The 144,179-nt window shown below is 38.9% G+C and overlaps 5 protein-coding genes across 15 annotated transcripts in view; 4 read left to right on the top strand and 1 right to left on the bottom strand.

The window, feature by feature from the left end:
• The window catches only part of CDK6 (cyclin dependent kinase 6), a 259,745-nt gene extending 243,616 nt beyond the window's left edge, over positions 1-16,129 (top strand). For both annotated transcript variants that reach the window (XM_039255424.1, XM_039255425.1), the window contains exons 7-8: positions 1,830-1,965; positions 7,477-16,129. In XM_039255424.1, the coding sequence (XP_039111355.1) occupies positions 1,830-1,965; positions 7,477-7,623 (283 nt within the window). In that variant the 3' untranslated portion in view covers positions 7,624-16,129. The remainder of the gene's footprint in view (positions 1-1,829; positions 1,966-7,476) is intronic.
• Positions 16,130-29,337: 13,208 nt separating this feature from the next.
• FAM133B (family with sequence similarity 133 member B) lies at positions 29,338-58,779 on the top strand. Of its 4 annotated transcripts, XM_039255445.1 has the most exons (11): positions 29,338-29,465; positions 38,757-38,854; positions 40,260-40,338; positions 40,901-40,975; positions 41,085-41,117; positions 41,580-41,642; positions 42,206-42,298; positions 43,564-43,614; positions 50,935-51,027; positions 53,769-53,810; positions 57,173-58,779. In XM_039255445.1, the coding sequence occupies exons 1-11, from the start codon at positions 29,442-29,444 to the stop codon at positions 57,257-57,259; spliced, it is 738 nt and encodes a 245-aa protein (XP_039111376.1). In that variant the 5' UTR covers positions 29,338-29,441; the 3' UTR covers positions 57,260-58,779. The 4 variants fall into 4 exon arrangements, with proteins under 4 accessions (XP_039111376.1, XP_039111378.1, XP_039111379.1 ...); XM_039255447.1 differs by lacking the exon at positions 41,085-41,117; XM_039255448.1 differs by lacking the exon at positions 53,769-53,810.
• A 1,331-nt stretch (positions 58,780-60,110) lies between these two features.
• Positions 60,111-84,272, top strand: LOC120247486 (EF-hand calcium-binding domain-containing protein 1-like). 3 transcript variants are annotated; one of them, XM_039255436.1, is made up of 6 exons: positions 60,111-61,016; positions 70,574-70,729; positions 71,996-72,100; positions 77,255-77,406; positions 80,549-80,653; positions 82,902-82,964. In XM_039255436.1, the coding sequence occupies exons 1-6, from the start codon at positions 60,869-60,871 to the stop codon at positions 82,938-82,940; spliced, it is 705 nt and encodes a 234-aa protein (XP_039111367.1). In that variant the 5' UTR covers positions 60,111-60,868; the 3' UTR covers positions 82,941-82,964. The 3 variants fall into 3 exon arrangements, with proteins under 3 accessions (XP_039111367.1, XP_039111366.1, XP_039111368.1); XM_039255435.1 differs by lacking the exon at positions 82,902-82,964 and adding an exon at positions 82,642-82,738; XM_039255437.1 differs by lacking the exon at positions 82,902-82,964 and adding an exon at positions 84,214-84,272 and having other exon boundaries at positions 60,112-61,016.
• RBM48 (RNA binding motif protein 48) lies at positions 83,146-90,705 on the bottom strand. Of its 2 annotated transcripts, none has more exons than XM_039255433.1 (5): positions 90,585-90,705; positions 89,503-89,693; positions 87,680-87,825; positions 85,662-86,230; positions 83,146-83,383 (listed from the first exon to the last, which is right to left on the bottom strand). In XM_039255433.1, exons 1-5 carry the CDS (start codon positions 90,693-90,695, stop codon positions 83,297-83,299), a joined length of 1,104 nt encoding a protein of 367 aa, XP_039111364.1. In that variant the 5' UTR covers positions 90,696-90,705; the 3' UTR covers positions 83,146-83,296. The 2 variants fall into 2 exon arrangements, with proteins under 2 accessions (XP_039111364.1, XP_039111365.1); XM_039255434.1 differs by lacking the exon at positions 83,146-83,383 and adding an exon at positions 85,404-85,549.
• A 308-nt stretch (positions 90,706-91,013) lies between these two features.
• PEX1 (peroxisomal biogenesis factor 1) lies at positions 91,014-137,919 on the top strand. 4 transcript variants are annotated; one of them, XM_039255442.1, is made up of 24 exons: positions 91,014-91,181; positions 95,682-95,825; positions 98,569-98,652; positions 99,051-99,165; positions 99,257-99,948; positions 101,561-101,680; positions 105,705-105,828; positions 106,053-106,153; positions 107,035-107,117; positions 108,332-108,464; positions 114,394-114,490; positions 116,180-116,350; positions 117,779-117,933; positions 122,525-122,714; positions 122,921-123,087; positions 124,707-124,841; positions 127,857-127,921; positions 131,243-131,385; positions 131,461-131,564; positions 132,366-132,542; positions 133,961-134,191; positions 135,361-135,558; positions 135,858-135,988; positions 137,647-137,919. In XM_039255442.1, exons 1-24 carry the CDS (start codon positions 91,053-91,055, stop codon positions 137,729-137,731), a joined length of 3,774 nt encoding a protein of 1,257 aa, XP_039111373.1. In that variant the 5' UTR covers positions 91,014-91,052; the 3' UTR covers positions 137,732-137,919. The 4 variants fall into 4 exon arrangements, with proteins under 4 accessions (XP_039111373.1, XP_039111372.1, XP_039111374.1 ...); XM_039255441.1 differs by having other exon boundaries at positions 133,961-134,212; XM_039255443.1 differs by lacking the exon at positions 137,647-137,919 and adding an exon at positions 137,257-137,472 and having other exon boundaries at positions 133,961-134,212.
• Positions 137,920-144,179: the final 6,260 nt, after the last annotated feature.

The raw sequence follows: 144,179 nt of genomic DNA, 5'->3' as shown, positions 1-144,179 counted from the left end.
ATTTCTGAAGAACCTCAAGTCACATATCAATAGGACTCAAGCAGTTCATATTTTTAGTGTGGTAGCAATGCATTGCCCACATATTTTAGATGAATAGCATTATTTTCCTCTCATGATAATTAATAATAATGGATATTGTATTGATATTGACAAGTACTGTTTATCGGGCACTGTGCTATGCACTTTATATAAATTATCATTGTAAATTATCATTTTTTCCTTTTATTTGTTTATTTTGAGAGAAAGAGCATGTGTGCTTGATCAGGGGAGAGACAGAGAGAGAGAATCCTAAGTAGCCCTCACACTTAATGCAAAGCCTTAACACGAGGCTCAGTCTCACAGCCGGGAGATCATGACCCGAGATGAAATCAAGACTTGGATGCTGAACCAACTGAACCACCCAAGTGTCCCTAAATTATTGACATTAAAAAAGAAAGAGGAAAAGGCAGACTGGGGCACCTGGGTAGCTTAGTCGGTTGGGCGTCCTACTTTCGCTTAGGTCATGATCTCGCAGTTCGTGGGTTCGAGCCCTGCGTCGGGCTCTGTGCTGACTGCCAGCTCAGAGCCTGCAGCCTATTTCAGAGTCTGTGTCTCCCTCTCTCTCTGACCCTCCCCTGCTCATGCTGTCTCTCTCTCTCTCTCTCCTAGAAATAAATAAAAATATTTTTTAAAAAAATTAAAAAAAAAAAAGAAAGAGACTGAGAAAGAAGCTAACTAATTTGTCCTTAGCTACCAATTAGTGGTAGGTGCAGAATTTGAACCTAGGTCTGCCTTTTCCAAAGCCTGTGCTATTTTTTTTTTTTAGGTTACTTTTTGTATTTGAGTGTAGTTGACACACAATGTCTGTGCTGTTTCTTTTCTTTTTTTTTTTTTTAATTTTTTTTTTAATTTTATTTATTTCTAGGAGAGAGAGAGACAGCGTGAGCAGGGGAGGGTCAGAGAGAGGGAGACACAGACTCTGAAACAGGCTCCAGACTCTGAGCTCGCAGTCAGCACAGAGCCCGACGCTCGGCTCGAACCTATGAACTGCGAGATCATGACCTAAGCGAAAGTCGGACGCTTAACCGACTAAGCCACCCAGGCGCCCCTGTCTGTGCTGTTTCTATGTCATTCGATCCTCTCTCCACATTTCTGATTTTGGAATGATTTTCAGAGAAAACATAAATGATAGTCTTTATTTATTGTTTACTCACTTTGGAATACCATAAAATTTATATGTAATATAAAATATATATAAGTAAATTAAATAATTAATTTGAAATTAAATTATAAAATAACATGTGCTTACTTTTTAACCCCTTTTTGGTCTGATTCTAATGTATATAATTACTGTTTGGGGAATTATTCTTTAACCAAAAGTGTAACCAAATTTATGTGTTGATCATGTTAGATGAGCATCATAAAGCATGTCAGTATGAGAGTGTTTGATCAGAACACAAAAAGCATTCTTGCGTGTAAAGAAAAATATTATGCTCTTATGAGCCTCCTTTGAACATATAGGTTCTAATCTGTCAGTTCATCAGGACTTACTGGTACTATGATATTTTCCATTTCTGCGTTATACCATATATTTGGTATCTGCTACCAGAGTAATCTCTTATTTCTTCCCAGTGAATTTTACAATTCTCTCATGATACCACCCTGTGACCACCATATTGCAATAGACCAGAAAGAGAGGCAAGTCCCACCAGTAATATAAGTAAGGGGCCCCTGGGCTCTGTGTCCCCCATACCTGCCTCTTAGATTTTACCATCGACTAGAATTTGGCAGGAAAACAGCTTCAGCATAGTAGCTAATGCTTATTATGTTCACATGTGGTTCTTTTGTAGTGTAATTGGACTCCCAGGAGAAGAAGACTGGCCCAGAGATGTTGCCCTTCCCAGACAGGCTTTTCACTCAAAATCTCCTCAACCAATTGAGAAGTTTGTAACAGATATTGATGAGCAAGGCAAAGACCTACTCCTGGTAAGTTCATGTGGTACAGAGTTGGTCAGCACTGGGCTGAGGAGAGACTTGCCCTGTCCGCTGAGTGGTCTGCTGGGTAGTAGGCACAGCATCAGTTGAGCATCATGTGCCACAACTACACAGGGCTGAGGCCACAACCTCTCTGCAGCTTTCATTTCCACACCTGCAGCAGCTGGTGGCTTTTGATTCTGGAATGTCTTCGTTTCCTATAGAAAGAGTCTGATCTATACACTTTCAGTCTGCCATCTTTAAATGCATTTGAATGCAGCTTTTGAAGCCTCTCCATCCATCTAGACATATGCTTCCGATAAGTATTGAATGTGCCATGAACGTATAAAATACCTCATTGAAAAGGAGGACTCACGTTTGGCTTAAGATTCAGACTTGTAATATTTGGCCTTGTATACAATTCCCTAACGTGGAGGACAGAAAATCAGGTAGGGAGTATACCTATTCAGCTACTCTTGGTACTGAAAACCCAGTGAGTAATGAGTGTATCCTTTACTTACTGAATAATAACCTATGATATCTACCCAAGAGAGTGCTCCCATTCTGTCATTGTATTCTAAATTTCAAATAATAGACCTAAGAGTCTATAGGTCTTAGTAGAAATGTTATACTTTAACTCTGTGCAGACACAGCCATTGATTGGCATGTTTGCAGAGCCACGGATTTTCCCAGTGAAAGCCCTAACTCCCATCTTCGGCTGATGGGGACTCATTTTCTGACCCTTACACTAAGATTTCCTCCACTGCCACATTATAGAGAAGGACAGCTATATTCCCTCCCCACTGTTTGTTTCTAAGACATTCCGTAAGAAGTTTGGCCCATGTCCTTTGAAACAAACTCTTATTAGAAGGGAGAATATTCTCTTATGCAAAAGCTTACTCTACACACTTGCTGGCTCAACTACTATTTAGGAAAATTTTTCCTTGGTTTCAAGTAACAGACAAGTACTTGCATTACCTTAAGAAAAAGAGGTTTGATGGAATGTTTCATGTGGCCTGGAAGTGAAAAGCCATCCAGAGTGTAAATGCTCTCCCAGTCCTGCTAAGAACATCACTTGCTCGTAACAACTCTGCTTTTCTCTGTCCTGTAGGCATTTTCTCCTCTTCATCGTTTCTTTTCAGTAGTGCTCTCTACTCCCCTTAACTTAGGCTGGCCCCCGGCTATCAAATTTTGGCTAACTCCTAGATCCTTTCAGCTCTTACCCCCCACTAGTAACATTTGCTTGTTAGTATTTCCTGCATCAGACTCCTAAAAGGAAGAATGTGGCTGACACGCCTCACCTTTTTGCCAAGCCATGATATATATGGGTTGCTGCCTCGGGCCAGCATTCCTGGTCAAATCAGCTGTGCTGGGAGGAAGGTAGAGGTGATGTGTTATAAAATGGCCACCATAGGCTTCCCTTTTCAGCAAGAACTCTGAATGAAATGCTCCTCTTAGAAGAAGACTCTGGACAGGCAGTCACAAGGATAAACAACTTTAGTAGTAGAGTATATCCCACTCCTTCAGCTACTGGGACATCCAAAGACAACTCAGAGTATCTCCCAACATCATTAGGAATCACCAAGAGGAACTTAAAATGTGAAGCTAGCAGACAGTGCCACATGCTTGCTCGTTCAGTGTCTCCCCTGGTGGTGCTGGCGTTCAAAGTCAGACCACACACTAGTGCTGTACTCAAGAAGTAGCAGGAGACAAGAAAAAGGAACAAAGAAACTACCAAAGAGAGAAGGAAGAGAGTGAACAAGGAGTGTCATCAGAGATTAGAAAGAGCAAAGGAGAGGAATAAGAAGCAGATCCAGTGACCTCAGGACTAGAAGAAACTTAAGGACAAAACATAATAATCTGTGGGCATTCAGGGAAAGGATAGCCCAAGACCTCACAGCCTAGAACCCCTGAATCTCTCACTGTTTCATGCTAAAGGGACAGAAGGTGAAACTATTATAATGCAGAAGAAAGCAGGCTGTTTGGTACCAGATAGGCGGCTGAGATCTCGGCAGGACTTGTTGCCTCTTTTGAAGATTATATACTAAGGAAGAGAAGCGAAGGGTATTTTAGGAAGTTGTTTTATTTAAGAAACTACATTTAAAAGTTTATCACTATAAGAGTTGTCCTTTGTTTTATCTGAAATAAAGGCTGACTATATAATGCTTAGCCATGTATGGATGGATATATGCATTTATAAATGCTCTCACATATGTATGTAAGTTGGGCATAGTAATAAGACCATTCGGGAGGAAAATTATTTTTAACAATCAAAACCTATCCATCTTTACAAGTTTGGTCCCCTTCATCATGGTTAACTGGAGAGGCTGAGTACTTTATTCTTTTGCTGAAAAAAGTTTTAGTTTCTGCTGTCTAACTGCTTCCAGAGCCTAAGGTAGAAATTTGTGGAGACTGGCAGAGGGGACGGTCCTTGAATTAGTCTGCTTTTGCTGCATAACCAACAACCCCCCAAAAATCTCTCTAGCGTATAGCAGCAAACATTTATTTCTTGCTCAGGGGTCCACAGGTGGATAGACAGCTCTGCTTCAGCCTGTGGGTCAAGTACAGGTCTTCTCCATGTGTCTCATTCTAGGGCCCAGAACAAGAAGGGCTTTGGCTCCCCGGAGCACGTTTTTCTCATAATAGACGTTAGATGCTCCCAGAAAGGCAAGCAGAAACACACGATGCCCCTGAAGGCATAGGCTTAGAAGAGGCACCCTGCTACTTCTGTCCACATTTCATTGGCCAAATCAAGTTACATGGCCAAAGCCAACTCTAACAGGAAAAAATACTCCTCCCATGAAGGAGGGGTGGGAAGAAGGATGATCTGTGCTGAAAAATGATCCAGTCTATCATAGTATTCAACTCTTGACTAAATAGCAATTCCAGAAGCACATTTTATAAGTCAGTTATTTGGCAAGTAAATTAGATTTTCTTGGAAAAACAGTATTCTTACGCAAGATTTTGAATTAATTCTCAAGTCATCCAGTTGCTCTGTTGAAGTAGAGCAATGATAGAACTTAGCCACCATTTCTATGTGGTCTATTTCTGTAGACCATAAAGGATTAAGACTTCCAGCTGGAAATTCTCACACACTTCTACGTTAGGCTGAGGATTTCTCCTTCTCTCCACCCTCTTCCCAGTTATAAGTCATCAAGAGCTGTGGGGACAGGCTTCCTCCGAGACAGTCCTCTAGGGACATGTTTCTCTATCTTGAACATATTCCCACAACATTTTTTTCTTCTTCCCTCTGTCCTAGGGATTACATTGGCTCCTTCTTTCTCTAATGCCCCTTCCTAATTTTCTCCTTCCTAGACTCTGGGAAGAAAGAACTCAGGCTCAAGAGTTTTGCCTCTGCTCTTCTGTCCTTACAGAATTTAGCCCATGCAAAACTTTTCTCACGATGTTTATTTCCATTAGAGACAGTGGAACCATTCTCCCAACAAGTTCCCTCATCTGCTTGCCCTTTGGCTCTTTGGTTTTCAGAAGACACTATGAGAAACTGGGATCCATGGACTAGTGAAGAGCTCAGGATAAATAAGATTTCAGGGAACCCAAAATTTGCCTGGAATTATATATAGAATTTTCTATTTGTGAGTGTTTTTCTAGGTCAGTAGCATTCAGCAGAGTGTTAGAGGGGCCCTAATTGTCAAGATCTGATGGAGACTTTGAGCTCCTTGAGGGTAAAAACCCAGATTACATGGAAGAAGTCAGCATAGCCATGATAATGTTAAGTCTTTAGATTACATGGAGGACTGAAATTCACAGACATTTCAAATACCCAGCTCACTTCAGTGGACACTGCATCACGAAGATGGAGAAACTGGTATAGCTTCTCTGCTACTTGTATGCTCCTGGGCAATGGATGGGTCTTACTTATCCCCCACTAGTGCTTACTACCTGCTACACACTCTGGAGGTATTGGTGGAATGACAGGAGGAGGATTTGAAGAGCAGGATTACCTGGGGTTGGCATGGAAATGGAACTAAGATTAGGGAAGCATTCTGCCTAGTTGATTATGAATCATCAGTGTTAGAATGGAGATTGCTGCCCCAGAGATTCACCTTCCACCCCTGCAACCCTTTCACCTTCTACCTACACTTGAGTTGATGGCCTGGAATAGAGCTTAGTACCAGAACTGAACCTAACAGTCATTGCTGCTCCCCATAAGGCACCTAGACATGCACCAGAGGAAGGGATCCCTTCCTCTGGATGATGCAGCCCTGGGGCAGAGTACACAGCTTGCTAGTGGGTCAGGATAAGTTGGGCCTCGATTTTAGCCCTTACTACTTGCCCTCAATAGAGAAAACCTTTATTTCCTGCTTTAAAATGTATTTCCTTTTTTGCTTTTCTTGTTATTTTTGTTTTGCTTTTGATATTAGAAATATGTCAGAAATGGGCACTTGGGTAGCTTAATTGATTAAGGGTCCGACTGTGGCTCAGGTCATGATCTCATGGCTCATGAATTCGAGCACCACATCGGGCTCTGTGCTAACAGCTCAGAGCCTAGAACCTGCTACGGATTCTGTGTCTCCCTCTCTCTCTGACCCTCCCCTGCTCCTGCTCTCTCTCTGTCTTTCAAAAATAAATAAATGTTGAAGAAAAAATTAAAAAGAAGTATGTCAGAAACCATTTACTGTAGTTTAGTAACTACCCTTTTACCCCCGAACAAGACAACCCTATTCCATTCCTGACTCATCAACAAACCTTGGGGAAGGGCAAAAAAAAAAAGGTGACAAATCTGACTACAGCACTAAGTTTGCTAACATTAGAAAAATCACTACCTAAGGGCGCTTGGGTGGCTCAGTCGGTTAAACGTCCAACTTTGGCTCAGGTCGCCCCTCATCTGGCTCTCTCCTGTCAGCACAGAGCCTGCTTCAGATCCTCTGTTCCCCTCTCTGTCTTCCTGTCCCCTTCTCGTGCTCCCTCTGTCTCAAAAATAAATAAACTAAAAGAAGAAAAGTCACTACCTAAATAATAATAATAATAATAATATCTTTTAAAGGACCTAAGGTAGGTAGAAGAGAAAGCCCGAGGAGGTAACAGCCCACACGCAACCCAAAAGCCCAAAAGCTGCTGCTTTTTCCTGAAGGGCAGTTTATACATTGAGGACATATATAAGATTGCTATTGTCTACATTTTATTTAGTATCCCATGAAGTAGGTACTCATTCTGATTCTAGACACACTTAATTCATGGCAGTGAATAAATGTTTAACTGTAAACACAATTTTTTTTTAATTTTTTTTTAAATTTATTTCTAGGAGAGAGAGAGAGAGAGAGAGAGAGAGACAACGTGAGCAGGGGAGGGTCAGAGAGAGAGGGAGTCACAGACTGAAACAGGCTCCAGGCTCTGAGCTGGCAGTCAGCACAGAGCCCGACGCGGGGCTCGAACCCACGAACCGCGAGATCATGACCTAAGCGAAAGTTGGACGCTTAACCGACTAAGCCACCCAGGCGCCCCTAAACACATTATTTAAATGGACATGTTTCACATCAATCAATTATTTTTTCTTTATCACAGAAGTGCCTAACCTTTAATCCAGCCAAAAGAATATCTGCCTACAGTGCCCTGTCTCACCCCTACTTCCATGACCTGGAGAGGTGCAAGGAGAATCTGGATTCCCATCTGCCGCCCAGCCAGAACAGCTCAGAGATGAATACAGCCTGAGGCCCCGACCACCATCTTGAGCTGATCACCGGGAAAACACCCGCTGGGGGCTGATGGGCCCCCCTGAGTAAGCCCTGCAGAGCCACTGAGGATCACTGGCTGGGAACCTTCTAGTTGCCGTCGTCTGGACGGCTCTGCTTCTCCATTGAAAGCGCCTAGTTTACTGTTTTGAAATCAATGCAAGAGCGATTGCAGCTTTATGTTCATTTGTTTGTTTGTTTGTCTGTTTGTTTCAAGAACCTGGAAAAATTCCAGAAGAAGAGAAGCTGCTGACCAATTGTGCTGCCATTTCATTTTTCTAATCTTGAATGCTGCCAGTGTGGAGTGAGCAATCCAGGCACAGCTGAGTTATGATGTAATCTCTCTGCAGCTGCCCGAGCCTGCTTTGGTACTTTTGAGTGAGAGTGTGCACGCGCGTATGCGTGCATGCGTGCATGTGTATGTGTGTGTGTGAGATTCTTGATTTCTTAAAGTGTTACTTTGTGTAAACAAACAACAATAATTGAATTTTAAAGACTCAATCAAAGTGACCTATAAATAACAGGTGTCTATTGACTAAAGGTGACTTACCAGAATGGGCTTCTCAAATTAGACAGTTGAGCCTATGTCCTCAGAATTTCTTTTATGGCCAAAAACTGTAAATTTGTTAGCAGTAAAAGCTTCACTATCTAGATGAAGTTTTATACACACAAAAAAAGGAAAAAAAATGCTAGTATCTTTTAAGAGACCTGTTTTTTAAAGCATACATTCTATTTACTCTTGACAAAAGCTGAATTTACTCATTATAAGTCCATTTTAACCTGTATTATAGGCTTTATTATTTCTTTGAAAAATACCCTATAAGCTTTTTCTTACTTGCTATAGATTTAGGGAGTGTACCTCAAATAGGTAAAATTGTCAAAAAAAAAAAAAATTAGAGAAAGCCTTTATTTCCTGATTTGAAATCTGTTTCCTTTTCGGGTTCTGTTGTTACTTTATTTTGTTTTTTGATTTTAGGAATTTGTCAGAAACTGCCTCCTGTTTTGGTTCGGAGAATAGTTTTCTCTGACAAGACACAGGAATACCATTTAAGTTTTCCCTATTACACTGTACTTTTTCTACCATGCACTGCCTTGTTTGCAGAGTTTCTATCTTATCTATCCCCTAGGGCCTCTATATATATTACTACCATTACATAACTAGTAACAGATTGTTTAAGCCGTTCCCATGCACCTCCTGCTTGCTTTCTTTCAATGAACCTTTTGTAAATAGTTAGATTCAGATTGTGGCTTATGGTTCCAATTCTGCAGTCCTAAGAGGGTCTCATAGGCTCTCACTCCAGTGCGATCTTCCCACCGGCATTCATTGTTGTTCCGTAGGCAGTGGGTGGAGGATTGGCTCTTCTCTATCACCAGCACATAGATCGCTTTAAACTGTTACTTAGTGTTCTACAATTTTTTAGAAGATGTCAGTGTAGAATCGAAGAGAATGTCTTTAACTATTGGTTTTTTTTTTTTAGAAATACATATTTACTCTATAAAGTGATCTTTTCTGCATCTCCCAGGCTGTGCTTGTTTCTAGTGCCTTGTGCATACTCCCGCTCCCTGCAGAGCCAGCCTGACCTGGGCATTGTGAACAGCTTTACTATTTCTCTTGCCATTTTCTCTACCATTCTTTATATTTCATGTCATCTCTGTCTTATATGTGGTTAGTGCTCAGTTAGCTCAAGTATCCCGAAGACACAGAGATGAAGTATCTTTTTGGAAGTTTAGCTATCTTTGCTCTCTGACTCATGTTTTGAGTGCATGCAACAGATAGGCTATGTTTAGAAGTTAGGGTTGTCAAAGAATGAACATTGCTTCACTTAGTAGAAAATGTTCCATTTGATGTTTATATATTGTCTAGCCTTACTGAATTCTTCACAGCTTAACATTCAATACTACCATCTTGAACAGGAGAAAAATTAGACTTTTCTCCTTGAAAAATTTTGGGGTTGAGAATTACTCTTTTTTAATACATATATTGTTTAATTGTTTTCTGATTCAGTAACTTGAAGAGCAGGAAAGTTGGTCTGAAGCTAGAAATGAATGAGAAGATGGGCCACAAGAATGTTTGGTGCTTTCTTCCTTGTTGACAACATTGCTTATGTTTTGTCATCACCGTAAATGCTTGAGATATAATGAATCCACAGCAGTTGGGGCAATGCTTCTACTGGAAAAGGGAGTTCTGCCTTTCCTTTGAAGACATTTTTTTGCTGGGCCCTAGAAATTGAATTTTAAAACTCACTGTACTGATTCATCATCCGCTTTCTGGCTAGTATCCATGGTTAGAGTGAACATAACTTGAGTTTCTACTTTTCTAAGGTTTTTCTAAGTTCTCTAGAAAATGCAGCTGTTCTAAACTGGAATTTTTCAGCATTCTTGGGAATTCTAAACAAGTAGAGAGAGCTCCACTTTATTTCTAGCATATACTTTTGGTTCATTTCTCGGTAGTGTTTATGAAGAAAACTTAAAACCCAAACATTTTGGCATGAGATGCATTAGATGCTTGGCAAATTATCCCCTGAGAGGCAGAAGGAGAGGATATCTCGGCCTCTCTGTCCCCAGATCTCCATCTGTGTAGTTCTTGCAGTTGAGTGATTTCCCTCTTTTTTTTATGTGTTTTACATCTGGGCTCACCAGTTCTGAAATCCAGATGCCACATGAGCCCCCTTGCAAGTGGGGGGCAGTTTAAAGCGTATAGCAGCGTAGGAATTTACTGGATACAGCTTATTCTTCTGTGACATATGGTTTCAAACGTCTTTGCCAAAAGCCAAGCAGTGGTTAGCTAAAAAGGTCATACTGCCCCAGGGATACACTGAAGCAGCTTATATCAGTAAAAAATATGGTGTCAGATTCAAGACCACATTTGAATTCATATTTGAGGGCTGGTGCTAGAATGTGCCTGATAGTTTCTATATGATAGTTGTTCTGGTGGCCCAGGCATTGTGGGAACCATAGTGCACGGTGGAGTTGTAACAATCCCATTTAAGAATAAGAGAGAAACCTGTCCATTTCAGCATCATAAGCTATTCGTGTGGCAAAGGTAACAAGGCTCTAATCTTAGAAACTTAAAAACACAATCCCCAAGAGCGTGTCAGAACCCAGTGCATTGGCACCTCCCACTTTGTCTCTCCTTGAAAGTAGGATAGGAACCCAAGAAGCAGAGAACCTGTTTTATACAAGAGCCTGGAGCCATTTCATCCCTCTATATTCTCATGATTTTTTCTCAGGAATCACACACTAGGAATGGTATATTTTCATTTAGCACAAGGTGTCTTACTAAAAATAGTTCAAAATATTTACCCAGGAATAGCATCTCAGCTGTTTTGAGTAGAAATGAAAATTTCAGAATGCATGAGATGTTAGTGTCTTAAAGAAAATGTTCACGTCTCAATAGAAATATATCATTCTGACTCAAGAACACGGTACTATCCATCTCGGTGAGAAAAAAAACAAAAAAACAAAAAACTAAATAGTACCAAATATTTTGAGTCTTAAATTATGTATTTAAATTGAGCTTTTAACTATATGCCTCTTAAGGTCAGTGATGGCAGTCCTCAAGCCATTATGAAAATTAAAATCATGTAAGCTTCCTAATATCATAGACATATTAAAATTGTTCTCTTCAAAGAGTCACTTCTTTTAAATGACAACTTGGCTAGTTTTATGATCACAGCAGAGAGTGTCTCACATTTACCAAAAGCACTTTTTTGCATAGTCAGGTCTAGGAAAGAGTAATATTAAAAGTTAATAAGGTTCTGTAATTACTTAATTGTGTTAGTACAATGACTATAGAATATTCACCTTGGAAAGAAAATGTTGAGACATTATAAATTCTTAGGTATTGGCAGAATTCAAAAGAATGCATGTTTTACATTGTGACACATAAAAACAGTGTCTTTATTTTAAAAAATAAAGATGTTAACATAATTTCTAAATCTTTAAATGCATAAAACAGTGGACAATAGATAGAGAAAATTCTAGAGAAAATGAAGGTATTCAAAGAAGGATAGTTTCAAAGTTAGACATCTTTTGAAGGATAAATAGTTATTAACAAATATATTGTTAAGAATTTCTATTAAAGTCATCCGGCAACTATGAAGTTGGTATGTTCCAAAACATGTTTTATGAAAAAGCCTTTCCAAGCAGTTACCATTTCAAAGGGTGACATGAGCAAACTATCATACTTCTTCATATTTCGTGGGAAGAAGCAGCCATGTGAAGCTAACACTTGTTCTGCAAGCCTAAGAATGTTCACTGTAAAAAAAAAATAAATAAATTGTAAAAAAGCACATATTTCCTATGCCACCAGGATTTTTTGAAAACTGGTGAAACCCAAACCCTGGATCATGTGTACTTGATACCTTCAGATGTGTGATTTGGAACATAGCTACGTGTTCCTTCTCCACAGTGGAAAAACTTCTGCCTATCATACAGTATAAGTCCCCAGATAATTAGTAGTGGTGTTTTCCTCAAAAGCTTAAGAAAATAGCACTTTCAACTTTTATTAATGCAATTTTCAATTTAGTTTTGTTACATACCTATATCTCTTGTACTTTTTCAGAGAATAAACCAAAATATTCCTTTGGCCTTTTCTACTGCCTTTTGTAAACAACAGAAATGTAGAAGGAGGAGGGGCTGATTTTTAAATGCTTTCTTTTTCCTCAGTTAGTTGTTCGTTTGTTTTAATGACGTACAAATCAGCTCTTCAAAATGTTTTCTATTTCTTAGCATTCCCAGGGAGTTTAGATAAATGAATGAACTTCCATCAACATATTTATGTTTCCTTGATACCGGTGCTCTGGCTGTCAAGAAGAAAACAAGAGCCTTTTGAAAATTAATACAGGCTTTTTTCAAGCATCTATTTAAATATTGTTACAGCAGTCTGAAGGTTATATGGTAGGAAAGTGAGTTGATTTTTCTTGGAAACGTCTATTTTAAAATTCACACTGTCCTAAGACATGGGCTTTCTTGTTTTATTCCAGTATTTTCCACAAGGTGGCACTTTCAGGGGTGGGCGGGAGAGGGAATCTGAGCAAGGCTAAAGAGGTACTTCTAAAGACTTCATTCTAACTTTATTTTTCTGCACATATTTTACTCTTGCTTAGCACATGTTCGTCAGGATGATGAATAGTGTTCATAACATTCTATAACTTAGGTATTTCAGTTGTTAGCTAGGTTCTGAATGATTATCTGCAAGGAAGTTGTTCTTGAGAATGGATACTATACCCATTTTGATCATTTAAGTGTGTAAAGAGAGCCTAGTCATCCATTTTTTCAAGAAGCATTTTTTCTCGAGGTATCTAATTACCTCACTTTTTCCAGGTGCAGAAGTTTCAAGATGGACGGGCTTATTAGCTAAAAGGCAACATTCATCTGTGAACAGGGTAGTTTTGTTAGGAATGTAAAAGTCCTCCAGTGGTCTCAGCCAAAATACCTATGTCCGCTGTCTGCTGTTCTCATATTTCCTACCATGATGGCCTTTAGACGCTGATTAAAAATTGAAATCCTCATTTAAAGATCAGATGAGCAAAGAAGTAAATATTTAAGTGCACAAAACTATTTTTTCTGAAGAATTGCCATGCTGAAATAGAGCCTTTAAATACTGAAAGACCTGGTAATTTTTTTTTTTAATTTATGTAATCACAAGTGTAAATTCATAAGAAATTCTAATTTTTTTAAAAAATCCTGCCAAGTGTGTGACCATAATAACCTAGGAATATATTTACATAAATCTTTAATTTCTCCCCTGGTGAATTTCCTTGGCAATTTTATATATATCTGCACACACTCCTATGTTTTATTTCACAGGTCTGTTCAGAGACTCATTAGCCCCCAGATGATTTTAGTTAATTTTAGAAATCATTTTCCTCGATAAGTGTCACAGGAATTTAGGAGGGAGGAAATTGTATTTTTCAGAGTTTCTTTAGCACAGCAGAAGAGAAGGCAGTTTATTCCTCCTGAGTGGCAGAAACTTGATAGTGCCTGCCTAACTTTCCTGCAGAGGAGCTCACTAATTCATACTGAATCCAAATGGCGCACACACTAGGGGCTGTCAAAAGCTCTTCGGGAACCTAGCCTCGTCCCTCTGCTCAAAATCCCACCGAAGTAGATTCCAATGTAAGCCCCTACATGGAAGGCCGAATTCCAACCTCGAGTCTGTTCCCAGTTGGGCCATTCTGAACTCTATTTGCTCGCGGTGAACACTTGACGCCCACCTGGAAACCCTCCGGGTGTGCAGCGCCGTCGCCCGCCCCTTTGGCCGTGGAGCGGCAGTGGGCGGGGCTAGCTGGGCCCCGCCCGCCGCTCGCCTGTTAGTGCCTGAAATAGCGTACAGACCCCGAGGGCTGCTGTCCGAGGTCCATGTGCCCTGCTGCTGTCTCAGAGGCACCTGTTCTGCAGTCTTAGGAAGTAGAATGTCCCTAGAAGCAAACGGGTGTCTTCTGTGCATAAGTAAGTACAACACAATTCTTCGAAAGTTCGGGTATAAAGAGATGCTGGTCTGTATGAAGCGTCTACCAGGCATCTCTCAAGCTCTAAGCTCAGCTTTTTTTTTTTTTTTTTTTAAGAGAAAGATGTATAATTACAGGAAAGATTTTTTATTTTTTTATTTTCTATCATTCTACGTATATGATGGCAAAAGATAATGCGTGGAAAAGGTTTTTTTTTTTTTTTGAAAAATGTGTTTATTTTCTGCTTAGGCAAAAGCTCCTCTTTTTTTTCTGATTTCTTGTTTTTGTCGAATAGTTAAAAGGTATATAAGCAAATTATCTCATGTAGTAGGGGATTTTCCTGTTTAGAGGAACCTTTTGTGTGATTTGTTTTGTCAAGCAAATAACCTCTCTTCTACACTAGGAGTTTGGACTGTCAAATACAGGTTTCCTTAAAGGGGGCACACAACTGTACATATTACTATAAAGAACTTTGACCATAGCACTAATGAGCAAGCACAGAGCCCCACGCAGTTCATTTTATTTCTAACAAGCGCTGTGATTTCTGGCCAAATTCTGTTGACATGTTTAGGTTCGATCCTGAAGATACCTTTGTACCCTTACCTTGAAGGTTTCTACTCTTACTTGTTTTGAGATGCAATAATATGTATTAGCTAGCAATATTTCTGTGATCACCAGCAACTCCTAATTTAACCTAGAAGTCTCTGAATAATGAAAATAGATCTCAGCAGTAATACATTTCTTCAACCACCACCCCTCCCCCCAAGTGCATTATATACCTTGTCATTTTGGTCCTAAGTTTGCAGCAATGTATACGTGAATATTGGAGTTCCTCACTTAACTTTGTATGCATGTGTTTTCCTATGACCGGTAATAAATATATTAGTTAGTACATGGAATAAATAGCAGCAACGACACCTAGAATCAGCACTTAACAAGGTGAGGAATTTCTATTTCAAGTTGTTCTGCATTTGCGTAAATTATTTCTATTATTATTCATGTATGTTATTTATTTCTGAATCACACTAGTCCTGTGAAAGCGCGCCTTAAAAGACATGGCATTAGGATTTGCATTTAATGTTCATTATCATGGTCTTGATGGAGCTAAGTAAATTAAAATTAGACTAAGCCCCAAAATAAGCTGCATGCATTTTAACATGAATAGTAGAACTTCAGTTTGTAGGTGTGATATTTTTGTATCTAGGTGTTTTATCATGATGCAAAGGAATTCAAGCGATGGACTTTGTATCTTTTCTTTTGTCAAATATGCATATGGTATAGTGTGAAAATACAGCAAAAATTAAAACTTCAAATAGAAAAGCATCAGATACTGCCTTAACTTAGGAACTCTGCCAGATGGCCATCAGAGTAGAGGCCAGGCAGACAGGGGCCTGGGTGGTGCCTCCTCTTACCTGGCCTCGAGAAGCAGCTTTCCCCCCGCCATCTAGTGCCCTCCTGGTATCATGTGCCTTAGTGAGAATAGGTGGTCCTGTTTCAAGAACAGTGGGAGAGTTTTCTGTAGAAGCAAACTGTCAGCCTTGAGGCTTCCAGAATGTGTCAGTTGGAGAAGTTCACGTTTCTGTGCTTCAAGCGCCTTGATTTTGTACAGAAACAATTCACTCTGGTTACAAAAGCAAGGACTGCATGTCTGGTAGTCAGCAATGGATTTTAACCGGCAATCCCCAGCACCTCAGAAGCATGTTGCATTTCTGGTATTTTAGGTTTTGATCTGAAGGTTCATTGGCAAGTGTTTGGTGTAGAAGAACAACAGTAGGTGTTAAGAAAAGCACAGTATCGGTTCCCGTAGAAATTAGAACTAGAGGGTTTTATAGGATTAACATGTCAGAAATGTCTAAATGCATGTTTTCACTGTAGAATGTAGTAGCCTAGTGTTTTTGCATTCCCATAGGGCCTAGTTAAAGCTTTTATTCGAGGGTTTCAGCAAAGCTGTCATACCCCGTAAGCTTTTTCTTTTGTTTTTCTTTTCTTTTTTTTTTTTTTTTTTTTTTTTGGACTTAGAATTTTTTTTTTTTTTTTTTTTAGAAAATGTGTTAAACGTAGGGAAAAACTCGTAATGTGGATATTTGACTTGGTTTCTGTGTTTGAAGTCACGGTTCTGGAGATGTAAAGATTGNGTCAGAAATGTCTAAATGCATGTTTTCACTGTAGAATGTAGTAGCCTAGTGTTTTTGCATTCCCATAGGGCCTAGTTAAAGCTTTTATTCGAGGGTCTAGTTAAAGCTTTCATACGAGGGTTTCAGCAAAGCTGTCATACCCCGTAAGTTTTTTTTTTTTTTTTTTTTTTCTTTTTTTTTTTTTTTTTTTTTTTGGACTTAGAAAATGTGTTAAACGTAGGGAAAAACTCGTAATGTGGATATTTGACTTGGTTTCTGTGTTTGAAGTCACGGTTCTGGAGATGTAAAGATTGTGCATGTGCACATCCGATGCTAATCTAGGCTGTGTGAACCAGCCCCGGGTAACCCATGTCCTCCCAAGCCCCGCGTCCTTCCTCGCTCACACTGCTCCCTGCCCGTGTCCCATCCGGACTGTCTGCGTGGTGCTCTTTATTCTCTTCGGCCGCTCTCTGGGCATCAGGGACATGATAAGAGAGATGCTTTGGGCATCACAGTGTGTGTGCCTGCTGAGGCTTGGCCACCACTTTTACTTGACCTTCGGCTGGGCACAGAGTGTGCTCACAACACCAGTCACAGATACCTTCTAGCATGTTTGTATGCATCTTGATTTCCAAGCCAAGTCCTTCTACAGAGCATTCAGTTTTGGCTGTGGTACAAAGGAAAAAAAAACTAAACAAGACTATAAACCACATTCCAGGCTGCTGTTTTCTATCCATCTACAGGCCATACTTTTACTGTATTTCTTCATACTTGAAACTCATTCTGCTATTTTGATATCAGGGTACAGACGTATAAGGGTGCATGTTCCTTAAAGGTGCAAAATTCCTCTCATTCCGTTGGCTCATATTGCTACAGAATGCTGTTTTGGTGCTTTGAGTTGAGCAGGTCAAAAAAGCAGTGTGGAAATTCACTGCCTGGAACACAGTCTTAACAAGAATGTTGGCAGATGGCTTGGTGTTAGATATTGCTTCTGCTCTTTTCTCTGTACACAGGGTTGAAAGTTACCACACTGGCCCGTCAGGTTCACCTGGGTATCCTTTCTCACAGAGCACAGAAACCCTGTGCTCTCCCCAAATCTGGGTGCGGTGCAGCTCTCTGAAAGCAGGGCCCTTCCTACTACCGGATCATTTAGCCCCCAAAGAAAAATGGCTGTGGGTATAGACAGGGGCAGAATGAGAAAGGCCCTCTCACTCTAGCGACCATCCCTCCATTCCATACAGAAAGCTTTCCTGGGGCAACAAAGAAAGAAAGAAGAAAAGAGAAAGAAAGCTTCTCTGTAAAGATACCCCTTCGTAGCATCCTGAGCTGAATCATCTTGCTTCTTTCCCTTTAGGTAGTTGAAAATACAGGTCAGTTTATCTAGACTGTCCCCACCTGAAGAGGAAAACAGAAAAATAGATTGTTTTTATCATGTAAAACGTGTAATCCAAGTACTACCAAAACTTACATTAAATCCCCCATCACTAGAAATCTGTTTTAAAAAGTAGCTGAAGTAAAAGATGTTTTATGACCGGGACTGCCTGAGGTCAGGGGCAGCCATTCTAGCATGCGTCGTACTCTTAAGACTTATTTGGAGAGAGAAAGAACTGCCAGTGTTGACGCTGTTACAATGGCAAAGGTAACGCGTCAGGAAATTCAGAGGGTTGCAGATCACAAATCCTTTGGAAACTGGATGTCTTACCGGGTGCTAGAATGCAAATTTAGGTATTTATTGTCAGATAATGGAATTCATTGTTTTTTAAGAATTAGTGTTGAAACGTCACTGTCCAGTTCATTGTTTTCACTTGTGCACAAGCAATATTGAGGCAAAAAGGGCAAATGGTTTGTATATTTGTCATACCTTTTGTATTTCTTACAATAAAAATATTGGTGGCAAATAAAAATAATAAAAAAACCAACATTCTTAGACTGCTTTCTTGGAGATGAATTACTATCCAAGCTATTTTTTTTCTTTTTACTTAATGTAAAATGAATATAATTGCTGTGAGTAAAGTAACTTATAATTAAATAGCAAATTTTAGCACGATGTTCCCAACTTTTGTTACAAGAGACTCCTTTTCAGGCTTCAAATGTATTTAAAAACAAAGTAGCCCATTGAGCTTAAAGCTTCAGTAACAAATGTTAGGTAGCTCTTACTAGTTCACTGTGCAAAACTCTCACAACCTGAGTGACTAAGACACGGCAGTCCTTTCCAAAGTTCACAGATGGGGGACCATGAAAAGGTTTATGTGACCAACTGCTGATAACCCAGAGATGAGCAGAGGTTTCCCACTGGAAATGCTGCTTGAGTGGACAAGGTCCACCAAACATACAAGCAGAAATACTTTGCATGTGCAAAGGCATGCAATTATGAAAGAAGGAGCAAGAAGATTGGTGAGGCCACCCCGGGGGCAGTAGCTGGTAACATGGATCATAACCTACAAAAAGACCTATACTCTCACAGCATGACCTGGTATACACACATGTGAGCAGATCCACACATGCATATACTGGAAACTTAAATTTCTCAAAATGATGCTGGGTGCCCCACATGTTCTCTTTTATATTTTATTATCCTCCACTCTTTGAAAAAACTGGTGGCAACCCACCAAACTGATTTCATAACCCCACTAATAGGCCATGACTGGCAGTTTGAAAACGGGGGGTGGGGGGGAGGGTTGTGCAAATCTGGAGGTGATGTTGAAAAGGGTTTAATATGCCATATAAAGGAATTTGGAACCACTGAAGGGTGTTAAAGAGGAAGACAATTTCTGTTAATATGTGCCTCTTCTTGTTCAACTGCTTATACGCTGACACAGAGTGATAGACGAAGCGGCTACTGAGATACTACACAACAAATCAGACGTGTTGCTTTCTGATACATTTTCCTCTTTGTGTGTGATGTCAGGTATTTTTAAAGTAGTCCTCCAGAATTCCCTGGGAGCTCTTAGCAGGACATGCCTTAATTTTGTTTAACAGGTCCTGAATTGCATCTAAATTTTAAAATTTTCCATGAAATATTCAGGAGGGATAATACAGAAAGCCAAGAATATGGTCTTTATTTAAAAATTTGGAAGTTTGGAGCACCAGGGTGGCTCAGTCAATTGAGTGTCTGACTTCGGCTCAGGTCATGATCTCACGGTTTGTAGGTTCAAGGTCAGTGTCGGCCTCTGTGCTGACAGCTCAGAGCCTGCAGCCTGCTTCAGATTTTGGGTCTCTCTCTCTCTCTCTCTCTCTCTCTCTCTGCCCCATCTCCACTTGTGCTCACTCTCTCAAAAATAAACGAATATTTTTTTTAAAAAAAGAAATTGAAACTTTGTAGTTGAAGAGGTCGCTCATATGTTTCCACAAACTGTGGGCATCTACAACCAGGTTTGTCTGGACCATTTTCTTCAAAACAGCATACAGAAAGATCCTTCAGTTGAGCTCCAGTTATCTCTGCTGCACTCACTTAAAATTTCATCCCATTAAAAGTCCAAAGGCATTTGCCACTGAATTTTGCCCTTTGAAGTGTCATCCTAGTTTACTGCTCTCTGGGGAAAAATTCCCAGCAAGGATGGGCCCCAGGAGATTATCTTTGTTCTGCAAATGCCCCCTTTCCTGGATGGAGCAGATGGAGCCAGCCATAGTATCCCAGGGGATATGGGACCAAGAGACCATCCGTCTCTTCTACGTCTGTCTGAGTGTGCTATCTATAAATTTAGAGCTGCAGATAGCTGTGTCTCTCCCTGTGTGCCCAGGGGATCACGGGGTGCTGATTCGTGGAGATGGAGATGGTAATATGCAGAGACTGGATCCAGACAACACCGTCTGGCTACTCTTCCTCAGGCCCTGATACTCCACATATCCTTAAAATGAAGTGTGTCTCTAGCTTTTTTTCTTTTCTCCAATTAACTTACGTAGCTCAAGTAAATTTCTATCAATTACAGCAAAAATCCTAACCCAGCTCCCTCTCTCTGTCAGTACTATAACTTGAGGCCGTTGCTCTGCACTGCAATTTCAAGCTATTGAAAAGTGAAGTGCAATAGTGTCCTTATTTAAATATGGATAAAAACCACGATAGTGGAGCCTGCACTTTTCAAATGGGGATTCCTGGATATCTGGAGTACACACAGGAGAATACAGAGCTACACATAAAAAGATCTACATTCCTCAAACATCAGTTTTTGCTTCAAAGATAAAAATGTTTCATGAAGAAAGACACTATTTTTAAAATACATTTAAAAAGACAGGAATAGAATGCAAATTCAAATTTTTATAATAATATAGATGACTTCAAAGACATTTCATGACTTGAGTAACTGCACAGGACCACTACATCACCAGACCCCATCCCTATTACAATTCATTCTCCTGCAGAGCATTTTGAGAAGGACTGCAGGAGTGCAGAAGAGACATTAGCACTTGGAATGGGGTCCATTGTTCTCAATCCTGTCCCTCCTTTGGTCTCCATGATTCCTCATTGGAAAATGACATCTATTATGACAGTGTATTGAAAAAGCTGATAAGGAATGTCAAGTTGACTCCTCTTCACTCAACATCTACTAGTGGCCTCAAATCTTTTTTTTTTTTTTTAATATTTTTATTTCTTTCTAGGAGAGAGAGAGAGAGACAGCGTGAGCAGGGGAGGGTCAGAGAGAGAGGGAGTCACAGACTGAAACAGGCTCCAGGCTCNTTGGAATTCTTCTCCACTAAGCTTGCCTTTGGCCCTGAGAGGATCATCCTGGCCATTTATGTGGGTGGCAGTGAAGTATTTTTTTTTTTTAATATTTTTATTTATTTCTAGGAGAGAGAGAGAGAGACAGCGCAAGCAGGGGAGGGTCAGAGAGAGAGGGAGTCACAGACTGAAACAGGCTCCAGGCTCTGAGCTGGCAGTCAGCACAGAGCCCGACGCGGGGCTCGAACCCACGAACCGTGAGATCATGACCTAAGCAAAAGTCGGACGCTCAACACTAAGCCACCCAGGCGCCCCTGGCCTCAAATCTTTCAACACAGCGTATGACACAAAGATGCAGAAGTGTCAAGAGTGATGGTTTGTGATCAAAGACCCTCCCTCCTTGTTGGATTTCATTGTGATACAGTGTTACTTAACTATAGGTGCAGCCTGAAAAATGGTGCTCTGAAAGAGAGAACAAGGGAGACAATTAACATTCAAGGAACCACCGCCTAAAGTGCCAGACATTCCAACATGCTATACAAATACAAGTTATCTTATGTCCTGAAGTCATTCTCTCCAAGTCAGAAGTAGATGGTGGTGTTAGCTTCCAACAGTCCTGACCTAAGATTGCATATAACACATAGGAAAGAAATATGAGTGTATGCTGTAGGCTCTAGAGGTGAATAAGTGAATGAGTTTCCAGTGACCAGATGATTCATATGTAACTGGTGAAATAAAATGATTACATGTTGACCATAAAATACAAAAACTAAAGGAAAAATATATTTCTTAAAAACACATATAAATCCTACCACCTAGTTAAGACTACTGCTAATATTTTGATAAACAATTTCTAGATACCTAGCTTTACAAAGATACATAAATATAATTTTATACTACAGAAATGGGCTGTGCACCCCATTCACTTAATTGTGCTTTGGGGGTTGTTTGTTTGTTGCTTTACATAATATCCTGGAAAATTTGTCATTTGAATAAATACAAATTTACATCACCTTTTAGTATGGCTGTATGTGTATATGGACTTTAATTTACTTAGTTGATCTCCTGTTGATAGACATTTTTTCCCAGCCATCCTGTTGTTTTGTATATGAAACCGTGCTTCCATGAGCAGTATTGTGAATGCATCTATTTGCACATGTCAGTTAGATTTAAGTCATCTGGTCACTGGAAACTCACTCATTCATTCAACATTTATTGAACCTTTATTCCGTTCCAGGCATCTTTGAACTCTGGATATACAGCTGTGAACAAGACATACAAGGCACTTGCTCGCATGGAGCTAACATTTTAGTGGGAGACAGACAATCAGTATGTGTACAAGATAATTACATTATGATAAGCACTATGAAGAAAAGAAACGTGTCATAAGATAGAAAGTACTTGGATCATGGTGGGCAGGAAGGCCCTGTGAGAGGCTTTGAGGTGAAGCATAAAGGATGAGACGGGAAGCCAGGTGGAGTACTGAAGGTATAGAAGTGGAAAAGAGGCCCATATGCTAAGGGCGTAGAGAACAGAGCAAGGAGGGAAGAGTGGTCAGAGAGGAGATTAGGGAGGTGGAGAGAGAATGTAGACACCTATTTGATAGACTTAGCCATGAAGCGGAACAGAGAAATGAGGTACAACTTGAAACAGACGTGGTATCAAAGGAAGATTTTTTTTTTCTGAGTGAGATGGAAGATAGTCTGCTGTGGGGACGGAGTGATTGAAGGTGAGGGAGTGAGAAGAAACAGCAGCAGGAACGAAGAGCTGCACTATAATAGAGAAAAGCTCTAATAGGACCACCAGCAAAGATTTAAAGATCTGGTGACAGGAATATTCATTGATTCACTTAGTATATATTTGTTGAGCACCCATTATGTGCCAACCACTGCCCCAGGCACCAAGATATGGCAGAAGACAAAACAGTTAAAATTTATTGCCTTTATGGAGCTTATTTCTATTGAGGGGAGGCAAAAAACTATCACACAATATCTACAAGGCATGAGTGCTGTAGAAAAACCAAAACAGAGAAAAAAGCACAGAGAGTGCTATGGTGATGCAATTTCAAAAAGGATGAAGGCCTCATGGAGAAGGACATTGGAAGACCTTAAAGAAAAGAAGAAGAAGCCAGGTGGAGATGCGATGAAAGAAATAGCAAGCGCTCCTTAAGGCAGGAGCGTGACAAACATTGTCAAAGGTGAGCAAGGAGGCTGGTGTGGCTTCAACTGATGGCTAGAAGAAAGGGCTAGGAGGTATCCAAAGAAGTAAATGGCAGGGGTAAGCCTATCTTGTAGGGGCCTGTAAGTAAATGTAAAAACTTTGTCATTTACTGTAAGTAAGATGGAACGTTATTGAAAGGTGAGATGCACAGAACTGGCATACAATCACATGTGTGTTTTAAAGCACCACCCTGGCTGCTCTGTGAAGAACAGACTTTAGGGCAGCAAGAGTGGAAACGGGGAGACCAGTTAGGTGGCTCTTGAAATAAGCCTGTTGAGAGATAACAGGGGCTTCAATCAAAGTGAAAACAGTGGAGAAGTGGGAGAAGATTCTATTTTGAAAGCAAAGTTAACAGTATATAACAGAGATGGAGAAGAAGCTAGAACGTCTCTAAGGATTCGGGCTTGAGCAATTGGAAAGATCAAATTGCCATTTACTGAGATGAGAATATAGGAGGAGCTGGCTTTAGGGGTAACATTGAGAGCTGGTTTTGGGAAATGTTAACTTTGAGATACATATTAGACCCTGAAGCAGGGATGTTGAAAAGGCATCTGAATCTGAAGTTCAAGGAAGAGGTAGATTGGAGATAAAATTTTTGGAGTCTTCAGTATATAAATGGTATTTGAACCCAGAGATTGGATGAGATCACCAAGGAAGAAAGCATATATAAAAAGAAGAGATCCTAGAACCAAGCCTGATATTTATAGACCAGGAGAATAAGAAGAAGAAGCAACAAAGACTAAATAGCTTTTAGAAGGAACACGTGGTGGGGTGCCTGGGTGGCCCTGTCGGCCAAGCATCCAACTTCAGCTCAGGTCATGATCTCACAGTTTGTGAGTTTGAGCTCCACCTTGGACTCTGTGCTGACAGCTCAGAGCCTGGAGTGTGCTTCAGATTCTGTGTCTCCCTCTCTCTCCTCTCCCCCCCAAAAATAAATAATTTTTAAAAAAAACATTAAAAGAAAGGAACATGTGGTGCTGTCTAGAAAGTGAAGAAAAATCTTTTGAGGAAAAGAGAATGATCATTGTGACAAATGCCACTGAGGAAGGGGGGGGACCCTGGGTAGCTTAGTCAGTTAAGTGTGCACCTCTTGATTTCGGCTCAGGCTGTGATCTCACAGTTCATGAGATCGAGCCCTGCACTGGGCTCTGTGCTAACAGTGCAGAGCCTGCTTAGGATTCTCTCACTTCCTCTCTCTGTCCCTCCCCCTTCTCAAAATAAATAACCTTTAACAAAATGCCACTGGGGCACCAGGGTGGCTCAGTCAGTTAAGCGTCCAACTTTGGCTCAGGTCATGATCTAACAGTTCATGGGTTCAAGCCCTGCATCGGGCTCTGCGCTGGTGGTGTGGAACCTGCTTGGGATTCTGTCTCATTCTCCCTCTCTCTCTGCCCCTCCTTGACTCACACTTTCTTTCTCTCTTAAAATAAATAAACTTTTTTTAAAAAATGCCCACTAGGGCGGCTGGGTGGCTCAGTTGGTTGAGCGTTCAACTTCAGCTGAGGTCATGATCTAATGGTTGGTGTGTTTGAACTCCACATTGGGCTGTGTGCTGAAAGCTCAGAGCCTGGAGCCTGAATCGGATTCTGTCTCCCTCTTCTCTCTGCCCCTCCCCCACTCACAATCTGCCTCTCAAAAATGAATAAAGGTGAAAAAATTTTTAATGCCACTGATAGGTCAAGGAAAATGAGGGCTGAGAAATGGTCATTGATTAAGCAAAATGGAGAATATGAGTGACCTTGAAGAGAAGTCCTGATGAAGTGGTACAGTGGTAAAAAATTCTCTTCAGAGTAGTTTCAAGGAAGAATCGGTTGATATGTGGATGTGGAAAGTGTTAGATGTAAAACAAGAGGTACTAAGTGTATCGTAAAAGATGTGAGGGGCAGAATGTGACCTGGTACAGTACTGAGCCTAAACAGACTTTAAGTTCAACATACTTTCCAAATAAGTTCAAAAATAAGGCAAGGGTGTCAGTTTTCACCACTTCTACTCAATATTGTGTTAGGGGTCTGAGCAGTTCAACAGGCAAGAAAACAAAAGGCATGTAGATTGGAAAGAAAGTAAAGCTGTCCTTATTCACAGGCTACATTAAAGTCTGTAGAGAAACTGCTAAAGAATCTACCCCAAAATGCCGGAACAAATTCATTTAAGAAGGCTATAGGATATAAGTGCAATATACAAAAACAAAATACAACAACAACGAAAAAAAAAAGAAAAAAAAAACAATAAGAAGCTATTTCTGTATACTTTAAAATCAAAATTGTAAACCATAATTAAAAAATACCAATTAGAGTGGCATCAAAAAAATACAAATGAAGCCATGCTGGATTAGGGTGGGCCCTAAATCCAATGACTCTTATGCTTAAGAGAAGAAGAGAGGGCACACAGAGATGCAAAAAAGATGGCCACATGAAGACAGGGGAGGAGACTGGAATTATGCTGTCCCCAAGTCAAGAAATGCCAGGGTCTAAAAGACGCAAGGATGGATTCTTCCCTAGAGGCTTCACAGGGACCATGGCCCTGCTGACACCTAGATTTCAGGCCTGGTGCTTTGTTGTGACAATTCCTGGTAAGCTAATAGAGGAATCCATTGGGGGAAAGAACAATCTTTTCAACAAATACTTCTGAAGAAATTGGATGTTCATATGGATACAAAACTGAATCCTGACCCATAGCTTCCACCATGAAAAACAATTAATGTAAAATGGATCATAGGCTTAAACATCATAGGCTAAAACTATAAAACTTTCAGAAGAAAACCTTTGTGACTTTGGGTAAGGCAAAAATTTCTTAGGACATAAATAGAAAAATACTGATAATGGCACTTCATCAAAATTTAAAACTTTTTCTTTGAAAGGAATCATTAAGAAAATGAAAAGACAAGCCACAGATTGGTGGAAAATATCCCAAAATATATTCTGGGATTGGTATTCAGAAAAATGATCCAATATTTTAAAAGTTTTTAGGGGTGCCTGGGTGGTTCAGTCAGTTAAGCATCTGACTTCAGCTTAGGTCATGATCTCACTGTCCGTGGGTTCGAGCCCCACAACGGGCTCTGTGCTGACAGCTCAGGGCCTGGAGCCTGCTTCAGATTCTATGTCTCCCTCTCTCTCTGCCTCTCCCCTGCTCACGCTGTCTCTCTCTCCCAGAAATAAATAAAACATTTAAAAAATTAAAGTTTTTATTTCTTTTGAAAGAGAGAGAAAGAGGGAGAGAGACAGAGAGAGAGCACTTGCAGGGGAAGGGCAGAGAGAGACAGAGAGAGAGAGAGAAAGAAAGAGAATCCCAAGCCAGCTCCATGTTCATTGAGGAGCCCAACACGAAGCTGGATCTCACAACGGTGAGATCATGACCTGAACCAATATCAAGAGTCAGTCACTTAAACAAAGGAGCACCCAGCACCCCCTATCCAATTTTTATTTGTGCAAAAGATTTGAAATAAAACTTCACCAAAGAAGATAAATAAAATAATTACCTGAAAAGGTGAAGAACTGCATTAGTCATTAGGGAAATGCAAATGAAAACCACAGTAAGATACCACTGCACTGCTCCTTGAATGCCTAATTTTTTTTTTTTTTAGTTTGACAACAGCAAGTGTTGGTGAGGATATAGAACAACGGAGACTCTCACCATTGATCTCATCAATGCAAAATGATATAGGATGCTATTTTGGAAAGAGCTGGGAGTTAAACATACACTTCTAATTCAATCCAGCAACCTCACAGGAAGGTATTTACTGAAAGAAAATTAATCCTCACACACTTACATATGAATGTTCATAGCTTTAGTCATAATAGGCAAAAAACTGGAAACAATCCAAATGTCCGTCACAATGTCAATGAAGAAGCAAATCGTGATTTATAAATACAGTGGAATACTACACAGCAATAAAAGGAACAGCTGTTGCTACACACAGCACAGGTGAATCTCAAAAGTATCCTAAGTGGAAGAAATCAGACACAAAAGTATATCTCTTATTTTATTGCACTTAAAGGAAATTCTAGAAAAGGCAAAAAACCATAGTGACAGAAAACAGATCAGTCTCCCAGGCTGGGAGACAGAGAAGGGATTTAACCGCACAAGGGCACTTTTAGAGAAATGACCATAGTCTATATTTTGACTGTAATGGTACTTACATGACTAGGCATTTGTCAAAACTCAGCAAACTCTATATTTTAAACTGGTGAACTTTATTATATGTAAGCTATACCTCAATCAAGTTAGTTTTTTTTTTAAATTAAAGGTCCTCTCTTTCATTGCTAACAAAAGCCAACCTGAAATAATTGGCGAAGAACTTTTATAGCTTGTGAGTCACCTCGATAGAGATGGAACAAGAGGAGAATTATAGTAAAACTTTAACACATTGATTTAGTAGAAGCTCTAATGAACATCAGGAATTTTCCTTTCTGACTCACTGTGCTTGGTAACTTCCACTGCCCATGCCCATTAATAGTACTGAACCACAGGTTTACAAAAGGAAATGTAATTAAAGTAAATGGCTCCCTTTTGGCCGGAACCGCCATCTTCCAGTAATTCTCCAAAATGACCAACACAAAGGGAAAGAGGAGAGGCACCCACTATATATGTTTTCTAGGCCTTTTTAGAAAACACCAAGTGGTTCCTTTGGCCACATACCTGCCGATCTGCAAGAAAGGTGATATTGTAGATATCAGGGGAATGGCACTGTTCACAAAGGAACACCCCAGAAATGTTGCCATGGCAAAACGGCAAGGGTCTACAGTGTTTTTTGAGCACGCTGGTTGACAGTGTCGTCCCAGGCGCCCTAGGAAAGGTAATTTTAAGGAGTGTTCATTCATATAATGAGTGTAAGTCTCTTTTGCTTTTTCTCAAGGGTCCAAAAAATATCACAGTTGATTTTCGATTACTGTCTATGACATTGTGCTGAAATGGGTCCAGAGTGGCCCAGCTTTCCCCATGTCTGTAAATACTCGGCTCCTTCTCTGGAACCCAGACCACCTCCCTTGAAGTTTTAGTACTGTACTTACGTTATTATGACACATCATGCAATAAAGGTGGCCGTATGTGTATATATCTCCCCTACCAGGCTGTAGACAGGCCCTTTGAAAGCTGGGCTGGGGTGTCTTTTTTTTTTTTTTTTTTTTTACAAATAGTTTATTGTCAAATTAGTTTCTACATAACACTCAGTGCTCATCCCCAAAGCGCCCTCCTTCATGCCCATCCCCCTCCCCCCCACATCCATCAGTCCTCAGTTTTTGTCAGCATTCAAGAGTCTCTCATGGTTTGCCTCTCTCCCTTTCCCCCACCATTTCCGCCCTTCTTCTCCCCCTTGTTCCTCCGTCAAGTTCCTCCTAATCCTCCTATACGTGCAAACATATGATATTTGTCCTTCTCTGCCTGACTTATTTCGCTCAGCATAACACCCTCAAGGTCCATCCATGTTGCTACACATGGCCAGATTTCATTGTTTCTCATTGCCATGTAGTATTCCATGGTATAGATAAACCACATCTTCTTGATCCATTCATCTGTTGATGGACACTTAGGCTCTTTCCATGTTTTAGCTATTGTGGAGAGTGCTGCTATGAACATTGGGGTCCATGTGCTCCTATGCCTCAGCATTTCTGTATCCCTTGGGTAAATTCCTAGCAGTGCTATTGCTGGGTCATAGGGGAGTTCTATTGTTAGTTTCCTGAGGAACCTCCACACTGTTTTCCAGAGGGGCTGCACCAGTTTACATTCCCACCAACAGTGCAGGAGGGTTGGGCTGGGGTGTCTTAATCATCTACGTGTCCTATACCACGTCCAGCTTCTCGTCACCTAGTCCATGAATTGTACAAAGTAGATGTTCAACAGTTATGAAATAAATGTGTGGGTGATGGATGAATGGAATTGAACTTAAAGTGCGATTTCTTCAGCAACACCTATGACTGCACAGTCTTCTCTGTGAGGGAACAGGTCTGTTCAGGTCTTCACTTTACCGCCAGCACCTGCACTTTGTTAGGCCCACAGTAAGCGTTGGGATAATCTTTGTATCCCCTAGAATGATGATCTCAGCGCATCAGGAATGGAAGAGAGTAAAAGAGTCTAAGCCGAGTTGGTGCGACCGCCCTACTGAAGAGCAGTGACCGCCTGCGCTGGGCTGGGTGGTGAAGGAGTCCGCCAGGAGACGCCTGGGAGCAGCGGGGGAGAGCTGGCGCCCGCCTCTCCTCCACGTCGGCAGGTGGCGCTGTGGGCGGGTGCGGCCGCTAGCTCCGCGCGGCGCCTCTCTCTGGGTAGGGTGGGGAGTCGGCGGAGGGACCTGCGGCGGGCCCACTTCGGCCGCTTCTGTGGCCTGATCTCCGTCGGCGTCTGACTGTGCGCTTAGTCCCGCACCATGGGGAAGCGGGACAATCGGGTGGTGAGTACCGGGTGGGGAAAACAGTGGGGCGACACGGGGCCGGCGGAAGGGGAGCGGAGCCCCTTGCGCCCCTCGACGGGGCCTGAGGGTCAGCGGCGTCGCTCGGACCTCGAGCCGGGAGAACCCGCTCCCCCCATCCCCGCCGGCCGCAGACGCGCGTGCGCCGCGCACGCTGTTGGCGCTTTCCGGCCCTCCACTCTCTTCCCCCTCTTTCCTCCGCTCGTGTCCCCCTCTTCTTTCAACCGCGCCGCACCTTCAGGCGGTGCTCCCTAGCTCCCTTCCCTCCCGTACTCCGGCTAGCAGTGCCCCCATTTTTAGAGCCACAAGAGCTGAAGGAGTTCTGGCTCCTGTACGTTTGTCTTAAGTTTCAGGCCCACGGAGGCGCCGGGACTTGCCTCCTACTCGGGATCGAAGATCTGACTCCGCGCCCCTGTCGCGCGCTAGCTGCTGGGATGGAGGCGCGGAGGCCTCGGGCTCACCTCCTTTCTCCGGACTTGCTGCGCGCCTAGTTTTAGCGGCAGGTAGACTTCCGTTTGAGGACCAGGATCGAAACGTTTGTCCCCGTGTTCTCAGCGCCTGGCACCGCCTGGCACCTAGTAGGACTTGTGTAGGAATGAAGGTGAAAAACAATGGTCGTTGGAGTCAGGCGTAGACGGGAATGTCAGTTTTGGGCGCTCAGGAGTCCGGCGACTGAGATAAGTTGCTTTTTTTCTCTGAGTCTCTGTAAAGAGGGCATTAGTATCATCCACAACTTTGCAGAAGAGTCGAAACTGCAGAAAGCAAATGGCCAGAGAACATTTGGCATGAAAGTTGTTGTTCTAGTAAATGAGATAAAAGAGACGCAGAGTAACTAATAGCAGGAAGAGTAAGAAATAACAGACGATGGATATTCGAAGTTCCGAAGGCATTGAAAAGAGATGGTGCTTTGGGCAAGAGGAGATGAGATGGGAAGAAGACGTTCTAGATGGCTAGTGGTTGGTTTGGAAAATCCAGATTATAAATCAGACTGGATGGGCTGTAAACATAAGGGATTAGCAATAAATGTGGGTTGCAGCCCTCGAATTCCGGGGTTTGTCTGTGACCGAAGGGTGCAGCCTTCAAGTTCCTGGGTTTATCTGTGACTGACTTTTAACCACTGAGCAACAAAACGAAAAATAAATAAATAAATGCAGTTAATGTACTAAATTGGGGCGCCTGGGTGGCTCAGTTGGTTAAATGTCCGACTTTGGCTCAGGTCATGATCTGGCGGTTGCTGAGTTCCTGCCCCATATTGGGCTCTGTGCTGTTGACAGCTCAGTACCGGGAGCCTGCTTGGGATTCTGTGACGCTCCCCGCCCCATGCTCTTTCTCTATCAAATGAATAAACATTAAGGAAAAGAAAAAAGGTGTGCCAAATTTAATCTTTTTTAGTCCGTGATTATTGCCTTTTTGGATGGGGGGGGCCCTAAAAAAGCTTTACTGTTAAGAAATAGTGACATTTCTGGTCTTCAAAACATTTGTTTTAATTTTATGTACTACTCATAATCAAAGATGTTTACGAACCACAGTGGTGAACCTTGATTACAATATTAAGAAATGTTCTTTTCTCCTACCTTCCTGGCTGTTGGTCATCCCTGTGGTACCCAGATTCTCAGAGTTCTGACGGAGGATCATCCTTAGGTTTGAGGTGTTACGAGTGTTTTGACTCTAAACTGTGGACTTGAAAATTTAGAAATCACCAGACCTTGGATATGGTTACATACAGAGGCCTAAGATGTTTTGTTTTTGTTTCACTTGGGGAAAGTGTTGCTTTACACATCCCTTTAAAATATTTGAAACTTTTGAGATTAGCTTCATTTTACTAGAACATTTTGATAATAACTCTGGTCTCTACTTATTGGTTGATACGCTTTTATGGCATAGAGTGTTCTGGTAACATTTTATTTGCAGTTGAAAGGTGGGAAAGAGGGGCGCCTGGGTGGCCCAGTCTGTTGAGTGTCCAGCTTTGGCTCAGGTTATGATCTCACAGTTCATGAATTGGAGCCCCACGTCGGGCTCTGTGCTGACAGGTCAGAGCTTGGAGCTTGTTTCAGATTCTGTGTCTCCCTCTCTCTCTGGCCCTCCTGTGCTCACACTCTGTCTCTCTTTCTGTCTCTCTCTCTCAAAAATGAATAAACGTTAGAAAGATTTTTTTTTTTTAAGGTGAGAATTGAAACATGAAATTAAGATTGATAAAACAGATTGTCTAATTTGGTGCCCTCATTGCATGGAGGAGGAAATGGAACTTTTTTCCCCAAATTTTTATTTAAATTCTGGTTGGTTAACATATAGTATACTATTGGTTTCAGGAGTAGACTTTAGTGACTCAGCACTTAAATACAACACTTAGTGCTCATCAGAGCAAGTGCTCTCCTTAATACCCATTACGCATTTAAAAGCCCATCCCCGCATTTAGCCCATCCCCGCATCACCCTCCATCAACCCTCAGTTTTGTTATCCTTAAGAGTCTCTTGTGGTTTGTTTCCCTCTCTCTCTCTTTTTTTTTAATGTTTATTTTTGAGAGAGAGAGAGAGAGAATGTGTGTGTGAGAGCAGGGGAGGGGCAGAGAGAGAGGGAAATACAGAATCTGAAGCAGGCTCCAGGCTCTGAGCTGTCAGCACAGGGCCCAGTGTGGGGCTTGAACTCATGAGCCATGAGATCAATCTGAGCCAAAGTCAAATGCTCAACCGACTGAGCCACCCAGGCGCCACTAATTTTTTTTTTTTTTTTTTTTTTTTTTGAGAGAGAGAAAGACAGCACGCACGAGAGCAGGGGAGGGGTAACAGGGGGAGAGACAGAGAATCCCAAGCAGGCTCCATGCCCAGTGTGGAGGGCTTGATCCCACGACTGATTCCACAACCCAAGCCGAAATCAAGAGTTGGCTACTCAGTGGACTGAGCCCCCAGGCATCCCATTATAACCCTTGGTTTTAAATAAAATGAATGTTATACTCTGAAAATAATGGCATGTTTTCTTCTTACGTTGGTGGTAAAATCGTAATTTCTGAAGATGATAGAATTGCTTTCTAAGAAAACCATAAAGTCCAGATTGAAAGTGTTCTCCCCCCTCCCCCTCCCCCTTCTCACCTGGCTAGCTCAGACTCTTGATCTCAGGGTTTTAAGTTTGAGCCCCACATTGGGTGTGGAGATTACTTAAAAATGAAATCTTTAAAAAATAGACTTTTCTGAGCGTTTTTGATTTCACAGCAAAACTGATCAGTAAGTGCAGAGAGTTCCCGTATATTCCACGTGCGCAGTCATGCACAGCCTCCCTCTGCTTGCAACTCTGCTGGGAAGGGCATTGTTATAATTGATGAACCTACCTTGACATCATTTTCACCTGAAGTCCATACTTTACATTAGGGTTCATTCTAGACATTGTACATTCTTCAACAGTTATTTTTTTAAATGAACATTTTAGTTCTTAAGATTTATAAAGGGCTGTTAAATTCATGATGGCCACCCTTTGTCCTCATTGTTTTCCTGAAGTTTCTTTCATGTTCTTATTTGTTACTTTGTGCCCTCTAAAACAGATGTATCCTCTAGATGAACATTGGTAATCAAAGTAGCAAAGGAAGTTCTGCACATTTTGTTCTCACTTTACTCTTTTCAGGTACCTGTCCACTTACCTATTCCCTTAGCTCAGTTTGCTATCCTGAGTTTCAAAAACAAAATGCTGTTACCAGACACATGCAGCAGTTTGGAGCTATAGACAATCTAATTATTTATGAATACAAGTATTTAATTTATAAGGTCCCAGTATTAAATGTGATTAAGTCATACTGAGACAGTTCAGGAAATTTCACAATTTCTGTGTTTTAATTGGTGCCTAACCACCCAGGCCTTTAATGTTCAGAACATTGTTTTTAACATTGCTTCAATAAGCGAAAAGCCTTTACCTTCGTAAAATTAATTTTTTGTTTTAAAAACCTTTCTGTTCATAGTAAAAAAAAAGCATTGTTGCTTATTGATTATGAGCACAGACCATCAAGTGTTTTGCAAAGAGCCTAGCACATAAGATGTACTTAATAAATATTGCTCTTTTTAAAAATGTTTTGTTTTGAGAGTGCTCACATGAACCGGGGAGGGGCAGAGAGAGAGGGAGAGAGAAAATCCCAAGCAGGCTCCTTGCTGTCGGCACAGAGTTCCCACATTGAGGGGCTATTTTTTACAATAAATATTGCTATTACAGTTGAAATAAATAATTGAGATATTTGGAGTACACTTAAGCAAACAAAGGATAGTGTTTATAATCAAAAGCTTATGTTGAGCCTATTACATAGACCATGATAGCTCATGTAATTGTATCATAAGTTGTCTGTGATTAATAGTCTTAGGATGTGAATATACTACTTTACTGTTTAATTTTCCTCTGAAAAGTAAACTGTAAGACAGACCTGTGTACTTGGGGGAAGCAATTTCACAGCAGACATTAAGACACATAAAAATGTTAATGTACTTTTTAAGATACATGCAGGTGTATTTGAAGACTGTAAAACATGGTAAATGTGTTACGATTTTTTTTTAAGTAAGCTGTCTGCCTACAGAGGGACTAGAACTCATGACCTCAAGATCGAGAGTCACATGCTGTACTGACTATGTTGGCCAAATGTCCTCCAGTTTTTTTTAAATTAAAGTGATAAGTTACCACTACACTGTTTGTGAATTTTTTACTTGAAGACCGTTCAGCTCTTGGAATTGGAGTGGCCGTATTGTAGTTGAATTTTTCTCATTTTGTTTACCTTTATTATTATGATAATGTTTGTGTGTAGGTGTTCTGTTTTTGTTTTTCACTTATAAAAGTAACGATTTGGGGCTTCTGTGTGGCTCAGTCGGTTAAGCATCAGACTTCAGCTCAGGTCACAATCTCACCATCAATGAGTTCGAGCCCCTTATCGGGCTCTGTGCTGACAGCTCAGAGCCTGGAGCCTGCTTCAGTTTCTGTGCTTCCCTCTCTCTCTGCATCTCCCCCACTTGTACTTTGTCTCACTCGCTCGCTTGCTCTCTCACAAATAAACATTTAAAAAAAAAGTGCTTTTAAATAAAGGTAATGCTTTTTTTTTTAATATCCTAGGGTATGAAATGATGAACATAGACATCTGTCTTTACATTTTGATGCATCTAGATATTTATTATGTTTCATTCATTTTTTGATAGAGACAGGGAATGAACAGGGAAGGATAGAGAGAGAAGAAGATATAGAATCTGAAGCAGGCTCCAGGGTCTGAGCTGTCAGCAGAGAGCTTGACACAGGGCTCAAACTCAGGAACTCCGGGATTAAGACCTGAGCTGAAGTAGGATGTTTTTACTGACTGAGCTACCCAGACCCCTCAATGCATCTAGTTTTTTTTTAAATTTATAGCTGTTCATTAAAATGGTATATTTTGGCCAACTGTTTTTGCTTTACATTTAAGAAATCTCAGACATCTTTCCATATCAGGGATTATAGATCTATTTCTTTTTATGGCTGCATAGTATTTCATTTTGAAAGGTATATTTTACTATATAATTAACACATCTCAATTTGTTGGCTTTTGCGGTGTTTTCAGTTTTCCCTATTTTAGTAATTTAATTTTGAACATCCTTGTATATATTTGCGTTCTTTGGAAATAAACAGTTTTTACAGTTTTAAATTTAAGATACTTTACTGGTAGGTTCTACTAAAATTATGACATGGGACCAAAGAAATGGGTTGGTGATAGATATTATCTCCTGTTTTAAAAACGAACTTAGCTTTGCACCTATACTTGCTTCTGGTTATTAGGATTGTCAGTATCATTATTTGGACCAACAGTTCCTCTATTGCAGCCTCCATTGGTTGTGATATTTGTACATGAACTGAGTGAAATTCTCAGCAGAGGCAGTTGAATGAAATACTCAAAGACACAATAGTTGATGTAAAGAACATCACTGTATGCCTGTCTCTTTAGTTGGATTGGATATTCACATCTAGCTGACTCAACCATATCTGACATTAGGAGTTCTAGCATTAATTCCTGCATATATCATGTAATTAATTAGGCAGTGTCCGGTTGAATGGGAATAGTTCTCAGTATGTGCTGTTTATAGTAGTTTTATATTGTTTGATCTGCCAGAGAATTCTAGACATGTATGACTCATACTTGTTTTGAGGGTGGGAAATACCAATCATTTTAATGGGGTTTGTTTAAAAAATGGAACAAATAAATTCTTTCACTTCTTTGGGAACATTAAGTCGTAGGTTCAAGGCCTTAAAATCAACCTTGATAGTAGTCATTTTTGACCAGAATTCTTTTTATTTAAAAAATGGAGGGGCACCTGGGTGGCTCAGTCGGTTGAGCATCCAACTTTGGCTTAGGTCATGATCTTACGGTTTGTGGGTTTGAGCCCCGCGTCAGGCTCTGTGCTGACAGCTAGCTCAGAGCCTGGAGCCTGTTTCAGATTCTTTGTCTCCCTCTCTCTCTGTCCCCCCCCCCACTCATGCTCTGTCTCACTCTGTCTCTCAAAAATAAATATAAAAAAATTTTTTAATGGAAGAGTTTTTACAAGTGCTTGTTGACTTATGAGGATCAAGGAGTTGAGACTAATTGAAAGACCAAATTTTATGTGTGTAGCACAGTTCATTGTAATAAAACATCTCTTTGCTAGATACTGTCATTAACAAAGAAACCTTTATTTTGTCTGGATATGTTTTTGAAAAAAGTATCTAAAAATGTGTTTTTGCTACTATAGTAAGTACAGTATACAGAGCATAATTTGATTTTTGTAGAGTTCTTTATCGTAAAAATAAACATAAAGTTCATCATCTTAGCCATTTTTTTTAAATTTTTTTTAATGTTTTATTTATTTCTAGGAGAGAGAGAGAGAGAGACAGCATGAGCAGGGAATGAGAGAGAGGGAGTCACAGACTGAAACAGGCTCCAGGCTCTGAGCCGGCAGTCAGCACAGAGCCCGACGCAGGGCTCGAACCCACGAACCGCAAGATCATGACCTAAGCGAAAGTCGGATGCTTAACCGACTAAGCCACCCAGGCACCCCCATCTTAGCCATTTTTAAGGGTTTAAGTCAGTGGCATTAAGTTATTCACAGTGTTGTACAGGTGTCACCACTGTCTATTTCCAGAACTCTTTTTTTAAGTTTATTTAGAGAGAGAGAGAGAAAGGAGGTTCCATGCAGTCAACACAGAGCCCGACTCAGGGTTCAGTCCCATGAACCATGAGATCATGACCTGAGCTGAAAGTTGAGCTACCCAGGCACCCCCTCCAGAACTTTTTCAGCATCCCAGATAAGTAGCTCTGTACTTATTAAAGAGTAATTCTCAGTCACCTATTCCCCTCCAGCCCCTGGAATCCTTTTTACTTTCTATCTCGATAAATTTGTTTACTCTAGATCCCTCATATAAGTTGGATCATACAGTATTTGGCCTTTTGTATCTGGATTGTTTCACTTAGCATGTTTCCAGGGTTCATCCATATTGTAATATGTTAAAGAATTGCATTTCTTCTAAGGCTGCATTATATTCTATTGTGTGTATATACCACATTTCGATTATCCATTCATCAGTAGATGGATATTTAGATTGTTTCTGCCTTTTTGCTATTGTGAATAATGCTGCTATGAACATGAGTGTACAAGTATCCGAGTTCCTACTTTAAATTATTCCTCAGTTCCACTTAGACATGGAATTGCTGGATCATATGGTAAATTCTGTATTGAACTTTTTGAGGAAAACAGATGTTTCCACAATACCTGCAGCATTTTATATTCCCACCAGCAATGTTGTAAAGGTTCCAGTTTCTCCCATTTTTCAAGTTCATTTATTTATTTTGAGAGAGAGCATGAGCATGGGAGGGGCAAAAAGAGAGGGAGACACAGAATCTGAAGCAGCCTCCAGGCTCTGAGCTGTCAGCACAGAGCCTGACACGGGGCTTGAACCCACAAACTCTGAGATCATGACCTGAGCCAGTCAGATGCTTAACCAACTGAGCCACCCAGGCACCTCGAAAAACAGACATTTTAATTTTGACGCAGTCTTGTTGTGTTTTCTTTTGTTGTCTGTGCATAATTTAATATTTGATGTCAACAATTGGCAAGTAAACTTGCGTCAGTATGCCATAGTATTTACTGAAATAAAGATATAGTAGAATAAGTGATGAATTTAAAGTTAGATCTTTGGGACGCCTGGGTGGCTCAGTCGGTTAAGTGGCTGACTCTTGATAACCACTCAGGTCATGATCTCGCTGTTCTGGGATTGAGCCCCTTGTCAGGCTCCCCACTAGGCATGGAGCCTACTTGGTATTCTCGCTCTCCCTCTCCCCCCTCCGCTCTGCCCCTCGACTACTCACACTCTCTCTCTGCCCGTCCCCTGCTCACACACATAAACTCCCTCTCCTCTCTTGAAATAAATACACTTAAAAAAAAGTTAGATCTTTAATTTTTTTGCAACTGAGTTTCTTAATTTGCCAGTGAGCATAGTGTTACCAGGCTGGTGTGGTTATTGAGCTTTAGGAGAAAACATAAAATCATCTTACAGTAAGAAAGAGGTATCATTATTATCTTCATTAAATCTCTGGTTTAAAAACAAAAGGTGGGGGGGACACCTGGAGGCTCAGTCCTTTAAACATCCGGCTTCGGCTTATGTCATGATCTTGTAATTTGTGAGTTCGAGCCCCACATCAGGCTCTGTGTTAACAGCTCGGAGCCTGGAGCCTGCTTCAGATTCTGTGTCTCCTTCTCTCCCTGTCCCTTCCCCACTCATGCTGGCTCTGTCTCTGTCTCTCTCTCTTTCTCTCTGTCTGTCTCTCAAAAATAAATAAGGGCCGCCTGGGTGGCTCAGTCTGTTAAGCATCTGACTTTGGCTCAGGTCATGATCTCATGGTTCTTGAGTTCGAGCCCCCCATTGGGCTCTGTGCTGACAGCTTAGAGCCTGGAGCCTGCTTCGGATTCTGTGTCCCTCTCTGGTTCTGCCCCTTCCCTCCTCACGCTCCGTGTGTGTGTGTGTGTGTGTGTGCCCGTGCACGTGTCTCTCACACACAAAAATAAATAAACCTTAAAAACAAAAATAAACATTTAAAAAATTTTAAATCTCTGGTAAAAAATTTTTCTAAGAAATAGTGATATTACTTATCTCCAGAATTTGTGAGGCTTAATAGAGTGTTAAATTTATTTTTTGTAATGAAAATTTGGTTAGATTATTCATGCTTAGTTGGATATAATATGCATTTATAATAATTGCTTAGTGAGATTTGCATTTTTAATTTTTTTTAATTGAGTTAATTTTTGTTCTTTCCTCAAGGCCTATATGAACCCAATAGCAATGGCCAGATCCAGGGGCCCAATCCAGTCTTCAGGGCCAACAATCCAAGATTATCTGAATCGACCAAGGCCTACCTGGTATTTGTGTAACAATTTTGCCATTTATAAGATTTTCATAAATTTTTTAAAGGTTACTGTTACAGTTTTAATTAATTACAAAGCATTTGTCAGGTACATAATTTTTTGAAGTATATTCATAGGTGCTTTCTTTTCAATGTATGAAACACACACATGCATGAGTGTAGAACAAATATTTGAGAACCCACCACCCTGTGTAGCTAAAGAGCTAGCAGATAACCTTTCACATCAACCTCTTCTCTGTCCTCAAAAAGAGGCATTAACCTCGCAGTGTTTTAAGCTATTTAAAATGGTAGGTTTCACTAAGCTTGACCTTCATTGAGGCATAACTAGGTGTTAGGAAGGATAATGTTAGACCATGTTTCTATTCTTATCTTGGCTCTTCAGTAGATTAGAACTTAAATATTTTTGTTTTAAATTGTTTTTGGGGTTTTTATTTGCCCTCATTGAGTAGCTCTGATCATTTGTATTCATTTATATTGCAGCACTGGTCTTATTTTTTTCAGTATGTCTTTTTATTAACAATCAAACTCCTAAGATAACGTACAACAAGTTTCAGACTTGTTAGCTTCATAATGCTACTAAGTGCCCCTAAAAGCTGAGCAACTATAGTTGAAAGTTGTGCTTACATGTAACAAGTACTCTTCTTTTGAATTAAATAGAAAGTAAACCATGTCTACCTCTTAGAGTTTTGGTGAATGCTGTTGTTAACTGTTGCAGCATACCAGAAAATTATCCCAAACCAAAATACATTTTACCTTCAAAATTGGGGAGAAAAATGAACTTTAAAGGGGAAGTGCTCGAGAAAGTATATTATGTGTGTGTCAGAGTCCCCAAAGATAGCCCGTAGGTTGTATAATTTGTTAGACTCCCAGATAGTTGTACTCTTGGGCCTTCCTGACAATAAGCAGTCAGGCATGCTGTACCAACTCTTCTGTACAGTATGAGAGGTACATTGTAAAATAGATGTTTAGTAATAAAATACAGTCGTTTAAATAGACTTTAGCTCACCCTGACACTGAAACTACTAGCTTTGGGACCCTCCGCAGATTTCTTAACCTGCCTCAAGCTTTGCTTCTTTATCTGTAAAATAGGGTTATTAATACTACATTTTTCTCACAGGATTGTTGTAAGGATTAAAGGAAAATGTATTAAAACCAGTGCTCAAATGATTGCTGCATTAGCTCTGATAATCCATGTTTGGAAAAGGAATGATGAGTATTATCTGACAGATTATATTAATACTAATTGACTTACAAGGTTATGAACAAAGAACTTTAAAATGTGTCAATACTGGAATGGAGGTTTATTAGGAGACTTTTTTATTTATAAAATTTTGGTTTTCTTCGTAAGCATCCATCTCTAGTTTGAATTGCTTGAAAACTTATGTGTATATTCTATTAAGGGAAGAAGTGAAAGAACAACTGGAGAAGAAAAAGAAAGGCTCTAAGGCATTGGCTGAATTTGAAGAAAAAATGAATGAGGTTTGTAAATAGTACCTGTTTGAAAAAAATAGACTAATCTTTTTTCTTAAATGTGAAATAACATTTTAACAAATCAGGGGTCAGGCATGGTTTTTGGTTTAAGTGCACTCTCTGCATTAAATACAGGTTTGTATATAAATGTATGATTTCTTTAAAATAAAAAGGAAAAACTAAAAAGCAGAAAATCATCTTACAGCAATTTAGGTCATCTTAGGTTTTCTAAATACTGGATTCTTCCCTTTATCTTCCCCTGCCCCCATGCCCCCATATTACTCTGAGCTTTCCATGATGTTTCCCTGTTTTGATCAGAAATGTGTGTAGTATTTCAGGTACAATATAGATGAATTCAGCTTTGACTGATAATCTGTCCTTGTAAAAAAGAAAAAAAGTTCTCAGCCTCAGGAATAATACCTACTCCTCAAGATGCAGTGGAGAGCTCCTACTCTTTAATACCCCCTTTAATAAAGAGCTCTGAGAGGATCCTTTGGTGACAGGGTTCTGGCACCTGGAGTGCCTTTCCTCTGGTTGGATAGCCTTTGATGCTATGTATAACCTTTTGCAGAACTGGAAGAAAGAACTAGAAAAACACAGGGAGAAATTATTAAGTGGAAGTGAGAGCTCATCCAAAAAAAAACAGGTATGAGTTTTAATGCTGTTTTTAATGTCACAGTTGGGTGTACTACTATCAATATGATTTAAAAAACTCACATCAGCTTATTTAGATTTGTACTTTTGTTTGCTTTTAGAGAAAGAAAAAAGAAAAGAAGAAATCTGGTAGGGTGAGCAAAAGTTTTCCATTTTTCTAAATGTTACAATTAAGAGTTTACGAAAAAAGTAAGAATAACTTATACAACCTATATGCCGACTTTAAATGAGTCAAGGAGCGTGGAGGTCCTTTGGTAGATATGGGTGGTTTTGTTCTGTTAGCAATATGAAGAAAGGTGCCAACCGTCTTATAACCTAGCAACTCCTCTGTTGCTGTCAGGGAAGGAAAGGGGAAGATTGACTACCATTGCCATATCTGTTGCTTTGTTGAGCCTTTTTCCTGTGTGTGTGTGTGTGTGTGTGTGTGTGCGTGTGCGTGCGTGTGACATTCGACTTTTTAATATTTAAGTCTTAGGAATAATATAACATCTGTTTCTCAGCCACTAGATTGATTTTGTTAAGTATTTGAAAGACTTAGTAATAAGAAAAAAAATTCCTGCATCTCACAAGCTTTAATTGTTTTGTGCTTGGTCAAGTATTCATCTTCTTCTTCATCAAGCTCTGATTCTTCCAGCAGTTCTTCGGATTCTGAAGATGAGGTAAGGTTTGCCTGTGATGGTTTATGAAATAATAATCTCTAGTTTATGTAATGACAAGAGGAAATCCATTATGGAATATATTAGAAATGTTGACTCACAGGTTTTGGTTAATTATCTTAGAGCACTGACAGTAATAAACAACTAGATATTGAAATATTAATATGTATATTTTTTAGATTCCTAAATTTGACTTATTCACTTAAAAATACCAGTAGAAGAAATAGAGTTTCAAAATCTAAAATGCTATCTGACTAGAAGCTTAGAGGGTACGTGTGACTCAAATTACTTGACTTTTTTATAAAACAGGAAGATTAAGTAACATTTTAAGCAGTTATTAAGGGGATGCTTGGCTGGATCATTCAGTAGAGTATGTGACTCTTGATCTCAGGCTCTACATTGGGCACAGCGTTACTTTGAAAATATTGTTTGTTTAAGTAAAACATGTATTTACAGTTTGGTTCTTTCATTTAGCTTTGTTCATTGATAAAAGTTTGATATTAATAAAATGCATTAATTATATTTTTGAAACAGAAAGCAAATATTTCTAAAAATATTTTATATAGGATAAAAAACAAGGAAAAAGAAAAAAGAAAAAGAAGAACCGTTCACATAAATCTTCTGAAAGCTCCATGTCAGAAACTGAATCAGACAGTAAGGTAAAATTATTTAAGTTATCAGCATTTTGGATAGCAAACCACATTTAATTACCTTCTTCTTTTACGTCATCCTATCTTAAAAAGTACTCTCAGTTTGGAAATGAGATACTATTTTTTTTGTACTTTGATAGTCTGTGCCATTTAATTGATATACTTAATAACATCTTACATATGGCTTTTAGTTCTCTAAATACTTCCACATACTTCCATGTCTCAACATTTCCATGATAGCTTTTTTCCATTTTCATAAAGAGTTCAGAGAAACAACACACTCTACTATCTGGTCCAGTGTCCTTTCTTTTATCTCTAAATGTGCTCTGTACTGTCCAGCAGTGTAAAATATAATTGGCATTGGCTCTCAGACATTTGTGGTAATAAGGAATACATGCAAGTTATAATAAAGATGTAGATTCCTGGGCCTCATCTCCAGAGAGTGTGATTCAGTAAATCTGATTAGGCTCAGAAGTCTACATTTTTAAACAGTTGTCCTCCATGATTCTGATATAAGGGTGTTCTTGGACCACAATTTGATAAACATTATCCTAGGATCCCAGAAAAACAAAACAACTGTCTGTTTTTGTGGCACATCTCTACTTGTCCTGTTGTGGTATTTTTTGACAAAATTCCTGGCCTCTAGAAAGTATTCCAAAGACTGGTTTTCTTTTTGGCTTTTAAGGCCAAAGACACAGTCTCAAGATAATGATGGCTAATATTCATCCAAGTGCCTCCTGTGGTAGGCACAGTTCTAAGCACTTGACATGTTAACTCAGTCCTCATCCGTTTTTTGGATAAGGAAGGCTCAGGGAGGTTAATGGCTAGAACTGAAAGAATCAAAAGCAGAAATTCTAGCCTCTCCTCCTTATAAGGAGAGAAGGAAAACGAGATTGGTGGATGTCTGTAGACAGTATGAATTAGAACTCCAGTGCATATGATCACCACAGGCAAAAATAGGCAGATGGCATTAAGTCTTATTTTTTAAATAAACCATGTGGTTATTGTAGATAATATCTGTCATTTGAGGTGTATCTAGATTCGATATATAGCTAGAGATGAAAAAATGAAGAATGCCCATTTCCTTACAAGCACATATGTACGCAACATACATTTCTCCTATATTTTTAGAATAAAATTCTGGTATGAAATAAACTTTTTTCAGTTTATTTAATAAACTGAGCAAATCACCTTTCTGGTATTTTTGTCCTTATACTCTTATTGCTGTATCTTTTGAATTTAAAATTGATGTATATATATGTTTGTGTGCTTAGGATAGTTTAAGAAAGAAGAAGAAGTCAAAGGATGCAACTGAGAAAGAAAAGGTAATTATAATTTTACATTGCCTTAGTCTGTCGTACAATACTTCATTTACTTCAAGAAATTAAAAAGTAGTATGTTCTTTGTTTTAACTTAAGAGATTTATTTCTTTTGCTTTTATAACAGTTCTTGTTGATTTAGGAAATTATTTATTGAATTCATTTTTGAAAGTTAAAAGATCAGAAAAGTATTCTTGTAGAGAGTTTGAATTTGTACGGATTAATACATTATCTCAGATTAAAAATTCATAATGATGGAGATTGAATATTTCCTTTGTTTCTTCAAGTCATTTTATTTATTTTTTTAATATTTATTTATATTTTGAGAAAGACAACATGGGGGGCCAGAGAGAAGACAGAGGATTGGAAGCCAGCTCTGCACTGACAAAATGGAGCTTGCTTGGAATTCTCTCTTTTTCTCTCAAAATATATAAACTTAAAAAAAAGATTTCTTAATTACAGAACATGGAGCTTTGTTTCAAATTGAATATATTGTGGATAAGTTTTTGAAAAAATATTTTACTACTATAGATATTTTATACTTAACTGTAAATAATGCAAGTTTATTCCTGTGTTTCTGATTTATAATTAAAAACCTTTTTCTGGTTCTAAGTAATAAAAACCTAAATGAAACAGTTACTAATGAAAGAAAACTACAGACTATATTTTACTCAGTCTTTTTAAATATATTTTCTAAATTGGGGTGTAATTCAATAATATGCTATTAAACATTTTAAAATTACAATTTGGAGGATTATTGTATGTATATAGTGTTATGCAATGACCACCTCTCTAGTTTCAAAACTTTTTCATCACCTCTTTAAAAACAACCCAAACTCAGTAACTAATTCCCATTCTTCCTTCCACCCCATCCCCTAGTAACTTCTATTCTGCTTTCCATCTCTATGGAGTTACATATTCTGGATATATCTTTATTCTGTGTTTTGTTGTTTTGTTTTTGTTGAATCAAAAGTAGGACCTTTAGGGGCGCCTAGCTGGCTCAGTCAGTAGAGCATGTGACTCTTGATCTTGGGGCTGTAGGTTTGAGCTCCATGTTGAGCATAGAGAGTACTGAAAAATAAAATCTTTTTTTTTAAAGTAGGAACTTTAATAAGTGTATCATTTGTATTTACATTAAAATAAATGGAATTTATTGGAATTAAAACATTCCTACTTGGCTATTTATGAATTGGACATATGAGACAAATTATCCTTTGTGTGTTTTGTTTTGTTTTTACAAATACGATAGTATCAATAGTATCACACTTTGGAAAGCCAGTTACTTTTTGCTAACTTCAATACAAATGTAAGGTAGCATTAACATAGCATATTCTACAGATTAAGGGCTAGGTACAAACTTAGCACTAAACCCTCCAACACTACTACTTCTCCTACGTTTTTTAGAGTAAAACACTGACATCCTTTGTACACTGGTAAGCTTAGGCCTGATTTTTCAGTAAGAACCACCCAGCATAGTAAGTGACTTCAGTTCCACATGGAAACTTTGGCAGGAGCTTTCAGGCAGCACCAAGGACTGGGTGTGCCAAACCCCTGCTAGTTGTGCTGGTCACCGGGTCTATAGTAGCGGTGAAGCTTGACTTAGCAGGGCAGGTTGAAGAACAACTCTCATACAACCTCCGGGCTAGATCTTGACAGGGACACTCTGGATCACAGAGAACGACATAGATTCAGGACAGGTCCAGGTCCCTTTCCCTCTGGGTATATAATTTAAAAGCACTCATACAATACGTCACTTTTGTGTCTGCCTTCTTTCACTTAGTGTAATGTTTTCAGAGTTCATCCCAAGTGGTAGCATGTATCAGTACTTCATACCTCCTTACAGATGATTAATATTCTATTGTGTGTATATGCCACAATTTGTTTATCCTTTTGTCTGTTGATATTTGGGTTGTTTCTACCTTCTGCTGTTGTAAACCTGTATGTGCAAGTTTCTGTGTGAACATATATATTTACTAATCTTGGGTATATACATAGGAATGTTTTTAATATCAATTTGCAAATAAAAAACCCACTAAGGCACTAAAAAAAGCCATCATGATGAAATTAGGCTAATTTCAAGAATTCAAAGATAAGAACATTATTAATATTATTTGCCATATTATATTAACTGGCCAAATGAAAGAAACCGTAGTTGCCAAAGAGATATGATGTAATTCAACATTAATTCCTGATTTTTTTTTCTTTTTTTAATTTTTTATGTTTTTATTTATTTCAGAGAGAGAGAGAGACAGCATGAGCAGGGGAGGGTCAGAGAGAGAGGGAGACACAGAATCTGAAGCAGGCTCTAGGCTCTGAGCTAGCTGTCAGCACAGAACCTGATGTGGGGTCGAACCCACGAAGTGTGAGATCATGACCTGAGCCAAAGCTGGACACTTAACCAACTGAGCCACCCAGGCGCCCCATAATTCCTGATTTTCTAAATTATTATAGAATGAGTAGTTAACTTCATGTTTAAAAATACATATGTGTTAGGGGTGCCTGAGTGGCTCAGTCGATTAAGCATCTGACCGATCTCATGGTTCATAGGTTCAAGCCCCACGTCAGGCTGTGCTGACAGCTCAGAGCCTGGAGTCTGGTTTGGATTCTCTATCTCCCTCTTTCTGCCCCTCCTCTACTTACCTTCTGTCTCTCTCTGTCCCTGGAAAATGAATAAATGTTAAAAAAAAAAGTTGTTTTTTTTTTTAATATATGTGTGAAACAAAGAACTGGTAATATACAAAATGAAATACTAATACAACTGCATTGTGATTTTGTACTTCAAAACAATATAAGGTACACAGTAATATACACATATATAAGAAAACAGTATAATAAGCGAATACCCATATACATACCAGCTAGCGCTGGCAAAAATTGTTTACATTTTGTCATAGTTTTTTCAGGTCTAGTTTTATTAAAGTACTAGACATAGACACTCTCCTTCTTTAGAGCCAGCTGTTTCTGAAATTAATGTGAATTTTTTTCATCCACATTTATACAGTTCTATTATAAGTATATGTTCTTTTTTTTTTTTAATTTTTTTAACATTTCATTTTTGAGAGAGAGATGGCATGCGAGTGGGGGGGGGGGGGGCAGAGAGAGAGGGAGACACAGAATCCAAAGCAGGCTCCAGGCTCTGAGCTGTCAACACAGAACCCAACGTGGGGCTCGAACTCACAAGCGGTGAGATCATGACCTGAGCCGAAGTCAGACGCTCAACCGACTGAGCCACCCAGGCCCCCCATAAGTATATGTTCTTAAATAGCATTGGATATTTTGCATTTTCAAAGTGGTATCATGTTTCTTTCTGAAACTTGCTTTTATCACTCAGCATTGCTGTGGACATTCTTCTTTGTTGATGCCCTTGTTTCTTTTCCTTATAGTTTTCCATTATATTAATTTGCCATAATTTATTTCTCCATTCCTTTTTTAATTTTTAATTTTAGAGAGCATGAGCAGGGGAAAGTAGCAGAAGGAGAAAGAGAGGCTCTCAAGCGAAGCTCCATGCTCAGCACAGAGCTCGACTCAGGGCTCAATCCCATGACCCCCTGGCATCATGACCTGCGCTGAAATCAAGAATAGGACACTCAACTAGCTGAGCCACTCAGACGCTGCTTCTGTTCTGGAGACATCTAGCTGTTTTTATTTTTCAATAATGCAAACAGTGCTGCAGTGACTATTTCTTACTCATTTATCCTTTTCCACAAGTTAACATTAATTTTTCTAAGATATACTTGGGGAAAAAATAAATAAGATATACATTTTGCCCACCCAAGTGCTTATTAGTTTTTCGTATCCTGCTAGTACTGTATTGACAGTACCCTTGTTCCACATATATACTTGTCAACACTATGAGATTTCTTTTTGCCAGTTTAATATGTGAAGATGGTTGAGCCTCTTCATTTGCTTATTAGCCATTCAGATTTCATTTTCTGTGAATTGCCTGTTCATAGTCCTTGCCTACTTCTCTGTTGGTTGGTTTTTTATTTTTATGACTCACAGGAGTTTCATATTTTAGATATTACTCATTTTTCATACACATGATGAACATTTTTAGGTCCATAGCTTCTCTTAATACTGTTTAGAGTGTTATTATCATAAAAAGGGTATAATTTTTTTCTCCCTTAGGCAGTATTCTTTGTGATTTTCTTAAAAGATTTTTATTATTTTTAAAAAATTTTTTAATTTATTTCTGAGAGAGAGAGAGAGAGAGCGTGAACAGGGGAGGGTCAGAGAGAGAGGGAGACACAGAATCTGAAACAGGCTCCAGGCTCTGAGCTAGTTGTCAGCACAGAGCCCAACTCAGGGCTCGAACCCACGAGCCATGAGATCATGACCTGAGCTGAAGTTGGATGCTTAACCGACTGAGCCACCCAGGTGTCCCAAGATTTTAATTTTAATTCCAATATAGTTAATATACAGTGTTATAAAAAATGTGATTTTTAAGTCACAAATAGGTCATTGTTTTCAGCTCATTTTAAAATTGTTGCAAAAGTGCAACATAATACCTAATAATAGAAGAGATATCCTGTTTCAAATAGTAACAATATATAGGAAAATTTTTAAAAATTGATCATATAGCTTATTTGCAGACAATTATGCACATCTATTCAGAGTAGCACATGAAGATTTAATAAATTTTCCTGGGTGTGAGTTGGCCTATTAGACATTAATGCTTTGATTAAAAACAGTGTTGTTTGGTACAAGAATAGAAAAAAAAAGTGGATAAAATGGAACCAGCACATTAAGGGCGTCGGGGAAGAAAGGAAAGAAAGAAAGAAAGGAGGAAGGAAGGGAGGCAGGAAGGAAGGAAAAGAAAGAAAAAGAAGAAAGAATAGAGCCCAAGTATTCATGGAGCTTAATATATGATACAGGTGGCTTTTCTTGAGATAAAATGACTATCCGTTTGGAAGACATAAAGCTGGGCATTCCTTAGTATGTCTGTTTTAAATCTAGGAAAGTATAACTGGAGAAAGACCAGGGTGAATATGATATTGGGGTGGGGAAGGTCCATGCCTCAAAACTCAAAATTTTTGACCACATAATTCTAATTTTGAATGACAAAAAGAGATCACAAAAAAGTAAACCATCTACAAAGTTTAAATATAATGAAGAGACTTAGTAAAAACTACTAGGAATATACTAATTTAAAACTTTGTAATTAAAAAATGAAACCTTATATTGCAGTGGAAGCAAAGGCAAAAAAATACCTTATATACTTATATACACAGAAAAAGTGGTAAAATGCATATTTAGGCATTTCTTAAAGAAAATAAGGACTGTATTTCAATAATTTGAGATTGATATGATTGATAAAAGAGCCTAATAAGGAGCTTCTTGGTAAAGTGTGATTCATAAATGAGTAAAATAAATGATGGGGGGGTGTGAGAGAGCAAATTTTAGGAGTGAAGGCTACTTTGGTCTTTGATTTAGACATTGTTATTAGGTAAAGATTTTGTACTTACCCTTCTCTATTTCAACTTTGTTCTTGTCATTTTTAAAGTTTATTTATTTATTTTGAAATAGAAAGTGAGCAAGTACAAGGGAGGGAGAGAGAGAGAATCCCAGGTGGGCTCTGTGCTGTCAGCGCGAGGCTAAAGGGAGGGCTCAATCCCACGAACCATAAGATCATGACCTGAGCTGAAATAAGAGTCGGACGCTTAACCGACTCAGCTACCAGGTGCCCCTCAAGTTTGTTTTTATTACTTATTTACTTATTAAAGTTTTTTTTTTTTTAAGTTTATTTATTTTAAGGGAGAGAGCACGAGCAGGTGAAGGGCAGAGAGAGAGGTAGAGAGAGATAATCCCCCTCACCTTTGTTTTTAATAGCAAAAAACCCATATGTATGCCTGCCCTCTAGAAAGAGATGGGTTTAAGTAAATTCTGGCATATGCTTTCAGTGAATGTCAAAGGTGGCCATAAATGACAGTGTAATTGGCATGGAAAGATACTATTGGGTGAGAAGAGTCAGTTCCAAACAGCAAATATTTACATAAAATTGTAAATGTATACATAGAGAGCTGTTTCCAGAAATCTTCATGCTGTTTAATGCTGTTATTGGGATTCGGGTGAATTTTCTTACAGTGAGCATTTATCATTTCTACCAAAATAATAAGCTGTTTGCAGAAACAAAATTAAATGACCTATAATCATTACTGTTAGTTTATTTTCTATGTGATTTTTTTTTTTTGTTTAATGATCTTCAAAATTGGGTTCATGCTATATAAAGTTTATATTTTTTTCTCTATGATTCAGTAGTGAGCCTTTTTTTCATTGTAGTTTTTTTTATTCTGAACTAGTCAGACATACAGAAAAACTATGGAAAATAATAAAATGACAACCTGCATATCCACTATGAAACTTTAGTAGATCTTAACATTTTTCCATGTGTCAGATGTTTTTACACTTTTTTATTCCTCAAATACATTTTTAAGTCCCTAACAACTCCTTCAGTCAGTCTTTCTTCTTCCCCAGAGTTACACATTTTCTCATTAAAAATACTTAGAGATGAAGATTTTTTATTATGAATTTAACACTGGTAATATATTAAAGTAATTAATTCTGTGTAGAGATCTTTTTCAGTTATCACAATTACCCATTTTATTTTTATTTTTATTTTTTGTATAGCACTAGGACTTTCTGATCCAACACTGGGTAGAATCAAATCAATCCAAATACAAGGGACTTAAATCTTATACCACCTGGATGTAATTATTATGGGTTATTACAATTCTGTCTTGTATAATTAAGGAAAATAAGCGGGGGGAGGGGGGGGGTGCCTGCCTGGCTCATTTGGAAGAGCATGTGATTCTTGGTATCAGGACCATGAGTTTGAGCTCCACATTAGGTATAGAGATTACTTAAATAAATGAATTTTTTTTTTTAAAAGAATGGGGTACCTATGTGGTTCATTTGATAGAGCGTCTGACATCGGCTCAGATCATTAACTCATGGTTGTGAGTTTGAGCCCTGCATTGGGCTCTGTTCTGTCAGCACAGAGCCTGCTTCAGATCCTCTGTCTCCCTTTCTTTCTGCCCCTCCCCTTTTCATGCTCTCTCTCAAAAATAAACTAACTTTAAAAAAATAAGATAGAAGGAGGATATTACATCTAAATGGATATGTAGTTATTTCTTTAGGCTTATTTAATAAAAACATTTTATTAGAATTAAAGACTAGTACTGGTGAATGTTATCTATTTTAGACATTTCTAAAATGAAAATAGGTAATTTTTGTGATAACTGGAAGAATAGAACTTAGAAACATAAAATTTGTGTGGCATAGCATTACATCTTTTTGAGTCAATATACATGTATTTATTTTTCATAGGACATTAAAGGGCTCAGCAAAAAAAGAAAGATGTATCCTGAAGATAAACCTTTATCATCTGAGTCCTTATCAGAATCTGATTATATTGAAGAAGTAAGTATATGATCAAATCCATTTTCTTCACTTTAAAATGTGATTTAATTTATTTCTGTATCAGTTAGGAAGGACGTTGGGTTTAAGGTTGGTGTTGAGAATAATTACCTTGAGTTCCAGTGCTTTGACAGAACCGCAGATGTGAGGCTTCTGGCCAAGCATCTGCAATTTCATATTGTTGGAGCGTTCACTGTATTCCTGGGGATTGCAGCTTTCTATAAGTTTGCTGTGGCTGAACCAAGAAAGAAGGCATATGCAGATTTCTACAGAAATTATGATTCCATGAAAGATTTTGAGGAGATGAAGTATGCTGTTATCTTTCAGATTGCAAAGTGATTTTGGTTTGTAAAGAATTTCTTTGGGTTGAGTTCCATGGAAGTTTGTCACTGATCTGTGTTCCTGAAGTATGAAACATGAATGTTGGATTATGAAATAGTTTCTCTTGATAAGTAAACTAAAAGATACTTTGGGGAAATTTTAATTAATTAATTAAAATAAAATGTTATTTGATTTTGGGAGGCCTGGGTGGTCTAGTTGAGTGTCCAACTCTTGATTTCAGCTCAGGTCATGATCCCAGGGCCGTGGGATCAAGCCCCACATCGGACTCTGCACTGACAGTGGAACCTGCTTAAGATTCTTTCCCTCTGCCCTTCTCCACCCATCATGTGCACGCTTGTTCTTTCTGTCTCTCTGAAATAAAAAAAATAAAAATAAATGTTTAGTTATTTGATTTTAATAAAAGAAGTAAAAAGAAACACTTCGTGAATATTTAATTTACTTCTCTAGTGTATTATGAAAAAGAAATGGAAGTTTTATTTCAGAACAGGTTTTTCATTTTCTAAAAGATAATTATATAGCTAATATTATGATAATTAAACATATTTACAAATATCTATTCTAAGCTATTTTTTAAGTTTATTTTTGAGAGAGTACAAAAGGGGGAGGGGCAGAAAGAGGGGAACAGGATCTGAAGCAGGCTTTGTGCTGACAGCGGCAAGCCCAGTGTGGGACTCGAACTCACGAACTATGAGATCATGACTTGAGCTTAAGTTGGACTCTCAACTGACTGAGCCACCCAGGTGCCCTATTTTATTTTCATTCTTCAATATTTACTTTTTACTATACTGCTATTTTGATTACATGAAAGATGCTTTTTGATGTGTATTGTATTGAAACTCAGCATTCCCTTGTTTTTATTTGGAACTACTACTGTTTAAGGAGTAAAACAGTGATGAGTTAGAACAGAACTGTTGGTGTGACCTTTTTTCCTGTCTATAAGGTGAGAGTTGAATTAGGTAGTCTATATAGTCCTTTTCAGCTCTGATATTCCTATCTTGGATTTTGTTGTATTCTATTAGAATAAGAGTCCATGTTTAGTTAATGTTAGGTCTGTAAGTTACCATCTTTAAAGTATTTTTCTCTTCGATTTTGTTTCCTCATTTGTAAAATAGGGCCTATCGCTCCCCTTTTGTAGCAGTATTTTGTAATGCCCCCCCATAATGAAATTGAAATGAAATGAATTGAAACCGCCAGCATATATGTATGTATTATAGATTTCATCTACACATTTTATATTAATATCCCCTAACACATTTTTAAAAGAAATATAAGAAAATTTTAATGCATAATCTTACTAAATTATATTTCAGTGAATAAATGCTGAGTGTGCTCACACCTTAAGACATAACAAAACTCAAGCTGTAGCAGGTACATTACATAAGTCTTTCAAAAACTGTACAGTAGCGTTACCATCAATGGCATTTTCCAAAATGGTGAACAATTCTCAGTAAAGCTCTGAATAAATGAAACAAAATACAGTCTTCTATATTTATATGATATTTGTATTTTTGGAACATTCATTGTATCTTAAAACCCTGTACAAAATACTTTGTGTTCATATCATAACAAATTTAGCTTCTATATTATAAATGGGTTCATTACATGAATGCCTGGCAGCCTGTCTCAAAGTCGTGTCAGGGCTGCCCTGAATATCACGTGACAGCATGTCTTGGTCTGGCAGAATGTGGATACGGCACAGTTCCTACTATCCCTATTGTTAAAACAACAACAACAACAAAAACAATTTCTTAAGTGTCCTCTAGAGCACTTATGTTAATATATGTTACACTTGGATTTAACATTAAATATATATGAGCTTTAGCAACTTTCAGTTTAGTCTTAAATCCAATGTAGCACACTTTAAAAGATTGAAATAAAGTACTAATGTGGTGATAAATTTTACTTAAAAGGATGTTAATCATTTGGTTTATATGCATATAGCTATGCATATAGCTACCATTTATTGAACACTATAGTAAGAAAAGTACTTAACCTTATTCCAGGCACTTCCCCTTGGGGGTTATTATTCTCTCCATTTTACAGATGATGAAGCTGAGGATAATACATAGCAGAGGTAGGATTCAGAGCTTGGACTGTTTTATTTCAGGACTTAAGCTTTTTACCTACTATACCTCACTGCTTTATTTTTTAGGTGCTGAAACGGATATAAGAGAAGCCCTCTAGAGATTAAAAAAATTAATTTTCTTTCCTTTAAATGTTTCTCATTGACTTCTCATTATGATATAACTTATAAGGTATAAGAAGTCATTTAAAATGCCATTTGATTGTCAAAATGTTTTTTACATATAAATTTTAAAGATGCAAGGTACATTAAGCAATGCAAAAAAGTCATCGGTATAAGTTACACATTTGTCTTCTCAACAAAAATTCAAACTTTTTAGGTACGAGCAAAAAAGAAGAAAAGCAGTGAAGAACGAGAAAAAGTAATAGCAAGTATCATTTATATTTTTTACATGACAGTAGCTCTTTTTGTTAATGTAAAGTGAATTGTGATAAAGCATGACTTCATTTACTGGGGCTAAATATTTATAGGGAAAAGTGTGGTGTTCAGCTTTACTTAATGGGTTGGAGCAAGTTAAGTTGACTTACGAGAAAGGAAGAATATCCTAGTAGTAAACCTGTCCTGTTTCCATTTCAGTATTTTATTCAGTATTTCATTTTATTTTATTCCATATTCAGTGCTGTTAGAAATGAAAACTCAAACTTTTTTTTACTTTCTTAAGCTATAATATGAAATGTGAGATGTAAGTGTGGTGATTCTCTCATCTTCAGTTAGTACTTACTTTCAAATCAGCCAAACCTGGTAACAACAGAAAAAGAAAAGGCCTATAAGCACAGGCTGCAATAAAAAATAAAGCAGGAATGTGACAACGTAAATGATTCACTAATAAAGATGATTCTTTTGATCGTTCCTTTTTTTTTTTTTTTTTAATTTTTTTAAATGTTTTATTTATTTCTAGGGGAGAGAGAGAGAGCGTGAGCAGGGGAGGGTCAGAGAGAGAGGGAGACACAGCATCTGAAGCAGGCTGCAGGTTCTGAGCTGGCAGTCAGCACAGAGCCCGACGCGGGGCTCGAACCCACGAACCTCGAGATCATGACCTAAGCGAAAGTCAGACGCTTAACCGACTAAGCCACCCAGGCGCCCCTCTTTTGATCATTCCTAAAGCTAGCTCTACTATTATGCAGATTGAGAAATATAAAAGGAGAAAGAAGGACGAGGAGAATAAGGAAAATGGAAGTGATATTCAAATGAGAAGCAGACAAACCTAGGGAAAGTAGATAACAGATTATCAAAGAGTAATTGCAGACCATATCATTAAAGTAATTTAGGAGCACTCAGCATAAGTGTGGGTGATTGCCATTGAAAGCATTTTCTTAGAGAGAGGTGGAAGAAGAATGAGAACAGCATCTTTTGTAGGTTTGAGAGTAACTTCCCCTTCCCAGAATTTCCATTATTTTTATTTTTTTTCTCCATTATTTTTAAATGAGGATCTTTCCCTGATAGATTCACCTGGTAATATATGACTCATTTTCTGTACTTCAAGACCAAGGTGACATTTAAGGGACTTTTTTTTTTTTTCCTGAATGGGAAAATAATTTGAGTGAAAAATTTGCCTGGTCTTTGGTTCAGAGTAATTAAGACATAACATTAGTTAATTTGGGATAGTTCTTATTTGTACTTGCATACCACACTGTTTCATGCATTCAGCTAGCATGTGTTTATTAAGCATCTTTATGCAGGCACTATTGGTGTTAGTAGTGTTACAGTGGGTTACAGGATAGGTAAGGGAGTGACTTTGGGGAAGGAAAGCCTCTCTGAGGAAGTAAAATTAAGCTGAAATAGGATTTATAAGAAGGAACCAACCATGTGAAGATCAGAAGAAGAATATCCTAGGCAGAGAGAACTGAGGACCTGTGGTAGGAATGAGCTTGATTTGTCTGAGGAATGGAAAGGTTAAGCATGGCTTATACCTAGTAGATAAAGAGGAATCATATACAGTGAGGTTGGGAAGTAAGCAGAGGCCATATCACTTAGCAGGGTGTTTGAGTTTTAATCAGAATGCTTTGGGAGGCTGTTTTGAGTATTTTAAACAAAGAAGTGACCTGAATCAGCTTTATATTTTTAAGATCCTGTGGCAGAGGAGATGGATTAGAGAGAGGCAAGGAATGGTGTTCGTATCTCAGTGGAAGTGGGGATGGACTGGTGTGATGAATTTGAGATGTTTTGGACTTAGATGGTAGGGCTTGCTGCTTTGAACATAGTATGGAGTTAAGGCAGAGTAGAGTCAAACGTAGCTTAGTTTCTTTGCCTTAAGTAAAAGGACAAATTAGAGGTGCCATTTACTAAGATAGCTAATAGAATTTGGAGGGGGAAAATAAGCACTTTTTATGGTAATTTTAGATATACCTGTTAGGTATCCGGGTAGAACTCATAGTCTTGAGTTTAGAGCAGAGGACTAGATAGGAATATTTGGTATGTAAGTGCTGTTTAAAGCATGAGAGACAGAGAACATGTGGAAAAGGAAGAAGGTCCTTGAAAGGTCAAGCAGAGGAAAAAGAACGAGCACAGGAGTTGAAGGGGTCTTTGCGACAGAAGAAAGCAGCAGACTGAGGTGTCGTGGAAGCCAATAAGAAAAGTATTTTAAAAAGAGAGTTGTCAACTATGCTTTTATAAAAAAAAGTAACCTATACCCAAAACTTTTTTTTAAGGGTCAAATACAGGGAATTTTATAAAATTCCCTCAGTACTTAATCTTTTCATGCAAAGAATGATGGAAGTTAGCTTAGAGCTGCTAACTGGTAGAGACCTTTGAGAGGGGCAAGGGAATTGTGGGAAGTTCTTGTTGATAAGGAAATGGATAGGAAGCTTTGCTTTTGCTGTCTTTATGCATCTCCTCTCTTGCTTTTTATTTTCTTTTGCATATCAACAACTAGCCTATCCTTTGATACCACTTTTCTAAGTATCTGTTTCAAAGAGTTCTGCCTTCTCTTCTACATCAGAAATAGTCAAAAGAGTCAGAGTTCTTGTAGCTCTCTCTATCCAGTCACAATCTGACTACTTTTTCTAGGCTTTAGTGGCATTTTTCTCTAAAAAGCAAGCATCTGAATGTGTGGCTGGTTCAGCAGGTACAGCGTGTGACTCTTGATCGATCTTGGGGTTGTGAGTTTAAGCCCCATGTATGGCATGGAACTTAAATAAAAGTTTATAAAAAATGAAAGCATCTGTTTTATTACTAAGCTAAGTAGACTTTTCAGCTGTACATCAGTATTTTGTACCAGTTAGTTGTTGTTAATCTAATAACTGCAACAGTTACCAGTTTAGGCAGGACATAATAATTTGTGTTCCTGTTTACCCAAAAATTACCAGATTTAATATATGTATTCTCCAAAAACTGTCATTTTACAAAGACAGTTGTGTTTTGCTGTGATGTGAGGACTTCTTTGCAGTAACTACAATTACTTCACCTTTAGAAATGATACATTATGAGATACAGCAGTTGATAATGATTATTCATAGTTTTTTTTTCTGTAGAAAATATCATTTGGAAGCTGCATTAATGTGCTAATGACTTAAGAGTTTTTCCATATCTTTTTGAAAGTCAGCAGACACTCATATATCCTCATATGATAATTATTTAGACTTTTCCAAAAATGTTCTGAATAGTTTACTTGGTTTTGTGTATTGTTTGAATTAATTATGTAATAGCTTAGAAGTAGCATGGTAAAGTGGTTTTTGACTTGCATATTTTCCTATAGAAATGTCTAACAGAGAACTCTCTTTACAGGAAAAAACAAAAAAGAAAAAGAAGCATAAGAAACACAGTAAGAAGAAGAAAAAGAAGGCTGCTAGTTCAAGCCCCGACTCACCATAACATTAAGAAAAATCAGGATTCCTTTATAAAGAAAGTGCAATGTTTAAGGAAATTTCAACTGTGAAAATTATGACATAATTACTAAAATGCATGAGTTTTCTTGTTTTTAGAATTATTCCTGGACTATTCAGTAGCCACTCGGATGCCTCTGTGTGAAAGGGCCATCATTGTTGCCTGCTGCTTGAACATCTAGTTTTTCTCTTCCAGTGCTTAACAACGCTGGGAGATAATACATTGCAGTTGTGCTAGTGGTTGAGATATTTGGGGATAAAGTTAATATTTTTGACCAGAAGTATCTAATGATAAATCAACAGAAATTGAATCTGGATATATCATTAAGATGTAATTAGAAATGACCAGAAGACTCTAGTTAACATTTTTGAAATAGGGATTACATTGATATTTCAGAATCCTTATTCTGTAGATAAGTGTATTTTAATTTTTCCCCCTTATATACTTCTATTTACCTGGGGAAGGAGCTTTTAGGGTCTGGGGAGGTGGGTGGTTTGCTATCTCTTTAGCTAGCAGAATAGCGTGCCTTTTATCTTCACACATCCTATTTTTGTGGACACAGTAGCCATGCTTCATGGGAGGTCAGAGCTGGGTACAGCAGTCTTGCCTTTCCCTTAGACATCCTTGGACTCTTGTCATTTGCTGCTTTAAGTGAACCAGAGTAACAGTCCTTTGCAGCACGACAAAGTCCCAAAAGCTCTGGGATTTACCTCCACTTCAATAATACTGAATGTTTTTTAGCATTAGAATATGTTATAACATTTGAATTAATTTTGACTACACTTTGGCTTTGGAGAGGAATCATTTCAAATAGACACTGGTACTTTTTGAACTTGATAGCTAAAGATTCAAAAATGCATGTTTTATACTGTTAGTTTTAACCAGTCAGGAAAATTTTATGTAACCAGTTATAGTTATTTTATTTTTGTATGAATTTTGTTTAGGCTGCAGTGTTTAGCTTTTATTAACTCCTTATTCTTGCTATCTTAAATTCCATACTGTGTTTAATGGAATACTTGCCAAGATACTTAGCATGTGTAAAAAAAAAAAAAAGTAGGCTTTTGATTTTTTTTTTTTTTTTTTTTAAACAGCTTCATATTGAAGCTGAGACTTACCATAAACAAGTTGAGTGGCAGGCCTGGTATGCTGTGTCTTGTTACATAAAGCTATTGCCAGAATCTTAGTAAATATAACATTTTAGAAATTTGTCTTTGTATATTCATAACAAATTATGACAAGTTAAGTGAGAATTACATAAGAATTACATCTTCCTGTGTCATATTCTACTAAGATTTTGTGCCTCATATCTACTGCTGAATTGTTTACTAGTAATGTTAAAAGGAATTGATAAATCATTTTCACTTTACATTTTTATATAATCAGGTAACATGAAATATAATTTGATGTACAATTTTGCCTGTTACAGAAGGTGTGCTAATTATAGTGGTATATGCACAAAACATTTTGGCATGACAAGAGGCTGAATAAATAGCTATTTTACTTAAAAATAGCTCTGTTCTTACCAGCTCCCTTTGAGTTGCAAGTAAAGTTATAAAGATGAAGAAATACTACTAGGTGTTCAATGGTAGGTGGATAAGACAGGTCCCTAAGTTTTTAGCTGTAAAAATAATCTTATTTCTTGGTAAACTTCCTTAAATTTTATGCTTAAAGCTTCATACTCTTTCCTAATAAAAGATACATAGGGTCACCTGGGTGGCTCAGTCGGTTAAGAATCCCACCTCTTGACTTCGGCTCAGGTCATAATCTCGAAGTTGTGAGATGGAGACCCGTGTCAGGCTCTGTGCTGACAGTGCAGACAGAGCCTGCTTAGTATTCTCTCTCTCCCTTCTCTCTTTGCCTTCCATCTCTTTCTCTCTCTCTCTCGCAGATAAATAAAAAATTAAAAGATATCCTTATGCTCTTGAGTACACAGTAAGTTTTGAGGGACATTTTTCTTTTAATCTGAAAGGAAGTTTCTTAGAATTGTTCAAGAAAATACTAAAAGATAAATTCATTAGGTTATTTGGTGATCAATTTTGGTCATGAACACACTGGTCCAGAATATTATCGAATTAGAAGCAACTGTTATTAGACTGAGGAAGAAGTGACCTGGCAAAAAAAAAACAAAACTATTCTTTCCAGACTGTGTTGACTGTCTGGGAAACACCTTTTTGATTGCTTCTGTGATGGTAGCCTTGATAGTCTTCTTTCTAATAAGGTATGGGAAGAAAATTTGATAGGGTAATGTTACATGTAAGTCACTGACATATCTGCTTTCTTCTACCAAACCACCCTTTTTCTTCAATAATTTTATACCAATTTTATAAACACAGGGCATGTTATTTGGATAATGATGCCAAGGTGACTGCAACAAAATTGATGAGTGTCTGAATCAAAAAATTGAATTTTTCTCAGTACTTTCTCAGTCTAGTTGTTCTGGATTCATTTGGTTGCCCTTAGTATACTTAGGTGTTTTAAATACCATAAGAGTGTCCTGAATTGGCTTTGACTTTATCCAGAGTGTAGGTTCATATTCCTCCAGTCAAGGTGTGCTAAAAACCTATTGCCTAATTTTCTTTCATTTCATAGAAAATAATAGACTAGCCTCAGAGAAACTGAGAACAGTTACTCTTCAGACTTAAGTGACAGGCTTCACACTTTTAAAATATTACCAGTTTTCATTAATTCATTCATTAATTCAATGAATGCTCATCTAGTGTTTCCTAAAGAAAAGTTTTGGGAAAGCTTTTTTGTTCCAGTTGTATTTGCCTTATTTTATTTCCTTACAAAATTTTTTTAATTAAATTTTTTTTTTTGTAATCTCTATACCCAACATAGTACTCCAACTCATGACCCCAAGACCAATAGTTGCACGCTTCTCCAATCGAGCCAGCCAGGTGCCCTATATTTGCCTTATTTTAAAATTTATTTTTATATTTTATTTACAATTTGTAAGAATATTGTGTCCTAAATTCTCAAAATCATTTTAGTACATTTTCTTGCCTTCCTGTAGTGAAAGCTGGCACACAGACTAGGAAATGTTTGTTCTCTGTATTAGGATTTGACAGTAGAGTTAGAACAGTTGCCCTTTTGGCCAGCTTTGGCAGAGTTATACCAGGCTTTCTTACCAGTCAGTCAGATACAGAAGTTGGAGGGGTACTAGTGCGGTTTGACATTTTTCTAGGAGCTCCCAGATTGAAGTCCCTTCTCATGAGAAGGTGCTTAGAGTTTTTAAAGGAGGTTATATAATCTTTGAAGGAGCTATTTATAGCCTGGAAAAATATTTCCACTTAAGACTAAGGTCTTTATAATTTTATTTAGTTATTATGTGTTCAGACAGGAAGGAAACATTTTCAACTATAGTTTGTGCCGAGGACGTGTAAATGACAAGAATATCAAGTACCACTCCTAAGTGGTGCTTAGCCCTAAAAAAAAGATAAGGAATTACTGTAATATTTCAGATGACAGTAACTTTCATGGAATCACTGCATTTGTATTGGGTAATAATAACCGTAGTTGCATATTTTTCCAATCACCTGAGAACCTTCTGCGGTTGCTGGAATGTTGCCATGATCACATTCTGTTGGGTATAGAGTAATGAACTGTGGAATCAGTGACAACCCAAGACAGGTAGGCTTGGACCCAGGCTACCTGAGAATTCTACAGTGTGTTGAAGCCACACTTGACATGGACCAGAAGACTCTGAAGAAACTGGTGGACTCCATCAGTAATGCTGTCAAAAACTGTAAGTACTAACCAGATATCCAACACTGCCTGAACATCTTTATTCAATCAAGTGGAAACATTGATAGATATCTTGGACATTAACGAGTTCTTTATAACACCCAAAATAGAGTTCCTCTAATTTCTGTCCAGTGTTTTAGCCATTTAAAAAAATAGATCATGAGTGAATTTACAAGATCCCTGTACTACACTGAAAAAATTTTAATCAGGTGTCCTAAAATATATTTGTGTATGTGGAAAGAATAATTTGGGAATTTATATGACATATATACTGAAGGATTATCTGCCAACCAAGGACTGACTCTGTTAACAGTCTGAGATTTAATAAGAGATTTCGAACTCTGAGGTTTACCTGACCAATCCCCTGAGTTGAGTTCTCTAGCACAAAACCCATAGAGGCAGGGGATTGATAGAGCTATAAGAAGATATTTTAGATGTTGAAGAAACAGCATGGTACTTTGCATATAGCAAGTGTTTATTAAAATTAATGTAACAGATTTGGGGGAGAATCCTTGTCCTCACAGACCTTAAAAAATAAACTTACGTATCTTGTCTCGGTAGGCATGACAACAAAGCAGTCCTGAGATCCATTCTGACAGTGTCTCTAGACTTTGAGGAAATGACTCTTTATTTCAGACATTAGTATAACCACATTGTTGGGCACTTCCATTTTTCTGTGTGTGTCCTCAGTAGGATCAGTACCTCCCTAAGAATCTCGTTGGTAGACTTAAGTTTTCTCTTATTCCAGTTGGATTTTAAATGATCCTCAAGTACTTCTAGGGTTTGTTTTTGCAATCCTGCTGTCCTTCAACCCTTAAAATCCATCAGGCAGATTTAACCAATCTTGAATGTAATATCTGTTGTTATTTGCTGTTTTTTTTGTTGTTCTCTCCCTCTCTCTCTCTCTCTCTCTGTTTTGCTTAGAGAGAATGGTTGTTTATTTGTAATTTCTTTTTTAATATTTTTTAATATTTATATTTGAAAGAGAGAGTGTGAGCAGGGGAGGGACAGAGAGGGAGACACAGAATCCGAAGCAGGCTCCAGGCTCTGAGCTGTCAGCATAGAGCTTGATGTGGGGCTCAAACCCATGAACTGTGAGATCATGGCCTGAGCTGAAGTTGGACACTTAACCAACTGAGCCACCCAGGTGCCCCTATTTTTAATTTTAAGTTTGTTTATATATTTTGAGAGCACGAATGAGGGAGAAGTAAAGAGAGAGGAGAGGGAATCTCAAGCAGGCCCTGTGCTGCCAGCACAGAGCCTAATGTGGAGCTTGAACCCATGAAGCTGTGACCTCATGACCTGAGCCAAAACCTAGAGTTGGATGCGTAACCGACTGAGCCACTCAGATGCCCCTATTTGCTGTTTTCTTAACAGAACCTGAGTATTAGAACATTCAAAAGGAAATTTGCATACTTTAAAAATCTAACTCCTTTCCCGATCCAAATGAAACTACTTTTAGTGTGCTACCCAAATGTGTGTTTAATACTATTTGTTAGAAAACAATTCTCTGAAAGTATAGGTAATATAGGTAATGTAAGTAAGGAATATGTAATACTAGATCAGGCCCACTTCCCATACAGTCTTCCTACAAAAAAGATACTGAACAGGGGCGCCTAGGTGGCTCAGTCGGTTGAGCATCTGACTTCGGCTCAGGTCATGATCTCACGGTTCGTGGGTTCGAGCCCTGTGTCAGGCTCTGTGCTAACAGCCACCTCAGAGCCTGGAGCCTGTTTCAGATTCTGTGTCTGCCTCTCTCTCTGACCCTCCCCTGCTCACACGGTCTTTCTCTCTCTCTCAGAAATAAATAAAACATTAAAAAAAAAAAAAAGATACTCAGCAATTACTTCAAAAGAGGAATGAGTTGCATTCCTTTTGCAACTTTGATGCTAAATTATGATCAAAAGTTCAGTGTAACCAGATTACTATTGTATATTCAGATTATTCACAACTCATATTTATTAAACTCTTCATTGGGGAGAAGCTGTGCTAAATGATTTATGTTCATCTTCAAGTCTCAGAAAAAAACCAGTGAGGTAGGTAAAATTTTCCACATTTTCAGAAGAGGAAAGAAACCAAGTCTTAGATTGTCTAAAATTACACTGAACTTTTCTGGTAGAGGCAGAGCTAGAACCCAGGTAAATCTGATGCCATTGCCTACACTCCATCTTCATTTCTCAGTGCAAATAACAAACATTCTAGACTCTCATGGTCATTCTGTATGGTACTGTCCCATAGTGAATGCAAAATAAAAATTGTTGAATTCAGCTCAGTTCTTGAGTCCTTCATTTGAGACCAGGATAGACACTGGCCTCTTGTGACTGGAATTTTGGTTTTTTTGTTGTTTTGAGATTTTATTTTTAATCTGTACTCCCAACCTGGGGCTTGAACTCACAACCCCGAGATCAAGAGTTACATGTCCTGCTGACTAAGCCAGCTGGGTGCACCTAGAACTTGGTTCTCTATGGATAGCAGTGGGGAGGGCTAACATCTAGCACCACCTTAGCCTTCCCTTCTCAAGAAGGGAGAGGTGGGTGGCTTAGTTGGTGGAACATATGACTCTTGATCTCAGGGTCATGAGTTTGAGCTCCATGCTGGGAGTAGAGTTTACTTTGAAAAAAGAAAAAAGAAGGGACCATGTTACTATTTGTCTTGGTGCACAAAGTTCTAGTTGTCCCATGTGCCAGAAAGTTGAGATGGCTTTTCTTGGGCTTCGCTTTAAAGTTTCTTAGGAGGGGGGGCGCCTGGGTGGCTTAGTCGGTTAAGCGTCCGACTTTCGCTTAGGTCATGATCTCGCGGTTCGTGGGTTCGAGCCCCGCGTCGGGCTCTGTGCTGACTGCCAGCTCAGAGCCTGGAGCCTGTTTCAAAGTCTGTGACTCCCTCTCTCTCTGCCTCCCCTGCTCACGCTGTCTCTCTCTCTCTCTCTCCTAGAAATAAAAAAAAAAAAACAAAACAAAACATTAAAGTTTCTTAGGAGGGAACCTTCATAATTTACTAGGCCCTCATGTGCCACATGGCCTCTTGAAGTCCCAGCTAGATTGCATGACCCTGATCCTCTGCTACTTTCAGTTACCTCACAAAGCAGGTATTTGTTGATTTTTTTTTTCTTTTACACAGCTCTAGACTATAAAACGTTGTAGAGCTGCATTAACCAGTATAGTAACCCCTAGCGATGTGTAGCTCTTTATTTACTTAAAATCTTTTTAAGTAATCTCTACACCAAAGGTGGGACTTGAACTCCTGACCCTGAGGTGAAGAGTTGTTCCATTCTCAGCTGACTGAGCCAGCCAGGCACCCCAATTTTTATAAAGTATACGTGTGGCTATTTAAGTGTAAATTAAGTAGAATTTTTAAAATCTTTAGTGGCAGTGGCAGATCATTAACTTCGGGCATAATAAATGGCTTCATGTGTGTACAACCTATGCATTGTCACAGGGCCCCAAACTTAGTTTAATGCTCCACTAACACTGACTTAAAATTAATGTTTTGAATGACGGGCCCATGTTTTCTTTTCATTGGGCCCAAAAGTTCTGTAGTTGATCTTGGCTTATTCATAGTATGGTAGGAGTATCTCCAGCATCAGAATCACCTGAAGATTCTTCCTGAAAATGTCGATTCCTGGATACCACCCTAGGGACATTTACATATCCCTGTAAGTAGAGCCAATCATCCAGATTGCTCACTCCATGTATTCTTAGAAACACTCAAGTTTAGGGTTTCCTGATGAATTCCTAGTCTTTCCCAGGTGAAATTGTAATTCTATCAGACTAATTGCAATCTCAGCCTGATTGATTCTGAGTTAGCAATTGACCCAGTCTTTTTCACACATATTGTTGTATAACCAAAATTTTTACACTTACATAGATGAAGAAACTTTTTTAAAGCTCAGTGAAGAATTTTAAAACTTCCTAATAATTTCATTTTGTTTGACTCAAGTTATTATTTTGGCATCTAGAGCTTACTTTGGATTCTGTCTCATCCAGTATATTCCTTTACCTCACTGGTTTGCAAAGAGTTGTTATAATTTACTTAGCAAACATTTATTTGAGAGCCTACCATTGTGCTTGGCACTACTGGGTACTGAAAAGATAATTCGCATAAGAATAAGGTTTTTGTTATATGCCTTCCTAAAATCCAAATATTTTGTCTTTTTTAAAAAATGTTTGTTTGTTTAGAAAGAATCCCAAGCAGGCTCTGCACAGAGCCCAACACAAGGCATGATCTCACATACCTTGAGATTATGACCTAAGCTGAAAACAAGAGTCAGGTGCTTAACCAACTGAGCCACCCAGGCACCCCTAAAATCCAAATACTTTGTGAACTGGATTCTCTGATCCACTCCTACCAGAAGGTGGAAATGTGTTCATTCTAGTATGATTTCCCCTTATGAATTCATGAGTCCCTGAGTGTTCTTGAATTTTTTAATACAATTAATCATCTCTTCTGGGACTTAGCCCAGGACCACCTATAGAGTCAGTGGTCCAGTATTTGGCTTTCCCGTTATTTGTCACACATTACATGGACCAATATGTATACATATATAGGTAAGTATACATACATATTTTCCAGCTTTGTCTGCTAAGAGGGCTTAGAAATATTCCACTGTACCCATCCCAGCCCCCGGTTATGTATTGGACTTAGAAATACTAATCTCCCAGTAGTAACAAGCACACCCAGTGCCTAAACCTTGGTGTCTAAATACCAGTCTCCAATAAAAAGATCCAGGATTCCTTGAAGAAATAGCCGCGCAGAGTGTAAAGGAAAACCTATGCTATATCTGTGTGTTTCTCTTTCACTCTAACACTACTACTCATTTATACTTCTTGACACTTCTAGTCTCCAACTTCTAGTCTCCAACTGTGTGGTTTTTTTCAAGTTAAGGAATTTTCTGTGACATCAACCAGTTGTCCTACAATTTCTCAATTCTGTTGCTACCTGAGATGGCATCAGGTCCCACAGGTTGAGTTCAGTTCCACAGAACTGTCTCCCACTTCAGATGCCCAGAACAAGTCCAGGTTGTTAACTGCCTTTCTGACTAACTGGCTATAAATTGGAGGCCCAATTAATTTGTTAGAGCAGCTCATAGAACTGAGGAAAACTGTTTACTTAATAGATTACTGATTTATTATAAAAAGATGTGATTTTTAAAATACAAGGGTATAATCAGGAACAGACAGATGGAGGAGATGTGGGAAGGGTCATGGAGCTTCGATTCTCTCTCCCAGGACCTTCATGTGTTCACCATCCCAGAAGCTCCCTGAACACTTTGGGGATCTTCATGGAGGTTTCATGACATACTCATCATAGGTCATTAACTCAGTATCTAGCCCCTCTGCAGAATAGCTGAAAGTTCCAAGCTTTTAATCATGGTTTGGTCTTTCTGGTGACTGGTTCCCATCCAGGAGCCACCAGTAGTCACCTCCTTAGAACAAAAGATTCCTATCTCTCCTGATGTTCTAAGGGATTTTAGGGGACCAGGGTCAATGATTAAATTGAACAAAAGATACTCCTACTGCTCACATCATTTAGGAAATCCCAAGCGTTTTGGGAGCTATGTAACTGGAACCAGTATATATATTCCCTGTTACCTCACTCAAGGAAAATACTAGATTGGCCTGGCAAGTAGTGCAAAAAAGCAAAGAAGTGAAAAAGCCAATAGGTTGTGTGATGTGAAACAGAAGAGCCCAACTTGAAAGCTCCCAATGGTCAAAACTGGAACAATTTGAGTAAGGTAATAACAGGAATTGTTATAAAATCCCCCTTACATAAATAATTGAGTAAATAAATGGGGGGAAGACCTCTTCCTTTCAGGAAAATTCCAAATAATAGTACAGATACTCCTTCCCAAGGAATGGAATTGCATTTTCCCTGAGAGATTGGCTTCCAAAGAATAGATTGTGGAAAGGAAAAATAGCAACTATGATTGAGAACCTTGTAGAATAGCTTAATCAAGTGATCAAACTTTTCAGCAGTTAACCTTGTATAATATGTATCCCCCTGACATGTGAGAACAGCGATTTATCTCTAGAATGCTTCCCCAAAACCCCTAACCACAATATATTTTGCAAAACACATTAGACAAACCCAAATTGAGGAATATTATTTAAAATGAGAACTCAAGGTTGGACCCCCCTGGGTGGCTCAACTCTTGATGTCAACTCAAGTCATGATCTCATGGTTTGTGGGATTGAGCCCCTTGTCAGCTCCATGCTGCTTGGGATTCTCTCTCTGCTCCTTCCCTGCTCACGGCCTCTCAAAATAAATTAAAACTTAAAAAAAAAAAGTCATGAAAGACTGAAAACTATCACAGGTTGGAGGAGACATGACAACAAAATATATCCTGGCTTGGATTCTGGAACCCAAAAAAGAGCATTAATGGAAAAAGTGGTAAAATCTGTAGTTTAGTTAATAATGTGCCGTTAGTGTATTCATTTTGACAGTTGTACTACAGTTCTGTAAAGTTTTAACAGAAACAATGGAAATTGCATGGAAACTCTATCATCATTGTTTTTCTTAGGTAAATCTAAAATTATCCCAAATTAAGTTAAATAACATGGGCCAATCTCTAGCACCTCACAATTCTCACTACCCAAGATCTCTCAAATATAGATCCTTGAAAACGCGAGTAAGGTCTTTAGCTATAATGAAATGTGAGCTTACATGGATAAAGCTCAGAGAAAACTAAAATCCTTGATAGCTGTGTTGAGTAACTTGTTAATACTTGACTCTTAAAACCTCCCTTTCCTCAAGAGGAAACTGTTGGTGCTAATGTTTGCACTCAGATGTTAATTCTCCATCAGAGTTCATTAAGCAGGACTACTTTCAGGCAAGCATTAACATACTCTGCACTTCATTTGTCACCTGAGCCTACTTTTTCTCTGTATTTTATAAGAGAAAAAAATGCTTTCCATGTTTTTGTCCTCAGAGCAGCTGCAACCCGTTCTGTGACCTAGCCTTGAAAAGTTACTCTTCCTCGGGGCGCCTGGGTGGCTTAGTCGGTTAAGCATCTGACTTTCGCTTAGGTCATGATCTCGCGGTTCGTGGGTTCAAGCCCCGCGTCGGGCTCTGTGCTGACTGCCAGCTCAGAACCTGCAGCCTGTTTCAGTCTGTGACTCCCTCTCTCTCTGACCCTCCCCTGCTCACGCTGTCTCTCTCTCTCCTAGAAATAAATAAAACATTAAAAAAAAAAAAAAGAAAAGTTGCACTTCCTCATTTCCACTGAACTCTACTGGTTGAAAGTCACAAAATGCCCTCCTAGTTTCAAGTGAAGGAGACAGATCCCATCTCTCAGAGGAGTATCAAAGTCATTATAGGAAGAGTATATGGGATGGGACAGACTATAAAATTGTTTTGGGGAAGACACAACCTTGTCACATCTGGACTCATTCATAAGGTAGTTTCAAAAATCTACTGCCAAAGTGATCCTCCTTAAGTGCAAATATCCTGTTAACTTGCCAGCCAAATTTTTTCAGAAACTTCCCATTGTAAAGTCAAGTCTGCCACCTCGCCACACCAACCATCAGGCGCTAGCTCTCAGAACATACTTTGAAGCTGCCTCTTCTGGCAAATGCTTACCTTTGGCAGGCTCAAGTGACCCCTCCTCCTTGGGATCTTTCTTAACTTCCTGTGACCTCCCCCAGTTGATTATTCTTTCCTTTGGGTCACCACCAAACACCATCCCATCCATCATAGTGCTTGTGCTTTTTTTTTTTTTTTTTTTTTAATCTCTTAGCCAAAGTGTAACAACTTTGTGGGCAAGGAACCATTATGCATTCACTGACTGGTTGACAGGAGGCCCTTAATAAATTCTTATTGGATGGGTAAAATGAGCTTTATGCCATATTTCAGGGATTATAGTTAGACTGTGTAGCCCGAAAATCTAATCCAGTTCATAAAACAGTATTATTAGGTACCTTGTAATTGCTTGTTCTTTAGATTTATCAACCATTACCATAAGAATCAAGTCATTCTGACCAAAGTAGAACCCTTAATGTACACTGCATATTTGCTATGTGTTGTCATTGATTTCAGTTGGGTGACTTGAAATCATCTCAAAGCCAGCATCTAAATATTTCTCCCTACCTTCCCTATGAAAAGAAAAAAGGGAAGCAAAGAAATGGAAGAGAAAAAAAAAATGGTAACCAGCTTTCCTTTCTAGCTCTTCTGGTTCTTTCAAATAATCTTTGATTGATAGAATTGGACTACAGAAACTGAAGGAATCTCAGAGATCATCTAGGACAATACCCAGTTTTCATAGGTGAGGACTCTGAGGCATAAAAGAAGCTATCTGACTTGTCTAAGTCTGCTATTTAGGTAAGAAGTGGGATCCAGGCTCTTTAGTACCTGCAGCCCAGTAAATCTAAACCCTTAATTCTCAGTCCTGATCAATGCATTAGAATCACCCCTGCTCTTCTTTAAAAATACCCTTTCCTAAGTCTGGACTGAAATCAAAGTGTGTGAATACTGAACATTGCTATTTGAAAGTTAGTCACCATGTCCTACTGATTTTCTGCAATATCTCAGCTTCCTCCCACTTTTTTTACCGTTTAGGGCCTAGAAGAGTCAACTGAGGTCTTGTTTTTTAAAAGCTAATTCCTGGGCCTGATATTAGTGATTCTGACTTGGTAGGTCGGGCAAGGCTTGGGAATCTCCATCAAACAAACAGAGGAGAGGCTGTGGATTCTCTCATTCAGATGGTTCAGAGATGGTCCATTAGAAGCACTGCTCTGGTAAATGTAGTTGACCCTTGAACAACGTGTACCCCCTACAACACAGTTGAAAATTCATATATAACTTTTGACTCCCCAAAAGCTTACCTACCAATAGCCTACTGCTGACGTTACTGATAACATAGGCAATGGCATATTTTGTATGTTTTATATATTACATACTGTGGTCTTAAATAAAGTAAGCTAAAAAATACTTTTAATGGTAAAAAAAATACATATACAGTACTGCACTAGATTTTTAAAATTGCATTAAGTGGACCCACAGTTCAAACCTATGTGGTTCAAAAGTCAATGTAAATGTTAATTTTCTGACTAGGCATTCAAGGCCCTTTGCCATCAATCCATCCTCTTCAATCTTGTTTTTTCACTTCTTCCTAACTTGCTGTGTTCCCAATAAAGCATGATCAACTTCAAACGCAATGCTACCTCTTTCCTTTACCCATGTTCTCTCTCCCTGGAATTCTCCATTTTACCACTCCCAAAACATTCCTTCCTGTATAAATGCAATGCATTCTTCAAGTCTCTGTTCAAAGTCTACTCCCATGAAAATGGCCCAACTCCTCTTTCCCACACTCATTTCTCTTTCTTCACATGTCTGTAGTGATGAACATTATATTACATAATTTTTCATTTACATACTGTCTTATGAGACTCCTGTTGACATCTACCTTAATTGCGTAAGCCCTTAAGTAGCAAGTCATGTCATTCTTTTTTTAATCACTAGAGCATCTAGCATCATAGGAACAAAATAGCTGCTTAGTAAAAAAGTTTTAATAGGATTAGAGTACTCAGTAAGTCTTAAGTTTTTATTTGTATTTTCATTTTGCAGTCAAAAAAATTGAAGTAGAGTGTCTCATAAGACTTTTTCACAGCTTGGTGGAAAGAGCTAATGTAAGACTTAATAACCTTGGACTAGATCGTAATGCATTTCGAGCGATCCTGCACAGCGTATTTGGAATGACTGACGATATGCTAATGAACAGGGGTAAGAGCCTTAAGAATGGAAATGGGCCAAGCTGAAGTGGCAATATATATATGGTGTCTGTATTAATATGTGGCAAAAATATTTTTGTACAGATATATATAATTATCATCAAAGTCTTTGAATTTTTTAATGCCCAGCTAGAAAGACATAATTTTTGTAAGGCTGGCAGTATAAAACAGAGGTGATTTGATTGTGAGGATGACTTTTAATAAAAACTCACTCAAAGTTTAATATCCCATAGCTGTACCACTTTGAGAACTAACCAGTAATAAACTAAATAAGCTAGCAGTATTGTTGTGGATTTTAAATCATGATATCTTTGGATTCATATGCTGTAGACATGTGAATTATTAAATGACTTCTTTTTCCTCATAAAAATAAAGACTGTATAGGTACAAAAAATGATAATTACTCATTATACTGAAAAAATTAAATGACAAGATCTTATATTTAAAATAAATTATTTAATGTGATCCAGTTTCTCTAACACATTTTTAGGGTTCAATTTGAAAAGTTTTGACTTTTCAAGGTATATATCTTGAAATGATATTGATAATTGACATCATCCCTAAAAGAGTCAATAATACTATTTTTAAGTTTGTTTATTTTGAGAGAGAGGAGAAAGAGTTTGCACACACAGCAAGGGAGGGGCAGAGAGAAAGAGGGAGAGACTGAGAATCCCAAGCAGGCTCCATGCCAAGCACAATGTGGGGCTTGAACTCACAAACCATAAGATCATGACCTGAGCCAAGACCAAGAATGGGACACTTAACCAACTGAGCCACCCAGGCATCCCTATACAGACTCTTTAGAACAGAATTTTGCCACTTTTTAAAAAATGCATTTTACTTATTTTATTATTTTTTTTAAGTAATCTCTACACCCAATGTGGGGTCTGAATTTACAACCCCAAGATCAAGGGTCACATGCTCTACCTACTGAGCCAACCAGGCTCCCCCTTTGCACTCTTTTTAGAATATATATTATCACCTTCATTAGTTCCACTGTTGATCTTCTTGGCTCATAGTAACTGTACAGGATATCACAAGTGAGAGTCATCATTGATCATAGAGGAGAATTACTCTTTTCCTTCTACAAAAATCTGGGGAAAACATTTCCAGTAATTTTGACCTTTAAAGACTGACAAAACCTTTCTTCCTCCTCAATTTGGGAGGAAGGTTTTTAAAATCCTTTCATATATACATACTTTTGAATTATAAAATAGCTGTAAATTACAATACACTTCTGTGGTCTTTTTTCTTTCAGTATTTTTTGCATTTGACAAAGACCATGATAACTGCATAAATGTGAAAGAGTGGGTTAAAGGATTATCAGTGTTTCTTCGAGGGACTTTTGAAGAAAAGCTGAAGTGTAAGATTTCTATATGTGATTCCTGACTTAGTAATAGTGTCAGTTTTGTATTTAGTGAATGCTTAAACAGTTTTTAAAAATATAAAATGTTCTATACCAACCTTATTATTTTTTTAAATGTTTTATTTATTTCTTAGAGAGAGAGAGAGATAGACAGACAGAGAGTGTGAGCAGAGGAGGGTCAGAGAGAGGGAGACACAGAATCAGAAGCAGGCTCCAGGCTCTGAGCTCAAACCCACAAACTGTGAGATCATGACCTGAGCCGAAGTCAGACGCTCAACTGACTGAGCCACCCAGGCACCCCTGTCATGAACTATTTTTAAAAGGTTGCTATAGGGGCTCCTGGGCGGCTCAGTCGGTTAAGTGTCTGACTTCGGCTCAGGTCATGATCTCACAGTTTGTGGGTTTGAGCCCCGTGTCGGGCTCTGTGCTAACAGCTAGCTCAGAGCCTGGAGCCTGCTTCTGATTCTGTGTCTCCCTCTCTCTCTGACCTTCCCCTGCTCATGCTGTCTCTCTCTCTCTCTCTCCCAGAAATAAATAAAACATTTAAAAATAAAAATATAAACATAGTTTATGACAGCTTAAAAAAAATCAAAACAGATGAAATGGGTGGTCTGTTTCTTGGGAGAGTCCCTCCTTTAGACCTAGAGTCCCCAAACACTTCCTTAACTGGTTCTGTAATACCTAAATGTCACGAGGATGGGTCTTTGGGTCAAACCCAGGCAAAGACCAGCAAGTCAGTGTCAGTGTTTGTACCAACTCTGGGTTTGCCAGGCTGCCTCTGGGCTCAGCGGGAAATGTGCCTTGATATCAGGCAGTGCATAAGTCACAGTGAAGCCTTTCCTCGTTTCTTAATCAAAGAAAATGAATGTGAAGGATTGACACAAAACGAGATAAAACACACATTAACCACCAGACATCAGTACTCTAGTGTTAGAATTTGTGTATATCAGTGAAATGAGGAAAAAAAGGTTGAAGACAAAGAATACCCACAGGGAGAAGGGTTATAGAGGGAGTTTCCTACAGGAAAGGTATGTTAGTAATTCCAATGATAAAAATCTTCCCATTCACAGTTTTGCCTAGAAACGAATAGCTCTGGCCTCACCTCACCTGTACCATTGTTGTGATGTGTATTTTCTTGTTTTAAGCCTCTGGGGCCAGGTGTTGGGGTGAGGAACTTTGAAAAGAGAATAGGAACAAATTTTTTTAAGTTTATTTCTTTTGAGAGAGAGAGAGAGAGCAAGCTGGAGGAGCAGAGAGAAAGGGAGAGAGAGAAACCCAAGCAGGCTCTGCACTGTCAGCACAGAGCCCTGAACACACAAACCATAAGATCATGACTCTGGCCGAAACCAAAAGTTGGATACTCAACCAGCTGAGCTATCCAGGCGCCCCAAGAATAGGAACAATTTTAAATGGCAGTTTTCTAGGGAACAGTTGCTTAAAGTGTGAAATTGCTTATGAAAACACTGCAGAGTTCTGAGTAAGTAAACAAATTTTTACCCCTGTCTTTGCACTTAAATTTGTATTTGAGATGTTGAAAAGAAGATCCCTAAAGTTACACACACATTTTATTTATTTATTTTTAACATTTTAAAATATTTATTTATTTTTGAGAGAGAGACGGAGCGCAAGCAGGGGAAGGATCGAGAGAGGGAGACACAGAATCGGAAGCAGGCTCCAGGCACCGAGCTGTCAGCACAGAGCCTAATATGGTGCTCAAACCCACGAATCGTTGAGATCATGACCTGAACCAAAGTCAGAGGCTTAACCGACTGAGCAACCCAGGCGCCTCTTAAACACCCACTTTATTATTTTTTTAATGTTTATTTATTTCTGAGAGAGAGCGTGTGCAAGCAGGGGAGGGTTAGAGAGAGAGGGAGACACAGAATCTGAAGCAGTCTTCAGGCTCTGAGCTAGCCGTCAGCACAGAGCCTGATGCGGGCTCCAACCCACAAACCATGTGATCATGACCTGAGCCGAAGTTGGACATTCAACCGACTGAGCCACCCAGGTGCCCCTTAAACACACACTTTAAAAAATGATAGCAACGTTTTAAATTTTTTTTTTTTTCTAGGAGAGAGAGAGAGACAGCATGAGCAGGGGAGGGTCAGAGAGAGAGGGAATCACAGACTCTGAAACAGGCTCCAGGCTCTGAGCTGGCAGTCCGCACAGAGCCCGACGCAGGGCTCGAACCCACGAACCGCGAGATCATGACCCAAACGAAAGTCGGACGCTTAACCGACTAAGCCACCCAGGCGCCCCCGATAGCAACGTTTTAAAAGGTCACCAACTTCCTCTGACATTTATGATTTTTTGTTTTTGTTTCATTTTTTTCTTAATTTTTTCTTTTTTTTTATTGAGGTGAAATTGACATTCAACATTATGTGGGTTTTTTTTTTTTTTTTACTTCAGTTTAATTTTTCACAAGATAACATTGAAATATAGTTGCTACTTAGGGTTGTTCCAGCACTCCTATACAAAAGTCTCAGAAATGAAAAGCTAAGTTTTCGTAGATGTAAGTTCTTGTGGTAGTACTAATACATGGGGATAATTCCTGTGACACTGAACGCAGCTGTACATGATTGAATGCATCACACTGTCAAAGAATTTTCCTCCTCTAATCCCACTTCCTAAAAATGTTTCCTGTACATTTCAAGATATGTTAATTTGGGGAAAATACTCCTCATAGGGTTGAGCTGCATGTGATGAGGAAATGGTGGTGTTCTGAGCGAACAGTTGAGCAAGAATTCTTGAGACACCTTTGGTGCAAAAAGGTGGTTTTATTAAAGCACGGGGACAGGACCTGTGTGCAGAAAGAGCTGCACTGGGGTTGTAACAGTGACTAATTATATACTTTCAAGTTGGGAGGGGCTATCCCTAAGGAATTTGGAAGCAAGATTTCCAGGCCCTTGAGGGGCTAGTTATTATTGGGAAAAAGTAATTTACTACTGTCTAGTAAAACCTTAGTCACGAGACCCTTCAGATGTTTATCAGTGGGCCATATACTTGGAGGATATTTGCTAACATACAACTTTTGGGGAGTAGAGATAAAGGAACTTACCAAAGGAATTTTTATATATTAAAGAAGACTACGGGATCCTGGAGGTTGGGTTGATGATAAGATAAGATTGCCTTTTGTCCCTAGCAAAGTATTGACATATAGGCAGTTCAGTTCCTGGAGGAAAGTCACTCTGCCTATCTCAAGGATTTGTCAGTGGGCTGCAAGTTGTCAGGAAATTTAATAGTTTTTTTCATTTGCCTTTGTTTCCCATATCACATGTATGCTATAGATTGAAGAAACTCAACAAAAAGACACAGCTGATCTGCTAACTCTGAAATTTAATATCAGTTCTATTGCTTTTGCTAAAATATTTAACTAGATTGCAAACTCCAGAAGAGCTCCTTCACTATTCTATTCTCAGGACCTGAGTAAGGTCATCTGCAGCATGAATGAATGGATAGAAGTCCCAGAAGACCCTCTCCAGGGAGAGAGTGGTCATTTTGGATAGTACAAATGGGCAAACTCCCAAGGAGATGATGGACTCACTACACAGATATACTGAAAAATATTCTTTGTTAGCAAAGAACAAATTTATTTTATTTTCTTAGTTTTATTGAGGAACAATTGACATACATCATTTTATAGGTTTATAAATACAGATCGATTTGATTTACATATACTGGTAATGATTACCACAATAGATTCAGCTAACATCCATCTTCTCATATAGCTACAATAAGAAGAAAAATATAAAAGAAAAAAAAATTCTCCTTGTGATGAGAACTCTTAGAATTCACTCTCTTCTATATATCGTACATCAGTGTTAGTTATAGTCACCATGCTACATTCCTTTCCTATACATATTTATCTTATAACTGGAAGTTTGTACTTCTTAGCCAGCCATCTTCCTCTAGTTCCCCCTCCCTTCACCTGTCTACCTTTGGTCACCACAAGTCTGATCTCTTTTTCTATGAGTTTGTTGTTATTGTCTGGTTTCTTGTTTTGTTTTGTTTTTGTTTTTGGGATTCCACATATAAGGGAGGTCAAAGAGTGTTTGTCATTCCCTGTCTTAATTATTAGCATGATGCCTTCAGGATTCATCAGTGTTATTGCAAATGATAGAATTTCTTCATTTTTTATGGCTGAGCACTATTCTTATTTATATTTATTCATCCATTGGTAGAAACTTAGATTGTTTCCAAACCTTGACTATTATACATAATGATGCTATGAACATGGAGGTGCAATTATCTTTTTGAGTTAGTGTTTTCTTTACCTTTGGATATATTCCCAGACATAGAATTGCTGGATTATATGGTAGTTCTATTTTTAATTTTTTTGAGAATCCTCCGTACTATGTTCTATAGTGGCTATACCAATGTATAAGCCTTCCAACAGTAAATAAGGGTTCCCTTTTCTACACATCCACCCCAACATTTTGTACCTTGTATTTGGTGAGTTTTGTTTGTTGTTTGTTTATTTTGATGATAGCCATTCTCACAGGCATGAGGTGATATCTCATTGTGGTTTTAATTTGCATTTCCCCAAGGACTAGTGATGTTGAGCATCTTATAGCTGTTGGCTTTTCATTTATTTTTCTTGGAGAAATGTTTGTTTAGGTCCTTTGCCTATTTTTATTTTTTTTCTTTTTTGCTAGTGAGTTGTAGGAGTTCTTAATATATTGTGGATATTAACACCTTATCTGATATGGTTTGTAAGTATTTTTTCCCATTTCACAGGTTGTCTTTTCATTTTGATGATTTTTTTAATTGTGCAGAAGCTTTTTAGTTTGATGTGGTCCCATTTGTGTTGTTTTTATTTTGTTGCTTGTGCTTTTGGTATCATAGCCATGAAATCATCACCAAGACCCATGTCAAGGACCTTGTTCCTGTGTTTTCTTCTAAGAGTTTCATAGTTTCTGGTTTCATAACATTTTAAAACTCTCAACTTCAAATTCCACATCCCAAGGAGTATTTAATCTTGTGCCAATAAGTAAATAAAGGGTGCTTTATTTTAAAATATCTCTGTTATATAGACCAGTAATTGTAGGTTGAATAAATTGTTTTTATCTTTTTAAAAATTATACATTAAAATAACTAAGGAGAAGACTACTGATATTTTAACTGTCCTTATATTTCTTGTGCTTTGGACAGTCTGTTTTGAAGTTTACTATTTGAATGGTGATGGTTACATTTCTCGAGAAGAGATATTTGACATGTTGAAGAACAGTCTACACCAACAGCCATCTGAAGAAGAGACTGATGAAGGAATAAAAGAGTTGGTAGATATAACACTGAAAAAAATGGTAAGAATGAAAACCTGTAACGCATCCAATCAAGCAGATGTGGAGAAAGCTAAAGACAAAGAAATGATTTATTTCCCTTTATAATGAAAGTAACCTTTATGAAGGCAGGAGATTTTGTTTGTTCTCTGCTCTATTCATTGCCTAGAACAGTGCCTGGCTGATAGTGGGTGCTCAATAAATACTTATGGAATGGATGGGTGATTAAATGAATCACTACGCAAAATGAATGTTAGCTGTATTATTTTAAAATATTTTGCTCATTAATGTGGGTGGGGGTAGTGGTACAGCAGATTCAGTTGGTAAAATTGGATGCTACTCTAGCCTGTCTGTATGACCTTGGCTCTCCAATCCATCTAAACACTCATAACAAAATAACATAATAATTAAAATAGTTGTCCCTTATAAAACACTTAATATATGCCAAGGACCTTCACAGAACTTTAATACAGGAGCTCATTTTACCCTCAAAACAACCCTATGCAGTAGAAATTACTATCTCTATTTTACAGACGAGAAAACAGAAGTACAAATAGGTTTACCCAAGGTCACGGTAGGAAATGGGGTACAGAATTCTTCTTTCAGTGAAACCAATGGTACCACTTTATTATGGACATAGTCATTTCTTACTGTGCCCCTATCCTGGATCCCAGGAAAGAGTTGTAACTCTAAGGCAGCCTGGACCCAGCTCACTTCCATTACTCTGGAGATGAGGAAAGAAATAGATGATGGGAGCTGCCGAGTCTTAGAGACTCCAGCATATCTTCTTTCAGAAATACTCTCACTGGGGGCGCCTGGGTGGCTCAGTCAGTTAAGCATCTGACTCTTGGTTTCTGCTCAGATCATGGTCTCACAGTTTCGTGGGTTCAAGCCCCACATCGAGCTCTGTCCTGGCGGTGCAGAGCCTTCTTGGGATTAAGAAATACTCTCACTAGTGTCTGCTAGGGCTGAGGGTAGACTTCCTAAGACCGTATGTTTCCTAGTTCCAAACTCACTCTCTTGTTTAATTTTTATTAGAAAAATTTTTTAAGCATTTATTGATTTTTGAGAGACAGAGTGTGAGCGGTGTAGGGGCAGAAAAAAAGAAGGAGACACAGAATCTGAAACCTCAAGCTCCAGGCTCTGAGCTGGCTGTCAGCACATAGTTTGATGTGGGGCTTGAACCCATGAACCATGAAATCATGACCTGAGCCAAAGTCGGACACTTAACTCAGCCACCAAGGTGCCCCTTTAATTTTTTTTAATGTTTATTTATTTTTGAGAGCAGGAGAGAGAGAGAGAGGGAGACACAGGATTTGAAGCAGACTCCAGGCACTGAGCTGTCAGCACAGAGCCTGATGCAGGGCTCAGACCCACAAACTGTGAGATCATGATCTCAGCAGAAGTTGGACGCTTAACCTACTGAGCCACCCAGGTGCCCCTCTTCTTTTTTTTTTTTAAAGGAAATGTTACGGAGTGAATTTCTTCTTCTTTTTAAATGTTTATTTTTGAGAGAGAGAAAGACAGAGCATGGGCAGGGGAGGAACAGAGAGGAAGATACAGAATCCGAAGCAGGCTCCAGGCTCTGAGCTGTCAGCACAGAGCCCGAGCTGAAGTTGGACGCTTAACTGACTGAGCCACCCAGGCAGCCCTGGAGTGAATTTTTTCTCAACCCTTTATCTAACTTAGACTCTCAGCAACCATGAGTTATGCCCAAAAGTGGAAAAACAAGGACCTATCAAATCAAACCCAAATTGAATTAAGCAGTTAAAGGCACTTATAGTCTACATATATGGTCCCCCCATGATTTATTCTCCAATAGTCCCTGCCATTAATGCTCCACTCCAGGCAAGTCTGTCTTCTTCTGACTTCTATTGCCTCACATTGTCAGACTTCAGGTTGGGCCATTCTTCTGCATTTCCTCCCCAGACCTCTTTAGCCACCTAAAAGCCATCTCAATCATCCTTAAAGTCCTCTCAGTAGTCTGCAAGCATCTGCTCATGATTCTAGGCCACCTTGATCTGTTACTGTTCTAACTCACAGTGCCTTGCTCCTTAAGTGAGCAACTTCATTTTTATCCTTTTTACATGAATGAGCTCCCAAGTCAGAGATCCTTTGAGAAACAAATTCTACTTCTAAAAATTAAGTTTGAAAATCTTTGCCCTATGGCACTGATTTTATCATAAAAGTAGCAGTATAATGATACGAGTCCTCTAGCTTTTGTGCTCCCCAATTACAGTATAAATCCTTTAGGGACAGGACTGTATTTATATATCTAAGGTATATAGGTGTCTTAGTCTGCTTGGACTAAGACAAAATACCAGACCGGGTGACTTAAACAACAAGAATTTATTTCTCAAAATCTTGAGACTGGGAGGTGGCTGGCTGGGTCAGTTGGTGGAATGTGTGACTCCTGATCTCAGGGTTCTAAGGCTCGCCCCTGTTGGGTATAGAGATTACTTAAAAATAAAGTCTTAGGGGTTCCTGAGTGGCTCAGTCAGTTAAGTGTCTGACTCTGGCTCAGGTCAGGATCTCGTGGTTTGTGAGTTTGAGCCCCACTCCGGACTCTGTGCTGACAGCTGGGAGCTTGGAGCCTGCTTCGGATTCTGTGTCTCCTTCTCTTTCTGCCCCTCACCCAATTCACACTCTCTCCCAAAAAGAAAATAAAAAGCATTAAAAATGAAATAAATCAAATAAAAAAAAATCCTGAGACTGGGAAGTCCAAGATCAAGGTGCCAGTCCATTTGCTTCCATGGTGAGGGTGCTCTTCCTGGCTTGCAGACAGCCACCACCTCAATGTGTCCTCACGTGGCAGGAAGAGGGAGCTCTGGTGTCTACTTTACAAAGATGCTAATTATATCATGGGGGCTCCACCTTCAGTACCTCATCTAACCTAATTACCTCCCAAAGACACGTCCCAAACCATCACATTGGGGGCTTTAAGATGCGAATTTAGAGGCAAGAGGGACACAGACTTTCAGCCTATAATACCATCTATTCTAAATAGACTTCCAGGAATAAAGTTAAGTAGCCTCAATAAATAAGTACCTTTTGATTTATGTAAGTAGTGCCCACAGAATTGTAAACTAATAGTTTTACTGGGCAAAGAGCTATTTCCCATGTGAAATTAAAAACTATCATTTATCAAGAAATCATCTTCCTCTAGGATTATGACAACGATGGCAAGATATCTTTTGTGGACTTTGAAAGAGCAGTTAGAGAAGAAAGACTTTTGTTGGAGGTGTTTGGACCATGTTTACCAGATGCAAAGGTGCAGTGCCAACGGCTCTAAGTGGTTACGAGCAAATTTTTTAAGGGATCAGACAGCAGTACTTGCTTGACATGTTTATTAGTATTTTCCCAAAGAAACTAGGGTATATTGACATGCTTAAGGGATAGAACAATGAATAGTGTACTCAGCAACTACCCACCAAAACTGCTAGGATAAAATTTGATATCTTTCAACCCAAATGATGCCAAAAAACAAGAATAATTAAGTTTTAAAAATCTTAAATACATTTAAAGTACTTTATACTATTTGGGCTCAGGAAGGTTTTTCATATATGAATTTGACAAGTTTTCTGAGCCAGCTCAATTGAGTGTCAAATCGGTTTGGCTTATTAACATTTCCTTTTAATTCTTCCTTTGATCACCTGTGCTTTGCAAACCTGTAGTAATCTACATGGCAATTTTATGCATAAACTTGCATGGTGAGCTCTCCTGCACTATCTTCAGCTCATTTCTCTAACTTGCCCCACTGTAGTTTATTCCTAGAAATATATAGTAAAACGCGGTGTGTAAAAGACACACTTATTTTGAGACTGATGGAGGAAGCCACACAGAATGGACTGGAGAGGAGCAAGTACTCAGGTCAGATGGAACACCAACAGATCTCTAGTTACTCCAGAACTCAGTAGCCCAGTTACTGGGAACCTTGCTATTCAGAGTGCAGTCTGTGCACCAGCAGTGATGGTATCTCCTAGGAACTTGTGAAACATGCAGAATCTTAGGCCCCACTCCAAACCAACTGACTCCATCCTTTTTTTTTTAATGATGCTTGACACAGCAAAGGTTTCTTCCTCTCATTGTGATCAAATATTATGCATGTTGGTGGGGATGGGGAGGCATGCTGGCCTCCATAAAATAAATGTAAAGATCCTGAAAAGTTCTGAAAAAGTCAGGAATCCATTCAGCAACACTGAACCCACTGAGAAGCTCCTCCCTTTAAGGCTGGCAGAGAATTTTTTTAAATTGTGATAAAATACATCCAACATAAAATTTACCCATCTTAACCAACTGTAAACATATAGTTCTCTAATATTAAGTACATTCACAATGTTATACAACCAATTTCCAGAATGCTTTCCATCTTGGAAAACTGTAAACAATTCTGCATTCCCATCACCCACCAGCTCCTGGCCACCACCATCAGAACCTGCATTTTAATAAGACCCTGAGGTAGAGATTCATAGTGTCTTATAGTCTGAGAAGAATGTCGTAGACAGTAACTTGCTCTTTCTAATTCTATGTGTGGGTTTCTAATGTGTCTTTTACCTGGGAGTTCAGCAGAAATAAATATCTAATTAATTACAAGAAAGAAAGGCCAAACCCCTTGCCTCCAGCTTCTTTTAATACCATCCACCATTTGGTGCCATCCCACCAAGTTTGAATCAGGTCATAACTGATGATGAACCTTCTTAATCTGTATATTCAAATTCAATCCGTTAGGCAAGAGGCCTTTAAGTATATAGACAAAATAAACACAGACAGTTTGGTATGGGCCTTCTCAAGTTATTTTTAGGAGTAAAAACAAACAAGAAAAATGCAAACAGCTTGAACAGACTTATTCAAGTGTCCAATTATATACTCTGATACGAAAAACAATGTGGGTATGCTAGATGCAGTGGTTAGCAGTCTAGCATTTACAAATGCAGATTTGTTTCTGCCTTCTTCTTAGAGATTAAAAAATATATAGGCTCCTAATTTCGGTTTTGTTCTAAATTTTTTTTTAATGTTTATTTTTTGAGAGAGAGACACACACAGAGTGTGAGCAGGGGAGGGTCAGTGAGAGACGGAAACACAAATTCAGAAGCAGGCTCCAGGCTCTGAGCTGTCAGCACAGAGCCCGATGTGGGGCTTGAACGCACGAACTGTAAAAATCATGACCTGAGCCGAAGTCGGCCACTTAACCTTAAACCGACTGAGCCACCCAGATGTCCCTCGGCTTTGTTCTAATAGTTTAACTTTTTTACTTTACAGAGTTGTATTGAGTTTGAAGCCCTGGCGTTCAGACACATCCTGACTTCTAGTTTTTGAATGTAAATCACTTAATACTGGTATTAAAATCAGAAACAGATCCTGGTTGCCTGTCTTTATTTGCATTGCAAAGTTTTTATCTTTGCTTCACTTAATTTACATATAACTATTGCAAAGTGAAAACTAATATTATAAAAACTTTCCGTAATATTAAAGATGATGAAAATAATACCTGTAATAAGTAAACTAATTTTATTTTTTAGGTTAGCCAACAACCTTGGCTCTTGTGGGAAATACTGTGAATAAGCCTTTCACAGCCCTCTTTTCTCCTGCTTCCTCAACCAGAGAAGTTGGAGACCTAAAACATTCACCACTCCAGACCTCCCCAGTTAGGAACAGCCTGAGCCCAGTTCTAGCCAATAAAATGTAACTGAAGTCTGGAAACTTTAACTCTTTTTTTTTTTTAAAGAACATATTTGGCTGACATGTATTCTGTGCATGATAAGCTAATTTTACAAGATGAAACTTTATTAAATAGCTTGAATGGTATCACAAAGAGAAGTGCATTAAAAAATACCAGCAGTAAAATCTCTTAAAATGACAGGCTAAAAAATAAAGATAAATAGTCCCTTAGAAAATACAACTTGCTGCTAGCGATCTATATCCTTCTTCTTTGTTTTAATGGACGACTTGTATGTACATCTTCCAGCTTGTCTTCTGGAAGTTTTGGTGTAGATGAAATTACCTGGTTTAAAAAAAGAGAATCATCAAAACTTAGTTTTTATAGTACAAGAATAAATACACTATTAGGCTATACATTTAGTAGTTCAATTCTTGCCATCACATTTGAGGCAGAGTTAGCCCAACTTCAGCGTATAGCCTATGACTTGGGCACAAAGTTTTCTTCCAAATACTGATGGGGCTAACATTTCTAAAGCCATTTAACAAGAAAAAAAAATTTTTGAGGGGAGAAAGGTAAACACATACTCTACTTTAACAATCCTTTATGGATACAAAGTTACTTGGTATTTTATGAACAGAGATAGAAATCTCCATTCTGCATAACTTGAAAGACTGATAATATCTGATGTATTTAGAGACATGGAGGCTTAAGGGGGTGGTATGAAAAATTTGGAGAAATAAGCAGAGAATGGTATAATCCTCAATTTCCTAGGGAAATGAAACCAAACACATCAGAAAAAGAGTGGAAAGGGGCGCCTGGGTGGCTTAGTCGGTTAAGCGTCCGACTTTCGCTTAGGTCATGATCTTGCGGTTCGTGGGTTCGAGCCCCGCGTCGGGCTCTGTGCTGACTGCCAGCTCAGAGCCTGGAGCCTGTTTCAGAGTCTGTGACTCCCTCTCTCTCTGACCCTCCCCTGCTCACGCTGTCTCTCTCTCTCTCTCTCCTAGAAATAAATAAAAAAAAAAACATTTAAAAAAAAAAAAAAGAAGAAAAAGAGTGGAAAATGAGTTAAAGCAGAGTAAAACAGTCTTCACTTAAAATGTAAAATTATTAGAAACCGTGTATGTTGTATTCAGTATTTCTCAATTTTGTTGTTTTCTTGTCTCCTTACTTAGGATTTGGACCTAACAACTTTTTTCTTGAAAACATAGTTCTGGCTGAGAGAGCTATGTGTCTGTATCTATGTCTCAGTTCAACTGTATCTGAAGGAAGGAAAAAACTCAAACATTTAAAAAGAGGCTTAAACATGGAATTGTGTTCATAGACTTTAAATATTGTTAACATAAGCCCTCATCCTTAATCAGATAGTAATTTTCAGGTAAAAACATATATATATAATAAATTAAGCTACCTTAGATTCCCTTAATCACATTTTAAAATACATATACAACTGCATGAAAAGTGCTTTCTGAACCTCCAGAGTTTAAGAGAAGAGTTCTTTTCCCTCAGTTTGATTTCTAAAAGGCTACCCCACAAAAAGCTACCTTTCAAAAGCTAACTCAAATGTTAGCTTTCTTTTATCTGTGCTTAGAAAATGGAAAATGATTATGTAAACATGTAAAAAAGTTACTACTTAAGTACCACAATTGACTTGTAATCTATTTTAAGAAGTTTACATTTTGACTAGACCTTAGGGCCTAGTCTTTAGAATCTCACCTTATTCTATGGCTCTCTTTATCAAAGAAGCAAAAAGCATTTTGATATAATTTGTAAGAATGCTGAACTAAAGAAAGAAGTCTTCCTTCAACACAACAGTTCTGTACTTTGGCTCATAATGAAACCGTCTGGGGACCTTTAAAAAGAGAAGGCCTGGGCTCCACTCTCACAGACTGATTTCACAGACCAAAACCACTGCTTTTATGTTTTATATCTAGAGTGACACAGAATATGTTCTGTTCATGTTTTTTAAAATGTTTATTTTTGAGAGAAAGAGAACCAGTTGGGGAGGGTTGGGGGGTGGGGGTGGGAACAGAGGATCCAAAGCAGGCTCCGTGCTGACACCAGAGAGCACGATGCAGGGCTCAAACTCATGAACACAGAGAGCGTGACGTGAACTGAAATCAAGAGTCAAACGCTTAACTGACTGAGCCACCCAGGTGCCCTTGTTCTGCTTACTGTTTAAAAAGATTTTTTTTTAATGTTTTATTTATTTCTAGGAGAGAGGAGAGAGACAGCGTGAGCAGGGGAGGGTCAGAGAGAGAGGGAGTCACAGACTCTGAAACAGGCTCCAGGCTCCGAGCTGGCAGTCAGCACAGAGCCCGACGCGGGGCTCGAACCCACGAACCGCTAGATCATGACCCAAGCGAAAGTCGGACGCTTAACCGACTAAGCCACTCAGGCGCCCCTCTACTTACTGTTTAAAGCAAAGGCTAATGATAGCAAAGCACATACTTTCCTGTTTGTCAAAATCAGTTAATTCAACAGGAAACTGCAGAGAAACACATGAAAAAACTGAAAATGAAAAAAATTAATGACAATACTTTAGTTGCCACAAATCTCCATTTAGTTGTTAGCCCTCTAACCAAATGATCTCTTAAAAACAGTCTTTTAAAAATGATCTTACCTCTTTAAGTTTATTACGAATTAAATTCGCTGTTGTATTCAACGAGTCATCATGCATATCCACTCTGGGTATGTCTGGTAACAGAGGCCCGATCATAACCTCATTACTACTCGTGCTTGTTCCAAGAAAAGTTCCAATTTTACGATCATCTTCTCTTCTTCTTTTCCGCTCCTGCAGTTGTGTTGTCCTAGGCATGAATCTGTCAACTGCCTCTGAAGAAGTAATAGCCTTCTGTGCCCCAGGGCAGGCCAATGAATTTTTAAAAGGTTTCACTTGTATTTTCTGCAAAGAGTCACTGTGCATACAATGCTCCAATGTTTCTTCATGGTTTCTACAGTCCCGAGAGAAGTTTGATGCCCTGTCCGTATGTTCCCCCGATGAACATGTACATTTTGGGGAAAAATAACATAAAGGCAATTCACAAGAATAGGGAAGACAAGGATCTGAGTTGCCAGTAGAAGTGTTCGAAGTGGCTGCACAAAACCCAGATGTCTCTGAATGGAAGTCCTGTCTAAAATCTTTTGTGTCTTTAAGGTCTGTAACCAGCTTCTTCTTTGTCACGTAATGATCTTTATGTTACAATTTAAAAGGTGAGAGAAGAGGAAAAAGAAATGGTTCATTTACTGTTTTCATATTCAGAAATGTGTGATCCTAAAAACAAACATTACTTTAAAAGGTTAACAAATGCTACCCGAAAAGTCTTTTTCTTGATCATGCAATACATTCATGTGTAAAAGCTAAAAAGCATAAAGGATATATTAGTGTCAGGTTCGCACTTTCTTTACTCTCCATATGCCTGGTTTCCACCACCCCTTCCCCCACCCATAAGTAATCCCATTCTTACTTTCTTATTTTTCGTCCAGTAGGTCTTACTTCCCCCCCGCTCTTTTTTTCCCCATCATATCCATTTCTCTGTGCCTTTGTGTTTTCCACTTAATTGTGGATCTTTGAGATTTTTTTTTTCTAGGTCATTACATAGAATTTGTCTTTTTTTACAGCTTCGTAGCATTCTAGTAGATGAACGTATCATGCTGCTTAATTTGTGTTTGTTGGTTTTTAAAGGAGGTGATATGCCGGACCCATATTTTGTAATTGTATTTGCCACACAAATATAAGTTCTCTTGGGACTATTCACATATCCCACAGGTTAAAGTTCAGTGTCTCCAAGTGACCAGCGACTCTCGACAGCTTTCTTACCAAATTTTCAGGTAAGTTTTCCAAGAGTCTTCCCACCTTATATCTCTCTTCACTGCTACGTGCCCCTTCCCTAATCAGTCATAAACTCATTGTATTCAATAGCTGTATACACACTTTGTCCTTCAACTAAAGGGTAGATATTTGGTAATCTGAACTTTTCAGCACTATTCAGATTTCAGACCACACCCATTATTTCAGTCCAGTTCCAAATACTCTGTTCCTACAGTCCATGTACCAAATCCCATGGTTCCATTCCAGGCACCTAGAATTTCTGTCTAGGGAGACTCGGCATATAATGGTCAAAAATGGAACTTTTCCACATGTAGCAGTTTTAAATTAGCAGCTGGTAACTGTTCTGCAAATCATAATTGTTTCTCATTGTCTTTAAGTCAAACCTTAATTCCACAGCATATGACACAATGCCCTTCATGATTCAGTTCTTGCCCTCTTCTCTAATCTTCCCCTCACTGCAATCCCTGTGTTGTGGTTATACTGTACTATTCATAGTTCCTTCAAACACATGCTGCTCATTTATTCCTCTGGACCTTTAAACTTGCTACCTGGCCTACCATTCCATCTCTTCCTCTTGTCTCCTGAGTAATGTCTATTTCTCTTTCAAAACTCAGCTACCTCTCTTATCCTGTAGGAAGTCTTCCACAAACCAACATCTCTCCCTTTCCAGCCCATATTCCATAAGAGTGCTGCAGAGTTCTTAAATACTGTGATCATTTATTTGCCTCTCTTCCCACCAGACTGGAAGCTCCATATACCTAGCAGAGTGTCCTACATGTAGGAAGTGTTTAGTAACAGGCTTTCCATACCTTTATTTTTAGTAGTTCTTGCTATATAAGCCTTTCTCTCCTGTATTTTTTTTCTAGTTTCTTCAACTGTTTCAAATTCTGGAGCATAGCACACATGAAGCAATCCACCAAAGAAACTCTGTTCATCCATTTTTCTCTTGGCCATCCTAAACAGAAATGCATGGTTTATTAGATAACATGGTTTATTAATCTTGACTAACTTAGGATGAAAGCTGAATAGGATACAATGATCTAAAGAGCAAAGTTCAGCTTTTGCTATATGTATATACTTTCTATGGTTTGGGAATTAAGATGTTCTCCTTATGGATGGTATTGACTCTACTGATATAGGGCATGCTCTTAGAGTTCTCTATAGTACTAACAGGTTTTGAGCTAAGTCATCCACACATATCCCTTTAACCAACTTAGGATCCAGCAGTTAACCTGAGGTACACAATCTATGGTCATGAAATAGAGATTTCTGTGTTAAGTTAAATGGCCCTTAAGAGTTAGTTCATACCCAATTTAGCCTTTTCACCACAATTTTGTTCCTGTAATGGGATTCATATATAAAAATTAATAATAACTATAAAATCTTAACAACTGAGTAAATGCTGAATATATAACTAATCAATGACAAAGTCAGAGGATGGTATTCCACAAATATTAAACATCTATGACTGGCTGGGCATTATACTACAATAAAGATTTAAGTTACTTCTGTGCTCAGGGATAATGATAAAAATACTAAGATTTTCCAGGCACCAGGCAGTGCCTGAAGTGCTTCACCTGAATTAACACTTGATAAAAACCCGATGCAGAAATTGAGGCCAAGGAAGATTTACAACTTAGCCATGCTCATACTGGTTCATGGAGCTAGGATTCAAGTCGAGATATTGAACTCCATAGCCTACTGTACTATGTGCTGTGGGAGGTGCAAAAGCTCTAACAAATATGTTTCCCTGACCATGAAGAACAGGCAAGTTGGTTAGACGAAGTGAGAGTACATCTAAGAGAAAACTGAAAATACATGACCCCATCAAATCAAGTGCTTTTGTGGCAGGCTGCAAGTGCTATCTGTAGTACAGAAAGAAAATATGAATGGTGGGGCACCCAGCTGGCTCAGTTGGGTAGAGCAAGCAACTCTTGATCTTGGGGTTGTAAGTTCAAGCTCCACATTGGGTGTAGAGATTGGTTAAAAATAAAATCTTAAAAAAAAAATAAAGAAAATACGAATGGCAACAGCCTAAGAAGGATGAGTCTTAAGGCAAATTAGTGACAGGAATGGGGTCAACATAAAACTAGATAAGGCATTTCATACTTCAGCCTTATTGGAACAGAGTATGTTATACAGAGGGCTGGAAAAAATGGGGTCAATTCACACAGGTTCATAACAATAAGAACTTAAATACCTAATGTTTATTGCATTCTGAACAGAAGGCACTACACTTAGCCCTTTACATGAAGTATCTGAACATCCTCATACTACTTCAGCGAGTAGGTCCTTTTACCATACGGATTTTATAGAATAGAAAAAAAACAGGCTTACTGAGGTTAAACAACTTGTCTACATGATGTTAGTAAGCAGTGGGGCTTGAAAATTTCTCCAAACCCATTTTCTAATTTACCACAACACATAACAGAGATTGGATTGTTAAGCATGGGAATGACATGATAGAAATAGTGTTTTGGTAAGGCTAACATTTAAGACGAGAGTAAGATAAGAGTAATACAGGGCAATGTTAGGTTATTGGGTAATTCAGGTATAAATGAGGGAAAACTAGGGCCAAAATGATAGCAATGGGAATGGAGGAAATGAAATTTATGCTAACGTTGCAAATTACCTTGCACTTTGTAGATTCATAAATTTAATGAGATAAACTTCTGTAAAGTCTTCTGCTGGGTATTCATCTAGAGCATTATACTGTTCAATTGCACCATATAAAGCAAACCGCTCAACTAATTCCTTCATTGCTCCCACTGCAGGAACTCCTTGTATTAATAAGTACCTAGATTCCAAATTGATTGTATATACCTAAAAGAAAAGCAAACACATAAAAATATACTTCCCAAATAATCCTAGGACAAACCTATTTTTTTAAAAATGCATTACGCGGGGCGCCTGGGTGGCTTAGTCAGTTGAGCGTCCGACTTTCGCTTGGGTCATGATCTCGCGGTTCGTGGGTTCGAGCCCCGCGTCGGGCTCTGTGCGGACTGCCAGCTCAGAGCCTGGAGCCTGTTTCAGTCTGTGACTCCCTCTCTCTCTGACCCTCCCCTGCTCACGCTGTCTCTCTCTCTCTCCTAGAAATAAATAAAACATTAAAAAAAAATTTTTTTTAAATGCATTACGGGTTAAAGAGTACACTTATGAAGAACACTGAATAATATACAGAATCAGTGAATCACTATACTGTGCACCTGAAACTAATATAACACTATGTGTTACCTACCCCGGAATTTTAAGTAAAAAACAAAACAAAACAAAAAAAAACCTAAGAACAAAACTCTGAAAACAAAAAACATTCTGTTTAACTGGTCTGCAGAAAAAATAAAAAGTAAATTCACCCCACGTGTGAGGGACTCTAATTAAAGAATAGATTTTCTTCAATTGACGTATTTTCCAGAAGTTGGCTCGGGAGAAGTTACTACAAAAAACAAATAGTCATTGAGTTCTGAACACACACCACGCGCTATTGTAAACATGAAGGATGCGATGACTAACATAAAGCACTATCCTTGCGGAGCTGACGTTCCAGCAGCTCAGCGAAGGGTTCAGGAAAATGTTTTTGGTAACTGAACACCAGAGTTTCTCATACCCATCTCTAATGAGGCACGGCTAGGATCGCAGTATTACATATGCTGGGATGTGAAATCAGAGCTAAAATAAAGCTATCAAGAATAGAGAATGAAACCAAAATCACTTTACCTTGACAGCACGAGGCCGTCGCCCCTCTCGATACTTGGCCCGCGTGTCGCATACAGCCCTCTGGGCATGGTGATCAAATACACCTCCAAGTTCCCCACCACTCGCCGCCATCTTGCCGGCTTGGCCCCGGCGAAAACGACAACATCCGTCTCGCCGCACTCCTGCTCACCCAATAAGAGGTGAAGATGGGCCAAGGCGTGCCAGGATTGGTTGGAGAATCGACAGCGTCGGGCATCGTTTCCTGCGAGTGTGACTTCGGTGAACGAGGTGCCGCCCTCCAGCGGACTGGCGGATCGACGTCGGCGAGCTGGAGGAGCTTGCTTGCCCATCCTGCTACGGCAGCGAAGCGAGAGGGGCGTGGCCGCAGGGGGCGGGGCCGATCGATCTTCTCCAGCTCTGACTCCCTCTGCCTGCCCAGCGGCCCGAGCCCGCTGGAGTGCGCAGTCGGGGAGTCTGTGCCCGCCGGTGATGTGGGGTGGCGATCGCCTGGCGGGTGCGGAGGGCGGTGGGGTAGCGGTGACTGTGGTCTTCACCAACGCTCGTGACTGCTTCCTCCGCTTGCCGCGGCGTCTCGTGGCCCAGCTGCACTTGCTGCAGGTAAGGCGCCGGCCCTGGACGTGGGCTCCCAGCCCGGACTCGGGACACCAGGTCGGCAGTCTGGGGGCGGACCGAGCCAAGGCCTTTAGGGAGGGCCTCTCCCGGAGGCGTGGGACTGGCTGCCTTTCTGTCTCCGCCGAGCCGTTCCGAGGCCAGAGTGAGGGCCCCTCGAGAGCAGGGCCCGCCGGGGCACTCTCTGCAACCCACACTACGCCTGGTGCAGCCTGGGCCTTAAACTTACCCTATTACAGGTGTTTTCACTCGGTGATAGTGGGCTTTCAAACATCCCAGTGTTCTACGTGTGCATTGAAAAATATTCCTCACTCCAGTTTGGAAAGCCTCCTGGGAAGTCGCTAAATTTTATTCCCTTGCAAATGTTTGTCGTGCTAGTGATTTCCTGGTACCTGCAGGGCTGCCGACCTGGTCTCCAGAGGGAGAGGCAGATATGGTTTGCAGAGTCTCTGTAAATTAACGGTACCTTAACAGAGACTGAGCCCCGTGTCCCTGAGCAGGGTAGGTTAAAAAATGAAGGTTCTTCCCTGTGTCGCCGATGGTCGGAGCCCATCCGAGGTGTACCAGGAATGTGCAGGAGAATTTTGCATACTTGGATGTACGTAAGTAGGATTACTTGAAACTCTGTCGTCAGTTGACCCCTCTAATCACTGGCAGAGACAGCATCCCTATTTTCATAACTAGAAATAGAGCACACAATCTACAAGTTTGAGTGTGCTTATGCGGGCAGAAGGATAGGCTATTTGAAATCCTCAGAAATCCTGGGTGCATAGTACCCAGCACTGGCTGATCATGCAGGAAATATTTAATAGTTTGCACTAATTTTAAGTATCTTACATTCCCACTTCTCTGCAACTTTTTCTAGATTATTTTCCCCTTAGAATTATTGGGCTAGAGAGCATAGGTAATTATTAAAGCGTGAAGTCACAGGTTGGGGGGTTAATGGGTTGAATTATTTTATTTGGGCTGAAGCGTGGAGTACATAGTATCTACAGAGCTGAAATGGGAAGAGGGTAAGAACAATGGTCTTCTGGCCTGTGTCAGACTTTCCTTGAAGCTTCTAAAAATACGAATGTTCTGGTCCTTCCTCAGACCTACTGAATCAGAATCTTGGGGAGTGAACTCCAGGCATCTGTAATTTAAAAAGTATCTTTGGGCAGTTTGGATGCACAAGAATTGAGACCCACTGTTACAGAATCTTAGATTGTTGATGCTGAAACGGACGTTGGGTATCTAGGCCATTTCTGTACTCACTGGCACTCCCAAGCTGGTACCATTTCCATGCAGTTAATTTGTCCACTTGTTACTCATTTAGTGTGCAGGACTGTTTCTTCCATAACCCGCTTCTGTATTCGTGCTATTCTTTCTTCTCAAAATGTTTTCCCTTCTTCCATGCCTTTAAAACCTGAGCATGATCTTACCTCCTCTGCCTAGCTTTCAGATTCTGTCGTTCACATATGTCTCCTTTTCAGAACTTCACTGCTGTGTTTCTGGGACACATCTCCCTTGTCGTGCCCTGTGTTTCAAGTATTGTTTTGTTTATACAAGTACTTATTTCAGGACTGGATACTCAGTAGATCCTTTAACTAAGGATTTTTAAATCTTTGCTCTTAGGGCTGGATAATTTTTTGTTATGGGGGACTATGCTGGATATGGTAAGATGTTTACAGGAACTTTGACCTCTATCCACTAGATACCAGTAGCACCCCTTCCCTTCAGTAGTGACAGCCAAAAATGTCTTCAGACATTGCCAGATGTTTCCTGGGGAACAAAATCACCCCCGAGTTGAGAACCATTGCTTTACCTGAGTTATTTTTTCCGTATGTTGGGTTCAGTGCTTGCTGTGACGGCTAAAATGGGGGAAAGGATTCACATCCACACTGAACTCAAACAAATAAACCTAAATCGTCGTCCAGAAATGGTCAGGTACAGACTTGTCATTTCTTTTGTGTTAGCAAAAGATGACCAAGGCTTCAAATCTGGCCAGTCCTAAGGCATGACAACCTGTGATTTCACCTGTAAGTTCCCCCCAGATGATACCAATACAGCAGGTAATAGCAAAAGCAGATAGTTATTTACTGATTGAACTTCTGGAAAAGGGGCTCCTCTCTCTCCAGTCTGTGGATTTCTTCTCTTTACCTGTGTGCCCCGCTGTTCTGCATGCAGTTCAGGTGGAAAATGTTTTACATGAGAATGGACTCACAATATTAGTCTGCAAAATCCAGCTGAACATGTATTATGATTATGGAGCTGGTTATTACACATTGACCAAAGGAATAATTGAAGTATTTTTCCTGTTTAATAAAATTGTTTTTTCCCTTTTCCAGAGTTGGTAGAATTCTCCTTTTTGATATTTCAGATCATGTTTCATATCTCCTGATTGACCATCTCTAGTTTTACAAGTTTTTCCCTATGGGGGCACCTGGCCGGCTCAGTCAGTGGGGTGTGCAACTCTTGATCTAGGGCTTGTGAGTTCGAGCCCCATGTTAGGTATAGAGATTACTTAAAAATAAATACATTTAAAACCTGTCATTTTAAAAAATAAGTAAAATTTCTTTTTATGAAATAGGAATTGATCTGGATTATACACCCTTAACTCTGATGAAACTGTGGAAAGCACCTGGGGAATTGGTCCTCTTCACCCTGTAACCTCAACTAACATACTTACTGCTGACATAGTAATTTGGAATTGAACTCCAAATCCAGTGCCCTGTATACTTTATTACACCGTGCTTAGCAGAAAGGTTTTGTCAGCAAGTGCGGTTAGACTATCCTGTGAATTGTGAGAAAAATTATACAACTAAGTGATACACGATGACTTTCTTGAATACAAAGTTTTAATAACATGGTTAGTTGAAAGTACATTATATTGCCTCAGAAGTGGCTCCAAAATCCTTTGAAAATTTTCCTATTTAAAGAAACACAAGAGGGGCGCCTGAGGGGCTTAAGTTTGGCTCAGGTCGTGATCTTGTGAGTTTGAGACCCACATGGGGCTCGCTGCTGTCAGCGCAGAGCCTGTTTGGATCCTCTGTCGTCTTTCTCCTCCTCCCCCACTTGTGCTCTCTCAAAAATAAAATTAAAAAAAATTTTTTTAATGTTTTATTTATTTCTGAGAGAAGTAGCGTAAGCAGGGGAGGGTGAGAGAGAGAGGGAGACACAGAATCTGAAGCAGGCTCCATGTTCTGAGCTGTCAGCACAGAGCCCAACCGGGGCTTGAACCCACGAACCGTGAGATCATGACCTGAGCCGAAGTCGGATGCGTAACCGACTGAGCCACCCAGGCGCCCCCCAAGTTTATGTATTTTTAAAGGTTTCTATAGTGAGTTTGTAATTCTTCAATCATAGAAAAAAAATTTTTAGTCTTTAGCCACAAACCTAATGTGTTTTATGCAATTGCTTTTAATGAAAATACAGTAAAAATTTTTTTTAATGTTTATTTGAGAGAGAGAGAGAGTATGAGCAGGGGAGGGGCAGAAAGAGAGGGAGACACAGAATCTGAAGCAGGCTTCAGGCTCTGAGCTGTCAGCACAGAGCCCAACATGGGGCTCAAACTCATGAGCCATGAGGTCATGACCTGAGCCGAAGTCAGACACTTGACCGACTGAGCCACCCAGGATCCTTGAGAATACATTTTATTAATAATTATTTTTATTTTTAAGTAATCTCTACACCCAACATGGGACTTGAACTTAGAACTTGCGATCAGGAGTCGCATGCTGCACCAACTGAGCCAGCCAGGCACCCTGAGAATACACTTTATATTGTGATTTAATTACTTACACATACAGGTCCTTAGTTCTAAAACTTAAAGTTAGTTAAGCTGCATAATATAAAATGTCTGGAAGTGTACATAAGAAGCCACTATAGTAATTACCCCTGGGAATAGGAACCTGCCTACATGGTTTATGCTTTTGTAATTTTTGTGGTTTTACCATGTGCGTTTATTCTCCCCTAATACACATACCATTACATTTTTAATGATCATGATACATCTCTTACTTATTGACTCGTGCTTTACTAAAATAGCAAATTTGTAGCTTATTTAATAAACTTCTTAGTAATAGATATTTAAGACAGTTCTAAGTGTTTACTGCTACAGAAAATACTGCAGAGAGATATGGGTTCTGGTGTGGTTTTCTTTCAATCATTAATTCAGAAGAAATATTCAAATATATACATCTGGCTCAAAGTTTATATAAATTCACTGGCTACCTGTTGCCATTTTGAATTCTGGAATGGTTGAATCAATTTGTATTGCCCTCCCAAGAATGTAAGAGTATTGGTTTCACCCATAGCATCACTAGACTTTTCATATCGGAAATGATGATAGCTTTTTAAATGCTCTAATGTGCACAGCTGAGACCTGTCGCCTGTCCACAGAACTCTCTTTGTATGTGTGGGTTGCAGTAATAGTTTATCTTTTATGAGAATCCAGAGAAGCACACAAAAACTCTTACACACCTCCTTTCTTATTTCTTGAATAAATAGAACCAAGCTATAGAAGTGACCTGGGGTCAACAGCCTGCATTCTTGAGCTGGGTAGAAGGCAGGCATTTCAGTGATCAAGGTGAAAATGTGGCTGAAATCAACAGACAACTTGGTCAGAAACTTGGACTCTCAAATGGCGACCAGGTAAGTACAAAATGTGATGACTGTGACTTCCTCCTAATGTCACATAATATAACAATGGGAAGTGAACATTTAGATTAATTGTTTTAAAGGGGTGAGATGACACCTAACTTGTGTGCTGCTATAACCAGTCCAGGATATGCAAGTTGACTGTAAACTCCATTTTTAAATCATTATCTTGTATTAGGCTTCCTAGTTGATTTTGTGTTCTATTTCGCTCACTTTCCAGATTCCCTAATTTTGTTTGTGTGCAATTATTTTTACTTTATGAATTATTGAGTTTTACTATTACTGGACTTCATTTGTTTCCGGCAAATCTTCTAACCTTCCAGAGTCATACCTCATTTTTAAAAAATTTATCCAGTAAAAGAGTTAATTTTCTATTTTTATCTTGCCTATGAATTTAATTGTAAACCCCAAAGCTATAGACTTACGTCTAGTTTTTCATTATTGTGTTGATCAATTTATGCCCTTCTAAATATTTTAAACTACAGAAGTAGTACATCTTCATTACAAATAGTTTACATTTGAAAGTTAAAAAAAATTGTTTTCTCTAACCCCAGCCTCAGAATGCATGTGCACTGTATGTTGGGATTATAGTATGCTGTTAAGATTTAAAGAATGGAAGGAAGAAAAGGAAAGGAAAGGGAATGGAAGAATACACATTGTTTTTTAAATCATACACATTTCCTGTAGTTTTCCCCACAAAGTATATCAGAGATCCCTTTACACATACTACAGTGTGCATTGAACATCTGTGTATCCATATAGGATGAAACATTACAGATTGATTGAGTCCAGGGGGCTGCACGTTGAAAATTCTGATATTGGTGTTGAGCTGTATTCTGTTACCAGCTTCCCATAACAGTGTATAAGAGCGTCAACCTCTCTTTAACTTGTTTTGAACACAGACTAAGTTTGTTCATGCATGCTTTTGGCAATGAGAAAAGGCCACTAATGAGAAATCCATAGTCCTAGTATTAGTCCTTTGGTTACCCTCAATTTTTCTTAGAATTTTAAAACTTTAGCACCAGAGTGGCTTAGACATCATAACTTTGGTTCCTTGCTCTACAAACCTAGGGAGACAGAACATTTTGCCCAGGATTGCACAGCAAGTTAAAGTCTGCTCTCTTAGAGTATGTGGTATTTCCCAGTGAGAAACACCAGCTTCTTGTTCCAGATCTTGATGTCTTCATCTGCCTCTGAACAGTCCTGTTGGTTTCTAATGCCTGTTTGCTTCAGAGTGAACTTTTACCTGATTCCCTGCAGATCTTCTGTATTGTAGCAATACTACTGAGTTACTGTCACCCGAAGAATAGGAACAAGGTGAACTGGCTGGCCCAGGACTCTAGCTTCTTGGTGGGTGGGAGCTGCTTTGTGTTTCCCCGGAATTGCCCCTTTCAAATAGGGTGAACTGGAGATACTGATGGGAAATTCACTGAGGGTGAGGCACTTGGGGAAAATTCTGTTTCAGGCCACAAAAGTGATGAAGGAAGGGCTGATTAACTGGAGCATTTAATACTTGGTGGCTTTCACTCCTCAATCCCCAGAAATGCCTAAAGAAAGGGAGAAGACAGGGGTAGATTTCTGCTTCTTGAAACACTAGCATTTCTTTCTTTTCTTTTTTTTTTCTTTTATTTTGAGAGAGAGAGTGTGAATGCAGGGAGGGGTAAAGAGAGAGAGAATCCCAAGCAGCCTCCACATTTTCAGTGTGGAGCCTGATGCACAGCTCATGAACTGATGTAGGGCTCATGATCATGAGATCGTGACCTGAGCTGACATCAAGCAAGAGTTGGATGCTTAACTGAACAAGCCACCCAGCTGACCCATCATTCTTTCTATCTTTCTTTCTTTCTTTCTGTTTAAAGTTTTATTTATTTATTTATTGAACTCACAGCCCCAAGATCAAGAGTTGCATGCTCTGACTGAGCCAGCCAGGCAACCAAGAGACACACTGGCATTTCATATGTATCTGTAGACTGGAATGAGGGCATATTTATTTTACTTTACTTTTAGCTGTGAATGTTTATTTTTCCAACTAATTTGCTCTGCTCTCTGAGCACTTTTTCTTACTTTTCTAGAAGCACCATGCAGGTTAGTTATAAAACCAGAAGTCTTAAAACTTCTAGAAATGATAGAGTGTGTATATACTAGATTAGGCCATGACTTGACATTGTTTCTTTTTGCATTTTTTTCAAGTTTATTTATTTTGAGAGAGAGAGGGAGCAAGCACAGGCAGAGGAGGGGCTGAGAGAGAGGGAAAGAGAGAATCCCAAGAGACTCCATGCCAGCACAGAGTCCCGTGCCAGGCTCAAACCCACGAGCTATGAGATCATGACCCTAGCCAAAGTTGGACGCTCAACCAGCTGAGCCACCCAGGGGCACCTTCTTCTTGCATTTTTAAATTAACACTTATTTTGTTAATGGTTATCTTTATTTATTTATTTTTTTAAATCTTTTGTGCAAGGGTGTATTTTCCCTTTTTCTATAATTTGTTGTGAAACAGTTTTTCCTAAAATGTTGAGTATATCAAGGCCTAGCTAAGAATAGGTACTTAATAAATCTTTGCCAAATGAAGGTCCACCCAATGCAGGCAGGCACGCACGCACTCATTCACTCACTCATACTTTATTATTTACTTAAAGAGGGAACTTCTTATTTTCTGGGGATATGCATTTTAAAAAATTTTTTGTTTATTTACAAAAAAATCTTTTAAAAGTAGTTTTACATTTTTGATTTATTCCAGGTATGTCTCAAGCTGTGCTCCCATGTGGTGTCTTGTCAACAAGCAGAAGTGGAACCCCTCTCAGCAGATGACTGGGAGATACTGGTAAAAACAAAACAAAAAACTAGCCTGGTTTAAGGTCAAACCGCTTCCGAATAGTTGATTGTTTATACTGCAGTATGGTTGACGTACAACATTACACTGGTTCAGGCGTACAGCATAGTGATTCAGCATCTCTGTACATTACGCTGTGCTCACAAGGGTAGCCGCCGTTGGTCCCCATACAACACTGTTCTGTGTTTCCTATGCCATACCTTTTAGCCCTATGACTTACTCCTTCCATAACTGGGAGCCAGACTATCAGCATCTCTAGATTTCTCTCTTTTGAGCTTCATTATATATTCTGAGCTGGTTCGAGTTGTAAGAATGACTTGCGATTTCCTTACTCGACACGGAATGGACAAAACATGAAGTGAATTGGTCTTTTCATTTGTTGGTTGTAGGAGCTGCATGCCGCTTCCCTCGAACACCATCTTCTAGATCAAATTCGCATAGTTTTTCCAAAAGCCATTTTTCCTGTTTGGGTTGATCAACAAACTTACATATTTATCCAAATTGGTAGGTGTTACTATCTTTTTCCATTGTACATCATGGCACTGCGTCCACAGCGGAGGTGAACACATATTAATGAGTTTTGTTTTCCACACAGTTGCACTGACACCAGCTGCCGCCTATGGAAGGCTGGAAACTGACACCAGACTCCTTATTCAGCCAAAGACCCGCCAGGCCAAAGAGAAGACAGTTTCAAAAGCAGATAATGCACATGGGAAATTCCTTAATGGGTCTGATAAACCAGATTCAGAAGTTACAGCTGACTCCACATTCATGCCAAGCTTATGGACTTTGATAGGAAGCATTTTTTCTTTTGGGTCTGAGAAGAAACAAGAGCTATCTTGGGGTTTAACTGAAATGAATGCATTCAAAAATATGCAGTCCAAAGTCGTTCCTCTAGACAATATTTTTAGAGTGTGCAAATCGCAGCCTCCCAGTATGTGTAATGCCGCAGTGGCTTCTGAATTTCACAAACACTCCGCCATTCATGTATTTCCATGGGACCAGGAATATTTTGATGTGGAGCCCAGCTTCACTGTGACCTACGGGAAGCTAATTAAGCTACTTTCTCCAAAGCAACTACAAAGTAAAACAAAACAAAACGTTCTGTCACCTGAAAAGGAGAAGCAGATATCGGAACCACTAGATCAAAAACAAATCAGCTCAGACCATAGTCAAGAAGCTGCTAAGGCCTTTGTGCTAAAGGTAGTCTGGAACGGACTTGAGGAATTGAAGAATGCCATAAAATACACCAAAGGTTTAGAAGCACTTCATCTTGGAAAAGTCTGGGTTAGTATAAATTTTATTATGAGAGAAAGCAATTTCATGTTGCTTGAAATTCTTCAAATTATGAATTAGAACAATATTTTATATACAATTTGAAAATCAGTATATAAAAAATGGTGTCGAAGGTCCCTCCAAGGGCATGTTTCTCACTGCATGGTCAAGTTCTTGTTTGGGTGAAGATTGCATATTTTCTGGTCAGGTAAACTTGGACAGCTATAAGCTTAGATAGTTATAGGCCCAGAGAAGTAAAAACTACTTACTTTAGGTTATATAGTAAATAGAACTAGTACTCACACCCAGGTGTGCCAGCTCTATAGCGTTCATGTGGTGTGCCCTACAAACCCTCACAGTTGTTTTTAAAGTGTATTTATTTTGAGAGAGAGCACATGTATGCGTGAGCAATGGAGGAGCAGAGAGAGGGAGAGAGAACCACACTGTCAGCATGAAACTCCACATAGGGCTCGACCTCACGAACCGTGAGATCATGACCTGAGCCAAAATCAAGAGTCAGACACTTAACCGACCCAGCCACCCAGGTGCCCCATGAAGCCTTACATCTTTAATACCTGCCAAAGGTTTGGTCCCCAGCTCCCGAAAGCAAAAGAGGGACTTGTTAGGTGTTGGGGGTCATGCCTGTGTAGCAGGAGGCCCATGGGGTGAGCTGGCATCAGGATCGGAATGTACCCAGAAGCTGCTTACCCTGCTCGGGCCAGTTTTTTAACTGTGGGCCTGGGCAAGGTGGGGAGGGCGGGGAGGAGAGCAGCTGTTGTTTCATCTTCCTATCCTGGCCTCAGGTAGTAATGCTTAGTTTATGTGAAATGAGTCACCAGCTCCTTTTACTTGAACTTAACTTGAGCATTGTGAAGTGAGACTTCATGGTGATAAAGGGGGGAAATGGTTAGGACAGGAAGAAAAATGAGAAAGGAGGGGGGTCGTCTTTGTAGATTTCTTTTACTGCCAGTTTTACATATGACCTCTGTGCTGGCAACTTACAAAGTTTTAATCTCTTTAGCTTACATCATTTTTAAAAATTCAAGACCATCAGCTCATTATTTTTTCTTAGCTCTAAACTCCCAGTTTAGGAGATTCTGCTACATCTTCAAAATAAAAATGTCTAACACTGAACTTGTTAGGACTTTTCTTCTATGCGAAGAATGTAGCAGGAATACTGTTTTATTTTTCCTTGAGAACATATGGTGAGGATGGGGTGAAGGAGTGCCAGGTAAAGGCCTGGAGACCATGTAAGATAGCAGCAAGGAGCCCACACTTCCCACTCCACTTTAAAGGCTGACAGCCGTGGGCACTGGGCAGTGGTGGTTCTGGCAGTGGGTGGCACCCGGTACTCATAGGCTTGACTCAAGAGATCACAGTTGATGGACCACATTCTGAAGAGGGTGTGAAAAGAAAGAAATGAAGGGGAAAAACTGAAATGCTTGTGATACAACAGTGCCTGAACAGCCATCTGGTTACTCTCTGAATCATGATAGCTTACCCAAATTTCCTTATTCATTAATTTACCCAAATTTATGAAAGTTAAAACCAGTATATATGCTGTGGAATACTTTTACATCAAGCTTTACACATATTTATATTCTGATTCATTTTTATATTTCAGATTCCAGATGACCTGAGAAAGAGACTAAATATAGAAATGCATGCAGTAGTCAGAATAACTCCAGTGGAAGTTATCCCTAAAATTCCAAGATCTCTAAAATTGCAACCTAGAGAAAACTTGGTGAGTTCAAATTTATGGTTTGTCACAGTTGTTTTAGACGTCTTGTAAAATTTTTAGTTGCTTCAGTAAGTAATACGAATGTTGTATTTCTTTTTGCTAGAAGGGCAAAGAAGTCTTTATTGTGGTAAAATATATATATATAACAAAATGCTACTTTAGCCATTTTTTTAAATGTACAGTTTAGCATTAATTATGTTCATAATGTGCAATCATTGCCACCATCTATTTCCAAAACTTTCCCATCCCCCCAAACAGAAACTCTGTGCCTAGTAAGCAATAACTCCCCATCCGGCCCTCCCCTAGCTCCTAGTAACCTCTATGTACATTCTGTCTCTGTGAAACTGGTTATTCTAGATATTTCATATAAATTGAATCATACAGTATTTGTCCTTTGGCTTATTACACTTAGTGTGTTTTCAAGGTTCACCCATGTTACAGAATCTATTAGGACTTCATTCCTATTCATGGCTAAATAATACTCCATTATATGTATATACCATATTTTGTTTATCCATTCATGTGTTGATGGACCCTTGGATCGTTTCCACCTTTTTGACTGTTGTGAATAATGCTGTTATATAGACTTTAGTATACAAGTAGCTATTTGAGTCCCTGTTCTCAGTTCTTTTGAGTATATACCTAGGAGTTGAGTGGATGGATTTTATGGTAATTCTGTGTTTAACTTTTTGAAAAACCAAGAAGTCTTTAGTAAGCAACACATGTATTATGTAGATTGTGTCAATGTAAATATGATAATTTGGCTTTTTTTTGTTTTTATTAAGTAAGCTCTATACCCAGTGTGGGGTGCCAAATCCTGTCCCCAAGATCAAGAGTCGCATACTCTACTGACTGAGCCAGCCAGGTCCCCTGATAATTTGACTTTTAAAAGATAGGTATTTTTGCTACATTCATGTAATTTTTAAAAATTCCCCACGTTTCAGCATAAATATTGCAGCCTCAAAGAGTGCTAGACTGCTCACTAATAGAGTATTGTCACTTGTACCAGTTTAGTTTACCGGTTCTCAGAGAACTACAATCCAGGAAAATTATTGTGTTCTAGGTTTTAAAATTTCCAAGCATGACCTTATCCTTCTCTGATTATTCAGATGGTCCTTTTGGATCTTTAGGATCATGATGGTCATTATAGCATGGAAGAACCGTTTTAACAGAACTTTCAGAGTGATGAAACCCCAGATAAGATCGCTTATATTATGTACTAGAGAAGAGGAAAATAAATAGAATAAATGCCATTTCCATAATAGTATGGGACTGAACACTTAACACATTGGCAGAACAGTACACAGTGATTTCTAGTTTTAACTTCTTAGTTAATTTATCTTGTATTTTTCAAAAGTTAGGTCTTGTATAAAAGAGTAGATTTTCTTTTTTTTTTTTTTTAATTTTTTAAAATGTTTTTTATTTATTTCTAGGAGAGAGAAAGACAGCGTGAGCAGGGGAGGGTCAGAGAGAGAGGAAGTGACAGACTCTGAAACAGGCTCCAGGCTCTGAGCTGGCAGTCAGCACAGAGCCCGACGCGGGGCTCGAACCCATGAACTGCGAGATCATGACCCAAGCGAAAGTTGGACGCTTAACCGACTAAGCCACCCAGGCGCCCCCAGTAGATTTTCTTTTTGGCTCAGTATGAGGCTATTATTGCAGAATTCCTTTCTTAATCCTGAGTTGCATATTTTAGTGGAAGCTTTATGACATTGGCAGGTGTCTCTGGGCTGATTATATCTCTAAACATGTTTGATTATAGAGGAACTGTCAGTTGCTTTCAGATTCTTCAGGTCCTGATTTTGAGTATATTTTTTTAAGTAAACTCTACAGTCAATATGAGACTTGAACTCATGACCTCAAGATCAAGAGTCACATGCTGTACCAGCTGAGCCAGCCAGGTGCCCAGTTTTAAATAGTTTTCATTTTCATTTTATGACTTCCTTTAGGTCTTTAATCCCCTTGCCCAATAACATCCAAAGAAGTGACAGACGGTTTCTGCGATCTTTAAGAATGGGAAAACGATGCCTCTACTTAGTTTAGCCTGCATTTTGTAGTGATCAGGCTAACCCAAGCTTAATCAGCAGAGCTAAGCTCAACTGTAGATGAACAGAGGCTTATTTTCCTAAGTAGGTATTAATGATCTTTCCTATATGAATTTTTGTGTATTCCTGTTTTGATCTTCACACAGGTTTTAAAAACTTAATTTAAAAGCTTTAAAAATTAATAGTGTTTTTCTCAGAATTTCTTTATACATTTTAAATAACATATTAACATTATACTTACTGGATATATCAGTACTGCGGTCTGCTTAACAGAAAAAAAAGAAAAGTGACTTGAATATACAAAGAATTTATTTTTCTTTTTTTTTCTTTTTTATTTATTTATTTATTTATTTATTTTTATGTTTTATTTATTTCTAGGAGAGAGAGAGAGAGAGACAGCGTGAGCAGGGGAGGGTCAGAGAGAGAGGGAGTCACAGACTGAAACAGGCTCCAGGCTCTGAGCTGGCAGTCAGCACAGAGCCCGACGCGGGGCTCGAACCCACGAACCGCGAGATCATGACCTAAGTGAAAGTCGGACGCTTAACCGACTAAGCCACCCAGGCGCCCCAAGAATTTATTTTTCATACGTACAGAGAAGTTTGGAGGAGCTCTGAGGTGGTTAAACTGTGTCATCTAGGATGTAGCCTCCTTTGGTCTTTCTGCCATCTTTAGCCTATAACTTCCTCCTTTGATACGAGGCATTTGTCATACTGATAGGCATCACATATGCGTGTTGTTGTTTTTTAATGTTTGTTTATTTTGAGAGCCAGAGAGAGATAGAGCATGAGGGGGGATGCAGAGAGAGGGAGACACAGAATCTGAAGCAGGCTCCAGGCTCTGAGCTGTCAGCACAGAGCCCGACGTGGGGCTCGAACCCACGAACCGTGAGATCATGACCTGAGCTTAACTCAGATGCTTAACTGACTGAGCCACCCAGGCGCCCCACATATGCGTTCTTGGCAGAAGGAAAGGCACAAAGCAAAACCCTTCTCCTAGTAAAATGTGTATACCTTTTAATTAGGAAGAGGCCCTTCTCAACGATTGCTGACGGCACACCATTGGTCAAAATGGAGGCACATGCATGTGCCCACATGCACACACAGATCCAGGCTGGGAATTGAAGAGTTTTCTTTCCCACCTCTTTAATAGAGGGAGGCAAGGGAGAATGACGTTGGAATAGTTATCCACCGAGCCAAATTATGGTATGTGTGTCACTGGTCCTAGAGATAGGGAGTGTTTAAAACTTTGCCACTTGTGTAAATGTTTCTTCAGGCTTCACTGTATTCCTTGTGCTGTAATATCAGTTCCCAGATCTGTGCCTCTAAATACGAATATCTTTCCTGGTTTTGTTTGGTAAGGTTTACTTTTTTTTTAACTTTTAAATTATTTCTTTTTAGTTGCTCCCATTTAATAGATGATAAAATTGAGGTTCAGACAGTTCTATTAGTTTGCCCATAGTCACATAGATGTTAAATGGTCATGCTGGGCTGGTTTGCACCAGTTTTTTTTTAATGTTTTATTTATTTTTGAGAGAGAGAGAGAGACAGCGTGAGCAGGGGAGGGCCAGAGAGAGAGGGAGACACAGAATCTGAAGCAGGCTCCAGGCTCTGTGCTAGCTGTCAGTACAGAGCCCAATGCGGGGCTTGAACCCACGAACTGTGAGATCATGACCTGAGCCAAAGTCAGATGCTTAACCAACTGAGCCATCCAGGTGCCCCGAATTAGCACATTTAATTACTTGTGCCACACTGTTGTAGAATGGGTATGCTGTGATTTACATCCCCAGTCTCCTACCAATGGATATCATCTTATGGTCGTCACATGAGCTCAGAGAGGTTTCTAAGAAGCTTGCTTAAGATCCATCAGCCATATCAAAGTTTACATATTTTTATTTAGCAAGATGAGGTATTAGACTAAGGATGTTAATGTTAAGTTTTAGGTATTTGGATAATTCATTACTGTTCTTCCCTTTTCTCTGGCAGCCTAAAGACGTGAGTGAAGAAGACGTAAAAACTGTATTCTCTTCGTGGCTACAGCAGTGTACCACTACCACACTTCCTTTAATAATATCAGAGGAAGAATATATTAAGCTGAGAATTAAAGATGGTGGGTAAATTTTGTTATTTTGATATTTTTCCTATTAAAGAAGTCAAAAATTTTTTATTGTTACAACCTTTAGTACGCGTGAACAGGAAACATTATAATAAGTAAATGGTAGATTTTACATATCGAAGAATGCCTTTACTTAAATTTAAAGAAATTTAAATCTTAAATTACCTCAACTCTGTTTCAGTACTAACTCCACATTTATTACTTTTTTTTTTTTATAGGGTTGAAGGAGTTTTCTCTAAATATAGTTCATTCTTGGGAAAAAGAAAAAGAAAATATTTTTTTATTGAGTCCCAGTCTGCTGCAGAAGATCACAATACAAGTAATCACATAACTATTGAATCTTTAATAAAATAATATTGGTCGCATTGGATCGATAATAAAGTATGAATTTACCTGTAAGACTTTGTATCCTGCAGTGTATTAGAAACGTGAATGATAAGAGTAAGGAATAACTTGATTTAAAATATTTTGTTATACAGTCTCTTTAAGTTATTTAAATAAATTGATTTATTCTAAATTAAAATCAATGTGCAATTAAGTTTCAAGAACAGAATTGATTGTGTTAACTGGCCGATAGATCATGATTTCAAATTATTCTCGTATTGAAACAAAGGAAAACTTAGATTTTGGGGTTTGATTTTTTTTAATTCCTATTTTTAGTTGGAGTTCTGCACAACCCATCTTATTCTGTCACTTCTTAAATTCTCAACTGTTCACAAATATTACCAGATCACTGTTCTTTCAGGAGTATTTTAAAAGTGGTCTTTTTTAGAATGTTATGTTTTAGTTAGGTTAGTCACTGTCATTGTTACAAAATTGAAGATGTTCTAGTCGTTTAGAATTTGAATGGTTTGGAACTAGGCATTGTCTCTCTACTTTTGAGATGAAATTGAAGGAATACCATTCAAAGAAGATACAAATGGAAGAATTGTGGAGAGTAAATGAGACACAAATCAAAATTACAAATAAAGATGTATCTGCAAAATGTATGACGTTCTTTACCTCTTGTTGACCATAAATATTTATGTTCCTTGGATGAGTAAATTGTGATTGTCAAGGCTAATTTGAATAATGATCTTGCATGCACACTGTATCTTTTCTCGGTGTAACAGAATCAGTAATCAGTTTCCTGGGACCCAAGAAAAACAGGCCAAAGATATAAATTTGAAATGTAAAATTGATTTTTCCTTGCTACTATAGGTCCTTCTAGATCCTATCGTAAAAGAAGAAAACAGTGAGGAAATTGACTTTATTCTTCCTTTTTTAAAGCTGAACTGCTTGGGGTAAGAAGTTATGGCCAAACTAGTATGTTTACAGACATGTTTGACATTATCTCTGGCAGGGTTTTTCTGTGTAAATATTAAAATAGATGTTAATGTCATTGGATAATCTCAATAATACATTAGTAGATGTGTTTTCAAGGATTGTTTCTGTTTTCACAACTCGCTTAGTAATTTGCCTTGTCTTCTTAGGTGACTACATAATAGTCTGAAGCTTATTAGAAATTTACCTTCAGATTTTGATTTGTGAGAAGGAAACTACTGGTTATGACCTAGATCACACGTGCTCAGATAAAATAATAATTCTTAAGAGTTAATACATTTATTTTAAAAGTTAAACTAGAAACATTAGTTGAATGTTCAAAAATATTTCAAATTAAGTTATTCCTTCAGCTATATTATTAATGTACTAATTGGGATTATTTGTGTTTTCCTTAACATTTAAGACCGACAAGTCTGAAAAGAACTTCCTCTTAGTTTCTTTATCTCTTATGAAATATGAGACTCTTATATAAACATTATACCTCAGAATTCTTCACAGAGGCTTTTAGTGGGTATGGTTGTAGTGATTTGATTTCCTGTACTAGTATAATCTGTAAATGTTTCAGTAAAAGGACCGAACCATAAAGTAACAATGTTTAAATATAGCATGATATTCATGTAGAAAGTAAAATCTCGGAAACCAACTTGACAATAAACTATTTGTAAAAAAAAAAAAAAAAAGTAAAATCTCTCTAGTTCATATCTGATTTTCAGAATTTATATTATCAGAAATAAAGTGGTAGAGTCAGAAAGTAGGTGGAAGTTCCTGCCTGTGTAATCTACAAATCAAAACTGGATTTAAAAGCTTAATTGAAGAGAAAATAAGTCTTTAATTATTTTAACACTTCAAACACACTCACTTATGATTATGTTGATTACCAAACCAAAAATCATCTTGAGAGGGGTGTTTGTGTCTGTTAAGACAAATTCCTTAAGATGTCCCGTTAAGACAAATTTTAGTTACTGTACGTGTTTGAAAGTAATAAAAACTAATTTTAAAAGCTGTGACGCAGATTTGGCAGTAATTCAGTATACTTTCAAATAAGGGAAATTTTAACATTTTACTCTTTTACAAATCATTAATTAGCCTGGGAAGGAAAGTTTCAGATTTTTTTACAGTTAGATTTTATCCTGCTTCAGTGTCTTATCATGCAACCCATGTATATATTTTGCAGAGGAGTGAATTCCTTAGGTGTGTCCTCTATGGAACATATCACTCACAGCCTCTTGCGGCGCCCTTTGTCTCGACAGCTGATGTCCCTTGTGGCGGGACTTAGGAACGGAGCCCTCTTATTCACAGGAGGAAAGGTATGTGGTTAAAATGTGCCCATTTCACTAGTAACTTTTATTTTTCCTTTGGGTTTTGATCATCTGTTATATAGAGTTGTTAATACAAGATATGGGAAGCCTTCATTTGCTTTGGAAATTTAGAAGGTGGTGATGAATAAGATGAATAAGGTGATATGCTCCCTGCCTTTTTTTTTATATGTACTATTTGATACGATTGTATGATTTTTCTTTTTTAGGGTGTTGATAGGATTAATTGATTTTCAAATGTTGAACCAGCCCTTGCATGTATATAATAAATCTCACTTGGTCATGGTGTATTATTCTTTGTATGCATTGCTGAGTTCTGTTTGCTAAAAATCCTTTTTTAAAGTGTTTTAAAAACATTTATTTAGTCTCCATCCCCAACATGAGGCTCAAACTCATGACTGAGATCAAGAGTCTCTTCTGACTGAGCCACGCAGGCTCCCCATTGTTTGTTAATAATCTGTTGAGGATTTTTGCATCTAAATTCATGAGCAAGTCATTGTTAAGCATCTGACTTTAGCTCTGGTCAGTGATTGGTCAGTGATTATAGTCCATGGGTTTGAACCCTGTGTCCAGATCTGTGCTGACAGCTCAGAGCTTGGAGCCTACTTCAAATTCTGTGTCTCCCTCTCTGCCCCTCCCCTGCCCACACTCTGTCTTTCTCTCTCTCTTAAAAATAAATAAACATTAAAAAGATTTGTTTTGATTCATGAGCAAGATTATCCTGTACTTTTCTGTTTCTGTACTATGTTTGTGCAGTTCTGCTATTAGAGTAATACTGGCCTCATAGAATGAATTGAAAAGTGTTCTTCCCTGTTCTGTTTTCTAGATGAGATTATATAAAGTTGGTTGTTGTTTTTTTTTTAATATTTTTTATTTATTTCTAGGAGAGAGAGAGAGACAGCATGAGCAGGGGAGGGTCAGAGAGAAAGGGAGCCACAGACTGAAACAGGCTCCAGGCTCTGAGCTGGCAGTCAGCACAGAGCCCGACGTGGGGCTCGAACCCACGAACTGCGAGATCATGACGTAAGCGAAAGTCGGACGCTTAATCGACTAAGCCACCCAGGCGCCCCTATATAAAGTTGGTATTTATTCTTCGTTAAATGTTTGGTAAAATCTCCAGTGAAACCATCTGGGTGCTGAGATTTCGTCACCTTTAACCTTTTTTTTAATGTTTGTTCGTTTTTGAGAAACAGAGCATGAGTGGGGAAGGGGCAGAAAGAGAGGGAGACACTGAATCTGAAGACAGGCTCCAGGCTCAGGGTCCGGAAGCTGTCAGCACAGAGCCCAACATGGGGCTAAAGCTCACAAACCATGAGATCATGACCTGAGCCAAAGTCGGACGCTTAACCATCTGAAGCCACCCAGGTGCCCTGACCTTTAACTTTTTAATTATAAATTAAATCTTCTTAATTGTCTGTTTCGCCACAGCAGACATTTGGTAGTTTGTAATTTTCAAGGACTTGCTCCATTTCTTCTAAGTTGTCAAAGTTAAGACCATAAAGTTGTTTGTAGTATTCCTTTCATTATCCTTTGAATGGCTGTGGGATCTACTGTGATGTTCCATTTCCTGATTTTGGTGTTTTGTGTCTTTTCTCTTTTTAATCTTCATCAGTTTTGCTAGTTTCCCTGCCCTTTTAAAGGGCTTACAGTTTTATTCTTTACCAGTGCAAAATTGTTTTCAGAGGCACAGTGTGGTCTTTGTGAATCCTTGTTCCTTTGTTCAGTTCAAAATTTTAAAGCTTTTTCATTTCCATTCACTTTTAACTTTAGTAAAATAACTTTTCCTGTTACTAGTTCTAGTCCAGTTGCTTTCTTTTGATTCTTGTAACACCTACTCCAGGGGTGCCTGGCTGACTCAGTCAGTAGAACATGTGACTCTTGATCTTGGGGTTGTGAGTTCAAGCCCCACACTGGGTGTAGAGATTACTTAAAAATAAAATTTAAAGAAATACATATTTTACATACATATCTATATATAGTAAAATATATACATATATGCATGTGTACATATATGTAACTATATATAGTTATGTGCAGCCACAGCAGTAGGTGTAGTTTTCCCTTTAGGAAATCAGAAAAAGAAGAGCAAATTAAGTCCAGTGTAAGGAGAAGAAAAGAAATAAGAATTAGAGCATATATCAGTGAATTAAAGACAGGAAATCAATACAGAAAAATCAGTGAAACCAAAAGCTGCTTCTTTGAAAAGATCAATAAAATTGATAAGCCTTTAGCCAGTGTAAGAAGAAAAGAAGACACAAATTACTAATACCAGAAATGAAAGAGGGAGCATCACCACAGATCCCATAAACGTTAAAAGAATAATAAAGTCAAAATAGTAGTAGACAATTCTATGCCCACAAATTTGATAACCATCCTAGAGGAATGGACCCATTTCTTTTTTTTTTTTTTTTTTTTAATTTTTTTAATGTTTTATTTATTTCTAGGAGAGAGAGAGAGAGACAGCGTGAGCAGGGGAGGGTCAGAGAGAGAGGGAGTCACAGATTCTGAAACAGGCTCCAGGCTCTGAGCTGGCAGTCAGCACAGAGCCTGATGTGGGGCTCGAACCCACGAACCGCGAGATCATGACCTAAGCGAAAGTCGGATGCTTAACCGACTAAGCCACCCAGGCGCCCCGTGGACCAATTTCTTGAAAGACAGAAGTGCCCAAAACTCGCACAAGAAGAGGTAGACAATATAAAAAAAGCCTATAGGAAGAAATCATACCCGTTTTCAACAATCTCTTTTAAAGAATAGAAGCAGAAGGAATACTTCCTAACCCATTCTGTGAGTCCAGCATTACCCTAATACCAAAACCAGAAAAAGATGTTAAAACTACAGACTGATACCTCTCATGAACATAGATGCAAAAATCCTCAACAAAATATTAGCAAATCAAATCAACCAATGTGTATAAAGAATTGTATACCATGATCAAGTGGAGATTTATCCCAGGTATGCAAGCTGATGAAGTGTAGCAACTATTCTATGCGGTTTCTAGGTCACATTTCAAAATTCATCATCATTGTGTATTTTGAAAAAGCAATATTGTATTGACCTAGAAATCAGACTCCCCCATCTCACCTAGGGGTATCATGGTTAATATGAAGAACAAGCAGAAGACCTAGATTTGAGTTCCACGTGGACTCTGTCATATACTTACTGACTGTGACTGCAGGCAGTTTTGTGGTTTCTTAATCTGCCCTCTTAGGATAAACCTCACTTAAGGGAAATAATATAAGGGAAATAATATATGGGAAAGTACTTTGTAAACTGAAAAGTGCTATACAAATGTGAATACTTTGTGTGAGGAGAAAGCCCTTGAACTAAGCAAAATATGTATGGGACCTGTACCCCAGCACCCTTAATTTCTTTATTTCTTAATTCTTTGGAGCCCATTGACTTTAAATATAGATGCAATTCTGTAAGTTATAAGTGTGGTAGTGTTTGTTGAGTGCCTGCTATGTTTCAGATTTTATATAACAAGCTTGGCTTGTTTTTCCTGTCCACGGTGCTGAAATACAAAATGTTAGAACTGGTGCAGGGCTGTTAAGGTAGACAAAACAGCAAGGGGAGGAAATAATACTAGATTGAGGGAGAAAACCTATATTAAAAGAACTATAAAAACCTACCACATTCAGCCTTTCTAGGGAGCACCATAGCAATACAACAGTCAGAAAAATTTTAATATATGTACCTTTTGATAAAGTAATTCTGCTTCTAGAAATTTGTTCTAAAGGTATAATCTGACAAATAAGTTAACACATATATGGGTATTTATTTTAGCTTAATTTTAATAGTTAAAAATTAGAAGCAGCATTAATATACATTAGGAAGGGGCTTATTATACACGTGATGTCCAGTACATCCCGCACTGGTGGTGTGCTGGGGAGCTGAAGCAGCTCCATAGTGTTGATAAAGAGGCCAGTGATTTATCATGAATCCACATAAATACTGAAATCCCATCTTTATGAATTTACATAAAATATGTATGGAGTGTCTGGAAGGATCTACATCAGAACAATGGACTGTGGTTACTTCTGTGAGGCGGTAAGATTACAGAAAAAATTTTCCTTTCTATTATACTAAATGTTTACAGTTAACTTTATATGTTTTGTATATTAATTTATAAACCAGGAAAACAACAAAGCTTTTACTTGGAAAAAAAAAGGTACACATTGGATCAAACTCTATGTAGTCTAGAGTCACTTAATAAAAAGTAAATAGTTCTACCTACCTAATGGGATTAGGTTTCATTTCTCTAGAAAGATTATTTAATGTTCACATTATTCCCTTCTAGTAACAAATAATGAAGCATGGCCTGTTTTTAAAGGTAAAAAAATTAAGTATCAGTGATTTAACAAATTGTAAAAACAAATGTTTACTTTCTGTCTGTGCGCTATAATGAACATAGGACACAGCTAGCTTTTTTTTTTTTTTTTTTTTTTTAATTTTTTTTAATGTTTTTTTTTTTTTTTTTTTAAAATTTTTTTTTTTTTTTTACAAATAGTTTATTGTCAAATTAGTTTCTACATAACACTCAGTGCTCATCCCCAAAGTGCCCTCCTTCATGCCCATCCCCCTCCCCCCCACATCCATCAGTCCTCAGTTTTTGTCAGCATTCAAGAGTCTCTCATGGTTTGCCTCTCTCCCTTTCCCCCACCATTTCCGCCCTTCTTCTCCCCCTTGGTCCTCCGTCAAGTTCCTCCTAATCCTCCTATACGTGCAAACATATGGTATTTGTCCTTCTCTGCCTGACTTATTTCGCTCAGCATAACACCCTCAAGGTCCATCCATGTTGCTACACATGGCCAGATTTCATTGTTTCTCATTGCCATGGAGTATTCCATGGTATAGATAAACCACATCTTCTTGATCCATTCATCTGTTGATGGACACTTAGGCTCTTTCCATGTTTTAGCTATTGTGGAGAGTGCTGCTATGAACATTGGGGTCCATGTGCTCCTATGCCTCAGCATTTCTGTATCCCTTGGGTAAATTCCTAGCAGTGCTATTGCTGGGTCATAAGGGAGTTCTATTGTTAGTTTCCTGAGGAACCTCCACACTGCTTTCCAGAGGGGCTGTACCAGTTTACATTCCCACCAACAGTGCAGGAGGGTGCCCGTTTCTCCACATCCTCGCCAGCATCTAGAGTTCTCTGATTTGCTCATTTTAGCCACTCTGACTGGCGTGAGGTGGTATCTCAGTGTGGTTTTGATTTGTATTTCCCTGATGAGGAGGGATGCTGAGCATCGTTTCATGGGACACAGCTAGCTTCTAACAGCCTAAAAAAAAAGGCATATTTTGGTGATATCTGCATATCTCCCACAGCAACTAGACTGGTGTATTTTTGTTTTCTTTTAACTTTCTCAAAGCAGTTGGTTATTTTTAGTATTAGTACCAATTGAGGTTGAAATTGGGGTGGGAAATTCCCTTTTTGGGAAGGTTTATATTCCTGAGATTGGGTTGTCATCTGTTAACCTTGCCTCTGTTTAAATACTATTTGAATCATTCTGTTAGGCCTGGGAAGCTGGAGCCTCCTGGTTTCTTTGCAAAATATTACGTATTTTTCTTTGCTACAGTTGAATATATGTTTAGAAAATCATTCTTTCCCACTTAATCCTAGAGTGCTCTTAAAACTTCCTGAGTCCAGTTTCACTCCTTGCTGTTAGTTTATACTTTATGCTAAATGTCACCTACCATAATGTGATCCTAGAACTCCAGGGAGGTGGGTTTTCTTTTTCTTTTTTATTTTTTTTTCCACCTCCAGCTTTATTGGGATATAATTGACATAGAACATTGTGTAGTGTATACTTGTGTAGTGTATATGATTGGTGAGGCAGGCTGAGTCTTGGTGGTTGTCACAGTAACAGAAGCTATTTCTGTGATTGAATATATTGCTTATGAAGCAATTATTTTCTAGGGCAGTGGAAAGTCAACTTTAGCCAAGGCAGTCTGTAAGGAAGCATTTGACATATTGGATGCCCATGTGGAGATAGTGGACTGTAAAGCTTTACGAGGTATGACTATGGTAACACTCTACATTAATCCCTTTTTTGCTAGTAAGACAGAAATGTTATTTCATGCTGTTAATCTAATAAGTACAAGTATTTAATCTTTCCTAACTTTTCTGTTAGTCGTTAAAATTCCTTAGAAATTGTTCTTTTTTTTTTTTGAGAGAGAGAGAGCATGAGTTGGGGAGGGGGAGAGGGAGAGGGGAAGAATCATAAGTAGGCTTCACACCCAGCACAGAGCCTGATGTGGGACTAAATCTCGTAGATCATGACCTGAGCCTAAATCAAGAGTCAGACGCTTAACTGACTAAGCCACCCAGGTGCCCTAATTCCTTAGAAATTTTAAATCTGTAGCTTTCCAAGATTTTCAAGAGAATTTTCTAAACTCTAGATACTTGACAGAGGCCCCCATTCCTTTTATTTTCTTAGCCAAAACTCTTTGTAGACTATATTCCTGGAAATGCCAAATTACACCATTCTGAGAAAGTTTGTATTTAGGGTATACTGTTATGGGTGTAAATTATCCCTGAATTGCTAGGGAATCTCAGGAGAGGAAAAGTGGGTGGCTGTGAACAGTGAAGAGGAGAATTATAATTTACCATATATATACTTTTGTACTTTTAAAAATCTTTAATTATTGTTATCTATTTGATCAAAAAACAATATCGGAAAGATTTTATTTTGAGTAACTTTTTTTCCCCTTGACTACTTCTACCATGTCGTCCCAACCAGTCCATGCTGTGTGTGTGTGTGTGTGTGTGTGTGTGTGTGTGTGTTTAGTATCTACTATACGGTAAGAAACTAAGAAACAGCCTTCAAAAGCCCATTGCTTCATATGCTGCAAAGGTGGTTTTAGAGATCCTGTCCATCTCTCAGAATCCTGCTTAAAGCTTCGTATAAAATTTTTGTTTTAATTTTTATACTTATGTTTTTAAAATAATTTTTTTTAAAGTTTGAGGAAGCATGCATGCATGTGAGCAAACGTGCTAGTGCGGATAGGGGAGAGGGAGAGAGAGAGAGAAAGAGAGCGAGAGAGAGAAAAAAATCCCAAGCAGGCTCCATCTCATCAGCAATGAGCCCAACATGGAGCTCGATTCCATCAATCATGAGATCATGACCTGAGCTGAAATCAGAAATCAAACACGTAACCAAAATAGCCACCCAAGCGTCCCCCCAAATTTTGTTTTTGACCTAAGTAACTCTTTATATTGGCTTATGAATTTGTATGTTTTTTATTCTTTGAAAATTAAAACTTGGTAATTCAGCAGGAAGTTTGAAGCCAAATGTGTGACTCAAATATAGCAACATGAGGGTCTCTAGATAGCTACATTTGTGTCTGCTTTTATCTGTATCAAACCTGATCCCCTAATCTTTCATTTATGTTTTTCCACATCCTGCTTTTCTTTTACTATTTTGTGGCATGCTATGTGAAATGTTCTGTGGAATGAGGCCAGGTAAAACTACATAGTAGCATATTCCTTTTTTCAGTTTTATAAAATTCAGTACTTGACTTAGTCCTTTGAAGCTCTATTAATTAAACCAAGTTAGTGATTAACAGAGTTTATTGATTGGTCTATTAACAAACTATGGATCAAATTTTCATGGTTAAATCAATATTGAGCTTTTCTAATGCTCTGAAAAGGGAAGCCTATACTTACCAACCCTGAAATAACATTTCATATCTTGCGTATTAAGGAAAAAGGCTTGAAAATATCCAAAGAACCCTGGAGCTGGCTTTCTCAGAGGCGGCATGGAGGCAGCCTTCTGTGGTTCTGCTGGACGACCTTGACCTCATTGTTGGCTTGCCTGCTCTCCCGGAACATGAGCAAGGCCCTGAGGCTGCACAGAGCCAGAGGCTTGCACATGGTAATGATAACACATCCACTCATGGCTGTGGGCCTTTTTATTTGTTTAGACAGCATTATAGTCTTAATGATAAATCTGCTCTCTTCAGAAAATAGATACATGTTATGTGTTGCTTTTGAGGCCTCTCTTAGCAAAATTGGTAAGTATGAGCCATGTGAAAATTCTACAACTTCATGATTAGTCTTTTGGGACCTTTCATTCTCATATACTTACTCGAAATTACTTAATTGTACAGATTTACTCTGTTCATTTGACAGATATTGTCTAATGCTTAGGCACAGTCTCTATTCTTAAAATCTAGGAGAGGAAAGAAAAGGAAACAATTTTAGTACATAATACTGATAGCAATAATGATAGCTACCATGTGTTGAGTGCCTTTTCTGGGCTAGGGATTGTTTTGTACTCTACCTGCAAATATTCTGCTTTTACGGGTAAATAAATGGAAATTCAGAGATTAAGTAACTGATCAGGGTGGGCTAAGTAGGAGGTGGTGGGCTGTGCTCTGCTAGAAGTGCGCACAGGGCACTGTAGGAGCATGCACCCTCACCGGGGACTGGGGAGGGGTGGGTAAGGAGCTAGCAGAGAAGGCTTTTGGGGCAAGTTGATAACTGAGATTAATGGAATTTTGATGGAGGAGTAGAAATTAGCATGAAGCAGCTCCATGCTGATGAGGAAGCAAAGGAAGCATGATCCACAGGCAAAGGTACAGAGGCATAAGAAATTGTGGTATGTTAGAGAGTACCCCGTGGCTGGAGCTTAGAATTCACGGGGAGAGCTGGGGTGGAGTGCTGGAGGATTTGGTGGGATTCTACTACCTCAAGGTTCCTGAGAGCTGGAACTGATAGAAAATGCAACCACAGTGCCTTGGTTATTGCAAACAGTTTGAATCCTGTAGCATCTGCAAAACTTGGTAGTGTTTAATGGAATGCTCCAGATTTCTAGATCAGGACTCCTACACGTGTTAATGCCTGCTTCAGTTCTGACCTCATATCAACCAAACCTGGCATGATCTGGGGTGGAAAGAGATTGTTCAGAAAGCCATAGGAATAGGAACTGCATTTTGCCTAATCAACAGAACACAATATGGAAATTTATCATCCTTCTATATTTCAGAGACTCCTATTCATTTACTTTCTAAGATCCAGAAATAAGGAACCTCCTAGGCATTGTTTTGAGCATACAGACCGAGTTTACAGTACCTCCTAGGCCTCCATTAGAATTGCTTACAGTGTGGCAGCTATTAGGTCCTCAACAGATAAATCAAGGAATGAGTGGCAGATGTAATATTTAAAAGGTATGAAGGATCCATGCTCTTCGTATGTCACCTTAAAGCTTGATGTTAACTTAACAGTATTTTTAATGGTTGTATAATTTTTAAATTTCATGTTTATATTTACTAAACTTTTAAACTATATTGCTTAATTCTAGCTTTGAGTGATGTGATGAAAGAGTTTATTTCCATGGGAAGTTTGGTAGCACTGGTTGCCACAAGCCAGTCTCAGCACTCACTACATCCTCTGCTCGCGTCTGCTCAAGGAATTCACGTATTTCAGTGTGTCCAACACATTCAGCCTCCTAATCAGGTAACATATGACTTGTGAAGATTGCTGAAATATGTCGCCCTTTATATAAACCATTTTTCAGTTTCATTAATGACTTATGGCTTTAAACTTATGCCTAAGGATATTTAAAAGGTGACATTTGGGGGGAGGGGGCAAAAAAAAGTGATATTTGGTGCATGTTGTGTGTAGATGCACAGTTTCCATTTATAACCATCTGAAATGTTACTGTATACTTTCCAAGGCTTTTGAAAACATTTCTTCTCATATTATTATTAAAGTTTTCTTATTCCATTTAAAAGGAAACAAAAACCCTAAAAATTCTGAACTGCTTCATTTCCCATTGGTGAAATCTGTAGATACATCATGAAAATTAGAATTCTTTTTTCAGTTCATTCTGATATGACTGACAAATAAGGTTGTTTATATTTTAAGCGTACAATATGATTTATGTGTACATTGTGAAATAATCTACCACAATCAAGTTAATTGAACACCTCTATCACCTTATATAATTGCCTTTTTTCTTTTTAATAAGAAAGAGCATTTAGTGAGAAAAGCATATTGATTTATATATGTGTGTACAGATATATATGTATATATGTAAATATTTCCCCGACCCATCATGATAAGTCCACTCTTTACTCCCCTTTACCTTTTTTTTTTTTACCCATCTTGCCACCCACCTCTGCCACCTTCTGGCAACTGTCAATTCACTCTCTCTAGTTAAGAGTCTGTTTCCTGGTTTTTCCCTTTTTTTTTCTTTGCTCACTTGTTTTGTTTCTTATATTTTGCATATGAGTGAAGTCATATGATATTTTTTTCATCTAGCGTTATACTATGGTTCTATCCATGTCGTTGCAAATGATAAGATCTCATTTTTTCTTATGGTTGAATACTCCATTGTATGTATATACCACACCTTAGCTATTCATTTGTCAGTGGACACGTGGGCTACTTCCATAGTTTGGCTTTTGTAAATAATGCTGCAATAAACATACGGGTGCATGTATCCCTTTGAATTAGTGTTTTTGTATTTTTTTGGCAAATACCCAGTAGTGTGATCACTGGATTGTAGGGTAGTTCTATTTTTTATTTTCTGAGGAACCTCCATACTTTCCATAGTGGCTGCACCAGTTTGCACAAGAGGGTTCCCCTTTCTCCACATCCTTGCCAACATTTGTTGTTTCTTGTGTTTTTTATATTAGCCATTCTGATGAGTATGAGGTGATATCTCATTGTAGTTGTGATTTGTATTTCCCTGATGATGAGTGATGTTGAGCATCTTTTAATGTGTCTGTTGGCTATCTGGATGTCTTCTTTGGAAAAATGTCTGTTCATGTCTTCTGCCCATTTTTAATTGGATTATTTGTTTTTTGGGTATTGAGTTGTATCAGTTCTTTATATATTTTGAATACTAATCCTTTATCAAATATATCATTTGCAAATATCTTCTCCTGTTCAGTAGGTTGCCTTTTAGTTTTGTTGATTGTTTCCTTCACTGTGTGGAAGCTTTCTATTTTGATGTAGTCCTATTATTTTATTTTTCCCTTTATTTCCCTTGCCTCAGGAGTTACATGTAGAAAAATGTTGCATTGGCCAGTGTCAGAGAAATTACTGCCTGTGCCCTCGTTAAGGACTTTTTTTTTCTTTAAGGATTTTTATGGTTTCAGGTCTCACATAATTTAGGTCTTTAATTCGTTTTGAGTTTATTTTTGTAGATGGTGAAAGAAAGTGGACCAGTTTCATTTTTCTGCGTGTGGCTGTCCAGCTTTCCCAACACCATTTATTGAAGAGACTGCCTTTTTCCCATTGGATATTCATTCCTCCTGTGTCAAAGATTAATTGACCATATAATTATGGTTTATTTCTGTACTTTCTGTTCTATTCGATTGATCTATGTGTCTTATGCCAGTACCATACTGTTTTAATTACTACCATTTTGTAAATAATTTGAAGTCTGGAATTGTGACACCTCCAGTTTTGATTTTCTTTTTCAAGATTACTTTGGCTGTTCGGGGTCTTTTGTGGTTCCATATAAATTTTAGGAATGTTTGTTCTAGTTCTGTGAAAAATGCTTTTGGTATTTTGATACAGGGATTGCATTGGGTAGTATAGACATTTTGACAATATTTGTTATTCCAACCTGTGAGCATGGACTGTTTTCCCATTTCTTTGTGTTGTCATGAATTTCTTTCATTAGCATTTTATACTTTTCAGGGTTCAGATCCTTCACCTCTTTGGTTAGGTTTATTTCTAGATATCTTACTATTTTTGGTGCAGTTTGTAAAAGGGATTGTTTTCTTAATTTTGTTTTCTGCTGTTTCATTATTCATGTATAAGAATGCAACAGAGGGGCGCCTGGGTGCCTTAGTCGGTTAAGCGTCCGACTTTCGCTTAGGTCATGATCTCGCGGTTCGTGGGTTCGAGCCCCGCGTCGGGCTCTGTGCTGACTGCCGGCTCAGAGCCTGGAGTCTGTTTCAGTCTGTGACTCCCTCTCTCTCTGACCCTCCCCTGCTCACGCTGTCTCTCTCTCTCTCTCCTAGAAATAAATAATACATTTAAAAAATTAAAAAAAAAAAAAGAATGCAACAGATTTTCTGTACGTTGATTTTGTATCCTGCAACTTTATTGAATTCATTTATTAGTTCTAGCAGTTTTGGTGGGGTCATTCTACATATGTATTATGTCATTTGTATACAGTGAAAGTTTTATTTCATCTTTAACAAGTTGGATGCCTTTTATTTCTTTTTACTTCTGATTGCTGTGGCTAGGACTTCCAGTATCATTTGTAATGAGTAGTGAGAGTAGACATGCTTGTTTTATTCCTGACCTTAAGGGAAAAGCTCTTAGTTTTTCACCATTGAGTATGATGTCCACTATGGGATTTTCATATAAGGCCTTTATTATGTTGAGGTATGTTCCCACTAGACCTACTTTGCAGAGGATGTTTATCATGAATGGGTGTCATACTTTGTCAGATGCTGTGTCTACATCTATTGAAATGATTCTGTGGTTTTTATCTTTTTTATCCAAATATTTTTTTAAATTTGATTAAACATTTATTTCTTTGTCAGCACCCTGATAATTCTTTTTTTTTTTTAAGTTTATTTATTTATTTTGAGGGAGGAGAGCACACAGGCAAGGGAGGGGCAGAGAGAGAGGGAGATGGAGAATCCCAGAGAATCTCTGCACTGTGACCACAGAGTTGGACCCGAGGCTCGAACTTATGAACTCTGAGATCATGACCTGAGATGAAATCAAGAGTCAGACACTTAACTGACTGAGCCACCAGGTGCCTCCTGATACTCCTTACCCACTATGATTTTAGCTCTCAATTCTAACGTGTGGGTTTTTTCTCACACCACCAAGCAGTTCTCAGACAGCAGACAGGTATGCTACAATTCAACTCAATTCTGACACCATCTACTCAAGACATCATCAGATTCCACCAGTTAAGGGCTCAGTCCTGTAAGACTGCTCTCTCTCTCTTTCCGTTGCCCGTTGGAAGTCTAACTTGTTACCTATGTTTCTGACCAACTAGCTGTAAATCAGAGGTTCGCACGACCCCCTCACTGGGTTTGATTGATTTGCTAGAGCAGCTCATGGAACTCAGGAAACTAGTTTAGTCAGTTGATTCAACATCCAATCCCATTCCCCTTCCTGAAACCAAAGGGTAGGACTGCTGGTTTCAACCCTCTATTCATGGTTGGTTCCCTGCTTCCCCCCCTCCCCCCATCCTTAGGTGCTTTCTGAAAGTCACTTCATTAACATATCATTAACATAAACTCTGGTGTGGTTGGAAGGGGTTTGTTGTGAATATCAAGACACTTTTATCATTCAGGAAATTCTAAGGGTTTTAGGAGATCTGTGCCAGAAACAGGGACAAAGACCAATATATGTTTCTTATTATGAATCACAGTATCACAAGCACATACGGTCCATTGTCCCCTTTGGGGACTCACGCTCCTGATGGTTTTAGAGGCAGTGACCTCAAAGAAATATGTTTTAGGACTGACAAACACATTTTAACCTCCTCTTTAAAATTTGTATCCTAAAAATTCAGACCCTGTGCTAATTAACTGTTACTGAAGAATGAAAGTACTATACCTGTTATTAAGCATAACACAGTGGTAGTGGGATTGGTCAGTGAATATCATTTTAGAAATAAGTTTTATAGGAACAACAAAAGCCACTCTTAAAAGAACCAAATGTTACTAAAAAGGCTTCATACTGGAGAAAGAAGTAGCAATCATTTATCAATGTGATTTTTTTTACAACTTTATTGAGGTATAATTGAAGACAACGAACTCAGTATTTAAAGCTTATAATTTGATCAGTTTTAACATGTATGTATATTTTATATCGTATATACCATTTAACATGTATAGACCATGAAACCATCACCCCAGTTAAGGTAGCAAACATTGCCATCCCTCCCAAAAGTTTCCCGGGGCCCCTTTGCAATCCACCCCTCCCCCACTCAGTCTGCAGACAACTGCCAGTGCTTTCTGTCACCGTAGATTATTCAACCTGATTTTTCTCAAAATATATGTACTAAAATATACATTTGAGTAAAACTAGAAATTGAATTTTGTGTTTTTTTTTTCTTTAGGAGCAAAGATGTGAAATGCTGCATAATGTAATAAAAAATAAACTGGGCTGTGATGTAAACAAGTTCACTAACCTTGACCTGCATTGTATAGCTAAAGAAACTGAAGGGTTTGTGGCTAGAGATTTTACAATGCTTGTGGATCGAGCCATACATTCTCATCTCTCTCACGAGAGCATATCCACCAGAGAAGGTATATGTTCCTATTCAAACCAAAATCTGAAATAGTTCCATTGCAGAGAAATGTTAATATCCATTAATTTAAGCATTACATATGTTCTGTTTTAGTATATAAGCAGTTGAGTAGAAAATCGACATCTCCAGCTAAGAGGATAGCATATTTTGAGGATTCATATGCATATATGACTACCAAAAGAAGTTATGTTTATTTTTAAACAGAATTAGTTTTAACAACATTGGACTTCCAAAAGGCTCTTCAAGGATTTCTTCCTGCATCTCTGCGAAATGTCAACTTGCATAAACCTAGGGACCTGGGCTGGGATAAGATTGGTGGATTACATGAAGTTCGGCAGATACTCATGGATACTATCCAGTTACCAGCCAAGGTACTTAAAGAAAAAATCGGCACCTGGGTGGCTCAGTCAGTTGAGTGTCTGACTCTTGATTTTGGCTCAGGTTATGATCTCACAGTTCGTGAGGTCAAGCCCCACATTGGCTCCACACTAACAGTGCAGAGCCTGCTTGGGATTCTCTCTCCTTCTCCCCCTGCTCGCTTGCTCGCTCTCTCGCTCTCTCTCTCTCTCTCAAAATAAATAAGTAAACAAACAAACAAAAAAATCAAGTATCCCAGAAGAACCACTGATGGCTTTATATGTTGCCTTGCCTAGTCTGTTTGATTAAAGAAATATTTACTGAGTTATCAAGTAAATGCCAGCACTGGTTTTGGTACTTTAACAGATTTTTAAAGTATTTGATAAACTCTTTGTGTGTAAGAAACTTAGAAAGCTGGGGGTAATATTTACAGTAAATACATTTTGATGTAAATTTCATAATTCTTGTGTTTTACTTGAATCATTCAGATTGTACTAAAGTAAAATGAACTGTCAGCTGGGGTTTGAACAGAAACGGGTAGAAATAAGCTGGAAGAGCCATCTAGGTTCACAGAACTGATGGAGTAGGGGAGATTTCCAGAGTCTGGGTGTCAGTCCTAGAAAGATAGAGTTAGCAGGAAGCATAGACCAAGCAGGTGGCAGGATAGAGGGGGCAGAGGTAGATTGTTCAGAATCTCGGTGGTAGTGCATTTGAACCACAAACCTGAGAGAGAAGGATCATTGCAGGAGATCAGGGACCCACGTAGAGAGATAAAGACATGGGTGAGTAAGGACCTCAGTTGCATGTAACTAGATAGCAAGTCCTGAAAGTGTGGCCAGTGGGGCCTGCGACACACAGAATGCAGCCCAGGACTGCAGGTTAAAGCCTATCTGGGAGAACACAGGCGTGGAAGCAGTTGCCAGCAGGATCATGACCTCAAATGCTGGATCTGGGCATTGGAAACCAGATGTGCAGAGGCTTTCTTTCTGCCTGATGACTGATTCTGGGGCCTCCTCAGATCAGAATGGAGGTAGAGATGGTAGGGATTTTGTCAGCAGGTGTAACTCAGTAGGCATACCTAGCAGAGGAGACCGGGATGTTGCTGACTGTAGCCTGATGTCTGGCTCACCTGTTGACAAAGTCTTCTTGCTTTCTGGTAATTTAGAGGCAGTCAGTCACTTGCTCAGCGTAAGAGACTCTTGGGAGAGTTTCCTGTTCTCACTATACATACTTCTCTATTATTTTTCTTTGATGGAGTATATTTGAATATGTATAGTTATCATAACTGGCCCCGTGAACCATACAAGGGGAAGGCAATCTACTTGTTAAAAGATTGATTTTATTTTCTTAATGTAGTACTTTTTATGTTTTTAAAAACCAGGAAAAAACCAAGTTCTGATGTAGTTGTGTCCACTTTATGTAGAATGTGTTCCATCGTCCAATTGCTAAAAAAAATCTGTGGTAGTTCTTTTGAACTCATGTACTGAGTAGGAATTTTATTTTCTCTCCTTATCCTGTTAATGAAGGTGACAGTTACTAACAATCTGAATACTTCTTTCTGTACATTGACTTGGGCTGCTTCTTAGTCATTTTGTTAGACTTAAGCTCTTGGTCATATTTCTATATTTTTCAGTACCCGGAGCTATTTGCAAACTTGCCCATACGACAGAGAACAGGAGTTCTGCTGTATGGTCCTCCTGGAACAGGAAAAACCTTACTAGCTGGAGTAGTTGCACGAGAGAGCGGAATGAATTTTATTAGTATCAAGGTATGTTTTGCATTTATCTTCTTTTTTCTATTGAGGTAAGTTTACATAACAAAGTTTTGTGGCATGTAATGCAATCACAATGCTATGTAACCACCACGTCTCTCTTATTTCAAAACTTTTCATCCTGTTCCCTGTCCACCCAGCCCCTGATAGCCCCTAATCTGCTTTCTGTGTGTGGATTTTCCTGGACATTTTTCTGGACATTCCATGTAAAAGGCATGCAATGTGTCGTGTTTTTGTGACCAGCTTCTTTTACTTAGCGTGTTTTCAGGGTTCATCTAAGTGGTACTGTGTGTCAGTACTTCAGTTCTTTTTAAAACTGAGTGATATTTCATGGTGTGGGTGTGTCAGTTTTTTATCCATTCATCATTGGGGTATATTTGGGTTATTTTCACCTTTGGGCTCTTAGGAATAATGTTGCTGTAAACATTTGTGTACATATTTCTCTGTGGACATAGGTTTTCATTTCTCTTGAGTGTGTACCTAGCAGTGTAGTCGCTGGGACACAAGATAATTCTGGGTGTGACTTTTGAGGGACTGCCAGACTGTTTTTCCCCATGACTGCATCGTTTTCTTCTATCCCCACCAGCAATGATGAATGTTCCTATTTCTCCTATCTTTGCCAACATCATTTATGTTTCTTGATTTGGGTTAGTCTCATATTTGGAAAACGAGTAGCAGCTATCCATCTATTAGTGAAAGTTGTGTGGGAAGTTGAGTAACGAGCCACTTCTCTTTTGTAGGGTTTATGATAGTCGTGTTTAAGGTAAATAATTATAAAATAGAATTATAGATTCTATTAATATAATATATAAAATATGTTTAAAATATAAACAAATATTATATATCATTAGTATATATTAATATAATAAAATATTATAAAGTAGAATTATGCATAAATATGCAGATAAAAGAGCAAGCTATATCTGAAGGGAGGAGAAAACCTGGAAGGCTAGAGACTAGAGACCACACTGAGGCAGGAAGCTGGGTTTTTATAGCTCTGTTCCTTGTTGGCTGTATTTCACCCTCACACGGGCCACACTGTGCCTGACTTTTCTCCAAACGTGTATGCAGTAATTAAGGGACACACTAGCAGACAGCTGTGGGTAGTGCCTCAGGCTACCAGAGGTGTGTCATTATGGTCTGAGGTCCGATATATTATTTGTACAGTTTCAGCAACCCCACAATATTAGTTTACCAAAGAGTGATTAGATTTCAAAACAAAGAATCATATATTGTAGCCTTATTCATAATTGATTTAGAAATCTGCAACTGAGTTATGCTTATCCTCTTTTTTGGTCCTTTTTTTAATGTTTATGTTTGAGAGAGAGAGAGACAGAGTGGGAACGGGGGAGAGGCAGAGAGAGGAGACACAGAATTCGAAGCAGGCTCCTTGCTCCAAGCCATCAGCGCAGAGGCTGTTGCCAGGCTCCAACCCACGAACCGTGAGATTATAACCTGAACTGAAGTTGGACCCTTAACTGACTGAGCCACCCAGGTGCCCCGTGCCTACCCTCTTTTTAATCACATGATTTTTTTGTGTGAGATGGATACATGGCTGCTGGCTACCCTGGCAATGATGGAGAAACACTAACTTAAATTTCCCTACCTTCTTTTTCTGGATTCTGGAATAACTGTGATCATACATACTCTTCTCTTCTGCTTATGACTATAATGTAGTTTCACTATTAAAAATTTTTTTTCAACATGAAAGAAGTTGTATTTCAGATTGTTCCATTAGAGAGGACGTCTTATCCCTTTTAGTAAACCTTCAAATCACTGTTTGGGACAAATTCTCAACAGAAAGGTTTCTTTCAGTGAAGACCATTCTCTCTGGCTGGGTCAGGGTAGACCTAGGAGACATGCATCAAAGACCAGACACTTCCCTGACACCAGCATGTTGCCTTTTTCCTAATATTTTGCCTGGCTTCTTGTTCCACCCTCTGTGGCTCTCAATTGACTAGGAAATCTAATTTAATACTGGTGTCTTAATAGATATCTAGCCTGCGTAATATTAGAAATTCATTATTGTGGTCACATATCCTGACCAGTATTTGGTCTCTTGATTTTTCACTGGAGATCACTTTAGGGCATATTCAGTTTTTTAAAACATCCCAATTTAAGGAAAGATTATCCTCATTATTAATTTTGTTAAATGGAGTAGTTTCCAAAGTTTTTCAGTTGGTTTTTAGAAAAGATGATCTCTTCTTCACCTCTGTATAAATAAATTGGTTTCAGTAGTTGAAGATGCTGATTAAAGTAATTCATGTCTCATTGAATACTTTATGTATTCTCCAAAGATTTGAGATAGATGGAACATTTTCCCCTTTTAAACTGTTTATTACTAAACAAATAATTATTCAGTATTTATGCAACAGGCACTGTTTTTGGCACTAGGGATTAAGTAGTGAGCAAACCTACCTTTTTGGAACCAACGTTTCACTGGTACAGACAAGAAACATACCATATGGGAAAAGGTTCTATGCAGGAAGACAAACGGGATAAGATGGGGTCATCAGGAAAGGCCTTTCTGAGGATGTGGCCTTCTGTAGAGAGCTAAGCCATGAGACGGTCTGGGGACACATGTACCAGAGGAGACACAAAGTGTAGAACTTGTGATAGGATATTTATTCCAGGCACATAATTTTTGAAATGTATTTAAGAGACATCTGTTTAATCATATTAAAAAAGTTTCCCATGAGGGTCCCCTGGGTGGCACAGTCGGTTAAGCATCCGACTTCGGCTCAGGTCATGATCTCACTGTTCGTGGGTTCGAGCCCTGCGTCAGGCTCTGTGCTGACAGCTCAGAGCCTAGAGCCTGCTTCGGATTCTGTGCCTCCCTCTCTCTCTGCCCCTTGCCCACTCACACTCTGTCTCTCTCAAAAATAAACAAACATTAAAAAAATTTTTTTTAATTTCCCATGAGTGTATTTGGACTAAGTCCTAAACAGAAATTATATTTTGTTTTTAAATAACCTTATCTGAATTCTAATTTAATTTTATTTTATCTCCCAGGGGCCAGAGTTACTGAGCAAATACATTGGAGCAAGTGAACAAGCTGTTCGGGATATTTTTATTAGGTTGGTTCCCTCTGAATATTTTTTAAGTAATGGACACTATTATCTGTCAGTGCTTTCTTGGTCTTCACTTGGATTTTTTTGACAACTGATGTTTAAAACCTTAATTTATGTGGATTAATAAGCTAGAGAATTATTTCTTCAAATTTCACTTAAATATAACATCTTTGATATTAACTTCTGGAAGTTAGTATTATATTTACAATAGAAATATTCCTAAAATGCTGAAAGGGAATCTCAAAGTAGATTTTTATAGGAAGCACATAATTACTCCAGTTTAGTTTAATTAAGGTAGCCACAGTCAATGTTAATTTATAAAAGAGATAAAGTAAAGGTGTTATGGCATTTATATAAATATACAGAAGCTAATATTTAAGGATTAAAGTAAGATTTTTAAATGCAAAAACTACTTTGTGTTATTCCAAAATTTCATTATAAAATATGCAGTTAGGAGAATATAATGTCCATATATTTTATAATTTTTTTTTAGTATTTATTTTTGAGAGGGACAGGCAGAGCATAAGCAGGGATGGGGCAGAGAGAGAGGGAGATACAGAATTCAAAGCAGGCTCCAGGCTCCGAGCTGTCAGCAGAGTCTGATACGGGGCCCAAACCACAAGATCATGATCTGAGCCAAAGTCAGATGCTTAACCGACTGAGCCACACAGGTGCCCCAAGTTTGTTTGTTTGTTTGTTTGTTTGTTTGTTTGTTTGTTGAGAGAGAATATCTCAGGCAGGCCCAGTGCTGTCAGCTCAGGGCCTGATGCGGGGCTCAGTCTTATGAACCATGAGATCATGACCTGAGCTGAAATCAAGGATTGGACATTTAACCCACTGAGCCACCCAGGTGCCACCTCATATACATTTTAACTAAAATGAACTATTGGGGCAGCTGGGTGGCTCAGTCAGTTAAGTGTTTGCCTCTTGATTTCAGTTCAGGTCATGATCTCAGAGTTGTGAGATTGAGCCCCGTGTCAGTCCTCTCATTGAGTGTGGAACCTGTTTAAAATTCTCTCTCATCCTCTCTCTCTGCCCCTTACCCTCTCACTCACTGTCTCTCTCTCGCTAAAAGAAATATAAATAAATAGCAATAAAATAAAATAGATGAACTCTTGTACATTGACCACCCAGTTTAAGAATGTTACCAGGAAAGCATTATTAAAGGCAGTCGTTACCACATGGTGACAAAAGATTCAGTTTACCAGGAGGATATTACAGTTCTAAAATTTTTTGTATCTAATACCCTAGCTTCAAAATATTTCAGGCAAAAACTGATATAACTGCAAGAAGAAATTGACAAATCCACCTTCATAGAAGACTTTCACAATGGTCTTAGTATTTAGAACAAAACAGTAAGTATTTAGATTTAAACATCATATTCAAGATCTAAGCATATTTAGAACATGTACTCAGCAGCTGGAGAATATGTTCTTTTTAAGTACACTTGGATATTTTTGAAAATTGGCCATATGGGCTATACATAACAACTGTAGTAAGCTTCAAGGAAGCAGTATCACAGTCTATTTTCTGAAAACACAAGTTAAAATAAATAACAAAAAGATAATCCCCTTGCATACATTTAGATTCTTAAAAATAAAACTCTTCTAAATAATTCAAGGGGCAAAGAAGAGATCATAATGGAAAATCCTGGGCACTAAATAATAATGAAAATGCTATTAAAATTGTGAGATGCTGCAGGAAAATTTATAGTATTAAATTTTTAAGGGAAAAAAAGGTTAAAAATCACTAGGTATCCATTTCATGAAATTAGGAAAATATAAGCTAAAAAAAATAAGTAAAGAGGAAATAATAAAGAGCAAATATTAATGAAATAGAAAACATTTCAGTAGAGAAGTTCACAAACCCAAATATTTTTGACAGCCTAGTACAACTGATAGATTCTCTAGCAAGATTGATAAAGAAAGCATGAATTAATAATACTAGGGATAAAAAGGGGGCATGGCTAAAGATATACCAGAAATATAAAAGAGAGTAAGGGAATATTATTGAATAATATTACAAACTTAATGCTAATACATTTGAAACTTGGGCGACATAGACAAAAATATAATCGACCAAAATCAAGCAAAGGAGAAACAAAATCTGAAAAATCCTGTAACTATAGAAAATAGTTGAGTCACCAGTTATAAATCTTTACAAATTCAAACCTGGTTTCCTGAGGGTTTTGCTAATTTTCAAGGAACAGATAATTCCAGTCTGTTTGTTGGTCCTAGAGGATTTATTTTATGTGCCATGTATTTCATGAGATATGTGTTCAGTTTTTTTCAGCATGACAGGCTCTATAGAGGCAAACTGAGGGTTGGTGGAAGGAGGTGGGTGGGGGGATGGGCTAAATGGGTGATGGGTATTAAGGAGGCCACTGTGATGAGCACTGGGTGTTATACATAAATGATGAATCACTAAATTCTACTGAAATCAATTTTAGCATATAGGTTAACTAACTAGAATTTAAATAAAAATTTGAAATTAAAAAAATCAGCATGACAAGTATTCTGTATGGGTATTCTGTGCTGGTGAGTCTTCAGACATGGGGGTCCACCCTGTTACCAGGTATGGAATTTGCTTTTTATTAAAACAAAATTTAGTTAATAAATTAAAAGTGAAGTTCAAATTAGGAAACGGTATAATATACATAACTAAAATATATGTTCTAGAGATCCCCTGTAAAAATACGTGAAAATAGGGGCGCCTGTGCGGCTCAGTCGGTTAAGCATCCGACTTTGGCTCAGGTCATGATCTCACAGTTCGTGGGTTCCAGCCCCACGTTGGGCTATGTGCTGACAGCTAGCTCAGCTAGCTCAGAGCCTGGAGCCTGTTTCAAATTCTGTATCTCCCTCTCTCTCTGCCCCTCCCCTGCTCATGCTGTCTCTTTCTCAGAAATAAAACATTAAAAAAAATTTTTTTTAATGTAAAAATAATGAGCTTGCCAAGTTTTAAAATAATGACCTTGACAAAAGACGTGAATCAGTATTTCACTAAAGAAGTAAAGGTGGCCAATAAGCATAAAAAAAAATGTTTACTTAAAATAAGAATCAAAGAAACATTTCATTTATTGAATAAGACTCTGGTTTTTGGTTTAGTCCTTGTCTAGAAGGCATGAGTCTTAGGCATACATCTTGACTTCTTCATTGAAAACAAGTTTATATATGCTTTTTATTCTTTAACGGTTTGTTATGAAGATTTAAATAAATACACAAATACATAACGTCTATGTGTATACAGATATATATGTACATGCATGTATATACCATTACTTTCCAAACTCTGAAACCCTATTCAAATATGAGATACTGTTTTTCCCAGAGCGCAGGCAGCCAAGCCCTGCCTTCTTTTCTTTGATGAATTTGAATCCATTGCTCCTCGACGAGGCCATGATAATACAGGAGTTACAGATCGTGTGGTTAACCAGCTGCTGACTCAGTTGGATGGGGTAGAAGGCTTACAGGGTAAGAGCTGTAAATACAGAAATATCGTATTGTGGCATTTCACCAGGATTTAGTAAAGACTATTTTTCCCCCCAGGTGTTTATGTATTGGCTGCTACCAGTCGCCCTGACTTGATTGACCCTGCCCTGCTTAGGCCTGGCCGACTCGATAAATGTGTATACTGCCCTCCTCCTGATCAGGTGACAGTTTCATACTTAGAGTCCAAAACTAACAAATGCTATGCTCTTTCCTTGTGAATTTTACTTCTTCCTGGTAATAGCAGTTGTCCTCAGAAGACCAGCTTTAGGCAAGGCCTTGGTCGCAGTTTGCTCGTGGCATGGAAAGATTCTGAATTAGATGGAAAGCCCAAGCCACTTCCATGCAAGTCTGAAAACTTTGTGATCTTTCAGTGTTAGCAGGTTGGGAGAAAAGGAAAGAAGCCTAAAGTAGTGCATGTCCACATACCTTGTGCTCAAAGATCACATGCCTCATTATCCTGCAAGACTCTGAGAATCAAGCATACAATTAGTGTGCGTCTAAGCGGGTCACACAGAGATGTTATTTTACCTGTTCCTAGTCTGTGTTGTTCCAGCTCTTGTCCTCAGATTTAGAAGCTGATGAATAAATAAGGGAAAGAGCAAACAAATTAATTGTCAAGAGTATAAAATATCTAAATATGTCACTTGTGGCTATTACTTAAATGTTATCTTTTGAAACACTTTCTGGGCACATTTGCTGAAATCTTGAAAATAAGCACTAAGAAATGATTTACGCTGAATGGTTAAGAATGTCGATTTTCAATCATTTTCTTCTGTCTCTTCTGTTGGGAGAAAGTTCATCTATCCTCCACAGAGGATACAGAGTAGACTGGTGGTACATTTTCAGCTTGTAAAAGCTCATTAGAGATACAGTTAATTTGTAAAAGAACAAAAAAAACCCATTCACAGTTTAATATTTAACTTTGTTTTATTTGTTAAGTCAATTAGTTTTTCTCCCTTCAGGTGTCACGTCTTGAAATTTTAAACGTTCTCAGTGACTCTCTACCTCTGGCAGATGATGTGGATCTTCAGCACGTGGCGTCAGTAACCGACTCCTTCACGGGAGCTGACCTGAAAGCTTTACTGTACAACGCCCAGTTAGAGGCCTTACAGGGAAGGCTGCTGTTCTGTGCGCTCCCAGTGAGTTCTAGGAGATCGTTGCTGGGTGTTTTAAGAGGAAGAGCAGTTCATGGTCAAAATTTCAACCCTAAAAAAAATCCTATTTTTTAACAACTTTAGTAAAACTATGTAAAAATTTGCCTGTAGTCAAGTTTTCTATAGTTGGAATATTGCCGAGAACTTGGAAATATGAAGTATTTAAGTGTCTGTTTCTTTAATGTTACCTTACTAATGATAAAATATGTTGAGGAATGGAAGGATATTATTTAAATTGGGAAATCATGAATTAGAGAATAGAAACAGAGATATGTTGAGATCTTTAGTTTCTTTTATACTTAAAAAACAAAATCAAAGTATTTATTTTGAAGCTCCTCAAAAAGTCCCAGATCTGGCCGATAGGGGGCGCTTTTAGATAGCCTCTGTGTCCTTTTGATTTGTCCTCTTCATTCTTTGATCGTGTACTTTTTTCCTGATAACAACAATGTATTCTAGTTGTATTTTGTGCTTTCTGTACCCCAGACCTAACATCAGTCTTTTCCTCTAGTGATAGTATTTTTACAGCAGATAATTTTATCTCTGCTACATTGTAGACTTTACCGCTACATTGTAGACTTTACCGCATAGTTTCTAGGAAGGGTTTTCCTGGGTACTCCTCTCCCCTACGTTTTGTTGGAGATTCTTGCAGGGCCTAAAGTTCCTAAATCAGATACTACCAAGTTTTTGCTATTTATTTTGGCAAGCCACTGAACTTCTCCACCCTCTTCATTAACAGAAAGCATGTTCATGTATAAAGCACCCTGTAATGACAAAGCACTGCATGACGTGGTCGACTCATCATTTCACAGTTGAAAGATTCATACAGATAAAATCCAGAGGTGTGAATCCTAGCTTTGTTAGAGTTTCTGAAGAGATAGTTGGTAAATTATGTACACGTTCCATCTTATTTTAAAAAATTAAATTTATTATGTGCCTCAGAACCATTAGAAAAGTCATAAGAGCCAAAGTTTGGCTCGGTGCATGTTTCCTGAATGCCGATGGTTTTCTTCCTATAAGCATCAGGCACGCTGATCATGTGCTGTCTGCTGGTGAGGATTCGTTACATAACCAGGCAGCCCACTCAGTCTGCCCCTGAGTCATGTTAACAGTGGCTCACACAGCGTTTGCACAAAAGACATTTAGTTGGTGCCTGGCTCTCAGAGCTGTTGTATTCCGGGTGTGGGAGAGCTGTAACAGCTCTGCCGTTGGCGCCGTATGGACTGGTCTGTGGAGATCCTAGAGGGACAAGAACTGTGTTTCCCTCACACAAAAAAGTAAGAGCTTTTTTGAAAAATGCCTCTGGTTTTCCTCATGCTGATCTGTTAAAATGCTATCTGTATTGGTTATTTCAGAGTCAGAGATTATTTAGATCTTTACAACTGTTGTCCTTTTGTGTGTTTTAGGATGGAAGTTCCAGCTCTGATAGTGACCTAAGTCTGTCTTCAATGGTTTTTCTCAACCACAGCAGCGGCTCCGACGATTCAGCTGGCGATGGAGAGTGTGGCTTGGAGCAGTCCCTGGTTTCTCTAGAGCTGTCTGAGATGCTTCCAGATGAATCAAAATTCAATATGTACCGGCTCTACTTTGGAAGCTCTTACGAATCAGAACTGGGGAACGGAACCTCCTCTGATCTGGTATCATGTGCAGTCGCCATTGTACGATTCTGGTGTAGAAAGCCATAATGTGGTGTCTCGTTGGACGGTAACTTTCCCCCCTAACCGGCCAAGCAGGTGCTTTCTGGTTGGTTGGTTCTTCAGTGAAGTAGTCTTGTTTTCCCTTATTCACACTGACAAGTCCTGTCATTCCTTGTTAAGAGCCGTGGGATGAAGTTGGCAACAAAAAGGGAGCCGAAATAGTGGTGAGGACCCTTCAGTTTCTCACAGGTTTATTACCTCCCTTCATTAGTGGTTTTAAAAAAAAATCTTTAGTCGCAGATCCATTTTATATTAAGCTCTGTTATCATTAGGAGAGTTGAAGATGAGAAATTTGAAGTAACGTTGCAACAGTGAAAATGTTGTGGGCAGTACCCTGCTTTTCTAAATTAAAATAGCATTTCACACATCTCCTCCGCAAATTATTTACTGTGGTTCACGATTACTTTATTACAAATAACATTTAGTTGTATTTTTGTTTTCTGTACATCTGCTTTAATCTAAAAAGGAATCATTTTGGGGCACCTGGGTGGCCCAGTCAATTAAGCGTCTGTGATTTCTTTCGGCTCAGGTCATGATCTCACGGTTTTGTGAGTTCAAGCCTTGGATCAGGCTCTGCACTGAGTGTGGGGCCTGCTTGGGAGTCTCTCTCTCTTTCTCTCTCCTCCTCTCTCTTTCTGTCTCTCTGAAAAAAAAAAAAAAAAAAGTAAAAGTGAACCATTTTTATTTCCAAGAATAGTAGGCTGTTGTTTTTATTGTTTTATTTCTAGTCTTTAATTCTGCCTTGTTTCTTAACTTCTCTGCTGATGCTCCACGACCTTATAGTAGAACTAACTTTCTTTGCTGAAATTGAGAATAAGGCACATTTGGAACCTATCCCTAGGGCATTTGTGTGGCGAGTTTAATAACAAATCATTAAAAAAAATGTTTGTGCTGCAGCGGTTTTCCCTTTATGGTAGTTTAACAACGTATATAAGATGAACATATTTTGAACTTATTAATTCCAGTTAATTCAAGTGTAAGCTTGTTCGTGTTAAGGTTTTACTGCTTAAAATGTTTAAATTTATTCTTGGTAAATATATACTTCTTTTATCCCTGTCTTTTCCTCCCTTCTCCTTCCCCTTCTCTCCTTCCTACACTTAACCTCGCAGAGCTCACAGTGCCTGTCTGCCCCAAGCTCCATGACGCAGGACTTTTCTGGAGTCCCTGGGAAAGATCAGTCGTTGTCACGACCTCCAGTGTTCAGAACAGCCTCACAAGATGGTTCCCAAGAACTTACACAGGAACAGAGAGATCAGCTACGGGCAGATATCAGTGTCATCAAAGGCAGATACCGGAGCCAAAGTGGAGTATGGCTTTTCTCCCCACCCCCACCCCCCCAGCCCCGTGAGAATTGTAAAAACTGTGAAAATTGTTTTTCCTTTTTTGATGTGTATTTTGGTTAGTAAATGAGCTCTATTTATAAAGAAGGGACTGAAACACATTGATCATTTGATTATATGCATCCTGCTAACAATTTTTAATAATCTTATGAGAAAGAGAATGTGTGGTCTCCTAAAAAAAAAAAAATGATGGAAAGAAAGAACACACGGGCGGCTCCTTTTTCCCTCACAGCCGTAGGTTAACTTTGTGTCCTTTTCTGTTTCAGGAGGATGACTCCCTTAACCAACCAGGACCAGTCAAAACCAGTCTGGCTGTTAGCCAGTCCCATTTAATGGCTGCCCTCAGTCACACAAGGCCATCCATTAGCGAAGATGACTGGAAGAATTTTGCTGAACTGTAAGTAACCGATTCTGCTTCAGAAATACAGATATTACAGGTGACAGTTCTTCACTTAAACTTTTAAAGTTACTTATTATGAATATATAAAAGGCCACTCCGGGCCAATAGCTGTGCATTTAAATACCCCAAAACTTAAAAGAGTATTGATGTAAAAAATGAATTTTCATTAACTGGTTCACTTGATTATATTTGAACTATTTATAATGAACTGATTTTTAAAGCTTTGAATAAAAGGAAAATTAAAATCTCAAAATGATTCCAATACAGTTTGTAAAAACTGTTCTGAAAAATATACCTGTTTTGCTTTCTTTAAATACATTCACATGTATTCCTTGTGGCCCGTGGCCAGCACACATTTGGATTTCCAGGCTTCTTGCAGTTGTCTCTGTGCACGTTAGGAGTTGGAGACCCATGGACTGGGGACCATTCACATACAGGATTTTGCTTAATTCAGTGCAAGAAAGGTTTATTCCTGGTTCTAGAAGTTACAGCTCTTGCTTAATTTTGTAGTAGTTGGTGTGGGCATGTGTGGGCATACTGTAAGAGCAGAAAGATTTTCCCTTCTTCCCTGCTTGTTCTTTGACTAGTCTAATAATTAATTGACGTAAGACAGTAGCAGGAGAAAAATAATTTCATACATACGGGAGCTCCATTAAAATAGATACGCCATCCTGAGCTAAGGAAAGAAATAGGGGCCTGGGGCTTCAAAAGGGAGGCAGGAATTCACAGAGGTGAGAAGAGCAGTTGTTTGCTCTGCTGTCAGTCTCAGATAAACAGTCCTCTCTGGTAATAGGAAACTAAATTCATGAGGCAGGTAAGGGAGGTAAAAAACTTTTCCTGAGTCTGCTGGCTCTTGATCCCCTTCAGCTCAAAATAGTCCACATGCCAGAGTGGCACTTCTGTTCCCCCTCAACATGTGTGAGTAATATGTGCTTACTGTAGAAAAATCAGAAAACAAATTTTCCTTAATCCCACCCCTGCCAAAGTATATATTTGTATGCTCTGTTCCCTTCACTGAGACGCTCTCCATGTATTGCTGTATAGCAGGCCCCCTTTCATCCGTCTTGAACATTCTTTCACATTTTAAACGTTACTACTTTGTTTTTAATGTCATTTTATAGTATGGCTGGGCCACAATTTCCAGCACTTGGACATTTAAGTGGCTTCCAGGTCTTCCCTGTTACACCAATATGATAAAGAACTTCCTCCGTTATCTACATTTGAGGTGGAATTGCTGCAGCGCAGGATACATTTTGTTTTTACAGCTTTTGAGATCAGTTGCCTTCCAGAAACACTGTACAACACAGTACATGGAAAGGGCCAGTTTCGCCATAACCCTAACACTGGACGTAATCTCTCTCTAAATTTGACCAATGTGACTGGAGAAAAATCTAACAATTTACATGCCTTTGATTAAAACAGTAGGCTTTCTTTATGTCACTGCCATGTACATTTTATCTTTTCTAACTTGTCTCTTTATGCCTTTTGCTACTTTTTTTATTAGAATGTTTAACTTTCAAAAATTTAAGAACTATAATGTGTTAAGTTTTTTTTCTTGTTATTTCCTTTTGTTTCTTAAAATATAATCTATTTGCAAACAATTCCTTGTCTTTTGTAATTTAGAATTTACATGTTAAATATTATCTCTTTTTAAGGTATGAAAACTTTCAAAATCCAAAGAAAAAAAAGAATCAAAGTGGAACAGTGTTTCGACCTGGACAGAAAGTAACTCTAGCATAAAACATACTTGTGATTTTGTTTTTTGCTGGCTTGTTCCTGTGTTGTAACAGTAAAAATGGGGTCTGTAAATTTATTTTTAACAAATTAGATTCATCTGTAAAATCACAGATTGGCAAACCTGTGGTTATGTCATAATCAGGATTACTTGAGATTAATTCTGTAGAATAAATTGGGATATTTATAACTGATTCTGTATCTTATTTCCTATATATCTAAATTAAACCTTAGTGAAAAAATATTATCCTAATGGTATAAGTAATTATTTTCTCATCTGAAGAAAATACATTTCTTAGAGCTCAACATATTTGACATCTTCCTTGCATTTGACAAATCTTATACTTAGCAACTTTGGTCATTTGGAAATAAGATCCAATGCCCTGTTCTTCTATCAGAACGTGTACACTTTACACACGGTTCAAATAAATTTAATTATTCCCACCACCAGAAATGAGGTCATATCCCCTTAATATACTACATCTAGCTCCAAAACCAGGATTTTGAATGATGTCCATTCCTCTTCTGCTCCATCTTGACTTTGTCTGGATATTTCCTGATCTGTGAACTAGATGTAAACTCAGCCACCATCAACACAAACTGTGTATAGTAATGCAGTAGGGAAAGAAAAAGTGAGGACATTAGGTGAAGTATAGAAATAAATACATGAAATGGCAAAGAGGGACACCTGGGTGGTCCTGTCTGTTGAGTGTCTGACTCTGGATTTCAGTTCAGGTCATGATCTTGCAATTTGTGGCGATGAAGCCCCATGTCAGGATCTGCGCTGGTGGTGCAAAGCCTGATTGGGATTCTCTTTCTCCTCTCTGACCCTCCCCCCCCCCCCAATAAATAAATAAAGAAATGAAAAGAAAAGAAAGAAAAAGAGAAGAGAAAAAAACAAAAAAAGAAAAGAAAGAGCAAAGAAAAGTGTACAGGCCTCAACTCTCTTTCTTTGATGTAGACCTGAGAACTGGGTCAGAGACTATGACTATATTGTGATGACTCAAATCAGACCTTTGTTTATTAACTAGAAGATTTTCAAATTCTAAAACTCAAGTAGGATTTTTGAGCCTCTGTTTTGATCTTCAGGACCCCACAATTAGTTGTGCAGCATCAAAGAACCCTGCAGGGCAGACCCTTGTAATAAATGCACTGTCTGCTGGTTATGGTAGCCACATCCACCTGGCTTCATAGGCTTCATACATTGCATGTTCCTGGTGTCTGCTACCCCAGGATCTGCTCATCCCCACTGAAATCAGAAAGCCATTTCTACTGCAATATCTCCCTATCAACTTCGTCTCCCACCAACTATCACAGTTTCTACAGGCAGACTCACTCAACCACCTTTCCAAAACTCTCCCTTGCCTTTGCATGCTCCTTGGCAAGTGAATTACTGAGTCACATGATCTCTATTATAGCCATGCATGGCTATGTGACATAGTTCTAGATAGCACAGGGAAGTAGAAGTCCCTGGGGTGGACTTTCTTCCTGAAATGAAGGCACAACATCTGCAGATGCAGCAACCATCTTCAAACATGAACGTGAGAACCGTAGGTAACTGAGGCAGAGCAAGAACGCAAGGGGCCCGTTTCCTTGATGGCATCACTGAGGTGACATACCAGCCCCAGATGTGCTGTGCCTCGACCTTTTTATGCCAAAGACAGATAAAACACTTGTTTACTTCTCTTATAACCAAGATCGATCCTAACAAATACACCAATGTATTTCTAAGGCTTTGTTGAAGGAGTATTTTCTGACACCCCCTCTATCTTGGGGGACACGGTTGGGTAGTGGTGAGTTGGTGAGTTAGACATGATTCAATCACAGAACATGTCTATCTCACAGTCTTTGAATTTCTTTATATTCCACAAAGGTATTTCAGGCATCTCAGTGAGGTAGGAGGGCTAAAAGGTCTCCATTTATTTTTATTTATTATTTTTTCAAAGAAACTTTTTTTTTTATTTATGGGAGAGAGAGAGAGCGCGCGCGAGCACACAAGCAGGAGAGAGGGGCAGATGAAAGAGAATTTTACACAGGCTCTACACTCAGCATGGAGCCCTACTCAGGGCTCAATCCCATGACTGTAAGATCGTGACCCGAGCCAAAATCAAGTCAAAGGCTTAAGTGAACCACCCAGGCACCCCTAGTACTCGATTTATAAAGGCTCCATCCCTGCTGTTTGTCTGCTAGGCCTTATTTACTCAGGTTCCATATTTTGCCTCTGAAGAAGCCAAAGCAGCCATGTTCCTACTTCAAAGAGGAAGCAAGAAAGTTAATCCTTCTCTGAGTTTTGTCCTAGGCCCCAAACACCTGATGACATCTAAGATCCAGATCCCACACATGTTCTAGGACATCAGCTTCAAACAAACCTTGGGTGACGCTGGCATCATAACCCCTAACCTTCGGTAATTTATGTAACACCTATAGTTCACCTGACACCTTTGGTCGGATCCTACCCTGGATTCCCAGAGGAGCATGTACCCTAGACACCTCCCTTCCGATACAAACGCCTAACCCCAAGCGACAAATTCATTCTTCCCTGAGTCTCCCAGACACTCCCTCTGCTACTCTCCACCTGTCACTTACACCACTCAATAAACTCTGTTTTCACTTTCCCTGACTCGTGTTTGGTTTCTATCCTGCAAGAAGCCAAGGACCCTCCTCTGGGTCCTTGGACCTGGCCTGCCCACATCATATTTTGATGACTGTGAAGGAACCCTAAGAGGAACAGCGGTACCCCAAAACAGTCTGCACAGCACAATTCGACCTCCACCCAGGGGTTATGGTATGTTCCTCCTCTAGGAAACAGAATTGGAAAGTAACAGAGTTACTTCCTATCTCTGTACTTCTGTGAACTGGCCTGTTCTCTGGGAAGAGGGAAATGTGGAGAAACTCATACAGGGACCTGTTCACACCCTCCACACCCGTTGTGCTCTGACAGCTGTGTGGCTTCTGGTTCCCCCAGGGATCCCAAGGCAGAGCAGGATCCCATGGGGGTGCACCAGGGCTCACTCGTGCATTTCCGCATTTCCCCAGGCTAGTTACTCAGGTGACCACAGGAGTGTACTCCCTCTCCCTGTGTGCTCTGCAGGCTCGCAGTTTTACCTTCACTGCAAAGTCTCTTCACTCTGGCTTCTGGACAGTTTCAAGGTTATTAGTTGGCATAAGAGACTGAGTCACTCAGCTCCGAAGAAACGGGATACTTGCTCCTTCCCACCAAAGGCAACAGTCCTATAGGGAACTCTCTTTCATGGAAATTAATTTCTGGCTCGGCCAGGAACACACACAGAAGGATCAATCATCCAGTGCTATGAAAAGCCCCTATGGCCACTTTAGACTTCTGCTGCTCCAGAGAAGCCGAGACACATCGGAGAGGAAGATCGGCCCCTTGGTGACTCTCTGGGATGTTATCCCTGTAAGTAGCATATTCCACCCACCACTTCGTTCCCCTAGAACAGAGTTTGGACTCCTAACTCTCTCTTTACTCTTTTGTCCACGGCCAGGTGTCTCCTTGCAGTTCTGGGACATCAGGATTGAACTGAGGCAATTCCAGGACAGTAGAACTGCCTTGAAGATTCTTGGACGATCCTGATTTTGGACCAAAGGATGGTCCTGCGGCCCCCATGGGGCTGGGTTATTGGATGATGGTAGAGAAGACACACGGCAGGCTGGAGCTGTGGCAGGTATGAGGGAGTGGGATTTACACCCAAGCTGGTTTTCTGTCTTTTGTAGACCACACCCTCCTGCTCACAGTGCCGGACCCCATTGTGCTGCTGTGTCTGCTGTGTCACAGGCTTGGCGGCAGCGCTGGGCACGTCCAGAGGTGTCTACTTCCTTCCTTCTCTCTGCTTCTTCTCACTTCCCCTTTGAGCTGTTTGCTTCACTATTCTTTTTTTTTTTTTTAATATCTTTATTTCTAGGAGAGAGAGAGAGACAGCGTGAGCAGGGGAGGGTCAGAGAGAGAGGGAGACACAGACTCTGAAATAGTCTCTGGGCTCTGCGCTGGCAGTCAGCACAGAGCCCGACGTGGAGCTCGAACCCACGAACCGCGAGATCATGACCTAAGCGAAAGTCGGACGCTTAACCGACTAAGCCACCCAGGCGCCCCTTGCTTCACTATTCTTTACAGGCACGTTGGAAACTATCCCGTTTACAGGATTCGGTTTGTCTGTATTACTATCATCACATTGATGAATGGCATAATTCCTTATCTTTCAAAACCGATCTGTCTCTTTGGTTTCTAGGAAACCCTGGGACTTTTATCCAATTCACTCAGCCAGGACCACCATGGCCAGGGCCTCTTTACTCTACCTCAGCTGTCTGGCATTGCTGACAATACTTCCCTAGGATCTTATCCTCCCTTTGCAACCAACCTGACTTTTTGGTTAATGCAACACAGCTGTTTGACTTCTGTTGTGCATTTGGATCCTTTTGTTGTATTTATCTGGAAGGACAACATCCAGACCTGTCCTTTGTCTATTTCTGACTCAAGTGCCTTTTAAAACGTCTGTTTTGCCAAATTCCGTGTTCTAGGCTCGCGAGTCCAACTTCCTCTGCCCATTTGTATGACCCACTTAATTTCAGGATAATCATCCAGCAGACTCCATCAGAAACCTTAGCAGAGCGAGCTGCTGTTGCTTTCCTCTTGCGCTTGGAAAGATGAAGGCAGGCAAACGAAAGTGCAGAATCTGGGTCCTGTGTGACAGAGGGGAGCCATACTGTCACCAAACAATCCCCACAGGCAGGTCCTAAACAGGGGCAGCTGTGAGCATCCCAAGACTCCACTAGGGTGCATCCTAGAGAATTGGGCACAGTTTAAATTGGGTGATTTATTTATTTATTTTTAATTTTTTAAAACATTTTACTTATTTCTGAGAGAGAGAGACAGAGAGAGAGACAGCATGAGCAGGAGAGGGGCAGAGAGAGAGGGAGATACAGAATCTGAAGCAGGGTCCAGGTTCTGAGCTGTCAGCACAGAGCCCGATGTGGGGCTCGAACCCACGAACTGTGAGATCATGACCTGAGCCGAAGGCAGACGCTTAACCGACTGAGCCACCCAGGTGCCCCTAAATTGGGTGATTTAAAGAGAAAGAAATTAATATTGCATTGTAATGAAACTTGGCCTCAATATCAACTGCAAGACCAAGAGGTCTGGCCTAAGAATGGGGTGTTAACACCATCTTATAGTTTGAACTGCTTTGTAAATAGGAGAATAGGTGGGAGGAAATCCCATATGTAATGGCCTTTATGGCACTATATCAAGACTCAAAATTAAAGGAAAATTATAGAATGTACATAACTTATTTTTCAGAATTGAAAAAAATCTGACAGGTTGGATGCTCCCCTCCTTGAAAGCCCATCCCCCCCAGAAGGAGGGTCCCTGCATCTAATGAGACTTCGGACACAAAGGCCAGTCCTGCTGAGCCCCTTCTGATCCAGTGAGTCTTATTCATATTCAGATGTGCCCCACCTGTATCCACCTGGGCTCTGTGAACCAAGTTCTGCTGTTGCTCCAGGAGACATTCAGTATCAACCCACCGAACTCAGGGCCTCTGGGTTTCCACTTAGGGAGACTGCAGGTGGCGATGGAGGGACTTTTGGGGCACATGTGCCATTCTCCATGAGTGATTTGTCTTAATGTATGGAAAAGTTTGGCTGGTTCTTTGAGGGCCAGCCAGATTCACTGAGAAATTTGCTAGGTTAACACTGACCTTCAATTTGACCTGGGGAGATTTACAGATTTTGTTGCCCCATTGTTGTACTGCAGAAGAGAAAGCTAGAATATTGAATGGTGCCTGGAAGTAAGCCAATGAGGTGGCAACTCATAATCAGGGACGCTGGAGGAGAAAGAGGAGAAAGAGCCCCAGATGGGGACCTCCAGTGGAATTATCAATGGGCTCCAGGAGACCTAGATGAGAGAAATTATGATAACTTGTTTAACTGAAGGAATGGAGTGATGTATAGTAAAACTAGTTAACTGTGACACATGAGAGAAATTAACTCCAGGGAAGGATGAAAATCCAGTTCTCTTCCAAGGGAGATTGGTAGAAGCCCTTGGGAAATATACTATACTAATATTGTGGAGGCCGCTTTTAGGCAAACAGGCTCGGGCAGTGGAATGCAGAAAGGGCCACAGTGACCACCTGGCTGAATGCAGACGAGCCTTTCAGGTGACCCACCCCAAAATATGCACGGTCCCTAGCTGATTAACGGGCTACTTACACCCAGTAACAGTTACCAAAAAAGGGAAAATTCCAGATGTGGCCACACCTCCGCACCTTCCCCCCTAAAACGCAAGCCCTTCCCACTGCCTGGTGGTAGACAGTGTCTTCCTCTGCTGTCCTGCCTGCCTCTCCTTTGCGGTGTGTTCGATAAACCTCTATCTCCTTGGTTCTCCCTCAGGTGAATTCATTCACCTCCCATCCCACTGGCTTCTACCCCACATGGGGGGCCC

Source organism: Hyaena hyaena, unplaced genomic scaffold, assembly GCF_003009895.1.
Source record: "Hyaena hyaena isolate Hyena2069 unplaced genomic scaffold, ASM300989v1 scaffold_528, whole genome shotgun sequence".
Taxonomy (NCBI): domain Eukaryota; kingdom Metazoa; phylum Chordata; class Mammalia; order Carnivora; family Hyaenidae; genus Hyaena; species Hyaena hyaena.
This window is presented reverse-complemented; position numbering and strand designations above follow the sequence as displayed.

Coding starts and splice junctions, on each gene's coding strand:
- RBM48 (XM_039255433.1), bottom strand. CDS start 90,695: ATGGCGGCGAGTGGTGGGGAACTTGGAGGTGTATTTGATCACCATGCC. Junction 86,231..87,679: donor AAGAACTACTAAAAATAAAG/GTATGGAAAGCC, acceptor TGTAACATAAAG/ATCATTACGTGACAAAGAAG. Junction 83,384..85,661: donor TTCGTAATAAACTTAAAGAG/GTAAGATCATTT, acceptor TTTTTAAACCAG/GTAATTTCATCTACACCAAA.
- FAM133B (XM_039255445.1), top strand. CDS start 29,442: ATGGGGAAGCGGGACAATCGGGTG. Junction 38,855..40,259: donor AATCGACCAAGGCCTACCTG/GTATTTGTGTAA, acceptor TATTCTATTAAG/GGAAGAAGTGAAAGAACAAC. Junction 41,643..42,205: donor CTTCGGATTCTGAAGATGAG/GTAAGGTTTGCC, acceptor TATTTTATATAG/GATAAAAAACAAGGAAAAAG.
- PEX1 (XM_039255441.1), top strand. CDS start 91,053: ATGTGGGGTGGCGATCGCCTGGCGGGTGCGGAGGGCGGTGGGGTAGCG. Junction 108,465..114,393: donor TCTTATTCACAGGAGGAAAG/GTATGTGGTTAA, acceptor ATTATTTTCTAG/GGCAGTGGAAAGTCAACTTT. Junction 123,088..124,706: donor CTATCCAGTTACCAGCCAAG/GTACTTAAAGAA, acceptor TATATTTTTCAG/TACCCGGAGCTATTTGCAAA.
- LOC120247486 (XM_039255435.1), top strand. CDS start 60,869: ATGAACTGTGGAATCAGTGACAACCCAAGACAGGTAGGCTTGGACCCA. Junction 70,730..71,995: donor CGATATGCTAATGAACAGGG/GTAAGAGCCTTA, acceptor TTTTTCTTTCAG/TATTTTTTGCATTTGACAAA. Junction 77,407..80,548: donor ATATAACACTGAAAAAAATG/GTAAGAATGAAA, acceptor ATCTTCCTCTAG/GATTATGACAACGATGGCAA.